Below are 121,896 nucleotides of genomic sequence, written 5' to 3' on the forward strand. Positions count from 1 at the left end.
GGCCGCAGTCATATAGCTAGGATATTACTGAGTGAGGCGCTACGCTAAAAACAAACCAAACATGCTATACATGTTACGGTATTACTGAGTGAGGCGTCACGCTACAAAGAAACCAAACATGCTATACATGCTACGGTATTAATGAGTGAGGCGTTACGCTACAAACAAACCAAACAGGCTATACATGTTACGGTATTACTGAGTGAGGAGTTACGCTACAAACAAACCAAACATGCTAGTACATGCTAGGGTATTACTGAGTGAGGCGTCACGCTACAAACAAACCAAACATGCTATACATGTTACGGTATTACTGAGTGAGGCGTTACGCTACAAACAAACCAAACATGCTATACATGCTAGGGTATTACTGAGTGAGGCGCTACGCTACAAACAAACCAAACATGCTAGTACATCCTAGGGTATTACTGAGTGAGGCGTTACGCTACAAACAAACCAAACATGCTAATACATCCTAGGGTATTACTGAGTGAGGCGTTACGCTACAAACAAACCAAACATGCTAGTACATGCTACGATATTACTGAGTGAGGTGTTACGCTACAAGCAAAACAAACATGCTATACATGCTACGATATTACTGAGTGAGGCGTCACGCTACAAACAAACCAAACATGCTATACATGTTACGGTATTACTGAGTTAGGCGTTACGCTACAAACAAACCAAAAATGCTAGTACATGCTAGGGTATTACTGAGTGAGGCGTCACGCTACAAACAAACCAAACATGCTATACATGTTACGGTATTACTGAGTGAGGCGTCACGCTACAAAACAAACCAAACATGCTATACATGCTAGGGTATTACTGAGTGAGGCGTTACGCTACAAACAAACCAAACATGCTAGTACATACCAGGGTATTACTGAGTGAGACGTTACGCTACAAACAAACCAAACATGCTATACATGCTACGATATTACTGAGTGAGGCGTCACGCTACAAACAAAACAAACATGCTAATACATGCCAGGGTATTACTGAGTGAGGCGTCACGCTACAAACAAACCAAACATGCTAGTACATGCTAGGATATTACTGAGTGAGACGTTACGCTACAAACAAACCAAACATGCTATACATGCTAGGATATTACTGAATGAGGCGTCACGCTACAAACAAAACAAACATGCTAATACATGCCAGGGTATTACTGAGTGAGGCGTCACGCTACAAACAAACCAAACATGCTAGTACATGCTAGGATATTACTGAGTGAGGCGTCACGCTACAAAGAAAACAAACATTCTAATACATGCCAGGCTATTACTGAGTGAGGCGTCACGCTGCAAACAAACCAAACATGCTAGTACATGCTACGATATTACTGAATGAGGCGGTACGCTACAAACAAACCAAACATGCTAGTACATGCCAGGCTATTACTGAGTGAGGCGTCACGCTACAAACAAACCAAACATGCTATACATGCTACGATATTACTGAGTGAGGCGTTACGCTACAAACAAAACAAACATGCTATACATGCTACGATATTACTGAATGAGGCGTTACGTTACAAACAAAACAAACATGCTAATACATGCCAGGGTATTACTGAGTGAGGCGTCACGCTACAAACAAACCAAACATGCTAGTACATGCTACGATATTACTGAGCGAGGCGTTACGCTACAAACAAAACAAACATGCTAATACATGCTAGGGTATTACTGAGTGAGGCGCCACGCTACAAACAAACCAAACATGCTAATACATGCTAGGGTATTACTGAGTGAGGCGTTACGCTACAAACAAACCAAACATGCTAATACATGCTATTGTATTACTGAGTGAGGCGCTACGCTACAAACAAACCAAACACGCTAGTACATGCTAGGGTATTACTGAGTTAGGCGTTACGCTACATACAAACCTAACTGGCATTGGGGATTGGTGCAGATCGAAAGTTGTCAATCATTGCTTTTCACTGTTTATTCTTGATTAGTTAGCAGGTTATCATTTCAAACATTACTGAAAGTAAATATTCCAGCTATATGACCGCACTCTGTAAACAGTCGAGCCTGGACCAGAAAATCCAGTGATCAACATCATGACCATCGATCTGCGCAATGGTAATACGATGGCATTGTGTCAACCCAGTCAGCGAGCCTGGCCACCCGATCCCGTTAGTCGCATTTTAAGACAAACATGGGTAACTGAAGATCAATAATTATTCTGACACGGGTCGTCACGGGTATATTACACAAGACTGTATCACGAGTGTTCCCTGGAACGCATTCCATTCTCTTCCAGTTCTAAAGCAGTTGAATACGTGGCAGTCATTGTAGTTTGACCAGGAAAGACATCTCCCATCCTGTATTGATTAAATCCTCATCCCAACCTCCTCATCGTAACCTCTGCACCCAACACCCACACCATCTTCTACCATGTATGAATATGACGACATTCACAACACCGGTCAAGTGTAATTTCATCGATTGAAAGCCTCGGGAAAAGCAAACGCCTTTCAATTCTCCAACACAAATATACCTTCCATTTACACGGTGAAGTATAACAATTTTACCCTTAAGAATAAATATTTATCTGTTTCCATATACTGAATTCCATCAACACAAGTCATGTCCGAATTAAAACCCCTTGCCGCTTTGATAATAGTGTTCATGAAACATAATGCAACGTTCTTCTCCAAATAGAACTTCATTGAACAGCTTTATACGCAAACATGGAGTGTTCAGTCATTCCATTTAGGATAAGCTATTTACACGCGCTAAAATGATTAAATGCCAAGAAGCAGACACGCACGATGAACACAGTTAACCATTTTCATTGTCTCGTGTGCTAACATTACACTATTTCCATGGGGATTCCATAAAAGAACGGACCTCAAGCAACCTGTTAGATAGTTGTACTTGGTTACTAATGTACTGGTGGCAAGGCTCATTTAATCAGTTGATGATGTGTCATAGAATGCTGGTTGGACGTTTATCATGATCATGATTTAGATAAGCGGCTGGTCAGATGTCCTTCATACAACGTGGTGGTGGGTTAGCCCAGTGGTTAAAGAGTTCGCATATCATGTCAGAGATCCGAGTTCGATTCCTCACATGGTGAAGGTGAAACAAATTTCTGGTGTCCCCAGCAGTGACATTGCTTGAATATTGCTGAAAACAAAACTCACTCACTCATCCCTTCATACGGCGTTAGGCAGCCACACCGGCAGTACTTCTAGAATCTAGGTTGGTTGACGCCGCACTTAAAAATATTACACCTATATGGCGGTCTGAAAATTATGGTCTGGACCAGACAATCCCTTGATCAACAGCATGAGCATCGGCCTACGCAATTGGGATGTGATGTTTAGAAGACAGCTGGTGTAGCGAGCGAGTCTTATGTTTAATAAACACGATATACAGAAACACCTGAACAGTAAATATGCCAGAGAGCAACACAGAAAATAATAATGCATTTTATGAAGAGAAGTCCATGGCCACCCAAAGGAATACGTAAATGACATTTATAACACGAGAAAGGCTGCTTTCGTCACTGTGATAATGTATGTATGTAATCATGTATGCATGTAACATCACTGCTGCGAACACCATCTGAGGGATGAAAATCAGATACTTGACGACATACGCAAGTACACATTAAAACCAAAACCAAAATAACTGAGTATAGTTTTACGCCACTTTTAGCAATACCGTAGCAATACAGCGGCAGGGAACAGCAGAAATGTGCTTCACACATTGTAATCGAATCGGCTGTAACTGTAATCGAACACGGGTCTTTTAGTCTACCCTATCGTCTCCAAACCAAAAACAAAATATGAATGATAATTATCCTATCCTATGTGAAATTCTGAAATACTTCCTCCTAAACAAAAGCAACCTTTGAAAGAGGATTAATAATAAATCGCAAAAGCAAAAATATACTGACAACGTCAAGGAAAATGATCAAACAAAGGACTCATATCAGAAAAAGTTGGGTCATATGTGTTATGTGTTTGCAGTTTTGGGACTGCATTTGTCGATTTGTTGAAATGATAGAAAGTCAAAGTGGGCATGAATGCTCGATAATACAAATACATGTTGCTGCAGTTCCTACTATCTCCATGACCTCAGTTGTCAAGAGACGCCAAATTCTGACATGCCACTGGCACATTAACTGCTGTATCACAAACTCATTGAGCACCAAATGACTTACGTAACGTCATATTAAGCACTTGACGCGACATAACGCTGCTATACTTATAGTCGATTACTACCTTGCGCAGAGTAAGAGTACAACTTCGTGTACCATCTTGTGTCTTCAAATGCTTTTAAACCCTTGCGTTAAAGTAAGCCTCACCGTCATGAAGCAGGCGTGATGTCAGAAGGAACGTAATTACTACGTATAGACGTCCATTACTAAACCGTCTGCCTACGACAACCACAAAGCTTTGAACCTCAAGACCCCCTGCCGATCTTACCCCATCATGCATTTCGCTCAAGTCAGCATATCAAAGGCGTCTTGTTACTGTGACGCAATACTCTGAACTCTTGCTCTGTTAAAAGTCAAGGATAGCACGCATACACTCTCTGCACAGAAGCCCATGCGTCAGCAATACCATGTACAAGATGCACAGGCTGCATAATAGATAATCGATGAGTCAGATACTTATCAGAAAAGGGATCACTATTGCATTGATCATTCACTGTGAGACGACGTGGAAGAAAAAGGGCAGGATACCGTTCAAAGAATCTCTTTACTATTCTGTGCTGAGCCCTAGAAACTATGAGAAGCAGTGGAACGGGGATTATGTGTCTAGATGTAAGCGACGTTAGCACGGTCCTCTGGGCTTAAGAATATGGCGTCTGGAAGATATGTTATGTGATATTCTGACTTTCAGAAATGTTTCGTGTTTTATATCTTTATTTTGAGATAAGTGAAATTTATAGTGCAACTTGAAGCCAAAACTATACAAGACTATGGTGCTGACAAGACAGGAATAAGAACCCTAACAAAAGTAAAATGTACCGACAAGGTAAATAGTATATCTTTGTACGAAAATGTGTATTTTGATGCATGCCAATTAGATAGGTCAACGTATAAGTGACAGTATTTTGCACCCGTCATAAAAATTTGTTTGATGCAACAAGGAATACGATGGAAGCAACACCCTCTTCAACCTACATTCGCGGCCAACCGTGCAGTTTAAGAGATTTCACAGGTGTTCGTGGGTGGGCGTTTGGTGTAATCCCAGCAACGTCAGCCCTGCATAATTGTCAGAGTAGTCAGCTCCTAAATAAATTTTGCTTCGTTAATGTCCAGAAAATATTTAGCCCCACAAACAAGCAGTACATTTTCACATGTATATGTTCAATTACAAATATACATACACATAACAGCAAACAAGCCGAGGCATGTCTTTCCAACATCCTGTACGCTTGCCATAGTCTATAACCCTCACCATTACGCATAAAGAGGATGATCTGGTGACTAACGGGGTCGAGTGGTCAGTCTCAATCACTTGGCCACACCATGTTATCGTATGCCGATGTGTAGGTCTATGCCAATCACTGGCAGACGCAAGTGTGGCGTAAAACATCCAACGAAATCATGGAAGACGCTATGTAAGACTTACATAGTTGTTTTTATTGCAGAGATTGATTTAACAAATGCACATATAGTTTGTTTTTCAGGAGGAACGCCAATTGGGTCGAGCTCTCCTCGAGCAAATCGACCCGATGGCGTATACATTTAACAACTACTGAGGTCTTTGTGTGACGAAGGATTCTTGTTCAAGACGTTTTGTGACATATGGAAGACAAATTCACAGATCGGATCGAATTGCTCTTCGATGCAGTTGACAATTCTCTACATCCCCATGTTTTACGGGACTTGCCTTCTCCTGTGTTTGTGCCATTAAACAATCGTATCATAAAATTAACAAGGTTTACAAATCAGTTCAAACAGATGTAATGTAACAAAAACGCTATAACTACAGAAGACAGATACTGGGAAGGGTGATATTTCGTTAGGTTTAATTTTTTCAGAATAAGCTCTATTTGTAACAAAAAGTCAGTTTCTAAAACCCAAGGCAGCATATTTGTTTGTGTTTCAAGGGGCAACCATGATCTAAACTTCAGTTGGTTTAAATGCAAAATTAGTTATTCGAATATATTGATTAATTCATATCTCATCAGCAAAGAAGACAAAACATCTGTAACTCCGACTGTTAAGTTGTGGCTGTGAGAAATCTGCACCTGGAAAAGAAAAGAATACCTCGGCAGTCACAAAATATCTATCAGATATTTTCTTTGGTATTCAGGAAATGCAATAAATATGTAGTAAAATTATTTGTGGACACTTAGAATCCATAACACAGATCGCACTGCAAAAAAATGCAACTGCGAACATAAAAGTACATAGATTGAATCAGATCCAGTGTTCAACAGCTTGAGCGTTGTTCTACGTAAATGGGATGCAGTGGCACGTTTGTCAACCAAGTGAGCGAGTTTGATCATCTGATTCCGTTGGTCGCCCCTTACGACAATTGAAGTTACTGAAAATCAATTCTAGCCCGGATTTTCACAGGTGAAATGTAAACAAAGAAGCAGTTGATACACAGCGCATAGCCTTGAAAGTCTCCACTTGTCCTCTGCCTGCAGCCTTCATCAGAGCATTGACACAGTGGGCAAAGAACTGAATGAGGAGAAGGAAAAAACACTGGGGTTTTGTTACATTCGGGGGGTCGGCGGCCAAACTGTAGCCAATTGGGCGATGAGAAACACAGAATTGGAAAACGCTGTCCTGATAAAAATACATTGGTGCATCTAGCTACAATACTTATCTGAGATTACTGAACCTTAAACGTATTTCACTAAAGGACACTTTGTCTCCTCTCCTGTCTCCAGCCACATGTTGCATAACGCCTGTGTACACTTGAATGTCAACTCTGTCTCCGTGATGTCTTCTTAATAACTTTAACAATAAAGTCCTTATCAATTTCATCCATGTCAATATTTGCTCCAACGTCATCATCCGTCGGGCTGCTTGTTCATTTCAACAGCTGCTGGCTGTACAAACGACATATAATTAGCCCTAAGGTTAACATTCTTGATGTAAACGTAACACTTCACCATATACACGTCTCATTCGTAAATCATAGGACCACATCGATGTCATAAATACTCACTGCCACGCAAGGACTCGTGTATCACAAGTTCACCGAGGACCTCAGATGAAAAAGGTGGGGTGATCGATGTGGAATTTACTGATAGTCACACAACTAGCGCTACTATCTTGCCCGTGTGAGCGCTGAAAAGTCCGAAATCAATACACACTACTTATCGCTGTTAATTAACCCTAATCGACCTGATATCGACAAGCCGATTATATTATCTGCGCTGTCAATCAACGTGTTTAAGTGTTTGTATTACTCATGAAGTACCGCGTATACAAGGATATGGCTAAAATCTATTTTGCCTTCGATGTGCTGGCTTGATATGGACAAGCTTCATTTTGTAGGTACTTGTGAAATATTCAATTTTATTTTAGTCACAGTTTACTTCATATTTCGACGCGATTTCACATAATATTTTATACAGGGGCGACACTTCAGACTTTTATAGATTTAGCAAACCTTTTACTTACAGAATGCACGTTATAGCAATTCTATGTCTTCTTTTGGGGCATAGTGATTCGCACTTCAATGAGATGAACGACTGTAGATGTATGTCAATAGTTCCAAAAAGACAAGACGAAAAACTGAACTACATCCGGCATGAACATATAAACGTTTTCTTTCATTGCTTGTAAGAAATATACGATACAACTGGTCATGAAAGGCAAGATATCAGTTACATGGAACGATTGCATGTAGTTATAGTCAAAAGGGGCGAGAGGATCCTGTGTAATATCTTTTTGATGTTTGCACTGTGTGCAATTTAGTGATTCTCGGCGTTGATTGGTCAGCTAAGTAGAGAAGAAATATGATTGGTTGACGGAACTACTTTTCATGTTTGAAGTTCATTGACACCCTTCACCGTTTCATTGATAATTAGAACGCGCGGTACTCACACATTCAAGGTAAGAAAAATGAAAACTTGCGCAATAAATAGTATTTTTTTAATAAATAATGTGACAAAAACACAACAAAAAACCAAAGCAACAACGACAAACAAAACAAAACAAAAAATCCAAAACAAAACAAAAGACAATCGTTTGCATTGTTTGTAAACATCCATTAGGCTAAACCCTAGATAAACGTTTCAGATAGAACTTGACATGAAGCATGCTTGCTTTCACGATCTTCTTGCAAGACTTCAACTTATAATTGTATCAAGGTTGTTCTGTACACCTTGCTGGACTTCGTGGTCTTGGTCTTCTTGTAAAATACAGTACAATAGAATGTACAGTAACCGACGTTGATATAACAGAGATGCTGATAACGACCTGACGAATATAGCCAACTGGTTGTGGCCTCGCTACTTGGTTTATATTTTAACTGAAATGCATAACGAACCTAAATTAGAGGTTCATTCACTTTGTACGGCCGTGCTTTGTTGCATTTAAATCTTAAAAGTTATACAATCTCACATGAAAATCAAATGTATCTAAAATGATACATCGTGGTGTATATTCCTATATATCCGTGTGCTATCCGTGTGCTATTTGGTTATCATGGAAGAGACACCAGAAATGGAATTCAGAAATCGAACCCGGATCTTTGGCAAGACGAGCGAACACTTTAACCACTGGCCTACCTCACAGCCCCTTGCATTTAAGTAAAAATGAATATTTATTATAACGTCTTTTTCATTGAACAACTTCTCATACCAAGCTGGTCGTGAAGCAGTGATCTATTTTTGGTATAATGACTTGAAGTTTTTATTGAGCATCTGGCCAATCCAGCTGTGACACCATTGGTCGTATTTGGATTGTTAATTATCTGTATGGGGGCCGTTGAATGGAATGTTTGTGTTTGGAACTGACTTTATAAGCACTGCTGTAGCATCAGAATCCGATCAACAGTTGCCTTTGACGGGAAGCAAAAGAAAATGCAATATTCTTAAAGTCACAGATAGTTCCAGGTGAGGACTTAAAATTTCAGATCAGGACAGATGGCCGTGCTACTCGTCATCGATTGACTGTAAATAGACCAGCCAACTGGAGAATTTGTGAAAATTGCTCTCATGAGATGTTTCAATTCATTTGAGGGCTGACAAACTACCGTAGCTTGGACTTCAATAGAGCTTGAAACTCTGTTTTACCGAGGAAGAGTAATCTCAAACATATGTTACGAGTGTGTATTTTCTGTATATTGTGTTATTAAGTCAGTAATAATTATTATTATGTCATAATGTTTAGTGTTTTGAATATGTAATATGATGGGTCACATTTCGTATAATAGATGATCCGCATTTTTAGAATTTTGGCATTAGGCTTGTCCGGGAATTATCTGCTCTTGACTTCCTGTTTGCTACTTCCGGGAGCATTCCACAGTGTTGGCGATGGCAGTAAGTGCTCGTACTTTCGAGAAACGAATGAAAATGCATATAAATGCTAGATGCCGTGTTGTGTGTGACACAGATTGACACATTCATATTCACCAGTCTAAGTAAACTTAGTCTCAGTGTATTTCGTTACACTCCACCACTGAGTCTAACAAAACCTAGTAGAAGCTCGCGTCAGGTAACCTTTGAGCGACCAATGACCGTCCAATCAAACGCCAGACGGTTAAATAGATTTAACCAATCAGACAACGCTTACTATTTAGGGACCGGAGGGATTTTCAAAATATTCAGGTCACTGACACAGATCTCTCCACAAACAATAATCCGCATATAACACAGTTACTTGACCTGCAGTATATACGATGTGGGGTTTCTGTTGACATGGTTACCATTAGCTAATATTTCCGCAAGATAACATCCTTGAATATTGCCAAAACACTATTTTCAGCGACTGTTTGTCATGGTTGTACGTGCGCCGTGGGCATCACCCTGAAGCGAGCGTACGCTAAGTAGCATTCGGAATCGTTCGGGTACGAACCTTTAAAAGATAAGATAAAAAGTTCAAAAAGGTATGTGCGAATGTGCACTTTCGCGATTTGGTAAGCTGTGTTCTGACTGGCCAATCTCAAAGGTTACCTGACGCGACCTCCTACAAGGTTTTGTTAGACTCAGTAGTGGGGTGTAAAAGTACTGACTATAAGTTTTCTTAGACTGTCATGTTCATTCGCTAGAGTTTATCATTCTGCCTCCGCCAACGCTCCATCTGCATAGCCGCTGCCAAACCGCTCAATGTGTTCGTCTGCACGACGGTTTCTCTCTCACACTAAGTCTTTGGTGAGTTTGCTATACTATATATTTTGTGACCCATTGCCTTAGATTTTGCCGCATTTGTATTGTATTTGAAATTGACCTGTGACTTTGTATACCTTGCTCTCGTTGCATAATAATACAATATTTGAATATTTCAGACTTGTTTTTGCTCTGTTTTGCTGGTTCACAGGTGATTTCTTACGTTGTTTGTCACGGTAACTTCTTAACCGTAACACATATTATTATTAGTATTATTATACTACATTTGAATGTTTTCTCAGAAATATTGTTTAGTCTGATGTATAGTTTATACATATAACGATTACACATTTTCATCTACAACCTCTGAAATAGTTACTGAACATCAGTGTGATATACAGATATGTGTATATGTGAGTGAGCGTGAGTGAGTGAGTTAATATTTAACGTCACATCGGTAATATTGCAGCCATATTGTGACGAGAACATACGTGACAAAAAAAGAATATATGTGCATATTATGGAGAACCTGTCGACGAAGGACAGTAAAACCACTAGACTATCACAGTTAGTATTAAAACTATCACTATTTGGACAGTACAATATAAAAACAGGCCACAGATCGCCAACAACAGAGGGTACTTCACCAAACTAGGGGCCATGGGGATTTACAGTACCTCTGCTACCTGCATGGTCCCTAGCTTGATTTACACCATCCCCTCAGCTGCTGGCGACTGTATGCAAGATTAGCCACAAATTACAATGACACATATTCTACAGCTAAACAAGTGGAAGATTAAATCTGATTCCAAATGTTTTGGGACTCACGTACCCTCTCAGGTGGACAATAATTTTACGGTACTTCAACATCCTTCGAGAATACAGCCACTAACAATGTTATCTGCTAATTCAACTTCCAATCATAAAATATTTATCTAAGTCCTGAAACAGATCTAATTCTTTTAAAAACGCAAAGACTAAATGATAACTAACATTACTAAAAAATATCCATCGTAGTTAGTGATTTTAAATAGTTATCCCTTGTGATGGAATATTCAACACAGTAATTCTTTCATCACAAGGGATACAAAATTGAGGATCCTCACCTTTTAAGTACTCATGTGTATACCGCGTATGGCCAATACGACATCGTCGCATAATGACCTCCTCAAATCTGGACTGACAACCCAAGTAAGTGTAACCAATATACGGTTTTATTTCATGTAATTTATTAAAACCTACTTGAGTGTCCCACTTCTTCTGCATCAGATCATGGATATAAGATCTAATTGTAGATTTATAATCTGAATATGGAATAAGAAGAGGAGTCACAGATTTGTTGAGTGCTGCCTTGGCGGCAAGATCAGCCATTGTATTCCCAGAAATGCCTACGTGGCTGGGTAACCAACAAAAGACGATGTCGTATTGGCCAGTAGCAAGATCATTATACATTTCAGTAATTTCAATTAAAAGTGGATGTTTACAAGACAAATTTTAATAGCCTGAAGGCAAGAAAGAGAGTCGGCGTATGGCGTTTGCTTCTGCAGTAAAAATGGAGCTGTTATCTGGAATTCTAGATATTGTTCTCGTCCAGTGACAGTGGCACAAGCTACTGCACCACCGTCCTCGGAACCATCTGTAAATAAGGGTTTGTAATTGCTATATTTACTTCTTAATTGATATATTCTTGTTTGTATTGTAATTCATTAGTTTCTGATTTTTTAAATGTAGTTAATGTTAGGTCGACTTGTGGTCTGCCAACTGCCAAGGAGGAGAAGAAAGAAGATGGGAGCGAGCTATGTTTGTTTCAGCTCAATGCCGGCCGAAGAAAGAAAGGGTTTAATTCTGCGCCCTAGAGGTGGACAAAGACAAAACTTCTTGTCGTACAAATCCTCATAAAGTGGATTGAACACACAGTTATATGCAGGGTTAGATTCATTAGAATATAATTTAGTAATGTATTGTAAGGGTAATTTTATACGACGTTGTGTAAGAGATGGTTCATCGGCCTTAACGTAAAGACTGTCAATGGGTGAAGTTCGGAAAGACCCAAGACAAAGTCCGAAACCTTGGTGGTGGACAGAATCAAGAAGTTTAAGGTTGCTTTTGTAGGCTCCACCATTTTTCGATGGAGCCATAATCAAGTTTCGAACGGACCAACGATAAAGTTGTAGGAGGGTAGGTTGGTCCCCTCCCTACTTACAATTAGAAACTCCTTTCAACAAGTCAAGTGCCTTCAGGCATTTAGTTTTGAGGGATTTGATATGGAGGAGAAACGTTAAATGTGAGTCAAAAATCAATCCCAAGTCTCTTTTACAACTTTAATAGCAGTGCCATTTAGAAACAGTTCAGGGTGTTTATGTGGTGTATATCGTCTACAGAAATGTATACAATTAGTTTCCGATTTAGAAAATTTGAAACCATTCTCAAAACAGCATTTATTAATTTTGTTTAACCACAACTGCTGTTGCCTCTAAATAGTATGCATATATTTACAACGACAAGAAATATTAAAATCATCCACAAAAAGTGATCCGTCAACCGAATCATTTAAAACTTTGGATAAACTGTTGATTTTGATGCTAAATAAAGTAACAAACAAAATACTCCCTTGTGGAACACCCTGATCCTGATTATAATGATCAGACAGGGTAGAACCCACTTGAATTTGAAATTGCCTGTCATTTAAATTAAGGTAATCGACCTCGCAATCCAAACCCATATAAATCTTTTAAAATGCCGTATTTCCATGTAGTGTCATATGCTTTTTCTAAATCAAAAAAAGATAGACACTGCATGTTGTTTATTAATTATAGCGTTTTTGACAAATTATTGTAAACGCACTAAGTGATCAATGGTACTTCTGTTTTACGAAACCCACACTGAATATCTGTTATGAGGTTATTGGTTTCTAAGTACCAAACTAGTCTGTAGTTTATCATGCGTTCCATGGTTTTGCAAACACAGCTTGTGAGAGAAATTGGGCGATAATTTGAAGGATGGTTATGGTCACATCCAGGTTTAGGAATTGGGAGTACTATAGCATCTCGCCATGATGACGTGAATTGACTTTAGATACATAGTTTTGCCGGACCATAGGATGTTACGGACCATAGGATGACGACGGAAATAATGTTCAGCTTTTTTCCGTGCCTTGCGAGCCGGTTTGCATTCAACATTAAACCATGGTTTTCGTATGTGTGGAATTACTGAGGACTTTGGGATACATTGATCAGCTATGTCATTCACTTTATCAGAAAAAGACATTTAATAGCATCAGGAACATTAATGAAAAGTTCAGGTTTAAGTTTGTCAATGCAGAGAGTTTCATATAAACTCCAGTTGGCCTTTTTAAAATTCCATCTAGATGATGGAGGGACATCGGATTGGTTCAGGGCTTTTAAGATTGTTGGGAAATGGTCACTTCCACAAAGGTCGTCGTGGACTGACCATTCAAACTCACTCGATAGACCATAATCAGTAACTGACAAATCAAAAGCTGAATAGGTTCCTGTGCCAGGGTGTAAATATGTATTTGAACATTCATCATATACGTAACATGTAAAGTAAGTCGTACTGCAACGACTTGAAGATTGGTTTTAAGGATAACAGGGCTTTGGAGTACATTATGCCTCACAAGGATGGATGATCCTCCCGTGGCCCTATCACCCGAAGGAGGAAACGAATGGTATGCATTGAACTGACGCAAACTGAAATTATCTGTCTGCTTTATATATGTTTCTTGTAGACAGAATGCTGATGGACTGATGTTCTGGACCAATAGCAGTAAGTCGTTAAGGCGGTCTTCAGTCCTCGGCAATTTCACTGTATAATATTGTTTTGAGAAGCTATCTTTTGGGAGGTATGATTGGGGATCTAACCCGTACCTTTTTAGAGGGCGATACGTTTTTGCGCCCGTGGCTGGATGTTTACAGCCACATCCATTCTTTCAAGAGATCCAAACCTATTAAATGTTTGGATCGAATTATCTGACCCCTTTGAAATCCTATCACGTTAATGTCCTTTCAAAGATTCAGTTCTTGATTTGTTTTATTTCACATTTCTTTGAGATATTTGTGGTTTTTGTGCTTGAGACTTCTTTTGAGTGAGAGATGATGATTGACCTTGAGAAAGAGTCTGTATGTCAGAGCGTGAATCAGATGTTTGAGTTGATTGTTCATTTGAATATATTTGAGGTGCTTCATTCAGAGTTCAACCATGTCAAGTCTGTCTGGCAGTCAACAGAAAATGTTGTGACTTTGGTAGTTATTTCAGGGGTTGTCTGGAGGACAGACGCATAAGTTTCTGTGCCTTCCTCATACTGAACAAGTTTCTTTGCTTCAGAAAAAAACTGATGTTTCTGGAAAATTTAATTCTATTTATTTTCATGTGGTGTTTCCAGACAAGACAGTCTTTAGAGTATGATGGGTGACTCCCTGAACAATTGGTACATTTTTTAGCATCATTGTCACAGTCTTCTGTTGTATGAGTTTGTTCACCGCCGTGAGCACATCTGACAGGTCTTGTGCACGTATTGACGCCATGACCAAATCTTTGACATTTGATACACCTTAATGGGTTTGGAATAAAGGTGACAACTTTGATATTGCTGTAACCTGCTTTGATTGATGTCGGCGCAGTCGGCGTTGAAAATGGAAAAAGGCACGTGTTAGTTGGTTGTGTTTGTGAGTTCTTTCGTGTTGAGAACCGTTTAACAAACATAAAGCCTTGATCTCTCATCTCAAATACTATGTCAGCTTCTATATCTAACTTGTACACTTCTCCAAAACTGTTGGACAATACTGTTGGACAACTCGCTACAGATATGCAAGATATATCTTATGCCATAGATTTAAGTTTGATTCTTGACATAGAATATAGAATCGTAATAATGAGAGTCTATATGTCACATATTACGTCATTCTGAAAAGTATTAAGAAAACATTTGACACAGTTGTAAGAAATCCTTCAACGTTAGCGATATTATTGGTTCCAAGGATACTAACAATAGGTTTCAGGATTCAAAAAAAAAATGTAAAAAAATAAAAAGATTAAGACTCATGAAACGTATCCCGACAGGGAACACCAGAAAGTGGTTTCACATATATTTTACCCTTGTGGGAAATCGAAACTTTTGACATGACTATCCAACGCTTTAGCCACCCAACTGCTTTGGTCCGCCATGAAACAAACACGTCTGACCTGACCATTCCTCAGAAACGAAGCAGTGCTAAATAATCATTGGGATATTTAAAGTGTCTGTCCAGCACTAGCACTTCTAGGTCAAATCAGAGGATTGTATTCATGTTATTCCTGGCCAATGTTTAATTTCAGTGGAAATCCCGTAACCTTGATGATTGCGTTATGTACATGAAAGATAGGGTTAATGATCTTTAGTTGTCCTGCTATTCAGAAATGAAAGGACATAACCATGTGTGACATAAGGGGGCAACGACTCCAACGACCCAACAACTTCGCCGACTCCGGATGCCCGCGAGAAGGTTGTGGTCAAGAAATGAACAAAGAACTATGGGAAGGAACATGAAATCGACATCACTCATAACAGATCAATAGCATGGACTATGGTAATGAAGCTAGTCCTCGGTCGGAGGGATTGCCTTTAATAAGTTTACGGAGGGGGATCTTATCATAGTCCCATTCATCCCCGTAAATGAATTACGGCTGAGTCAGCGTTATTTACTGTTCAAATCAGGAAACTGACACGATTGTCGATGTCTGCAGCGAAGACATGTTGATATCAAGATAATATGTTTATATCTCAGAGTATCGTGAATACATTCATTTCTTTACGGTCGACTCAACAATGGAATTAGCAGGTTATTTATATCACTTTATGGACTCGGAATGGATAAATATGGCTTTTCGGGCAGGGCATACGTTACGCGATATGTGAAATTGACAGATTCCCATTTCATACAACCTCTAACTCCTAGCGCATGTGATAGACGTCGGTATGGACAAAAGCAAATACAGCTATTGTTTTATGGATGGGTGTCTCGTACTAAATAACACGAAATCTACATAACACAAAAACCTCTGTAACGTAAGACCTCATCACAACATGTTCTCCATCTCTATAACGTCCTTAGTACTCATTACGTGTATTGATGTTTTTCCTAGCTGATATTGAACTTCCTTTGCTTTATAACAAGAAACTGACTCAGGAAGGTGTGTGAATCGTACAAGCCCGGTAGAGCAGTAAGTATATGACTGCACATGGTCTGTATAAAATTATAGATAACACGTATGACATCCAGTAGTGTCGTAAATTAGGTGAACTATTCCAAATTCAGGTATTTGAAACCGTTTTGTCTGATCTAGTCTGTTGCTCTGCTTTTTGTAAGTAATATTCCAGCCATGTGGCGGTGGTCTGTAACTAACCAAGCTTGGCTCAATATAGTTTGGCAGACAATATAGTGATCAACATCATGAGCATCGATTACGCATTTGGGATACGATTACATTTGTCCAAGCGAGGCTGATAACCCGATTCTTTTAGTAGGCCGTGTCGACAAGCATGCGTTTCTGAACCATTTTAACTCGAATCATCTATTCGGTGCCTAAGTACAAAGTTCTTTTGAATGTGTAATTCGTTGGAAAATTCCCAAACAGTTAAACCAACACAAAGGCATCACTTTTCATCGCTAATGACCTCTAATAATGATGACATATTTACGAATATAGTCTATTATATAGGACATGCAACTGTATTAAGGAAACACGTTAACACGTATACGCATCATGTCTATGTAAATATTATTGTACAATTTTTGGTCACGGGGCGGTGGCCATTGATTGAGTTCAGTATTTTGCTTACAGATCAATACGCAATTACATCGATACACATACCGGTATGACGGGCATCACCCGTCCAGATAAACCGCTGGAATACATTCCCACTTAGCCAAGGCTTCTAGTTGGTTTTCAGAGCCAGTGAGTCCTATGTTTGTTGAACAAGCTGACTAAACAGAAGAGTGGGTGGTTATTTTGCGTGCCCAGCCTGATTGTATCATATCGTACAGAGAGGGTGTGGAGCGTTGCCCGTTATTAGAAATACGTTCTCGCACTGATGACATGATTGATGCTGATTTAGATGAGTAAAGCTTTACTTATTCACTGAGAGAGGTGAACGTGAATAAAAGATGACTAGATGGTCACTCCGCTCAAGAGTCCACGTGGCAACCCTTTCATATGTGAGGGAGTGACCTTTGAACAATGTGCATATTATTGCGTGTTACCTTTATGTATGAGCGCCCGAGTGATGAGATCGTACGACATTAACTTCTTTGAAGATCCCTTGGAGCATGGATGTTGACTAATCTAAAGGAGGCGAATCTGTAATCACCCCCCGCTTCCCTGCGCAGCAAAGGGATGCAACGCTGCTTGTCTAATATTGATTCTTGTAAAGCCAATATCCTGATATATTCCGCTGATCCTTGTTAGAGTAGTACATGTGGACAATGTACAGGTTAACGCATTATGCAACAACTGAATTTGTATTTGTTTAAAAGAGGCATCCTGTGAAATAAGGACGAAGTTCAATGCAACTGCACACTGAGATTAATAACTTCCTTGTGTTTGACGTGCCCGAACACAAAATCAACTTTTGGATGGCATGTGCGGAAGCGCATGGAGCTGCTAACTCGACTAAAAAGAATCTACAAGTCAACAGTTGATCTTAACGCTTTAATCAACTGAGTCTTGCAGTGACAAACGCAATCACCACATAAATCTCTGCAAGACCCACAGCAGTGATCCGTTTCATTTCTGAAGCATAATCCTCTGCTTAATGCCAGCAATTCATCACATGTTCTGCGCTTGTTACGACCAGACGGTATACCTTCATATATGTGTTCGATATTGGAAAAATAAATTGAGACTAAACCAAACTATGATCCCCTTGATGAAAACAAAACACGTATACACAACTTTCTTTAACCTACCGCACAACGTCTGGACGAAAACAAGGACCATCCCACAGGACTCAGTATTGTGCCGGGTAATTCTTCTCTTTAATCGATTGTACAGTTCTCTTAATTTCTCGTCCCAAAAGAAATGTCATTGATTATTTGTTCAAAGACAGCAATACTTCTTTATTAAAGTTATTTCAATCATCCTGCCGATCAGGTCCGTCCTCTCGATGAACATCGAAAAGCATCAGTCAGAATTAAGGTGTAATAACTGTCTTGAACACGTAGGAAACAGCAGACCAAGTTTTCTGAAATGTGCTTTCTTTGTTTTTACCAAAGGAATGGATAAAATTTCTGTCTGAATTAATTAACCTTGATTGCCTTTAATTTTGATTCAGTTCTTGCAGATGGAAGTGGCAGAGTTTGTTCTACGAATCCCTGCGAAAATCAATACTTATTTCCCCTTCAAAACATGTAAACCATCCCAACCTTATTTCGCTTTCTGTATTGAATGGATCTTCTCTGGATGTCACTTTCAATCTGCGTCTCGAAAGCCGTCAAGCGTGAGTGCCTACTAACGTGTATTTTACTTCAGACAAACGTCTTTTAGGTAAAACGAGTGGAACATGTAATGGAACTTTATGCAATCTACATACGGAAGCCGAGCAATAATTCAGAATATAGACGTTAAAGTGGTCGAGGATACCATTGTATCGGGATAGGATAATTCTCTGAACAATTTGTTATTCCTCCGGGCTGGGTAATTGATTGTCAAATTTTATGCCTAAGTTGATCAACCTTAAATTACTGTCATATACATGTTTTTCAGAGAACAAAGCACAGCATAAATTGAGGTACGCTGATTTTGCTGCTCTGGGCCACGTCTCACACAGCTGTAGTAACCACATGTCTGTCGTAACCTCCTATATTGTAACATTGCTTTACGACAACGAAACACCCGTCGCCTGACAAAACTCAGATGACAAATGAGAAACTGCACCGGTCATGACCTCCCCTTTCTCTATGAAGTCACAAGCAAGAACCCCAATGATCTGCAAGCACCAGTCTCGTGTTCACTAGTCGTAAATTAAAACTATCGAATGAGAACTGGGTCCTGGTATAACTCTTCTTGGTGTTTCCAGATGACAAGATCGACACTATACACAATACCATGTGTCAAACAAACGCTTGAGGTTCGGACATATGCAATGCGAACCAGAAAGTGGCATTGTAGCAGTTCTCTCGTCATTTCTTCAAACATGTTTGACGTCGTGTGTCAAACCACTTATTTTCAACGTCGACGTGTTTTGATTTTTTTCCATGCTGAAGTATATCATTATGTGCACTTAAGTTTTCATCAATGTTTAGTCCACATGCAATAAAATATGTATTTATGGTTTCTGCTTAGTCCAAATATAGTCTCTTTGAAATTAATATCCATAGTTGCAGAACCAGAAGGCATGTTATCATTTACACATGACCTGGCGCCAGAATTCGACTCATAACCAAGAGCCAGTTGAACATGAAACATGCTGCCTGAGGCTTGTTACAAAGTCTTCTTGCAAACAATTCTACGCCATTGCTGATCTTCATCAGGTATGGCCATCATTAGCTTTAGAATGACTGGACATGATTACCTCTCCACGGGCCTCAGTTTTCTTACGTCGCTATTTGATTATTGCTATGTTTGCAGACTAGCCCTGGCAATCCAGACAAAAGTTCCAACACACTAATCTAGTTTCTGCCCTTCTTCCCGCACTTTGTAGCATTCACACGAACAAAAGGTATAACCTGAACAAATATTAGCTGGCCAGATCCCCCGAACTGTGTCTTTTCTTCTCCCATTATTACATTTACAAGGAATTCGATACCTTGGCAAACGCTTGCTTGTACGGCAGCTGCAATGCATTTAGGAAACATATTAGTTCAAATTTCCTGAATGAAATCTCGTGAAGAACTCAGATTCATGGAGAGTATGGAAGCGTGACGAATCATATGGCTCTAAATCTGATGGTGTTTGCTGAGAGTAAATACAAGGCCAGTAGATGAAGTCGGTGTCTCTAGAGCTCTTCATTCACTTGAGCAGAGACGATATATTATTATGTTTATCTATGGGAATACTAACAGACTTGAAATTGTTGACAAAACCATAAGAGTCTTGTATCTGGTGAATGTGTCCATAGTGGAAATTATAATAATTGAAAAAAAAACAACTTTTTGTGGTAGACATGCGGAGGGCCTTTTCAAAAATCTTTCTTCACCTGTTTCGTCTGAGGCAATTTGCTTGGGTGAAAGACACGTTTCCAAATAAACCACTGGGTTTAACTGCGGGTCCTACATGATGTGGGCTTAACACTCAGCCTACAAAAATGTCCATGTCCATCAGATGATGTTCATAGCTGTGTTTGTTTCAGTTGTAGGTGTTCAGTGTTTCAGTTGTAGGTGGTAGGTGTTCAGTGTTTAAGTGACTTTGTTCGACCTTGTTTTCTTATTCGTTTTGTATTTATTATTCTTAATATTTTTTTTTACATATTCAATTTTCAAGCGTATTTGGTTTGTTCAAGCGCAGTGTTTTGTTAAATGTACAAATAAGACGTGGACACAATGCATTATAATCAGGGCACATTTGTAATTCAAATTATCGATGACTTTCGAGATAAAACCAACCAACTAAGATCTTTCCTTGTGATACTGCTGTTTTCGTTGGGTCCAAATACTCTTTAAGGCTCCAAAATTTGCTCTTTGTCCTGTTGTTTCTGATGGGTCTGCGCAGGTCTGGTCATGGAATCAGGAACTGTTAAAATAAGTCGCGTTTTGCTACTGGACGGCGGGGATTATATTGCTTGAAAAAGAACTGATATATCGTAAATTTGCGGTAAGAGGCAGCGGAATTAGAAATATTGACATAGGAAAGACAGAAAAGGAACAGAGGTGTTTGCAAACAAAACAGGAAAGAAAGAGGAACTGGGACACATGATCTGGAATTGTCAATGGAGAGAAAAGCCTGAAGATCAAACGACTTCTGTTCTTGTATTTCAGAAAAAAGGTATTTACGTTCGTTAGGGTTTCTACTGACGTCATATTTCCATTGCTTCCTAGAATTTAATACAGAGTCATTGGGACTGTTGATGTAAATTTGCCCCATCGATTACTTTTCAGGCTGTACTCCAGAGGCAAAACATTTGCAAGGTCTAAGAGAGAGGAGAGAAGGAATGTGTAACATTTTTATGTCTGAATAACATTGCCATGACAATTCTTTCGCCTTATTATCAGTCCCCTTCTTGCAGTAGTTGTTGGTTCCCATTTAGAAGATAATTCTACTGTGCTTACATTTTGGAAGTGATTATAGTTGGTTGAACGCTGACATGTCATTTAAAACCGAACGCGGTTATCTAACATAATTATAAATCAAAAAGCCTTATACATTTCATCACTATCTATACAAAATGTGCAGCAAATAGTTAGTAAATATTTACCTACCTGGTAAATGGTATATTTGTTTCCGGTTAGAATCAAAAGAATGGGAAATACGCAAGGTAACGGTTAGGCGAAACACCAAATTTATGACACTCATACTCCATCATGTCCTGTTGCATCGTTCAAAACATACATGTCTATAATGACTCTATCACCTGGCTGCCACTGCTGGTGATCTGAGGTTTTACACCCTTGGAAGACAAAAACTTCACTCCAGTCCCAGATAATGAAAACAATGTCCCAAGAAAGCATAAGTCAGTCGTATGTAAACAAAGCAGTACAGTCAGTCTTTCGTAGCATGCCAGGTGGAGGCACCTATGATCCACATTCGTCTGTCATAACAATCTTAATTAATAGGATCATTCTTCGATTCGGCAGGGTTCAGATTCGACATTCATTCACGAATCTTCCACTATCACTTCTCCATATCCGATCCAAACACATCAAAGAAATTACCGAGGTCAAACAGTAATTGTTTACGTTTGTGAGGGTTAATGAGTGCAAATATTCCTAAGCGCATGGAACCACTTCTAAAGTTTTAGTAACAGCCAATTAAAAACGAACAAGCTTAAAAGTCATGGTAGAATACAATTTAATCATTTCAAATAGACGTTCCAGGATTATAAGATGCTAAAATCTTATGAGCAATCAGTGGTTTCCAGTAACGATTTTCACCCCTGACTGAAACAGATTAGATTTAAATTTGTATTTCGTGCTCCGAATTTTATGTCAATTTCTTTTTTTTTTCTGCAGTAACGTTGCTCAGGATATTATAACACAAAACCATTATCTCTCCAGCAGTCTTCATTTTGTTAACAAGATGTTTCAGTTTACAAGCCATCTTTACATTACAATTTCATGAACACCATCGAACATGACCTTTATTAATGAATTTAACAAAAACATTTGTCATCTGCAGCTAATCAAGAGCATTTTATAACTTCATCCCTTCTTTTAACATCCAATATCATACCATCGATGCTTCGTTAGAGCCTTTCATATGTTTCACAGATTCCACTTTCTGAACTAACCAAGGGTTATTATATGTCATGCTTGAATCTGTGATCCATTCAGGTACCCCTTGTATTCTTGAAGCCGCAAATAATCACGTCTCTCCCTCTCACTAGACCCCAGACTCCACTTCTTCTGTCTAACCACCATGATTAAGGTACCGTCTAACCACATGACGTCCGAACACTCATACGAACCCAACAGTCAGAAATAGCATGTGAAGTCTAAAGACTTTAATGTCGTTCTGATTGGTGCAAATCAATCCATGATCGATTTCCTTTGATCAATGTAGCACCTGCACATAAACATGATTACGGATCCATTTTACCATATCGGATGACACCTGTCATTTTACATTAATAGATTGCTCGTCACGCAGGTATTCTCTTAGAACGTTCTTCATTGAACAAAGCAGGAACACATTTGTTGACGTTACTGCATAATGACGCTTCGTTTAGTTCATATTGTCAAGAAAATCCATGGAGTGATTTCAGTTATTTTTGGCTAGATGCCATATTTCCACAAGTTACACGCTCGGGAAAATCATTGTCGCCAAAATGGTGTCATTTTGTAAGCAAATGAGACATCAACCGTTTACTTTTCAAGATGTCTTTACCAAATTGTAGGAACAGTTAACGTAGCATCAGATCACTGAATGAAGGCAAATGCCTTCACTTTTTCACATATTTGTGTAGATTAATTTAATTTACAAATTCATCATCATGTTTTGTTTCAATCATTGCAGTTATGCCTTCCGTAGCCCCCTTTTCTAGTTTATGGTTGTGGAAGGACTCACAGGATTAAAGTACCGTTTCGAACATTCAATATATGCCGTCTAACGATCAGGCTAAATATGAGGCGTGGGTAGAAGCGAATATACTTTTGCACAAGCGTCAGAACGACGTTCATTTTCCTGTAAATTACCACGATTTACGTACTTCACAATAACTCTATCTTCTACATGTATAATTCTTTTCACTATAAAACGAACATCATTAAAGCGTGTTCCCCAAACAAGAAAGAAAGCAAAAGAACGTACACAGGTTGTATTTCTCCCAATAAGATAAAGATACCACAAGCTTTTGACAAAATGGAAAATGTATATTGAAGCACACTGCAATGCACGTGTTTTGCCAGCAAAATGAAGTCTACGATGCTGGAAGGTCAAAGCCATTCAAAGCCGCGGCCGGGGACCTAGCACGAAGTCATCTTGTCACTGGGAATCGGCTAATGCAATGACCCAATGATGTAGTTGCTGATGACGTCACCGTCATCTTCCGGTTCCGTAGATGAATAACAACGCAGATAGTAACCCTCTTGGGGTCTTGTGACTCTGAAACGTCCAATTTGTGGTCGATCACATGTCTGGCCACTCATATCTTAACGGTTAAACAGGCGAATGGTGGATTATATGGTGAAATCTAGTGTCCGTGCAATATCATGAATGTGGCCGTTGGAAACACCCATTTCTGACATTCCTGTGGCCTATTCTCGTTACGCCGACGTGAATCTTGGCATTTCCTCGTGAGATTTTTGTCAAGTGATTGTTCAGACTACAGAACAAACCGGTTTGATACCCTCAGTGTGAAAAAATACTCGTGCAATAGGACAATAATTACAATTTTGCAAAATTCGTTCAAAACACTTACAAATGTTCTGCATTTTGCAAATAAATCATGATAATTACGGTCTGTACAATCAGTGTTCTTCAATAATTTTCCAAGTTAGAATGCAAATATGGAACTGCAGCAACAGTTACACATGTGTAGTGTCGTTTGCTCGTCATGTTATATTCATAGTGGCACTTTGAGGACATCGTTCATTTCACATTTCGGGAAAGGAAGAAAACGGGGTCAGTAGCTGACTACAAATCATTGTCTTCACCTTTCATTAATTGGCGTAGAGACGTGAAGCCCCAGACCAACGTTTTCATTAAAATTTATAACGGCACTGACAGTGCGACATGCGAAGCGCAGAACCGATTTAACATGACAATCTGCTTGGCCAAAAACTGACATCGAGATTTAAGAGCATTTGGGAAATTATGCCAATCGCAGACCAAAATTTACGATGGAAGTCTCACACCACAGTGTTAGCACTGAAGAAGTTGTGCTGGAAAAGCTACAAATCACAAACACGGGGTCTTCAATAAGCTGTAAATTTGTCTTGCTTTTCGTATGCCTTCATGAAAAATAGTGGATCGGTGTCTGCTCCTTATCTTATTCCTACTTTAGACGCTGTACACTTAAAAACATCTAACCAGCAACAAATAATATGTTTTTTGGATTGGAAAGGCTCTGTGTCAATATGGAAAGGATATTCCATTGTTTATTGTGATCGATCATCTTTACATCAGCGTGCATTATATATGTGCACTTCCACTAAGTCCTTATCAAACAGATTTTTTTTTCAGGAGACATTTGCCCTTGAATTATGGATTCAGTTATGCCTAATGTAACTTATGACATATCGTATTTTAGTTGGATGATGGAAGACGGGTATTATGAGTGTTAATCACAAGACAACCACTTGTTTTCTGATCTGTTAATCCACAAACATATTTCATTTTTGGTTACTGGATTTACTGAATTTTCCAACAACGTATTCGTGCATTGGGAGTCAGTTAACCATCACTTGGCAAGTGCGTCAGCAAGAATCTCTTACTATATATAGGCATGGTGAGGAGAATGCAATAACTACATGTTACAGTAGCTGTTAAACTGATAAAGGGCCTATTTAGTATATCAAGAGCTATATGAGTTATATAACTAAATCACTTTCTATACAAACGTATTGTAGTTTGGTATGTGCCGTTTCACTGAGATTTCACGTTCTCAGTTCGGTACACACTCTATTTCACTTGCGGGTTGAGTAATATTTGATACAACCTGAGATTATCACGAGGAGATTGTGGATTTACGGTTATGGGAGTCAGGTTGAGACAAATAGAACGTAAACTTGGTTACCAGTAGGCAGGCCTCCTTTTTATGGAAGACTTGGTGATTGTGTTGAGTGTATTGCTGACGTTAAGTGTCTCTTTTCGATTTCCGGATGAAAATCAAACGCAAAAGTAATAGAATGTGTATTTTACTAGGAACACGTGCACCCTAAAGCAACAACTGTAACTGTACATGTACGGTGTTCGTCCTGACCATCGGATTTCCTGTAACATTGTTTCGTCACTTTCTATAACATATCAGCTTAGGTTAGGATCAAGTAAAAATGTCCTTGTGAGTGAATGCAAGGAGTATATATGTACCCGATTTGCACTAGAATGTTACTCAGATGGCATGTTCCTTAATCGCCTTGCGGGGCATCGACTGGGTTTAAATGTAATCGCTTCGAAAGAAGCAGTACAAATCTATGTATCTGGCCAGGTGTCTTGGAAATCCTGTTCTCGGTTAGATCATGTTGATGCCATTATTTCTAGTGGTACTATTTAACACAACCTGATGTGAGACATATTTATTCTTTGAACCAAGTGGTGAGGAACAGGACAGTTACACGTTTTACGAACATGTGATTAATACATTCAACTGTCATTACCACACAGTAATTTGACACAATGTCCTCGCCTAATGATAAAACACACGGATTGTTTCAGACGTTAATGTTAGGTGAATCGCATTTACTGCTGTTTCTGAAAGGTGTGTCACGGTGTGGGGCAACGGGCAAAGGGACATAAATGAACTAATTGTACTTTGGCCAACTTAGAAAATGCGAGTTTGGTCTTGCAAAACCTGCGATAATAATTTAAACTATAACGGGAAAATAATCTGAAGAAATAATGGTGTTTAGATATCATGCGCGTATCGATTGAAGAGAAACGACAAAATGTTTGGTCAGTTCAATGTCGTTTCTGTGTCGCAGCCTCAGAGTTATGCTGCACCGTGTATGCAGATATCATCTGAGAATTAAAGTACTTCAGTGTCACAAAATTACGTGTAAGTGAGTGAGTGAGTGAGTGAGTTTAGTATTACTTCGCACTCAGTAATATTCCAGCTATATGGCGGTAGTGAGCAAATAATCGAGTCTGAACCAGACAATCCAGTGATCAACAACATGAGCATCGATCTGCGCAAATGGGAACCAATGACATGTGTCAACCACGTCAGCGAGCCTGAACACCCGATCCCGTTAGTTGACACTTATACAAGAATAGTCGGCTTTCATGCTTTTATGGACAGCATGGGTTGCTGAAGGCCTATTCCACCCCGGATCGTCACGGGTTTACGATTTCTTAACCTTACTCTGATGTCGACAGTTGTGTGACCCTAGTTGTCAAGGGCCAAGGGAAATCATAATATTCATTTACATGTGATTTAGGCACTTAAAGGACGACTTCGTCAATTCATACCATGTGACAAAAATGAGCCCGTTCAGAGACTTTCTTAATTTTTACATACTTGCCACATGGTTTAGATTTGTATGGGATCCTTTGTGTGTTGTTGTTTTAGGGTCTCTGATAGACTGGGCATTCAGTTAAGTGGTGAAATATTCGCTCATCAAGCCGAAGACCTAGGTTCGAGTCCTACTACTGTGCAATTGTGAGTATGGATTCACGCTGCTTTCAGCAATATTTCAGCAACATCACTGTGGGTTACACCAGCAATTTACTGCAACTGCAAGAGGGTCTTACAATGTGGACCTCGGATATCATAATGTCAATCAAAATCGCCATACGAAACTCGAGATGAAACTTGATAATGGACCCTCTCCCATGAGACATCCTGACTCATAACCAATGTTGACCCTCCACTGTCTTTTTTTATGAAGTCTCAAACAACAAATCTCTCGATTCTTTACGAGTATCTGCAAGCATCAGTCTTGGGTGACAGTTGAACAACAGAATGGAAGTCTGTGGAGGTGTCCCCAGGATGTCCAGCGAGATTGTGTAGTTCTACTCAGAAGGTCTGACAGAAAGCTTCGTCATCCTTTGGATTAATACGTTCATGAGTTTTAAAGTGGGTAAGTGACTTTGGATTTACGCCACGTTTAGGAATATTCCAACAATATAACAACGGAGGAAACCAGAAATGGACGTCACATATTGTGATCATGTGGAGATTCGAACCCGGGTCTTCAGGGTGACGAGCGAACGCCTTAACCACCAGAATACGCCACCGTCCCACAAGGAGTTAAGACATTCGTAGTACAGATAGGCATGGATGCCTGTACATGTACCTGCAGGACTGTTCTTCAACCTCCTTTGCCCTAAGTTCGTCATTCATCTATACCCATTTGGGGTTAAGCAATATTTACTCACTCACTCCTCCTTCCATGTCTCTTGGAGGACACCATTCATCACTGGTCATTATGGGGTTGAAAGGCCTAGCCGATGACAGCAAGGCATAACAACTGGTGACAATTTCCCTACTTGTGATTTAGTTTGTAGTGTTGGTCGTTACTTGTTAACGCCGGTATTAACAGCATGTGGAGCTCTGATCAAGTGCAAAGGATGAGGATTGCCCTCAAAGCAAAAACAGACCAGCCATGCATAACTGGTTAGGGTGATAATACGGTTGTAAATTAATGGCAAAATGTAGTAAATACTGAGACCATGGCATGTTTCACATACATGAAGGTAATAGTATGACAAATCTTGTGAACAGTTCTGAGGAAAGAAATAGAGCCACATCACACAAACTGGATCTCCCCAAGAGAGGAGAATGGAGAAAATATTATCAGGGTGCCACATTCATTCCTCAGAATTTCATATAATGTCCAGGGACGATATTTATAAGACATTACCCTATTAGAGGAGAGCGCTATAAAAAATCAATTAAAATAATCACAGTTGATAGTAAACAAAACATAGAAAATAGCTGCAATAGACAAAAAATAATAAATATAGGCTATCACGCGAGTGTGCTCACTAAATACAATGTTTATTCTCAATGCAGGATATTAACGATCCCAAAACACACGAGTGTGATAACCTAATTTTCATACAATGTCATTCTTAATTTAAAATCTAAAAAAATGTGATTTCATTTGCAGCAGATCATGATACTAAACTTCCTGAGATGTGCCCGGATATCTATGACGTCACAAATATGTGCGTAATACGTGCTTTCTCAAGCTCGGTGACGCAGTTTTCTACTGATCACTCATTTGATTGCGTTACGTCATGTCGTTCCCAGTCAGCTTTTATGTTAAAGAGCGTATTGTTGTCAAACAATACTAACCTAGTTTGACAGGTTAATATTGAACTTTTGAACAGCATAAATAATGTTCGCGAGGCATTTTGCAAGCGCACTTGTCAACTGACAAAGTGTCAAACTGTGCATTCGAGATTTTCGTGGCTGCTGTCCGAGACAAAGATTGCAATACGCCTGCGTTTCGGTGCTGGTGAAGTCTTAGTTGGGACAGTGTTTACAGGAATGTTGCCACCCATCACTGATTCCCCAAATAAAGTGTTAACACCACCAGAGACTCACAGTACCGTAACCACGGCCGTCAATCTGGACACGATCGCCGATAGATGGGCGGGACGCCATGTTTGTTTACAGTGTGAAAGTAGTCCGTAAAATTTGCATATGGCCTCTCTGATTTGCATCGGTATCCGTACATGACCTCAACGGATACCGAAATTATCCGTTGGCCTTATCCTGCCCAGACACCACCCGTTTATGATAAAAATATATCAATATTTTCTTCGAAAGCCGGGTCTTTGAATTATGCTACAGTGATTTGTAATGTAGGTTTTTCTTGTCTTTAGTACCGTAACTGACATACTGGTATTGGCATAAATCAACGTCATGGCTGGCTTATCGCTTCTGGATTTTCAAAGTGACAATGTCCAGATAATACATAATAAGGAACAGCCCTGTACAGACAAGATCATTCATGTATAGACATACGATCGACACGTTACGCAATACCATCTGTCAAATGATTTTGAAAATGCCATTGTAACAATTCACATTTCATTGTGGGATCCATGTTTGACCTCGAGTGTCAAACCACTTATTTTAAAAGTCAGTATTTCTTCAACGTGCTTAAGTACATCATTTTTTTGCATTTATCATTGCTTAATCTCGAGGCCGTTCAATATATATTTTATTGTTTCTGCTCAGTCCAAATACAGATTCTTTGAAAATTATAAGCATGATTATAGAACCTGAAGGGGTTTTTTATCAATTACACACCAGACACCATGAAACAAGATGCCTGAAGCTTGTTACAAAGTCTATTTGCAAACATTTCTTCTCAAGTCCTGATCTTCATCAGGTGCGGCCACTATTAGCTTTACAATGGTTATACATGATTACCTCCCGGCGGGGCTGAGCTTTCTTAAGTCGCTATTTGATTATCATTGTGTTTTTTCTAGACTGGCCTTGATAACTCTTTCCGAGAGCCCATGCTAAAGTATGTCATTTTGTGCTCGTACGTTTTCATGAACGCTTAGTCCAGAGGCCATAACATATGTATTTATGATTTCTACTCAATCCACAAACAGATTCATTTTTTGAAAATAATATCGATGATTACAGAGCCAGAAGGCATTTTATCATTTACACGTGACCTGGCGTCAGAATTCGACCCAAAAAGTAGATCCTGCGGAACATGGAACATGTTGCCCGGAGCTTGTTACAAAGTCTACTTGCAAACAATTCTACGCCATTGCTGATCTTCATCAGGTAGGGCCATCATTAGCTTTAGAATGATTGGACATGATTACCTCTCGACGGGCCTCAGCTTTCTTAAGTCGCTATTTGATTATTGCTATGTTTGCAGTCTGGTCTTGGCCGCCCAGACAAAAGCTCCAACACACTAATCTAGTTTCTGCCCTTCTTCCCGCACTTTGTAGCATTCACACGAACAAAAAGTATATCCTGAACAAATATTAGCTGGCCAGATCTCCCGAACTGTGTCTTTTCTTCTCCCATTATTACATTTACAAGGAATTCGATACCTTGGCAAACGCTTGCTTGTGCGGCAGCTGCAATGCAGTTAGGAGACATATTAGTTCAAATTTCCTGATTGAAATCTCGTGAAGAACTCAGATTCATGGAGAGTATGGAAGCGTGACGAATCATATGGCTCTAAATCTGACAGTGTTTGATGAAAGTAAATAGAGGGACTATAGATGAAGTCGGTGCCTCAAGAGCACTTTATTATTTACTTAAAGGTCACATGCAACGTAATACACAACTTTGCAGATTCTGATACCTTTCAAACGGTTCACTAATTTTCCCCCAGCGCTTGGGACAAAAGTGGTTTCAACAGCTGTGCTGCGCTGCGCCCGTACGCATGCACAGTGGATATTTTCGCGGAGCTTGAAACAGTATACATACCCGCAGTATGAGGTCGTGAGCAGCAGTCTAATCTTGGCTGTGTACACAAACAAGATAATAGTCAAGTCGTTACCTAGAAAGGTGATAAGCAGAAAACTCAGTGCCTGGTTTATTGATACCGATATGTCTGCCTGCCTGTCTTCTTATGACAATATGCAATGCACAACTTCAGTCATTGACCACATGCAATTTGAAATTAACACCAATCCGGCTTATACGCCATAAGCACAGAGCCAGGTAAGTGTATCGGCAAATGAGCCACCCAATGACAAACTTTCAGTACACTTGAGTGCACACCCAACGACTCTGACTGGGTACGGTATCCTGGTTCCTTCCAAGTACAATATATTGCACTTTTGATTTTCCATTGAACGCTTATAATTTTATTTATTTGCCTTCATAATCAGAAATGGATATTATTGGTCATGAATAAGTGATAATTACTATCAAAGCATGAGCAAATCTGTGATACACCATGGTGTATAAAATGCTATTGACACTGTATTTTCCTTACATGTGTCGTCTGAGGCAATTTGCTTGAGTGAAAGACACGTTTTCAAATATACCACTGTATTTAATTGTGAGCCCAGGCTTGATGATCGCTAAACATTTAACAAGCAAAAGATGTTCACAAGATGGAGATGCATAAAAGACGTGTTCTTTTTCCGTTACAGATTTTCAGGCTTTCTGTGACGTATTGTGTTCGGCCTGTTTAAAATATCAGGATAAGACTGACGGTAACGGATTTCAAGATAAAACCAACGATGACAGGGTTTCTTGAGACTTTGACACGTTAGTTTCCTTTGATAATGGACAAAAGCTAACACTGGCACTGTTTTGTCCCAGGAAAGACTTTTACATCACTTCTTACAAGACACCAACTAATTACGCCAAAACATCTCCTACATATCTAAACCAAGTCTTTCCCTTCCCTGTCAAACTACTGTTTTCGTTGGTCTAAATACTCGTTGAGACCTCTTATTTCGCTCTTTGTCTTGTTGTTTCTGCTGGGTCAGCGCCAGTCTGCTCGTTGAATCAGGAGCCGTTAAACCTAAAATAAGTCGCCTCTTTGGTACTGGGTGGCAAGGGGTTATTGTGCTTCAAAAAGAACTGATATATCGGAAAATTGCCGCAAGAGGGAGTGGAAATAGAAGAATTCACATGGAAGAGAGCGACACCGGATAAAGTTGTTTGTAGACGAAATAGGATAGAAAGAGGAGTTACTTCATGTGATCTGGACGTGTTAATGGAGAGAAGCCTTAAGATCAATTGAGGTCGGTACTTGTATTTTAAAAAAAATGGTATTTACGTTCGTTAGGGTTTCTACTGAGTTCCTTGGCTTTCTGGTCAACCTCCAATACAATACAGTGGCACTGGGAGTGTTGTAGTAAATTTGCCCTATCGGTTACTCTCTCAAGAGAGAGATGGAAAATATGTAACAATTTATTGTCAGGTTTATGATTCGTTCAGTTTATGATACATTTATTTATAATCTGAAATCACTCAGTGTTTTGAGTTCACTTCAACATAATATGGATGATGTCAGAATAACATTGCCATGAAAACTCTTCCGTCTTAATATCAGTACCTTCTTGCAGTAGTTGTTGGGTTCCATTACTATTTAATCATTATTAAATAGCAGACATTCCAACATTATAAGCTGCTAAAATCTTATGAGCAATCAATGGTTCAAAATAAAGATTTTCACTCTTGACTGAAACAGATTATGTATAAACATAGATTTCGTGCTCCGAATTCGGTTTCAAATATAATTTCTACAGTAATGTTGCTCAGAATTTTAAAACACAAAACCGGTATCTGTCCAGCAGTTTTCACTTTGCTAGTCAGAGAAAATGTTTCAGTTCACAAGTCATCTTTGCATTACATGATCTTTTACACCATCGAACACGACCATGTTCTACATAACAAAACATTTGTCATGTGCAGCTAATCAAGAGCATGCAATTCCTTCATCCCTCCTTTCAACATCCAATATCATACCATCGATGCTTCGTTAGAGCCTTTCATATGTTTCACAGATTCCTCTTTTTAAGTAACCAAGTGTAATTAAATGTCATGTTTGTCAGTCACGTCTCCCCCTCTCACTAGACCCCAGACTCCACTTCTAATCTAACCACCATGACGTCCAAACACTCATACGAACCCAACAGTCAGAATTAGCATGTGGAGTCTGAAGACTTTAGTGTCGATCTGATTGATGCAAATCGATCCATGATCGATTTCCTTTGATCAATGCAGCACCAATACATAAATATGACTAGTCGTTTTATATCACTAAATCGCTCGTTACGGAGTCATTCTCTTAAAACGTTCTTCATTTTTAAAAAAGGTAGACATTCGTTGACTTACTGCATCGTTTAGTTCATATTTTCTTATTTTCAAGAAAATCTATGGAGTGATTTCATTTATTCTTGGGTAGGTCCGAAAGTTCACACAAGTTACGCCCTCGGAAAATCATTGTCGCCCATAGGATGTCATTTTGTAAGCAAATGAGACATCAACCGGTTAATTTTCAAACTGTGGGGACACCCATCCAACATCAGATCACCGAATGGAGACAAATGCCGTCACTTTTACACATGCTTGTATAGATCAATTACAAATTCATCGTCATGTATTGTTTCAGTGATTACAGTTATGTCTTACGTAACCTCCTCTGGTGGTTGTGGAAGGACTTAAGGTACCGTTTCGATCTTACAAATATGCTGTCTAAATATGAAGCTAAATATGAGGCGTGGGTAATTGCGGATCAAACGTTGTACAGCGTCTTGTACATTATTAGGTTTAACGTACTTCACAATAATTCTATCTTCTACATGTATGATTCTTTTCACTATCAAATGTACATCATTTAACTTGTCCTATGTAAACTTGTCCCAGCAAAATGGCACTTAAGCAGTAAGCAGCCATGTCGATATGACCACTGTATGAGGTGCCTACGATGGTGGAAGGTCAAGGCCATACAAAGCCGCGGCCGGGGACCCATATGCCAGCGGCATGAAGTCGTCTTGTGACTGGGAATCGGCTCATGCAATGACCCATTGATATGATTGCTGATGACGTCACCGTCAACTTCCGGCTGCGTAGATGAATAACCCACAGACAGCGATCCTCTTGGGGTCTTGTGACTCTGGAACGTCCAATGTTTGGTCGATCACAAGCCGAATTATGGATTGTCTTGTGCCACCCAATGTCCTTGAAATGTGGCTGTTGGAAGCACCCATTTGTGACATTCCTCTGGTCCATTCTCGTTGCGCTGACGTCCGTCTTGGCATTTTCTCGTGAGAGTATTGCCAAGTGATTGTTCAGACTTCACGACAAAACGGTTTGATACCCTCTGTGCTAAAACTGCTCGTGCATAGGACAATAATCACAATTGTGCGCAAAATTTGTGCGAAACACTTACAAATGTTTTCGTTGCATTTTGGCAAGTGTCCTTCAATACTTCTACATATTATAAAATGCAAATTGCGGATTGCAGCAACAATTACACCTGTGTACTTTCTTTTGCTCGTCAGTTTATATTCATGGTAGCACATTGAGGACATCGTTCATTTCACATTTCGGAAAAGGACGAAAAGGGGCCAACAGCTGACTCCAAATCATTCTTACGACGTTTTAGTACTTGGCGTAGAGATGTGTAGCCCCAGACAAACGTCATGGTTAACCTTATAACGGCACTGACAGTGCAACATGCGAAGAGTAGAAACGATTTAACATGACAGGCTGTTTGGCCAAAAACTGACATCGAGATTTAAGAGACTTTGGGAATTAATGCCAAGCGCAGATCATAATTTACGATTAAAATTTCACAACATAGTGTTAGCGCTGAAGACGTTGTGCTGGAAAACCTACAAATCACGCACAGGGTCTTAAATGCGCTGTAAATTTGTCTTGCTTTCCGTATGTCTTCATGAAAAATAGTGAATCAATGTCGTTCCATATCTTATTCCTACTTTAGATGCTGTACACTTTAAAAAACCCGTCTAACCAGCAACATATAAAATGTTTTTATATTGGAAAGGCTCAGTGACAAGATGGACAGCATGTTCCTTTGTTTATGGTTATAGATCATCTTAACATCAACATGCAATTTATGCGCTTTCACCCATCAATCAGAGGAGACATTTGCCCTTGAATTATCACAGCAAAAATAGCTTCGTTTCCGGACACAGGAAACCTAACTGAAACAAAATGAAAACTTAAGTGTCAGTTAGGTTTCCGGATTATTTCGACTCCTAAGTGTTTTAGGCAATTACAATTGCATGCAATACAGCGATCACTACAACACTGCTTTTACCCGGATGTGGTGATATAAACCAACACCTGTTTATTTGTCATCATTCACCCGATGGTCAAATTAATTAATTTAGTACCGTCATAATAAACACAACACAGATTACCCGACAATGATTCCCATTTGGTATTTCTTATGTCTGCACTAAATATTCAACGATATTTAGCAAGGTCTGATGTATTGTGTAATATATGTTTGGGGGTGCATCAAAAGGAATTATCAGCTGAGTTAAAATAGCAAACACAGATGAAAGGATTAACCGATAACACGTTAATTGATTTATTACTTTTAACATGCACAACGAATATGTCAAATACACCCACAATCTGTGTAAACACATCGACCTTCCTTCAAGGATTAACCGAAAATACGTTGATTGTGGACATTACGTAAAATTTTGTCAGGTGTCCAATAAGAATATACACCACTGCGAAAACAACAGGACACGTGACATGGAACAGTTCTTCTGTCAGCGGCAGGTGAACAGCATATCGTCGGATTCCTTCGTGTGAATATTGATGGATAATTCCTCGAACAAGGTAATAGCCTAATGTTTATTCTATAACGTTAGTTTGTTTTGATATCTATATTTCGTTTCTAGTTTTGTTCAAAAATGGTATTGCATTTCAATTTTCAACAAGTCACAGTTGGGGCAAATGTGTGTGAAATATTATCCACTTTTATTTGATGTACTCTAGAACATATCTAGAAATTTTAAAAATTCACTGAAAAAGAGATTTGTTGTGGCTTGTATTATGTTGCTGTGACAAATATAATTCTGCTCCAAAACGTTCACGAACATATTGACGAATGTTCTTTTTGGTACAGTTATGTGGAATGTGCCTAACCACTCCCAGTTTCTTATATCAGTATGTACCACGTTGGGAAATATAACAAATGGAAACTGAAACCCAATGGAGTCTTACGCAATAATTCATAAATTCTTTCAGTTAGGTTTCCTTTGTCCTAAAATTCACATTATTTTGTTGGACAATATCGTCTATTGGAATTCTGGTGTACAGAAACACTGAGGTCACTAGGTTGAACATAGCCAGTTGAATGTAGGATAATGTAGGTTTCTGGACGTATGAATATGGAGCCACATTTATTTTTCTACAATCGTTTCATTCAGGATCTCACTGATGGAAACGAGTTGGTTGATGCAATGGAAACTAACAATGATACTTTCCTGTCGGTTTCTCATCTCTGGAAACTAACCGTGTTCGTTTCCGGCATTTTCCAGACGCTGAAACTAATCTTGATAGTTTCAGCAACAAGAGACTGCCGTGAACTTTGACGTATTCTAACATGACCCAGTTTCACGTAGGTTTCCAGAAACCTGGAAACCTTGTTATGTTTGCTGTGTATGGCTTCAGTTATGTGTAATGTAAGCAATGCCTCATCATCTTTCAACTGGATGATGAAAGGTGACGATTAGGAATGTTTATCACAAAACAACCACTAACCTAGTTTTCAGATCTGTTAATCCACAAACATGTTTCATTTGTCTTTACTGAATTTTCCAGAAACTTATTCGTGCAGCTTGGACTAGTTAACCATCACTTGACAAGTGCGTCAGCAAGAATCCTCTTGCTATATATATGGATCACGACCAACTGGCTCTTTAACTAAGAAAGGAAATATTTAGTATATCAAGAGGGATATGAGTTATTAAGCTAAATCACTTTCTACACAAGCATACTGTAGTTTGGCATGTGCCGTTTCACTGAGATTACACGTTCTGCCTTCAGTTCAGACTTCACGTTCTCAGTTCGGTACACACTCTATTTCACTTGTGGGTTGAGTCATATTTGATACAACATACAACGTAAACTTGGTTACCAGTAGGCAGGCCTCCATTTTATGGAAGCCTCGGTGATTGTGTTGATTGTATTGCTGACGTTAAGTGTCTCTTTTCGATTTCCGGATGACAGTCAAACGCAAAAGTAATAGAATGTGTATTTTACTACAAACATATGCACCCTAAAGCAACAACTGTAACTGTACATGTACGGTGTTCGTCCTGACCATCGGATTTCCTGTAACATTGTTTCGTCAGTTTCTATAACATATCAGCGTAGGTTAGAAATCAAGTAGAAACGTCCTTGTGAGTGAATGCAGGGGGTATATCTGTACTGGAATGTAACTCAAATGGCATGTACCTTAATCGCCTTATCGGAGATTGACTAGGTTTTAACGTAATCGCTTCGAAAGAGGCACTACAAATCTATGTATCTGGCCAGGTGTCTTGGAAATCCTCTTCTCGGTCAGATCATGTTGATGTCATTAACACAACTTGATGTGAGACATATTTATTCTTTGAACCCAGTGATGAGGAACAGGACCTTTTACGAACATATGATATTACATTCAAATGTCATTACGACACAGTAACTTAACACAATGTCCTCGCCTAATGACAAAACACACGGGTTGTTTCAGACATTAATGTTGGGTGAATCGTATTTACTGCTGATTTTAAAAGGTGTGTCACGGCATGGGTCAAAAACTCTACGTGACACAAATGAAGTGATTGTACTTTGGCCAAATTATTGAATACGTGTTGCGTTTAGCAAGTCCGACGATAATAATTTGACTGAATCCTGGACACGACCCAGTTATAAAGTAGTCTGTAAGTGATACAGCTGTTCACAGCAAACCGTGGTGCCAACAGTGGCCCAGACATTAGACATCACACAGAAGAGTACCGATAACAGAGAAAAGAATTTTCCCGTTTCAAATCAAGGTCATAGTGATTTACTATATAACATATTTCATGTATAACTATAAAATAATCTTGTTATGAATAATATTATTTAAATATCACACGCTTGTCGCTTGAAGAGAAACTACATAATTGTTAGTCAGTTCAATGTCGTTTCTGTGTGGAAGCTTCGGAATCATGCTGCACCGTGTATGTTGATATCACCTAACATCTAAAGTACTTCAGCATTGCAAAATTACGTTAAGTGAGTGAGTGAGATTAGTTTTACACCGCAATAAGCAATATCCCAGGTATATGTCGGCTGTCTGTAAATAATCGAGTCTGGACCAGACAATCCAGTGATCAACAGCATGAGAATCGATCTGCGCAATTGTGATGAGACGTGGCAACCACGTCAGGAAGCCTTACCACCCGATCGCGTTAGTCTGTATTTCACTTGTTGTTGACAAGGTGTCTTGAGACTTTGGCTATTTGGTTTCCTTGGCCATTGGAAACAAGCTAGCAATGGCACCTTTTTTCTCCCTGGAGAGACTCCTACATCACTTCGTACATGACACCAACTAATTACGTCAAAATGTCTCCCCGCATATATAAACCAAGTCTTTCCCTTCAGTGTCAAACTACTGTTTTCGTTGGGTCCAAATACTCTTTTAGGCTTCTTATTTCGCCCTTTGTCCTGTTGTTACTGCTGGGTCAGCGCCGGTCTGGTCGTGGAATCAGAAGTCGTTAAACCTAAAATAAGTCGCCTCTTTGGTACCGGGTAGCGAGGGATTACTTTACTTGTAAAAGAACTTATATATCGGGAAATTGTGCTAAGAGAGAGCGGAAATAAAAATATTGACATGGAAAAGAGCGAAACCGGATAGAGCTTTTTGCAGACGAAATAGGATAGAAAGAGAAACTAGGTCACCTGATCTGGACATGTCAGTGGAGAGAAAAGCCTTAAGATCAAATGACTTCGTTTCTGGTATTTCACAAAAAGAGTATTTACGATCGTTTGGGTTTCTACTGACGTCAGACTTCTTTGACTTCCTGGCCAACCTGCAAAACAACGTAGTGTCTTTGGGAGCGTTGTTTTAAATTTATCCTATCGATTAATTTTCAGGCTCTGTCCCAGAGGCAAAATGGTTGCAAGATCTGAAAGAAATGTGAAAAAGGCGTAACAATATAACAACATGTTTATAATCCGTTCAGTTTATCATACATTTTTGTATAATTTGAAACACACAGGACTTTGATACGCTTTAACTTCAACATAATATTGATGATGTGTGAACATCCTTCCGTCTTATTATCTGTACCTTCTTGCCTTGTTTTCCATTTCTGTTACAATTTAATCACTGTTAAACAGCAGATATTCCAGCATTATAACATTTCAAAATCCTAAGAGTAATCAGTGGTTCCAAGTAACAAGTAACAAGTAAGTAAAATCACCTCCGACTCAAAGAAATCATATCAAGGTCTAAATCCGTGCTCCAAGTTTGGTTTCAGGTTAAAAAAAGTTTTCTGTCCGACAGTCTTCACTTTGCTATCATTTGTAATCTAACAGGATGTATCAGTTCGCAAACCACATTTGCATCACCATATTATAAACACCATCGAACATGACCACTATGAATCATTTTCTACATAATTATCACTAGTAACCATGTGTCATGAACAGTTAATCAATAGCATATAAAAGTTTCATCCCTTTTTTCAATATCATACTGTCGACGCTTCGTTAGAGCTTTTCATATGTTTCACAGATTCCACTTTTTGAACTAAGCAAAAATGAATGTGCTTGAATCTGTGATCCATTCAGGTCCCCACTTGGAAACTTGAAACCGCGAATAATCACGTCTTTCCCTCTCCCTAGAACCCAGACCCCCATCTTCCATATCACCACCATGGCGCCCATCCACTCACTCGATCCCAGCGGTCAGAAATAGCATGTGGATCCAGGAGCGTATAATGTCGATCTGACTGGTGCAAACCATGATTGATTTCCTTTGATCAGTGCATCAGCAATACATAAATATGATTAAGATTCCACGACATGTCAAATGATCCTTCGTCACGCTGTCATTCTGCTGAAACGGTCTTCATTAACAAAATGGTAAGTCATTCGTTGGCTTTACTGGATATCACCGTTTCGTTTACTTAATATTTTCAAGAAAAATCTTTAGAGTGTTTCCGTTTATTCTTAACTTGGTGCCATGTTTCGCACGTGTTACGCCCTGTGTCGTTCAAAGAGTGTAATTTTGTCAGCAAATTAGACATCAAACGTTTAGTTTTCAAGATGTCACTATCGCATTTGGGGAACATTTACCGTTATCATACATTTATGTTATCATACCCACGCCACATCAGATCACTGAATGAAGACAAATCACTACTCTTTTTCGAATGTTTATGTAGATTAATTACATATTTATCGTGATGTTTTGTTTCAATGAATGCAGTTATGTTTATGATTGTAGAAACATTCACAGGCTACAGGCAGCATTTTGATGTACCCCCATTAAGTCATAACTCATTATCGATCAGGTTTTTCTACCGATTCCGAAGATATTTGCCAATAAATTAAGGATTCCGTTATTCCTAATGTACAGGGAGATGAAAGCCGATGGCTACGAATGTTTATCGAAAGACAACCATTTGTTTTCAGATCGGCTAAACCACAAACATATTTCATTTGTGTTTAATGGATATAGTTTAGCACCAGATATCCAGATATTCTGATTCCTGCAAGTCTGTTCCTGGTTCTTGTACGGAATATATACTGAAAACCATTTCAATGAGATTGCTTTTGAAATTGGTTTTATTCAAGAAATCTAAAGGTTGCAATATTTGTTCTCTTTGATACATTCAGCAAACATCCATTGTATTCCCTCTTATTACACACCAAACAACTTTCCCTCTCATCACAAATTCAGAGATGATGACACCTAAAACTCATGAAAACTGTCTCGTCAAATTTGGAAATGTTCTCTCTATGTCCACCATAAAAATGTTTTGAAAGCTAAGCTGTGTCCTGATGGATTTCAAGCAGATGAATACGTGAAGATCCGGGTCAGAATTGGTCCCCAGCAGCCCATGCTAACGGAATCCTTTGTCAAACTCGCTGACTTGGTCATCGTATGCATCAGTGCTCTTGTTGTTGATCACTGGATTGTCTGGACTATATTCGGTTATTTACAGACCATCGCAAAATAGCTGGAGTGCGGTGTTAAACAACATCGTATGTACCCCTACGTTCAAATTCACAAGTGGGTAAACAAGTCACACTTATGTAACTAAAACTGCAAACCTAAACATGTATTATAACAACATACTCATTCATAATCTGTTCAACAGTGTCAACAATGCCCTAAGCATATCGATAAAGTGTTCATAGTTCTATTGACAAAGCGTTCATATGTCTAATGACTGATCGCTATCATGCTCATTTTCAGGTACAGGGGAACCAACTCTAGTTAACAAGAAATCCCAGCAAACAAAAGTCATCTAAAACCAACTGACACGGATCCGAAACCGTGGGTGATAACAATGTGTCTCGAAGTAGTTTAACGTCACCTTCACTTTTACTGCACATGTGTAAGGGCAGGTAGATCGAGCGCGTGCGTACGTACGTGCGAACGTGAGTGGATACCATTGTGTGTGTGCGTACGGCTGTGTGTAGAGTGTGCGATGTCAACCAGAGGCCGATTAAAAGTAAAGCGTACAACTTTATTGCATATATTGGCGTTTTGGTATAGATTCGTACACACGTATCATGCTAACGAGACTATAATGAAGTGATGAAAAGTATATAATCATGATATGTGATAACAAACAGCAGATGAACATTAGCAATATGTATTTGAATGAAATATGGCACTTACTAGGGATAGAGAGGGTAGGGGGCAGACTTGAATGATACAGCAGAATAACACGAATGATTAAGGCCATCAAACAGGATGGATTAAGTAGTAAAAGCATGTTAATGGGATGCAGTTGGTAGAGCCTATAGCTTGCTGAAACATCGCCCTCTGCAGTGAAAAAAAGGTATTTTAGCATAAGGCAGACCTCCCACAAGACTACATAGGAGTCTACATAGGAGGTAATTAGTATTACATAGTAGAATATCTGCCATTCCCAGATTAACATGGATACCCCCTCCGACGCAACATACCGGCTCCCAGTCGACGTGGTCTTATCCCCTTCATAGCGCCAGGTAGGGTCAGCTAACGGACCACCATCCAATAGTTTCATTTTGTGACTAAGCCAGTGGATAAATTAATAGTATTCATTGTACATGTATCATGTACATGTATACAACAGTGTTGTGTTAAATGTGTTGGTACCGAGAAGACATTTCTTGAGCTCGCCCGTTATCTACGGTAGCAAATCTTGGAAAATGATCACATACATATTTCATAGAGGTCTCATTTAAGTTACAAGGCTGACTCGCTTTGGAGGTGTCAAAATGACATAAGAAATATTAAGTTTAAGGTAAATGCCTTTAGTTTAATCTTAGGTAAATATACTATGGTAAACTTCAAACAAGATATTTAGGGTCTACACCGTGGCAACAGATTAATGGTCAGTACAGAAGGCACGATCAGGCCATGCCGATAGTGACACAGGCTTTTTTAATGTAACTGACGGTTTTACATTGCGCAAACATACTGTGCCATTGTGTTTTATCTTACTCAAACAGTTTACGAAATATGTGATTCAACATTTATCAACAATGTTATGTTTCCTGCACACATTTCACGACCCTTTGGAAACGGGCGTAAAATCTACTTCGACATGGAAGCCTTTAAATCATTGCGATTTATGAACGCCTCAGGCCACGGATACATGAATTTGTGAGCTTAATTTTACACTCGGCAACATTCCGTCTATATGGCGGCGGTTTCTAAACAATCAAGTCTGGACCAGACAACCCAGTGATCAAAAACATAAGCATCGGTCTGCACAAATGAAAACTGATGGCATGTGTCAACAAGCCTGACCACCCGATCCTGTTAGTCGCCTCTTAGATTGGGGTAGAGATGCCCTCATTTTACATGAATAACCCATCTTGCACAAATTGGGGATTTTATGAGAAACACAGACGACGACAGGAGAATGGATTGACGTCACTGAAGATTTGGGAAATACCGCCTTGTAGTTATTCCGGATAGGGCTCAGGCTAGGGTAGGGGTGGTCAGGCTGACTTAGCCCTGAGTCATCTTAACCCATTAAAGGCCGTCGCAAAGAGCCTCAATAATGACAACCTTGTCATAAACAATCAAACAAGTGAATGAACATTCAGTATGCCAGTGAAATGAAGTGACAAAACCCTTCATCTTACATTCATGCAAAATACTTTTATTTCATTGGTCATGATCAGTGACGCTGTAACAAGGTCCGTGTCACCCCTCCCAGAATGGTGACAGTTGGAAAATAGCTTACCCGTTGCCACGGTAACAGATAGACTATCCGCCGAGAAACGATTGTAAGGTGTCATAATATGACGCAATCAGTGCCCCTAGTTCGAACATCGGTCGATTAGCTATGTTTAAGTTCATTGTGTATACACTTATTTCACTGCTCTATTTAACCTATTATGCAATTAATCGTTTGCACACTCAACGTAAACATAATTAACCATTTTCGTATTAGTTTTACGCTTGTCCCAATGATTTTAAAATTCCTGTCGAGATGCAGAAGCCATTTTGTTTACACGTAGCCGGAAGCGACCTTTCAGATAAAGCGATATTTTGCACATTTAACATGGCCGTAAGATAAATACGTTGTATGTAACACGTTCTCACTCTGGTAATACTGTCGGATATACGCCTACCAGAGTATATCCTCGAGAGAAGCATACAACTTATATTCTAAATTCATAAGAAATTTCTGACAAAAGCAGGGACGACAGGAGTGCACAAGGTTGTACAAGAGTGACTATATCAAGAGCAGATACTTGTTTCAGAAGTATTACGGCCGTGTGATGTCTCTTGTAAAGATATCGGCAATTATGTGACGAGCTAGACCTTTTACTGCAAATATATAAAGAAATACCATTCTATAGAATGCAAATGAAAAGGTAAACATCAGAGAGTGTATATGTGCGTAGTTGTAAAACGCTTTTAGAAATGAATTTGCGGTTTTACAGCAAGGGAAAATAGTAAGACTTTGGAATAATATGGGAATTAAACACAGGCGAACGTATAGTTCGCCTGTATGGTTTGGGTATAGTCTGTTTGCAGTGACAACCTACCAGTGAATTTCACTTTAAACAAAAAAGTGTATGAAATAAGGTGAAATTAAGATTGCGAATCCTCGTGGATTTACCTTTCCAATTCAGCATTTAAATATCAGAATTTATTCAACTTTGGATGAACGTTGTTTAACAAACGATCATATAACGGGGTATGTACATCAAATGAAACACAGAAAATACGTGGGGTTGTTCTAAGTTAACGAGAGAGAGAGAGGGGGGGGGGGGGGTTGGGGGGGAGAGAATTTATTCATTTGTAATCTCGCCCAACACATTTACGGATTATATAAACAAGGTTACCTTGGTGAAAAGTAGTGACCGCCATACAAAGGTTATGAAAGAAATTTGAAAAACGATATGAAAAAGTATCGTTTTTGTTTCAAACATTAAAATACTTTTCCCCCGGATAACCATTCAGAACAATCCATGCTGCAACAGTGAGTGGATGAACGGGTTATTAGTTACTTTCACGTCAGCATAATTTCAACCACAGCGTGAAGTGAACAATCTATTCTGCATCAAAATGAAAATCAATGAAAAAAACCAACTAAATAACGCTTATCACGTAACGCACGTGTATTTGTTTCATTCTTCCAACTATTGCGCTTACACCAAGCCAAGTTACTTGTCATGTAGGGCCATCAGATGTTTATGTGTGTGTCGCAATGCGCAGTGACTCACTTAAACACACAGGAATTAATGTATGACTTCTGGGTAATACTATCTATATCTACCACGTGTTGTGGAAACGCTATCAAAATGCAAATCTACCTCTGTTGCGCTTTTCAACTGAAGTATTTAACGACAGCACGGTCTACGGATTTCGCAGTCAATGTCTAATGGTTTTTTTAAGTGTCTGTGGACACATGGGGGTTTATTAGGTAATTGTGTTGAAAACTCACATATTCCAGATTTTGTCTGTAAGTGTATGTGGCAATACAGTTTTGTGTTTTACATATTGTCATGCTGTCGTTGCGTGTAACGTTTCTGTCAAAGAGGGAAAGAGTGGTTTGTGTTCAGTTGTATGTCAGGTAAATCGAGCATTTCTAATGTTGTCAGCAAATGTCACTGATTTTGTATGTTTGGTGGAAGTATTTCACACCTCCCCGTTCTGAATTTAAAGTTAAATTATAAACATGAATTAAATTACATCATCAGTTTTAAATTTAACAACCTAAACAAAGCTTTACATGACATTGTGAAAGGTATGTTCATTGCGCCACTATCAAATTATAAGTATTTGAATCGATGTGTGTTTGTTGTATATTCGTGTAAAGGTTACACGTAGAAGTATTAGTGACTTGGGATGTTTGTGTGTAACTACGACGTTTGTCTGGCCTATGGTGACATACACTTATCAAAGATACCGCCTAGGTTTCCAAGCACAGGAGTTACCCCAGTAAAATTCTTCTGTCGCCGTTTTGTGAGGGGTGCAGGGGATGCAAAAAAGCTTAGCTTGTGTGTGGTTTAAATCTATAAAAAGTAAACTTTCTTACTGCTTCTCACATACGTGTTCGGACTATATTTACTTGTTGTGCGTTGACCAAGTGTTCTTATCGCTGTAGTTTGGCAAATATGGCCACATGGACACTTTGTATATGGCCAGCCACAAGTAAACCTGGGTAATTATAAGAATTAATGGGATGTGGATACGGGTATGGATGCATGGATGCATGAGTATGAGAATGTATGTATGTGAGTATGGATGCACGCGTATGTGTATGGATGCATGCATGTCTGTCAGTATGGATGAATGTGTACGGGTATGGATGCAGGTGCATGGGTATGGGTGCGCATATGTGGGTATGGATGCATATGTGTGGGTATGGATACATGTGTATGGTCATGGATGCATGTATGTGGGTATGGATGCACGCGTATGTGTATGTGTATGGATGCATGCATGTCTGTCAGTATGGATGAATGTGTGTGGGTATGGATACATGTGTATGATCATGGATGCATGTATGTGCGTATGGATGCTTGTGTGTGGGTATGGATGCTTGTGTGTGGGCATGGATGCGTGTGTGTGGCTATGGATGCTTGTGTGTGGCTATGGATACTTGTGTGTGGGTATGGATGCTTTTGTGTGGGTATGGATGCTTGTGTGTGGGTATGGATGCTTGTGTGTGGGTATGGATGCGTGTGTGTGGCTATGGATGCTTGTGTGTGGGTATGGATGCTTGTGTGTGTGGCTATGGATGCTTGTGTGTGGGTATGGATGCGTGTGTGTGGGTATGGATGCTTGTGTGTGGGTATGGATGCAAGTGTGTGGGTATGGATGCTTGTGTGTGGGTATGGATGTTTGTGTGTGGGTATGGATGTTTGTGTGTGGGTATGGATGCTTGTGTGTGGGTATGGATGCATGTATGTTTGTATGGATGCTTGTGTGTGGTTCTGAATGCATATCTATGGGTATGGTTAGGTATGGATGCATACACATGGATGCATGGTATTCATATTGATGCATGTGTATGCGTATGGATGCATACATGTGGATATGGATAAATGTCTATGGGTATGGGTGCATATTTTGTTTACAGATGCATGTATGTGGGTATAGATACATGAATTTGGGTGTGGATACATGTATGTGGGTGTGGATATGTGTGTATGGATGCATTTATATGGATGCAAGTGTATTGGTATGGATGCATGTCTGTGGGCATGGATGCATATGTATATGTATGAATGCATACGTATGAGTATGTATGCATGTATGTTGGTATGAATGCTAGTGTATATCTATTTTTTCATGTGTATCTGTATGGATGTATGTGTTTGCGTTTGGGTATGGATGTATTTATATTTATGGGTGTGTGGGTATGGATGTATTTATATTTATGGGTGTGTGGGTATGGATGTATTTATATTTATGGGTGTGTGGGTATGGATGTATTTATATTTATGGGTGTGTGGGTATGGATGTATTTATATTTATGGGTGTGTGGGTATGGATGTATTTATATTTATGGGTGTGTGGGTATGGATGTATTTATATTTATGGGTGTGTGGGTATGGATGTATTTATATTTATGGGTGTGTGGGTATGGATGTATTTATATTTATGGGTGTGTGGGTATGGATGTATTTATATTTATGGGTGTGTGGGTATGGATGTATTTATATTTATGGGTGTGTGGGTATGGATGTATTTATATTTATGGGTGTGTGGGTATGGATGTATTTATATTTATGGGTGTGTGGGTATGGATGTATTTATATTTATGGGTGTGTGGGTATGGATGTATTTATATTTATGGGTGTGTGGGTATGGATGTATTTATATTTATGGGTGTGTGGGTATGGATGAATTTATATTTATGGGTGTGTGGGTATGGATGTATTTATATTTATGGGTGTGTGGGTATGGATGTATTTATATTTATGGGTGCGTGGGTATGGATGTATTTATATTTATGGGTGTGTGGGTATGGATGTATTTATATTTATGGGTGTGTGGGTATGGATGTATTTATATTTATGGGTGTGTGGGTATGGATGTATTTATATTTATGGGTGTGTGGGTATGGATGTATTTATATTTATGGGTGTGTGGGTATGGATGTATTTATATTTATGGGTGTGTGGGTATGGATGTATTTATATTTATGGGTGTGTGGGTATGGATGTATTTATATTTATGGGTGTGTGGGTATGGATGTATTTATATTTATGGGTGTGTGGGTATGGATGTATTTATATTTATGGGTGTGTGGGTATGGATGTATTTATATTTATGGGTGTGTGGGTATGGATGAATTTATATTTATGGGTGTGTGGGTATGGATGTATTTATATTTATGGGTGTGTGGGTATGGATGTATTTATATTTATGGGTGTGTGGGTATGGATGTATTTATATTTATGGGTGTGTGGGTATGGATGTATTTATATTTATGGGTGTGTGGGTATGGATGTATTTATATTTATGGGTGTGTGGGTATGGACTGGTATGGATGCATATACATGGATGTATGTGTATGGACATGGAAGCATGCGTATGGGTATTAATGCATGCGGAGTAGTTGGAGTGGGTATACATCTATTCTTGTCATAAGTTTTAATCTGCACTTCATACAAATATTTTGCTGTCAGACACATCTCGTGTTACTCGTTGCATTGGTGACCCTTCTAATACACATCACTTTCCTGACATTCGACAGATTTCGGCACAAATTCGCCACCGTTCACCGCCATCGGTGTCAATGTCCAACTTGCAAGTACATGCCCAAATTAACCCACACAACGTGTTGAGTAAGTGAGTACGATTCGGGTCATTTGTAAGGTACACAAAACCTTGATGTTTAAGCGTAGGAAAGCAATCCACAAAGCACCCTTTGTGCTGATACGAATCAACGTTCAACTAAATACATGGTCATCTCGCTGTCCTCTGCTGTGAATAGTTAAACGGGCTTAGTTGAAGTCACCTTTGGTTCGTGTGTATGTTCATAGAGTAAGTGGTAAAATCATATTTTAGATGTATAAACACTTGTCATTCCTTGATACACCTACCCACATAAATCGAATATACATGGCGGTCTGTACATAATCGAGTCTGGACCAGACATTCCAGTGACCAATAAATAGCATGAGCGTCTACCTACGAAATTGGGATACGATAGATGTGTTAACCAAGTCAGCGAGCCTGACCTCCTGATCCCGTTAGTCGCCTCTTACGACAAGCATTGTTTACTGAAGACCCCGGAATTCGAACCCGGATCTTCTCGGGTCCAGACGTGTCAAAGTGGTCATTGGTATACCTTTCTGTGTAAACATTAACCACCTTGCATTGTTTTCAAAGAAACGCCGGACTGCAGGTGTCTCTTGTAAAGAACAACAAATGGCCTCGGGCATGAAAGATACTCAAACAGTTGGTTTAATGTAGGTCAGGATAATAGGCGATGTCACACCTTGACACGTACACCTCTTTGTTTACGTACATTCTTTGTTTTTGTTGATCTAAAAGTTTTTAGTTGCAACGTGAATATCATATCTGGTTATTTGAACACGTCCGTCTTTATTACGAGCCCTTGATGTGTCTTTACTGTTCTATGACATCTATTCTCATTGCTTAATCCCGAGCGAGTTTAACTTCTTAATCTGTGAGCGGTGGGGTGGCCTAGTGGTTAAAGCGTTCGCTCGCCACGATGAACACCCGGGTTCAATTCCCCGCATGGGTACAATGTGTGAAGCCAATTTTCTGGTGTCTCCTGACGTCATATTGCTGGAATATTGCTAAAAGCGGCGTAAAACTAAACTAACTCACTCTTAATCTGCGCTGATTATCTCAGCAATTGTAGACTCACTCTGAGGATATATTTGTTCAGTTCTGGGTTTGGCAAACGGAATGGGCCTTTAACCTTCTAGTTATCCAGAACTAAAGACAATATGTGTGCACAATGAATGTACATGCAATAGACTGAATTTTGTTACACGCAGGCGAGGACAACAACAGAATTTATGGCAAAAGAAGTGGACTTTCACTGGCCATCCGTACTCACCTGCTCTAGACCTGCCAAACATCCAAATGAATTAGTGAGTATTGTGGTTTTATGTCACATTTATGCCACTTCGGGGGACACTAGAAATGAGTTTCACAGATTGTACATATATCTTTGAGGAATCGAACCCGGACCCACGACGTGACGATCGGACACTTTAACCACAAGGCTACTCAACACAAATCCAAATGAACGAAGAACAGTTCCGTTGGTCCATGAAGGATAAGAATCTGAATTCATTAGGTTTTCAGACATATATCAAGCAGTCCCAACATCTCGACTACACAAAACAAAATTTTGTATGCATACTGTGCCACTTAGAAAGAGACCAAACGTAGCATGATACATTTGGGACTACGCTTTGTTGAGAAATTTGTTACACAAAAGTGACCAAAATACACAGGAAAAGATTTACAGTGACGCTGATGAGATTTTCGATGGTGGTTGCTTAATCATTTGTGAGCGAGTATGTTTTTATGAGTTTAGGAATAGTCTCAGATTGTTCACATTCGCACCAGGATCTAAAGCTTTGCCCACTAGGCCATCCCACCACAAAGGGACATGTCTCTTATGATGTAAGTCTTAGAGAAACGTCCCCATGAGTGTTATTAGCTTACTGGAAAACAGGAACATTCAGTCTCCTGAAACCTTATAATTTTACGGGATGGAAAACCATTAATTAGCTCCCCCCCCTCCCACAGCTCGGAAACCTTAAGAAAATTAACTTTTTGTAAGATTTTTCTCCTTTCCCCTGGAATGTGTTTGGTGACACAATGTAAGAGGCGACCTCTGACCTCCGTGCACAATGCAGTGTGCACTCATTCAACGGTTGATAAACAGGAAATGCTGACCCCGTTCAGCACAAATTCGCAGTTACCACTCCTCGTACATATACAACTTCACAACAAAACAGACACAATTCCCTTCACAATTTGTCTGTTGCACAGTTATGCCGATTAGACTAACACTTACGTATCGATAATGTTCATAGTTACAAATAAGCCATGTACACTGAAAAGGAGTCCCGGTGAGATGGGAAATTCAGACCGGAGGAGTGAGTTGGGGTTTACAGTGTTTTTAGCAATATTCCAGCAATATCACGACGGGGAACAATCGGAAATGGACTTCGCGCATTGTACCCATGTGGGAATCGAACCTGTGTCTTCGGCGTGACGAATGAACCCTCTTACCACCCAGTTTTTCTGCCGCTCATCAGACATGGGGAAACGTAGTTTAATTTGCTTCGTTTAGGGCTTTAGCACTACAGGGAGCGCTTATAGGTTCAGGGGCTGAAACAGACCCATTTACTTGTAAGGTGGGCTACTATGGTTTGCTTGACACATATTTCATACTGTTTGTAACGAAGCCTCGCATTGGCAGGAATAAAGTAGTTGAGGTTGATGTAACTATACCCTGTCTTATGCCCTAAACTGTCACACATCTCTAAGCTAATAATTAATATCTTAAATCATTATGATAAAAAGTATAAATCACAGATGTGCCTCCTTGAAGGATAGAATTAGAATTACTTACATCAGTGGGCCTAGAATTCAGTGCAGGCTTGGAGCAAGGCTATTTATACCCGGTACATATTGAGGCAGATGTCCCCGAGAAGCTACCGTAGATCTGAGACCACGACATGCGTCACTGCTTCTCCTGCGCAGCAAGAGAAAAGGCGGATGTATCGCCCCGGTATTATCTAGGCGACAGAAACATTTTGCGACGCAAACAAGGGATGAAACGAAAGTTCTAACTTTCGTTGTGATGGCGACTACCACGGGGGAACAGCACCATGTTGTATGGCTGTTGATGTTGATGTTTACAACTGCCGGTAGGTGTACCTGTTTACTGTCAGTACGTTCTAAACCTCTGAGAGTTACCGTGACCGAGGGCGAGCAGGCTGGAAAGAGTTTGAAATTTATTTATAGTGGTATGTCGCCCTAGATAGCTTCCATCTCTAGTTGGATGCGAGTACGCGGTGTATATTCTAGCATTAACACTCCTTGTCGCATTAAGGACCTGTGACTTGTATGTGCAGGACACTGTGTGTTCGTGTGTGTGTGTGTGTTTGTGTGTGTGTGAGAGAGAGAGAGGGAGAGGGACCGGAGAGAGCGAGGGATAGAGGAGTGAGGCGAAGGTGTCTTCTGTCTGTTTCTCTCTTTCTCTCCCTGTCTATCTCTCTCTCTCATTGTCTCTCTCACACTCTTGCCCTTTTCTCTTTTTTCTCTCTCTCACACGTGCGATGAAGGTGTCTACACACACTCTCTCTCTTTCTCTTTCCCTGTCTGTCTCCCATTCTCTCTCACACTCTCTTCTGACTACTCTCTCACACACACTTGCATTAGAGATTATATACCTCCACATAAAATTTGTTCCACCTGTTCGTCCTATGTTGCGTTGATTGCGTTCACAAAGCGGGCCCGCCCATAATTGCTTAAGACTTTTTCTGCATCATATCTATGTTTAATGACATCGGTAAACCTCTAAAAGCCACAGCCTCGTTTTCTTTTGCTTCATGATACCAAGCGGTGACGTCCTGTGATGTGACCGAACTGAAATACTGATCACGTGGCTCACCTGTCCAGGATAAAATGATAAAGTCAACAAATCTGTTAAAAGCAAGAATGTTCTAGGTTCTAGGATATACATCAGTGTCGATGTCACATTATAAAAGTGAGTGAGTGAGTTTAGTTTTACGCCGCACTCAGCAATATTCCAGCGATATGGCAGCGGTCTGTAAATAATCGAGTGTGGACCAGACAATCCAGTGATCAACAACATGAGCATCGATCTGCGCAATTGGGAACCGATGAAATGTGTCAACCAAGTCAGCGAGTCTGACCACCCAATCCCGTTAGTCGCCTCTTACGACAAGCTGAGCCACCTTTTAGGGCAAGCATGGGCTGCTGAAGGCCTATTCTACCCCGGGACCTTCACGGGTCCACATTATGAAACGAAATTCACCAATGTTTTAAATTAGGGACGTGATGTATTCAATCAGGAAGACGACAACTGTTTAGTTAGAGAATAAACAGCTGCTTGTTTTTCAGTCATTGATGTAGTAACCCTTTGTAAACGTGTATCAGAATGGTGGAGGGGGATCAGGTGGCTAGCTTACTTGACCGATATTGTACTGAAAAGCCCAAGGGGAAACATCCTTGAATTCAACTGCCGAATACGAATATCTGTCTTTCCTGTGTACATGTACTTCAACTATTACTCGAAAAATCAAACCATTATTCTATAAACCAAGGCATTATTCTATACATCAAGTCATTATTTGTACAATTTAAATATATCCATGTGGATATATAGGGTGTGTGAAATTGCATAATCGATATTCGACCGCAGATCAGCATCGTGAATGATCAGATTCCAAAGTTTACAGATTTTTGCGGTTAAATCGTTTGCTCGTCGCGGAGAAGCCCGGCTCGATTCCCTTTATGTGTACAAGACGTTAAGTTCATTTCTGGTGTCCCCATATCTGGTGATATTACTGAAATAGTTCTAAAAGCGGCGTAACGCACTCACTCCTGTCACGGTATATGTTTGCAGTATATGTTTGCAGTATATGTTTGCAGTATATGTTTGCAGTACTGTGATATCTTAACATCATCAATTTCATACTGTAACTATCCCAATATCCATATTTAATATCCTACCTGTAAAAGTTAATAATGATATCTCTAAAAGAATATTTGTATCCCCTGCTGAATCTGAAATGATTGATGAATCATATAAATTGTTTTGTGACGCACTGATCATATATGCATGCATGAGAACAAAACTAGTGCTGGGTTTTGTTTTCCAGACTGTAGTGTATGCACATGCATGTATACCACAGGCCACTCGCGAAAGGGTGAATGAATGATTTTGTTTTTACGCCTGTTTATTTTCATTTCAAGGGGTATTTGTGCGTTTGTTAATGTCTTAATCTTAAGAATTCATATTTCGGTTGATCGAGTTGAATTTGCCAAACGAATATATTCCACGAACCTATACTGACGAGCAGAATCTATGGACTTGGGCACACAGTGGATGGAATTCAAAAGACACCTGACGTATATATTCGTACACCTAAATGCATTATTGAGTCACTGCATTTTCCGACCCAGTGATCACTAGTTTGTCCGGCATGTTTACCGGTCAGTGCTGGTTGGCATAAGTAATATTGTGTATTATATTTATGATATTTAAGTTTAATGGCGGGTTCTACCTAGAGAACATGATATGCATACTGCCCACTTCGCCACATCTTTCATGTTTTCGCCAATTCATACAATTTGCTCGACTAATTTGCCCTTTAAGGTCAATGAAATTGTTATTTTAATTGAAAAAAACCCGAATCTGTCTGGGAATAGTCTTTCTCTTGTCTAGGCATTTAATATTCAAGCACGTTCGATTAAGGCTTATATGTAAACGAATGTCAACGTAATGCGGAAAAGGACTGACTGGAATATATATAATTTATTATTTTCTTGAGTGTCTTGAGATCGAATATCTAACTGGAGAATGTTCTGGATAAACAGGGGCACGGAATCCACGCACAGCGAATTGAAGCGTCTAGTACAATATGCTCTCTCCCCTAATGATGAAGTGGTAGTGAGTGAGTGAGTGAGTGAGTGAGTGAGTGGGTTAATCTTCCAACTATTGTAGCGGCGCTTTGTAAATACTCGAGTCTAGACCTAACAACCCAGTGATCAACATCATGAGCATTGATCTATGCAGTTGGGATAGGATGACGTGTCAGCCAAGTAAGAGACCTATCGATAGTCGCTTATTATGGGTTAATGAAGATCAGTTCTAGCCCGGATCTTCACTGATCTGATCAGACGGCAAAGCCTCTAGACATAATTAAGAAGAATACAGTATAACTACTTGTACTTGTGATCTTTGACAGTGCATGGGCAGTGTGATGAAGCCCTGGGCCTTGAAAGTGGCATCGTAGAGGATACCCAAATAACAGCATCATCTTCACAATATTATTACTATCCGCCTTCTTCAGCAAGACTTCATGGTCGATGTACGGATGAGTATTTTGTTAATCTTCATGTATCATATCATAACATAATGCATAAAATATTCTCAAGACTAGGACAATTTTTATGTCCAGACTTTAATTTAATGGAATTGGTTTATGTATAGCAAACGTATGGATTTGACAATATCATAATATTTTCTGATCGCCTATATCGTTAAGTAAATTATATTTTCATTTGAAACCTTAATTAATAAATATATGCCATCATTATTATTCTAGCAGATTTTTGTTTCCATAAATAGCGTCATTTTGTGTCATTTCGTTATCAAAACCCTTTCTAATAATTGACATTCCATGTAATTCAGCATGTACTTTAGCCAAAACCACAACAAGTTTATATTTCTTGTTTTGACTTGTCAGATGGATGGTTGCCTTCGTCTACAAAAGATTACTTGAGAATTGACTTCCTGGACTACAAGGAGATAACTGGCCTGTCTGTGCAGGGAAGCAGCCACCGAAGAATAAGTTCGTTGTCGCTTTTCTACAGCTTGGATGGACTTGTATGGGAAACATACACGGAGAGCCAGGGCAACAAAGATATTGACGTGACTGCAGAGTCCTGGTCCGATGTTGCCAAAATAAAACTGGTTCCGTCAATTAAAGTACGTAGGTCACCTTTACATATACCTGAATATACCAAAATACTGGTAGGAATTCGACGAAGGGTATGAATAATTTGGCTTGCATAAATATAAAAGCTTTTCCTATTTGTTCATTTTTTTCACGGGACCCATTTATTTGAATTCGTATCTGCCTAAAGCAATGTTTGAAGGTACATTGCACATGTATAAAACAGTATAAAATGTTTGATGCATTCTAGAAGTCGGTATGTCATTAGTGAAGCATACGACTTCATTACATGGCTGGTTGGCTTAACATTCTTGCACAGTTATCAAGCTACAAGAATAACCTGTTATCCCACGCGTAATCCATTAGGTCGTATGCTTCATTAGACATAATAACATTTTCACTTGATTGTGAAACTGATGACGATATTTATCATCTGTGCTCGTTTGTATTACGAGGGTTAATGCTAAACTGCAGCATACACTCGTGTAGTGATAAATGTATATCATTGTATTCATGCCTAGGCGAGATATGTTGCCGTCAGCCCCACATCCTCCAACTCTGCTATACGCCTTGAGGTTCATGGCTGTAACACCTCTGTTGATCAAGAACAACCTACAGTGATAAACAGCGATATAAGGGTACGTTTTCACTTTAGACTGTACAAGATACAGTTGAATATGCAAGTCCCTTTCACGATAAAAGTGTGTGAAATACCAAGTGATCACTGGGCGCATCTAGAAATTATGATTTAATCAACGATTACACCTGCCACCGGTACCGTAGCCTTTGTTTAGCATCCATAAATCCAACATGGGTGAAGGAGTTTAGTTTTATTCCGATTTTAGCAATATTCCAGAAATGTCACGACGAGGGACACCCGCAATGGTCCTCACACATTGTGCCTATGTGGGGAATCGAACCCGTGTCTTCAGCGTGACGAGTGAACGGCATTAACTACTAGGCTACCCCACCGCCTACCATCCATCATGGGACTGATTTGCTAACTACATGACTGTTTTCAGGGCAATACCGTATGGACAACGAGTGGGAGTCCTTACGTTGTCAATTCCCTGATCACGGTTCGTCCAGCCACACATCTACAGATACAGCCTGGAGTTGTGGTTATTTTCAATGCCACTGACGCTGGTATCCTTATTCGAGGTACTGAACCTTCCATTACCTTGCCATCGCAGAACAAAAAAAATGTGACACCCCACTTGACACGTCATTGCCACTAAAGTACTTGCAACATGACAGAAACTGAAAACTACAGAGAAATAATAACTGTTATTGGTCCACTCTGGTCGATGTTGAAATGTTGCTATCTTCATGATAATTGAATAGTATATTTTGCGAAATACTGTTTCACAAAACATATCTGTACTTGTATATACACTTACTACATTAATACACGCACAAGACAGGCACTCATGACGTAATCCCAAAATCTTTTAATATCACCTTTAAGTAACATTAAACATTCATACGGTTACTTCACTAACATGGGCTTAGTAAAAGTAGCTTTACATTCTTAGTTTGCTATGTCCACATCTGAATCACACGTGACTATTCTATTACCTTTGAGGAGTGTATTTCGATATTTCTTTCATTGAACAACATGCATTTTTTCATTAAGGCTCGTTGACTGCAGCTGGTATTCAAGGCTTGCCTGTTTCGTTCTGGTCAAGTGACGTTCCTTCTGGAGCACAAAATCGTTGGAAAGGCCTCAGAACTGAGCAAACAGGTACAGATATCTGCTGTATTTGGTGACTGAAAATAATTGTGTAACAGAACACAAGTACGCTTTTTTTTCGATATAACTGAATATCACAAGGTACTGTTTTCAAATAGTACAGGCTTTACATGTAGAAAGCGTAAACACTGTTTCCTTCTATACAATTTGTCTGTCACATGATATTATTACTTGTTCAAATAGCACATGATAATTTATAAACATTATTTACTTCTATACAATCTATATTAGACATGTTGGTATTTAAAAGGGTAGATATGCACCATTGTGCAATGAAACCTCATACGTCCTTTCAAAACGTGGCATTGTGCTTTCTTCTATTTATTCCAGGTGTTCTTTCCTGCAATTTCTGCACAATACGACATGCCAATGTTGGTGCCATGGGACCCCCTGATTCCATGTCTTTTAATAACACCAAAGTTTACTACAACTCCAATGGCATAATCTTAACAAATGGAGGCTCTGGAACCAAATCATTTCACCGTCTTCAAGTGTCACAAAATTTGAATAATGGTTTAGTTGTGTCTGATGACTGGGTATCTCGAAGTGGACTTTTCTTTGAGCAATGTATCTTCAACCAGAACGGTAAACATGCATTGTTGCTATCAAGTTCATGCGACGTTGAGTTATATCGATGCAACATTCGATACAATCGGGATTCCGGAATAGTGTCAGATGATAATGGAATTAGGATGACCGTCACTGAGAGTGATATAACGGGGAATTACAAGTTTGGCTTCCAAATGTCGCAGTCTGGTTATGCTAGCATAATATCGTCTCATGTTGACAACAACGGAGTAGGACTAAAACGAAGTAATGGTGGGGAAACCATAATCCGAAACTCAACATTTAGATTCAATTCAAAAGAAGCAATTCTCTCCGATCCACGATTAAATGGAATCCTCAATATTTCTTCGTGCACCTTTGAACGCAACAGTCACGGCCTGCGTATTAACGGCTACGTGAACCGAGTGAATAGCCTTGTGACCGTCAATGACTGCGAATTTACAAAGAATACATACGCAGGTGTAAGTGTAAAATCCGATATGTATAGGCATATCTTTAACATCTCTCTCACTTACAACACATTTCAAGGCGGTCCGTCCTATACAGAAGCCTATGCGATTTACATTTCCCTTGAGGATTTTGACTCAAGCAGATTCGCCTCTCTACTTATAAGAGGTAACAACATCACGAATTTTGCAGACTCCACCGACATCAAAGTATATCAAGGTAACAGGTATTCAAACTATGCAAAAATGCCTATCAACATCTCTGAAAATCATTTTGAAGATTCCTATACCAGGTATGCGCTGTATCTATATGCCGATGGAGCTGATGTTGCCAACAACGTCTTCAGAAACAGTTCACGTGTAGGTTCCTTGAAATTAACGGGATCAAACAGCAGAATATACCGAAATGTATTTGAAAATCCAAACTCAACATACGACTTGATTACGTACGAACTTTATAATGATCAAACGTTTCTTGATGCGAGTGGAAATTATTGGGGTACCACAGACCAACGAGGAATCCGTTCACGGATATATGACTTCTATCATAACATCAGCAGAGCTGAGATACTGATTGACCCATACTTCACGTCCAAGTCTATGGATGTGACTTCAAATGGGACCACTATGTTCGCTGATGATGAACCGTACGATATTGGCGGAGTGTTGCAGGAAGACGTCCTTATCCGCCCTGATCAGAGACTGGTGGTGAAGAGAACTATTGTGGTGCCTGAAGGAAAAACACTTACCATCCTGCCAAATGTCACTCTTACCTTCCATGGAGACCAGGGGATCGTTGTTAAAGGTAAAAAGCATGGGTTACTGAAGATCCTCCTGTGAAGGTCCGGGGTAGAATAGGCCTTCAGCAACCCATGCTTACCATAAAAGGCGACTATGCTTGTCGTAAGAGGCTACCAACGTGATCGGGTGGTCAGATTCGCTGACTGGGTTGACACATGTCATCGGTCCCCAATGGCGCAGATCGATGCTCATGTTTTTGATCACTGGATTGTCTGGTACAGACTCGATTATTTACAGATCGCCACCATATAGCTGGAATATTGCTGAGTGCGGCGTAAAACTAAACTCACTCACTACTGAAGATCAATCCTAATCCGGATCTTCAAGGACAGAACAGAACATGACATGCATGCATATATTATTTATGAAGAAGTGGATGTGGACAATAAGGAAAAGGCATTTTACTTCAGGAACCTTTTTTTTCAGGTACACTGAAAATTAATGGATCTTCAACTTTACCTGCAATTTTACAAAATGGCACCAACAACAAATGGGGAGGCTTGATTCTTACAAATAGCAGTAAGTAAATGTACATTGATACGATCAACAGTCAATCTTTCAGTGCTATGTTTTATCATACCAGACACAAGTAAATCCAACGCTAAAAACGTTTCCTAACTGTGTTGGGTTAGTTTCAGAACAGTACTGTCACTGATAATTAAACCCAACCCCATTCCTTCATTGTAGATCTGGAAGTTACCTATGGTTCTTTGAAAGCAGCAAGGACAATTGAAGACATCCGCAGTACAGAATGTTCCTCCAAGCTGGTGTTGGCTCTACTCCATAGCTCTGTTGACACAGAATCTCTTAACGTGAGATCTTCCCGCTTCAATGTAACAATATCAGAATCTCAGTTGGTTATCCCGAATAATGATATTACCCTGTCTACTTGTTCAGGAACATCAGCAAGCAATGATACAGGAAATATCATTTTAGAGAACTCTAATTTCACCTCCAAGGCAGTAAAAATTACTACCAAAGGAAATTCTGCCCCACATGCGTTCACAGCAAGCGGGTCCGTTTTCAATGCAGGCGGTGTTATATGTGACTCGGGCCACTCATTGACCACTGTAATGTTTCTGAACAATACTCTCAGTGTGCATGAAGGTCGCGTATGTAGGATAAAAGGTCAATATTTAGATGTTGAAATCGCAAATAATTCATTTTGGGCTCCATCGGGAACTGCTGATATTGATCTTAGCGGCGATGCTGAAAACAGGGTTATAATTAGAGAAAACAATTTCAATATTGGAAATATGGAATTTAAATCCCAACAATCTCTCAAAGAGAAAATAAATGCAACAATGAATACGTTCAGTTCTTGCCTGCTTACTCTGAAAACACCGGATGTTGTCATAACACACAATGTGTTTGAAACCAGTTTCGACTACTTCATGAAATTCGCCAGTGATGATTTCAGGGATACAGTTATCAACGCTAGTTACAACTATTGGGGAAAAGACACATTTTCGGCTATAAAAGCAAAGATATATGACAAATCCAACGACGCGGTCCTGCCTGAGATATCAATCATGCCATTTTTCAAAGATAGGGACATGATAGATCTTGTGGAGACAACACCTTTCCTCGACTCAAACGGATCATTAGGTGGTACCGTTAGAGGAAGCTTTACTCTGACCAGGGCACAAAGTCCCTACACTGTCCTGAGTAACATTATTGTTGGCAAAGATGACACTCTGACGATAGATACTGGCGTGGAGCTTCTGTTCAAGGAAAGCGTTGGAATGCGAGTTGAAGGTGAGTGAGTGAGTACGGTTTTAAGTAGCATTTAGCAAGCAAACAGGTTATGTCACGGTGTCGAACACCAGAAATGAGTTTCACACAATGTACCTATGTGGGGCATCTAAACCCGGTCTTCAGCGTGACAGGCGGTCGCCGTAGCCATTAAGCTACCCTACCGCCGCCCTGCGAGTTGGTATGTCAATGTAGTAAAACCATATTGCCTCCATATTCTCCGGAAAGTTCTTGGTGGGTTCGACTGGGCAGTGGTTCCCGGGGGAAGTCCCAGTCGCTGTCTGGGCTGCGTGTAGAGGGGGCGAGGGCCCTGAGCTGATGATGAGGGTTACCAGCCTGACTGTGCCAGGATCAACCAAACCCTCTCTGCTGCATATCTATCGTAATCTGTAAAACATAATAATAATAATCATAGTCCACTTATCGTGCGCATTACTCCATGCACAATGCATGCGCCCAAACAATCTGATTACTAGTACTCCGATTAACCCAAGCTGCCCGTTAGGTGCTAGAAGGTTAGTGGTTACATGACTTATTCCATCGGGCACATTTGATCATACAGTTTATGTTAGAACAGTGTTTTTCTTTCTTACAACGCTAGCGCTCTCATGTCATGAAATAATTTGTAACCATTACATGTAATATATATGTTTACGTTCATTGTTTAGGAAGCCTCTATGTTAGGGGATCGAGAGACATGCCAGTCCGATTCAATCCGGCCACTGTTGGCAAACCATGGGAGGGACTGAAAGTGACTGAACGGCCACGTAAGAATACACCAATCGTTGTAAATATACTGGACAAAATATGTTAGGGATATTTTTATGATTGATATTTTATCAGTGTGTCAATGAATAAATAGATCATTATACATAATTTCAAAATTTACATATATCGCTATATATTTCCTGGATAACAACATTTACCAGAATATGATATTGCCGTAATTGACCCGTTCTACTGTAACCCCGTATTTTCATCACATGTGCGCCACTCAACAAGACGGTTGTCTACGTTCATATGACCCATGCCTTTGCAGGAATCGTTCGGTTTGCTGGCGGTAGTGATGAACGCGAAGGCAGAGTAGAGGTTCTGGTTGGAACAGAATACAGCACCATCTGCGATGATGGCTTTGATCTTCGTGATGCAGAAGTAGTTTGCAGAATGGCAGGCTTTGCGTGTGTAGTTTACTGTTAAATTTATTCTGGTGCTCTTCATGGTTATTTCAAAAACCCGCATTGATGCTTTGTACAGTTCATCTTGTTGACATTCAAAGTGTTATCTGTATATGCAGTTAGTACTAATCTGTCCATATACATCTCTGAAAACCTACAAATTTTGTTTGTGCATGTTTTAGCCCTGAAGGTGGAGTGACGTATTACACTCAGTCAAAGTTTGGACCTGGCTCAGGGACTATCGAATATACAAAGTTGCACTGTGTGGGCAATGAATCACACGTAAACCAGTGTATCAACGAAGAATCGTATTGCTATCATGGCGAAGACATCGGGGTGAGATGCCATGGGGATTATCTCGCAGGTAACTGAAGAATTTATAAGATTTTTCTATTGCGTAATTCTGTATGTTAAATCCTCAGATATTCTTATTATTTGTTTTTATTTTTTCAGCGCCAACCCCTGATACTCAACTTGAATATCTAGAGGTTAATGACACACTTCAAGGAATAGTTCTAAATGGCAATATTACTAAAATATCAAATGTAAAGTCCTCCTTCTCAAAAGCTAGTGGCTTTACTATCTCCAAGTATGGGACATCCTTGCCCGTTATGGATGGCCTAGAGTCATCGTCCAATGATTTACATGGTATAAGGATTCACGGCATAGACAAACATTCAAGATCCACTGTGGCTGGTTGTGTGTTATCAGGAAATACAAAGTATGGGATATATTTATCAGGATATGGTCTTGTAGCTGTCAATAACTGCACGGTTGCAGATAATCGCATTGGGATTGGTTCCGAATCGTCAGTGTATTTAGACATTGCCGTAACAAACAGTGTCGTAAGAGCTAACACAAGATATGCCATTTACGTGTACCCTGGGTCAAGCAGCAGCCACGAGGTGCGACTCAGTGTCCGTAGGAGCAGTATGATAACACATGATACACGGTACAAGAAATACTCATTTTCCTTATATTTTAGCTACAGAGGAGTTATTTATATGGAGGGATATCAGATAAAATCTGGCGAAATACAACTCGAAGAAAATGTATTTGAAGGAAATGTAGGGAGTATTTTTGTGATTGACTATTTCACCCAAAATGGAAATACCGCATTGATCTTTACTAACAATACTTTTATAAATAACCGAGGCCAAATTCTCAGTATCAGCCTGCAAGGTCAAAATAAACAGACAGTAAACATAACATCAAATGCATTCATTAATAACAATGCCCTTTCAAGCACTGCACCTATGATAGCGATATCTGATATGCCAGCTCGCTCAGTGATACAAATTTTAGGAAACATGTTCAGGAACAATATTGCCTCAAGTGTTATTCATATGCCGAAAGAAGAGAGTACATTTTCAAACATTAAGATCAACAACAATTCCCTGGTTCTGAACCAAGTTACGAATGCCATTCTCATTGAAATATACCAAATTGAAATAAACAACAATTCTTTCTTCAATCCAAATGCATTATGTGAGTTGAAAGTGGCGGCATTCAAGAGCGATCTTGAGAATGATGCAAGATGGAACTATTGGGGATTCACTGAACTGTCTCAAATCAAGGACAGAATTTGTGGATTTGACGTCAATATGGAACTTGGATTTGTGTCGTACATTCCCTTTCTACTGTCCAATACAACTATGTCTGAGGCAAGTGTGAGACCGACTGATTTCTTTGAGCTGGGGGCAGTTGGAGGAGTGGTAGAGGAGGAGATAACCCTGACTGGACGGTCCGAACCATACGTCATTCAGAGGTCAATATTGATCAGGTAAGACTGGGGATCGTGTGTATTGGCTGAGTCAATGGCATCGTGGGTCTTGTTTTGGTGTTTAATTAAGATGTAATGGATCGTTTGACTGCAACATGCTTCCATTGTTGTTTTGGCCGCACGCAGCAGTATTCCAGCTTGATGGCAGAGGTCTGTGAATGAGTCCAGACTACACAATCCAGGGATAAACAGCATGAGCGTCGATCCACGCAAGTCAAGTCATCTAACCTGACTATTCAGTCTCGTTAGTCGTCTCCTAGGACAAGCAACTGTTACTGAAGATCAATTCTGACCCGATGTATTATATCTTTTTAGTTTAGTAGAAATTGTAAATCCTCCAATGATATCTTAATCAGCTTCATGGGGATGTTTTTCGGGTATCCAAATCCCCCCAGGTGCGATGGGGTGGCCTACCAGTTTTTGACCTACTGTTCAAAAAGGGTTTAATCTGCTCCCCGAACAATTTTCCTATATACCAATATCCTTCATCCCTTCTACAGGTGTAAAGGAAGACTTGTTATAATTTATTATATCCATCATCATTCTTACAGAAATAAAGGAAGACTTGCCATTCACGCTGGAGTTCAGCTTTTCTTCATGGAAAAAAGGGGTATTTATTCGTATGGTGAGTGTCCATCTCTATTCGTACTGAACTACTGATTCATAGATCACCGGAACCTTGTCTCCTGTTGTCTCCATAACTTCATCGTGAGTTCAGTCATAGGAATTATATAAAATGTCAAATATTGATCAGCCACGGTTTAAACAAAGTGTCTTACTTTTCGGAAGTGTCATGAAATAACTACTTGCTGCTGTCCAGCTATGTCATATAGCTTTAAATGGTTGTTTAGACCTGCATTTACTATATGGATGTGTCGCCAGGATCTCTGGAGACTGTCTCATCCAGCACCAAGCGAGTTGTGCTCAAGAGTCATACCGTTAAGCCCTGGCATGGAATTGTTTTCAATCACATATCAGGTAAGGACGTTACCAATCAACTTTGCTTCACAGTATCTGTATGCAAACCAGCATCATGTATGTGCCGTGTGCATTTGAATGCAGTGAAAACAAAAGCAGAAGTGAACGCCTTTGACAAAGAATTTAATTGTTCACTGGACAAAACCCAAGTATTCGTGTTTAAATGATCTTATATTTAACAACACTTGACAATATAATTTATGTCAACGTGTTCTGTGCAGGATTATGTTTTCTATTTCAGGGATCATTTTACGAAATGTCAATATAACTGGATCGTATTATGGTTTGATAACCTACACAAACAACATGACCCTGTCTGGCTGCAGCATTGCAAACACCGAGAGATCTGGGATGACGATAGGGGATGGAGTAGGAATGGTAAATCTGGGACGAACTACTATCTTTGAGAGTAAAAGATACGGTGTTGTGATCCAATCAAATTCAGTGCTGTTGCATAATGGGTTTGTACACAGCAATGGCCTGAGCGGGGTTTACCGTAACGGTAAATCAGGAAGTATTTCTCTGGAAGAAATGGAAATCTTCAACAATGAGGAATTTGGTATATATGTGAAACTGGATTCTTTCAACAAAAATCACACAATTAAGATAAGTAACTGCTTTGTTCATGATCATAAGAACATGCCTGCCGTTCGTCTGATATCATCAAGATACTATGATGGCATTTCAAACATAACAGTGAGTGATTGCATCTTTGAGAACAATGATGGATCTACGCACATTTCAGCAGTTGGGAACGCTGGAGAGGATGACAGAAGAAAGATTGTTATGAGATCAAACACATTACGAGGTCAGGCAACCGTTGCCATAGTCACCACTGGCAGGAGTGAGGTGTTGGTTACTGATAACAAGGCAGATAATATCACGTCACATTCAAAATGTTTATTTGAGATAGACTTGAAGAAGGGATCATGGGACAGTCAAACTGTAACATTATCGGTCAGCTCCAATGTCATAGCACAAGTTTTCGGACGTTGTGCATTTTCTTTATCAGCGTTTAAAGCGCCAAGCGGATCATTCTTGTATAACCAGATTACACAATCACATTTTACAGAAGGGACACTAACTTTAAATTTGGAAAATTACACGTTATCTGAGAACATTTTGGACAATCCCAGTTCTGACTTTGAGTTGAAGGTAACTAAACTTGGCAGTGGCTATATCAACGCCTCGCACAACTGGTGGGGAACAACAGACGAAAATGTGGTCAGAGACAAAATTGTGGAAAGATCTGATGACACAAGACTCCTGAATGTAATTCATCTGCCAATATCGGTAAACCAGGCATTTGACTGTTCGCAAGTGAACAACTGCAGTGGCAAAGGAGAGTGCGTCAGACCCAACGGATGCAGCTGTATCAGCGGATGGAAGGGGGATGGCTGTGATGAGTACGACTGCTCCGACCTCAGTGAATGTAATGGCGGAAGATGTATTGGACCCAATCTCTGCGAGTGCATCGATGGCTGGACGGGCGAGTCGTGTGCTGTTGCTACCTGTTACAAAACCAATAACTGCTCAGGGAGAGGATTTTGTGGAGAGCCGGATAGATGTACTTGTCTTTCACAGTACAGAGGAACATCTTGCGAGGCCTGTGCTCTAAATACATGGGGGCGTAACTGTGCACCCTGTCCCAAGTGTGTACATGGTTCATGCGACGCGCAGACAGGTATGTTGAAGTAGCATACTAGTATATGTTTTCTGTGTGTTGATTATTCAAGGCTTTGAACGTGAAGGGTGAACGTACACGATCACCTGCCTGTCTGACTGCCTACCTGACAATTAACCTATCTACCTACTTTTACCTACTCAATTACGTGTAAGCATGCGTGCATGAACCATTCATCTATCCACCCATTAATTCATCCATTGATCCATCCACAAATATATACATCCACACATACACATACGCATACAGAAATACACACGCATACACTCATGCACGCGCGCATGCACGTACATACACGCACACACATACATACGTACACCTTTTGAAGATTGCTTTACATTCACCTTTACGAATATTTCGTCTTGGAAAGATAAAATACTATCAGTTACAATCCAGGGATCGTACCTTGTCACCACGGGGCTTGTATCGCTTAGAAACAGTGTTAGAAAGACATATAAGTGTGTACGCCCTGCCCTCGTACCATGTAAAAGGATGTAACGACGAAACCGCTCCTCCTCAATCAAAAGTTAGATTTCACCACGAGTAGTATAGGGAATGGGGGTTCTGGCTCACTTTCAAGAAATGTCTCTACAAAGCCTTATTTACTAAATAAGGCTTTGGTTGGGCCATTAGCTCTTGCTACTATTACCCCTACTACAAAAAAGTTGGCGGTAATTACTGTGCCTTGGTAGGAGGTAATACTGTGCCGTACGGTACGATCAATAATTCTTCTCTTACAAATCCCCTACCCGGCCCATCCCTCAAGTAGTACAAGTTAGGTTCGTCGGATTTCATATCCACTTTATCTATGTTGTAAGTTTTGACTGACCATATAGGATCGGTGGCTCGCTTACGGCTATCGCCTCTATGTCATGTTTATATCGATGAAACAGTTTAACGTGAACCGCCTACGATCTCTTTGGTATTCATAATAAAGGCTTGCTGGGCTTTTTGTATTCCCTGTGCTATGTACTTTTTTTTCTCATCCTCGCTGATAGCAGACTTACGAGATTTGGACCGAATATCTTGTTTCATTCCGTTATATTTTGTGAGTTCAGAGAGGATTGAACGAAACTCCTCTTCTGATATCTTACTGTCAGAGAGTGCCGTGGAAATACGCTCACTCACTGTGTTCAGCTTTGCTTCGGCCAGAACCCTGATCTCGTCGTGTTTCAATGCCTTACGATTAAGTCTGCGTGATACTAACTTAAGAGCCAACCCTACCAACCCTGTCACCCCAGCCGTTATTTCAATACCTAGTACTATAGGTGCAGCCACGATGGTGGTTAACAACCCAACGCCTGCCGCCCCTAGTCCCATGCTGGTTGCCATAAGGGTAGTGTCAGCCCCGTCCACGATATTGAAAGCTCTATTGTACTTTTTACATAGTGCTTTCCGCGTGTCACGGTCTTGTTCTAGTTGACGTTTCACATCACATAACTGCCTCAAGCGGAACCCATCTACGGTTTCCAACGTCTTCGCTACTTCCTCTACGACTGGGTACAGACCCATCCTATAATATATATTTTGAAAGATATTTTAATTGGGTTTCAGTTAATAGTCCATAAGTGAATTTGAATTCTACAAGTTCTAGACCACTCTTCAGGGTAATAGGTGAGAGGTTAATAGACTTTCCTGTTGTAATAAAAACCCCACTGAGGCTTATTAAGCGGTTGTTTATATGACCCGGGGTATCCCGTTGTATAACAATACGACAATATTGGTATAGGTGTTCGTCATACCAGTGTATTGTCAACCCGGGTACAATTTGGTGTACTCTTGAGGTGTTTTCATTGCTTGAATAAAAGAAGACTTCTATGATGAGTGTGGAAGGGGAGAATATATCAAGAATATTTATATTACTCAAACGATTGCTAAATGTTAATTTATTTCCCCATACAGAATTTAACCCATTTTTTTTGTCACCAATAGTTACCATGGGTAATCTACTCTCCGGAATGAAATCTCCGACCCAGCTACCGTTGTTACTAATCTTAGAGATCACCTCATCTGCGTCCATTGTGATATAAGGTGAGGCGAGTGTTAAGTTGATCTCCCATTTGGGCTCTTTAAAATCTGATAACGACACCCGTCTGTACACGTTGTCTTTGAAGTGCAGGATATATAAGGCGTCTTCCTCACCAGGCTGATCGAATCCCTCTGTATCTCCCAGGTCGTTAAGTGTAGTGTTGGGATGATGACTGGTCATTATTATACTATTATGATATAATTTCCAACTGGTTTTCTGATAATAATTCAGGGGTTAACTTCATACCCATGAAGTGTATGTTGTCAGGTAGGAAGATATTGATTAGTGATATCTTGTTTTCCACGATCACGTTGACCCCCTGCAGACTGGTCTTGGAGTCGACACCCACCCGCACGTAAACGTTGCAAACTTGAAACTGGTGTCGTTTCACCCACCCGAGTTTGATCCCCTTCACGATCTCGACATCATTCACCGATGGTTCCCCTAGGTAGACTTTGATGAACAGTGTTGAGTTTGCCGGTAGATCCTCTAGTATCTTGACCACGCCTTCGAATTCAGACACCAACTGCAATTTCACGTTTTGCATGGCCGGTTTACTCGATAGCATGTGGGCTGCTATAGTGTTGACTGGGCTGACGACTATACTACGTCTCTGAGTTGGGACGTAAGCCACGAGCAGGGTTCCATTGTTCACGACTTTGTTTAGGTGGTTGTCTTTGTTATCAGTGAACACGTAAGGGGAGACGAGTTTAATATTGAGAAACCATTTGTTATCGGGTAACAACACCCACTTGTCATCTTCGGTGAAGACGAGCATATATGGTTTGTTTTTGACGACGGTAGTGCTCTCAACATCGTCTAAGTCGAACAGTTTACCTCCGAACGATGGGTATATTACCCAGTTGTCATCACCGGTGTTGACAAGGGTGTACTTAGTGTTGACTGTTGCTCTTGTGGTATCTATCATATCACTTAGGGTTCCACCGGAGGGGATTTCAACGCGTTTGTAAATGTTGTTTTTCAGTTGCAAGGCATACGATTTACCATCTACTCCGGGAGCGTCGAAACCGCGTGTGTCTCCGAGGTCGGAGATCCCGATATTGACGCATTTTTTCACTCCGGGCCCTTGTGCGCTGGTCATGTTACGTGAAGCGTTAAGCTGAGGTATCCTATATTTACAGGATTATGATTTATATCTAACACCGATATTGTCAGCTCAGGTATGTTGCCCTGGGTTAATCTCTTATACTGCCGTGGTGAAAATGACTCGGTTCTACCGTCGTTGAATTTCTCAGTTTTCACCGGCACTGCTCTCAATATAGTGGAAGGGTGACCTCCTTGAATGTTATACGTTGTGCTCACCTGATCGAGATGAATGTATAGCTCTCGGTACGGTACTAGGTCGGGTAACTTAGTGCCTGTGACGGTTGTTGTTGGTTTTATCTCGTCAGGAGACATACCGAGTATCCTCGCTAATGGTCGGCCTAGCCTCAATGAGGTTCTTCCGTTGTTGATTAACACCACTGTACCGTTTGAGTCGTTCATCTTGAGTTCGGCTCCCAGGGGTTTGAAGACCTCGTCGTTTAGAGAGCACACGCTGTAGTAGCCGTCAGTTATCTGGCTGCGAGTTCCACTGACGAACAGTTTATTGTTGCTGATATTAATGTTAGTCCATTGCGGTATGTAGGTGATATCGCAGAGTGCGACTTCGAGTTGACCTGACGTGTTATCGATCGCGTGCGTCAGCTGAACGGCCTCACCGCTCGTTATTCCTGGAAGTGTTATGTACATATTATAATATATGAATTATATATTATAATATGGATTTAGCACACTTGAAAATCGTGGTGAATGCAGATGGTACGGGGTTTAAAACAACCTTTATTGATATCTTTGAAAAGTATGTCGTGTCCGTTAATAACACGCAGGCGGTGGTAAACTGGAATCAAAACCCAATGCAGTTTTGGCAGAACCAACTCAACTTTGCTGTGTGGTGTGCGACGACAGGGTCGGGTGTGACACCAGACTACGGTATAGACGAACTGAGTAAGGCGGTTGTTTTGTTTCATATTTATTATCAAACGAGACGAATATTGAAGGAAATAAGTGCTCCTCTTCCCCAAGATAAAGCGTGGAGTATGACGAATAACCCCTATGATAGACGCGCTTATGAACGTATTTGTGGGGAGTTTGAGATTCCAACGAATAAAGACTTTCGCCTTCCTGGTGTGAACCATGGTCTCGGTATAGTTCTCGTGTACTTCTACAGGTCCGGAACATATTATGCCGGTTCTAAAGATGGTTCATACAACCCAAACCGTCATACATTTACAGGCCCCACAACGAATGAAAAGATCCATGTCAGCTGTATAAAGCAAACCAGTCCTGATGCAGCCACAGCCTGGACTAAAATGATCTCAAAAACATCGAAAGAATTCACTCGTGCTGGTACAATACGCTTGAACGACTCGATTCGAACGTACGTGTGGGCGCTGTTGGGTGCGCAGTCGCAAACGCGTTCCAACATCCTCGGTAAGGGAACTGCTTACGACGCTCAGACACAATTCGTTTCCAACGTTGAGGATGCTATCAATTCTCCAGTTGATCTCCCGAGGGCCATCGACCGTTACCAAAACGTGTTAGAATACGCCAGATCGAAAGTCAATTACGTGTTCGGCGTGGGGTTGTACATGGCTCCGAGTGATATGCAACTGAGAATAAAAAAAGTGGTGGGTTATAACAACAAAATAGTCATAGCCACGGCGGACCAAAAGTTGGGTATCAACCCCGATATTAACACCCCCTATATCCCACACATCCCACCACGTGAAAAGGGTATAGTGGCGCCACCCCCGGAGCCTAAAGTTCATGTGTCCCCCACACACCCTCATGTGCATGTGGGGGTACAGCAGCATATTGATAATAAAACAGCCCTAGTGGTTGGTGGGGTAGCTTTGGGACTTATTTGGTTAAAGATTTCTTAGCCGCTACGTACACCAGACCCGCCACGGCGACGATGGCTGCCCACAGGTTTTGACTGAGCCACATGGCAGTTTTAGACAGAGCGCTCAACAACCACGAGACGATGCTACCCAGTATGCCGGGAAGGGCTTCGGCGGCTTTACCAGCCAGTTTAGCTAGGCCTTCCCCGAGTTTTTTAATCCAGTCTTTAACACCCCCACCACCGCTGGGAGTTCCCCCTCCGCCATGTGTGGGGGTTCCCCCCGTCAGTGACACCACCAGGGTTGATATAATGAAACCCAATGCAGTCAGAATACTGGCGATGGTGATCCCTTGCTCCCGGAACAATATCCGAATCCTGTTGGCTAAAGTTGTATCCTCATTCAGTATTCTATCGATTGTTTCCCGAATACGACTGATCTGGGATCGAAGCTGTTCACGATTCGAGGAAGCGGATTCCAATCGTGTACGTCTCTCGTCTTCTAAATCGCGTAGTCGTTCATTGATACGGCGCTTCATATCATCGTTTTCAGTTTCGTTGAGTTTGGTTTTTTCCCTAGCGATGTGCTCGTCGATTTCGTTCAGTTTCCCCATGTTGTTCACGAGTTCTCCACGCACGCGTTTCACGGCTTCGTCTAAGCCGCGCAGTTCCCTTACCGGAAAGTCAAACCCCGGTAACGGTTTGTCCCAGTAGGTGCTCAACAGTTTTTCTATGCTGTCTGAGGCTTCTGTAGCACGCTGTGGTGTCATTTCATCTCTAGTGGTGAGGTGGGATCTGGTAGCTTGCAGATCTTCTTTAACGACCTTAGGTATTGCACCACCGTAATCATTCATGTTTAGATTTTTACGGATAAATTCAACACCATAGCGGCTGGCTAGAGTTGACAAGGCCAGTGGTTTTTTATTGCTCTTGTTAAAGAGGTCAACCCCTGGGTCAGACTTAAGGCGTAGAACACCCTTTGTATCAATAAAAAAATCCTTATGGTATCGACCCTGTGGTTCAACGTAGTTTTTATCTCTTCTTAAACTTTCGAAATAATCATTTACCGTTGTTTCCAAGAGTTCTTGGTTCAATGGTGAACTAGTAAATGAGGTCTCCTGCTCATCATCGAATGCCTGGGCACTAGCGCCCGGCATCTCATCCATAGGTATGTCTTCATCCATTAGTATTAAAAATATATTTCTTTTATATAACAATGTACGGTAGAAAATTAGATCCTTTCAGAAAATTGAGAGAGCCATTAGGAGCCAGAGCCGTGCGACAGTCGGTGACCATCACCAACAATCCCAGCAAGATAGACCAGAACCAAACTCTGCTGGTTAGATTTCCAAACCTTGGTGAGAATGACCTCATTGTACCAGGCACTGTTCGACTGGCGTTCAATATCACGTTGACCTCCGACAACGACAAACGCGAGCTAGTGCGGAACGTGGGTCGAGCTATCATCAAGAAAACGACCGTCAAGATCAGCGGTAACGAGGTGCTGAGCATCGACGACAGCGACGTGTTTCACTGCTACAAGGATCTCTGGAAAAGCGATGGAGAACGAGTCAATGATGTGTACCAGGGTATCAGCAAATCAACCCGGGCGCGCATAGGGTATGTCTTCACGCAAGACCAACAAGACAAGCTATCGGCCGGTGAAAAGGCCATCGCTCTAGCATACGGGAATCGATTCTGCGTGCCGCTCGACTTCGAGTTGCTCACGGGACACGCGCCGTTTTACCAGGCCGCGCTGGGTGATAGGCTCGAATACGAGCTCACGTTTAACGACTATAGCAAAGTAGTGCGTACGCCGAACGGTGATGAGGCCAGTTATGCCATAGACAACATCTCTCTGGAGTTTGACATGGTCACTAGCCCGGAGCTGGCCAGGCAGGTTCGAAGTCAGTACTCTGGGAAGATGGCTATCCTATACGATCGCGTACTGAGACATAGATCAGTCGTGCGAGATAAGAGCGACACTGTGTGGAATATCAACCTGAACGTGCCGGCGAGATCGATGAAAGGTATCCTGGTCGTCCCCGTGGAGGATTACGAGCCATTCCAGAGGGACAGCGAGAAGTTTTTCAACCCCGAGATTGAAAAGGTGGAAGTGACCATCGAGGGCGTGCCCAACCAGCTGTTCAGTCATGGTATGAGACCACACCAGCAGTGGGATGAGATAAAAAAGCTACCAGTGGGGGATTACATAATAAAGGACCTGGACCTAAGCTCCGTGCAGATCGGTGAATACCTGACCACCAAGTACGCCCTATGGTTGGACATGCGATCCACGGATGATGATAAACTGCACGGTAGCGGGCGCCGTATAGATAACGGCAGCGAAGGGATAACCATCCAGATTACTAAGAAGGCTCAAACCGCTGGTAAGTTGAAATTATATCTGTACGTTATTATGGACGCGCAACTTAATATAGACAATGGGAGATTCGTGCAAGCCATCTACTAGTGGGGGAGACCCCCACACACCCCAGGGGTACCCACAACTACCCACTGACCCACACTGCGCTATCATATGCGGGTAGACTGGCTGTGGGAAGACCGTTTTCGTGTTGGATATGTTGGAGGGTTACTACAAGGATGTGTTCGATAACATCGTTATCATGTGCCCTACTCTGGGCATGAATAAAACGTACGCGCGACCTTGGGTAATGACGGACCCTGACGTACACAAAATCGACCCTGGAACACGCCTGCAGGACTGGTTGAAAGCTCTTCACGAGAAATTTAAAGGGGAACCGACGCTGTTTATACTGGACGACTGCAGCGCTAATCGCGAGATAACAAAAAAGAGAGACATGCTATCGTACCTGGCCTTCTCCGGCCGGCATGCAAATCACAGCGTCTGGGTGCTAACGCAGAAGTTCAACTCGGTGTTGAAAGACCTCAGGGAGCAGACGCGATGGGTGGCCTTATTTCACTGCAAGGACAGGGATTCGTTCGAGGAGTGTTTGAGAGAGAACGATGTGATGAGTAAATTAGAACGGGAACGGGTGAAGAAACAGCTCGCTGAAACTAAACACGCTAAGCTCGTACTAAAAACCGACCAACCAGTAGCATATATAGTATGCTAAGCAAAGCTAAGCAAAGCTAAGCAAAGCTAAGCAAAGCTAAGCAAAGCTAAGCAAAGCTAAGCAAAGCTATGATATTTGAAGTATTTGTCGTGTGCAACTTAACTTTCATTTCTCTGTGTTTTGTCTGCATCGGGTATTATATAGTTAAAACTAAATCTTACTTGTTATATTATAAGATGGAGTGTGAGGAATTGCTCGAACAATTGTCGTTGGAGGGTTCCCCCACGCCGCCCGCAGGCCCCACTGATGACAAGCGAGAGAAACTGGTGGCGTTGGCTGTTGGCGGCAAAGCCAAACATTACTTTGGAGACTACACTCCGGATAAAATTCACAAAATGTCAGCCGAAGAAATCGATAAGCTGTACGCTAGATACGAGTCCCGGCTCGGAGCAGAAATGACAAAGAAAATAGGATCGGCTATGACCCAGATATACACCGGTATTGTGTCACATTTCCTTCCCATTCCACCAGAGCGCCGACTTTACCTGTGGGAGGACCTCGAGAAAGACCCTTTTATCGAACACGCCGTGAGCTCTATCAGCTGCGGGCTGTACCACAAATATGGTATGTTGTTGGCTCCAGTGACGGCGGCGATTATCACGGCAAAACATTGCCAATTTGAGAGAAAGAATAATAATAATAGTATAGATGGATGCTGCACAGGAAACCCCAGTGGGGGTACCCCCCACACCCCAAACAGTGAGTCCCGAGGTGACGGAACCAGTGAGTCCCGAGGTGACGGTGGAGACCACTTCAACAGTAACCAGACAGAAGAATCCTAAGAGAGTAGCTGCCGGTAAAAAACGGTGGTGTAACCAACATAAAGTGACCAACCCAACCCGACTGTTGTTGGCTGTAGGTGTAACTGCTGCCTTGGCTATCTCGTGGTTATATACACGTGAGGGAAACCCTCACCGTGAGGTGGTACCTGAGGTGGTAACCCCCACTGTTGGGGGTGTGGGGGGTACCCCCACCGTCGACCCGCATATCATGTTATAATTTAAAATATTTTTATATATACATAATGTCTGAGGGGAAAACGTTCGTCAACGACGCATACCACGCCACAGTGGTAGCCAGTCTAGCAGTAGGGTACGCTCGGTTGACTAAAATGGTGCTTAAACAACCAACTATCAAGCTAGATTTCAACCTGCAGGATATGGGTATGCTCATAATGAATCTTGGTATGGCGATGGCCACAAAAGACATCCTAGTAAAACAAGGAATAATACCTGATAATATAATGAAATAAATATAGGGATGGCCACGATAGCTATGATGGTCGGTGGGGCGTTAGTGAATGCCCTGGCATTTTCCGGGAGTAATTTCCTCTTCTCGAAACTACGAGATGATCACGCGGCTGAAATACAGGAAGAAAGGAAGCGACACGATCTCGCTACTGAGAAATTACAAAGAGCACAGGACGAGTACGTTAAAAAACGCCTCCAGAGGATCGATTTTATTAACGAACAGCTCAAGCGTGAAAACCATGCCATTAAAACATTCTACGATGTCGATGAAGCAATGAAAGAATACTACCTACTAACTGGTAAACAATTGGAACCGCTAAATAAACCCACACTCGCTCAGTACTACACACCATCCAAGGGACAAATGAATCGTGAACTGGGCTTCATAGTGTTGGGTATAGCAGCTACTGCGTTGGTTGCGAAGCAATTAAACTAAAATACCTATATAAGTAAACATGAGACCCGCTCCATACCGATGCGAATATATACTTATGGGGAAGACCGAGGCCTGTGGTAGGAAATGCAGGAATCAGGGGTTCTGTTGTTTCCATATGGGAAGTCCTAACTACACGTGTTCTGTGTGTGGTATCGGGGTTAAAGGGCACTACTGTTTATGTAAAGCTCACGGAGCGAACGTAGTCAGACATCAACTCATATACGAGAATAAAAAAGGCTACATAAAAGAACGTAGGCGACTGCTCAAGATAGCCACTTAAGAGTTACCTCCCCTTACTGTGAACCAATTAGAGATTATACACACCTACGTATAGCTATGTCTGCGGAAAGTGTGATCGCATCTCTAGTTAAAAACATATTCAAATATGAACTGGCTTTATGGGGAAGCTTCAGATTTAAGATAATATTGGACGTGGTATGGATTAAAGAGGGTTTTAAGTATACTCACCCCTTCGAATGGGAGCGGGATATCGCGACTCAATACCATATAGAACGTTTTTCAAGTCTAAGTGAATACTATAACCAAGGCGAGTGCTGGATTGAAACAGCCACACTATATATTTTACCAGGTACGTGGGACGATTTGACAGAATTACTAGAATTGGACCCGGCTGCCCGAGTTTGGCCTCTTCTGGATTGAAATATTTTTTAATAAGGTTACTGTGAACCAATTAGACATTAGTTCTCTTAGGTGTAAACACGATGTCTACTGTAAGCGAGCTCAAGAGGGTCGCAAAACAGAGAGGTGTTATCGGGTATTCTAGAATGCGGAAGTCAGCATTGTTGAGATTACTAGGTTTAGAAGCCCCTCCTACGGTAAAACAATTAAAAGCTCAAGCGAAACAGCTTGGGCACACGGGTTATTCAAACCTGGGGAGAGCCGGGTTAACCGCATTGTTATCACATGCCCCCGTAGCAAAACCTCCCACTGTAAAACAACTGAAAGCCGAGGCACACGATTTGGGTTTAGGCGGGTATTCCCGTATGAGAAAACCACAGCTTGTAGAATTATTACGACAGAATAGAGCTATTGACCTACAGTTCGTGCGCACTGAGCGCGCTGTAGGTAACTATTTGAGAGGTTGGCGCATGCACGTTGATAGAAACATAGACATTACAGATATCAAGCCTCTGATAGCTGATAAGGTCAACCAGGAACTAAATAACCTAGGAAGTATCAAGTTTCAGATCACAGTGAAAATGTCGCTCGATAAGCAGGTTGGGAGTACCACTGAGTATGTTCAGCCTTACTTCCGAGGTCAACAAGAGGTCGTCACACATGCAGAGACCATTGACGCATCAATCGATACAAGTTTTCAGCAGATACGAGAATACCTAGAACGCTACACACACTTGGGATCCGGGTGGGCTGTAGATAAAATCGATAATGTCTATCTAGACATAGCTAACTACGTGCCGTTCAGAGGCGGGTCATACCTAGCCTTGCCTCCCTACTATAGGAACAAACATGCCATAGTAAACGTTAAGAATAGAGGAAACGATTGCCTTAGGTTAGCTATCAGGTCAGCCTTATTTCCAGCTGGCAAGAATTCAGATAGGCTTTCTAGCTATCCCCAAGATGATGGGCTTAATTGGGATGGTATAGATGAACCCACCCCAATATCCCAGATCACTAAAGTAGAAAAACAGAACAATCTGGCTATAAATGTCTTTGGGCACGAAGGCAACACAACAATAGTACACAGGGTCAGCCCGGTGAAGGATCGTCAAGTTATCAATATATTCATGATACACATGGATAAAACATCTCAGCCGGTTGTTGCACGACCAATCGGCACACAGAGAAAAGACCCACTTCTGTGAACGATGCCTACACGGTTTCAGTCGAGCTGATTTATTAGAATCCCACCGGGATGATTGTCAAGGTGTGGGGCAGACGGCCATACGAGTCGACATGCCTAAGGAAGGTGAAAATATCCTAAAATTCAGTAACCACAAGAACCAAATGTCTGTACCTTATATTATATACGCCGACTTCGAAGCCTTAATTGTGGGTGGGGATTCCCCCACACCCCCTAGTGGGGGTAGCTTCACCCACAAGACACAAGAGCATAAAGCCTGTTGGTTTGGATACATTGTCGTCCGTTGTGACGGGGAAACGAAAGCTCCGGTAGTGTATAGGGGGCCTGACGCGGCTGAAAGGTTTCTAAAGTGTTTGCAGGAGGAAGAAAAAATTATTAGGAATGCATTGTATAGAATCGCTCCCATGCGTATGACCCGAGCCGACAGGCTAGCTCACGCTAGTAGCACTAACTGTCACGTGTGCGACTCACCACTTAACGGTGATTCGGTGAGAGATCACTGCCACATAACTGGTAAGTATAGAGGCGCCGCTCACAACGCGTGCAACCTCAAGCTTAAAATCAACCCTAAGACAATAAACATCCCCGTTGTCTTTCACAACTTGAGAGGGTACGACTCACACTTGATCATGCAGGCCATCGCGAAAATCGATGGTAATATAACGTGCATCCCCAACAACATGGAGAGATACATCTCCTTCAGCTTAAACGGACTTAGGTTCATTGACTCGTTTCAGTTCCTCCTGTCGTCACTCGACAGTCTGGTCAAGGCCAACAATACCTTCCCTATCACCGATCGATACACAGACGCCGAGACTAGACCCCTGCTTATGAGGAAGGGTGTGTACCCCTATGAGTACATAGATAGTTGGGCCAAGTTCACCGAGACCAGACTACCCCCTATTGACTGCTTTTATAGCAAGCTGAATGAGGCGTCCGTCTCACGAGATGATTACTCGCACGCGACTAACATATGGAATAAACTGGGTTGTAAGAACCTGGGTGATTATCACGACCTGTACTTGAGGACAGATGTACTGCTGTTAGCCGACGTGTTTGAAACGTTTCGGCGGACCTGTTTAAAGCAGTATAAACTCGACCCCGCATGGTATTACACCAGCCCAGGTCTGTCGTGGGACGCCTTGCTTAAAAAGACCGGAGTTAATTTGGAATTGCTCACAGATTACGACATGCACCTATTCATTGAGAAAGGCTTGCGAGGTGGGATTTCCATGGCATCCAAACGATACGCGAAAGCAAATAATCAATACGTGAAAGGTTACGATCCTAACAAACCAACCAATCACATTCTATACCTCGACGCAAACAACCTGTACGGCTGGGCCATGAGTCAGTATCTACCTACAGGGGGATTCGAATGGGTACCCCACGTTGATGTTATGGGGGTTGCACCAGATTCGAACAAAGGGTATATCCTCGAAGTTGACTTAGAGTATCCCAAGGAATTACACACATCGCACAACAGCTATCCCCTTGCACCCGAACGTATGAGGGTTAACACAGACTGGATGTCTGAGTACCAACATAACTTGTCAGGTGGTCGTGTGACAGACGTTGAAAAACTCGTGCCTAACTTAATGAATAAGACCAAGTACATCGTTCACTATCGCAACCTACAGCTGTACCTGTCGTTGGGTATGAGGCTGACCAAAATACACAGGGTGCTCATGTTCGACCAGAGCCCATGGATGGAGCCCTACATCAGAATGAACACAGACCTACGAAAAAAAGCCACCAGTGATTTTGAGAAAAATCTCTACAAGCTCATGAACAACTCGGTGTTTGGTAAGACTATGGAGAACTTGAGGAAACGCGTGACCGTGAAGCTGGTTAGATCTAGTGAGGAAGACAAGCTCAGGAAATTGATAGCCAATCCGGCATTCAACCGTAGTAAGATATTCACAGACAACCTGGTTGCCCTACACATGAAGAAAAGCCACATAAAATTCAACCGGCCTGTTTACGTGGGGATGAGCATCCTCGATTTATCCAAACACCTGATGTACGACTTTTACTACAACGAGCTCAAGAAACAGTACGGCGACAGGTGTGAAGTGCTGTACACTGACACGGATTCCCTGCTGATGGAGATTCGAACCGAGGACGTGTACGAGGACATGAAGAAACACCTCGATTTATACGACACCAGCGACTACCCTAAGACCCATACCCTACACAGTACGGTAAATAAAAAGGTCCTAGGTAAGATGAAGGACGAGTGTGCTGGCACGCCCATAGCCGAGTACATAGGTTTGAGACCTAAGATGTACTCCATACTGAAAGCCGACAATAGTGAGATCCGGAAGGCTAAGGGGGTTAAGAAGTATGTGGTGAAACAACACATCAAACACGCCAGATTCAAGGAAGCCCTGTTCAAGACCCGTACCTTTAGACATAAAATGAACACACTTAGAAGTGATGGACATAAGATATACGGACTGACTATAAACAAGACGTCCCTGTCGCCTATGGACACGAAACGTTGGATAGCTATTGATGGTATAAACACATACGCGTATGGACATGAAAAAATTTGAGGCTATTTACTACAGCCCGCGTGGGTACTGGAAAGGAGCTAGCGCAGTAGATAAGCTAGCTAAACTAGCGCGAGTACCCCCGGAGGAAGCCAAAGCGTGGCTTGAAAAACAAGCCCTGTGGCAGATCTATTTGCCGGCACCACGCTACGTGCCTAGAAGGAGGTTCGGTATTAACATACCTAATAGCGTTCACCAGGCAGACCTACTGTTCCTACCCCACGACAAGAGGTACAAGTATGCCTTAACCATAGTGGACGTAGCCAGTCGTTACAAGGAAGCCGAACCCTTGACCACGAAAGATTCGGCCCAGGTAGCCAGAGGATTCGAACACATATACAAACGCAGCCCGCTGACGTGGCCAACAGAGCTGCAAGTTGACCCCGGACGGGAGTTCATGGGTGCCGTGTCACAACTGCTAGCCAAACACGATACAAAGGTCAGGCGTGGCACGGCCGGAGCCCATCGCAGCCAAGCCATAGTTGAGAGATTTAATAGGACTTTGGCTGAGCGCTTGTTCGGCTATCAGTATGCTAGGGAGATGACCACCCCTGGAAAACGATCGACTGAATGGGTCACGAGGTTACCCAAGGTGGTGTCGGCAATCAACCATGAAGTCACCCGTCTCACCGGTAAGAAACCGGCAGACGCTATCAAACTAAAATCAATAGTTGCAGAGTCGGCCGCTCCATTGCGTGGGAAGGAGAAACAGATACCAGATAGGGCCCTCGTGAGGTATCTATACCAGCCGGGGGAACACGAGGGCGATAGCCGTAAGCGAGCCACCGATCCTATATGGTCAGTCAAAACTTACAACATAGATAAAGTGGATATGAAAGCCGACGAACCTAACTTGTACTACTTGAGGGATGGGCCGGATAGGGGGTTTGTAAGAGAAGAATTATTGATCGTACCGTACGGCACAGTATTACCTCCTACCAAGGCACAGTAATTACCGCCAACTTTTTTATAGTAGGGGTAATAGTAGCAAGAGCTAATGGCCCAACCAAAGCCTTATTTAGTAAATAAGGCTTTGTAGAGACATTTCTTGAAAGTGAGCCAGAACCCCCATTCCCTATACTACTCCACGTAAAATACCTTAAGGCCCCACTGAGTCCTACAGATCAAAAGCTAAATTCCAACCACGTTGAGAGCACATATGTAGGGCTAGATTCGATCGGAAGCAACATTCTACGGGTCTAGAAACTTATTGCACCATCTACATATCATTTCCTCTACAGTAAGCAGGCATTGTTTTTCATTTCCTCATCAGTAATCACATCTACTTGTCGATCATAGATGGCCTTGACTACCCATGTGGTCACCACGCATGTAAACAGAAACAACACTGAATATTGCCCCTTCTATTCAGACTATATCCACAACACCATAACATGTATCAACAGATTTCCAGCAATGTCTTTGCAAGAATTCACAATACTGATTTTCGTTTTTGAAGGAGCCTGTATTTGTGAGAGTCCCAACTGGAGCGGGAACCTTTGTGACCAATGCAATGAGACATTCTACGGACCAGATTGCCTCCCTCTACCAACTGTCCTCAGCGTGTCCCCGGATGCAGGCCCCGATGTTGGGGGGACTCCTGTTCATGTACGAGGACATAACTTCAAGTTCTCAAACACTAGCAATTACAAATGCAAGTTTGGATCAGTCATCGTTGCAGCTCGGAGGGTGAACGGGCAGCATTTCACGTGTATCTCACCTAAACTTAGCCAAAGAACAGTACATGTTGAAATAAGTTCAGACGGAGTGCACTTCACAAGTAATAAGGTAAGTGGACTTGTTGATTGAAAGTTGTGTTAAAGCACTGTGACATATGTTCCAGTTAACATTCTTTTCATACATTAAGTAGCAATATCTATTGTGTGTGAGTGAGCTTAGTTTTACGCCGAATTCAGCAATATTCCAGCAATATTCCGGTCTGTAAATGATCAAGTCTGGATGATAAAATCTGGTGATCAACAATATGATGATCGATCTGCACAAATGGGAACCGATGACATGTGTCAGCCAAGACTAACCACCTGATCCCGTTAGTCGCCTCTTACGACAAGCATAGTCGCCTTTTATGGCAAGCATGGGTCACTGAAGGCTATTCTAGCCCGGACCTTCATGACTCAAATGTCTGTTGTATCTGTGAACGAGCATTTTGGTAGATTACTGGATGATGCTCTTAGTATTTAGTCTTCATTAATATTTTAATGTCGACATTTTAATCATGCTTCATGCATTATTAGCAATTAAGTTATAATGACTCTGAGTTTACTTTATTTTCTATCCAAAAATAGGTGTCTTACACATTCGTCGTACAATGCCCAACAACGGCGTGTGGGGATACATACAGTCCACCTCATGGTCAATGTCTGTTTGGGCAGTGCATGTGTACGCTTCCCTGGATTGGTGCTTCATGTTCCGTACAAGCACTGCCACCAGTAGTGAGGGTCATAAATGATTCACAGTTGACAGAGGGACAGAGCTACGAACACAGGATGTCGCTTGTGCAGGTATGTTCCCCGATTCTCTGACATGAAATAACTCTAGACGAAATCGTCATCTGAACTTAGTCCCTTAATGACATTTGTTGTTAATTGTTAAAGCGATTGGTATCAAATATCCTTCTGTTCAAAGGTATGGACTCATTACTGTAAATATAGTCACTTACTGCATACAACTGTTCTAAACTAAATTTTGCAAATTATGCCATACTGTTTAAAGGGTACACCGGCGGTACATCAACCCATGGGTCCCGAGGGACCAGTGAACAATGTATTTATCTAATCGAACACCTCAGTGTTAATTTTGAACTGTTTGAAGAATGTGTATCGGATCGAACACTTCAGTCAAATCTGTGCGAATCAAACGTTTCGTGCCATGCATCTTGCAGTTTTCCCCGCAGTCATTGTTTTAGTAAAGACATCGTGGTGTAATTCCCCTTCATAATGTTCACAGGGACTACATTTAAACGTTTTGTCAAAGTTTATTTGTTGGAATGCGAGTCAAAACTTTTCGCAGCTAACGCTAGATTTTGTAGACGACAAAAGACCTAGAGTTATCTCCCGTCCATCGATTTGCATTATTTTTCAAAACATTGGTAATTTTCGTGCCTCATGCTTGATTCAATGTTATTCGAGATAAAGAAGTGCTACCATAAAGTACCGAATGAAGTACCACTTGTAAGTCGGGTACATTGAAAATAATAGAAGAGCGTTTAGCCAATCGTATATGAAGTAAGGTGTATATATATTTCGCGCTTTTTCGTGTTTTTTGCGCGTCTAAACATTTGAAAGGAAGTATAGATTTCGTGCATACTTTAAAATTTACAATATAACGACAATAAATCATGCAGTGTATTCAAACATGTTACCAGGGCACCCATCCAATTCGCTGGAAACTGATTTCATTCCCCGTGGGAATGACTATTGATCAGGACTCTGGAAACATCACTTGGAACTTTGCCACTGGTAGATCCACTCCCTATGTCATCAATGTTCGTGCACAAAATATTGTTGGTCAACATGATGTCCAGTGGCTGTTGTCAGTCCCTCTGTCCTACCGTGCTGTAGTGGACAGCCTGACACCCTCGGGAAAATTGGCATATCCAACACAGATCCGAATATCTGGACATCTTGATGTGTCTGGAAGTACCTGGAACCTCACGTCAGCTGTTGTTAAAGTCCAGTGAGTATTTATGTCCATAATGGTCCATAATTGTGAAGCCACAAGAAACAACGAAAACAAAAGTTTCCATCATTTTGATTAAGATTGCCTTCCCTGTTCATGTATATTGCAAGCATGTGATGCAACGATAGTAGGCCAACACCCAGCCCACTTACACGTTTAGTGGAAATACTACATGCTATAATACATAACAAGGATGGTTCCTCACGTCACAAGCTGTGACGTCGGCAATGACGTAGACTTTACAGAGGCTTCACGTGATTTCTATGTACTGACAAGGATCAGATGCATCTGATTTGTGTCTGTTCAAAGGGTACATATGCAAATTTAAATTGATGTTCAGAAGATTCCAGCTGTTACATGCGTATTATCCAGTAATTTAGTCATATATAATATCTACTTGAAATACGATCAAATGTTTGTCGTGTTATGTGAAGCATCGGTTTCAAGCACAGAAAATCAGACCTTCCTTTGAGACTGTTATCCACGCTTTCCAAGCAGTATCCTGTCACTGTGAAAAGGTTTCACTATTCAAATCTAGGATAAGAAACAAAGACAGGGTACGTGACTTGGAGGCCCATGCTGAGGACATGAGACCGTTTCTGTTTACCACCATCTATTATCCCCAACCAGACGACAGTGGCGAATTTAGTGTGGTATGTAAATACGTTAGATCATTCACTACGTAAAAAAATGTTTCTTATTTAAACATATCAAAACAATACTGGTTGTTTGATCCGCATTTTAGACGCTGCTGTGTCAATAATGAATCATGCCACTTAACGGATACCAACATCTTGTTTATTGCATTAAACGGTCTTCTATCTTGCAAGTACTTTTAGCTTAACCTCCGTGTAAGAATCTATTGTAAAACGCCGCGGTATGCCATAAATAAGACATTGTTATCCATAAAGTCACATGCTTCACATAATGGATCTGAAAATTATTTTGAAGATGTTTCAGTGTTGGGTTGCTTTTGCATTGTTTATGGTACTGTGTATGTGTCTAAATATCTTGAGATAATATCCATGTACACGAATACAATGTATTGTAATTATGTGAAATGTATGTTAAAAGAGTGCAAGTCATCCGGCTGATACTGAGTTTCTGGAGCAAAAGACCTGGCGCGTCCAGAGCATGATCTGTGAGCCTAAGTTTGTGTCGCTCACCGCCTACCTCGACACGACAACAGTCACATTTCCTGGCGTGGCGAATCTTACAAATAATGGTCTGGATTCATTGGAGAATATTTCTGCGGTGGTAGGTTGACATTTACAGATTATTGGCGTCAATGGTAATGAATGTAAAGGCCATGCCATTGATTCCAGGGATGAAGATTGTTGCATTAACAATATGTAGTGGGTGGGTGTATCCATTGGTACAAATGTGCGTGATTAGCAAATAATAGATCTTTTTAACGGAACACATGAATTCCCGAGAACAGGAACACAGCATCCCGGTGTATTTTACACACGTCATATTTACTCTTCGGTGGGGTAGCCTAGTGGTTAAGGCGTTCGCCAGTCACGCCGAAGAATCGGATGAGCAGAATCTTTGAAGGTGAAACCCATTTGTGGTGTCTCCCGCCGTGATATTGCTGGAAAACTGCAAAATACGGCGTCAAACTAAACTCACTAACTCTTTTTTTATTGTTTCGATTAATATCTGTTGATTGTCTTCTTAACAATATTCGAGCTGTTAAGAGACCGTACTCTTGAAATAAACCAATCATTATTTCAGGTTCAGAGTTATTCCTACACTGTTGATTCTGTATGGGTTCAATTCGGCGAACTTCGCACAAACGTTACAAGACTTCCTCCACTGGCAACTGTTTCTTTTGACCTCATCATTGAACAAAAGTTACCTTTACAAACAGAGTTGTATGTAGTGGTACGGAGTGCGTTGGGAACGAGAACAGCATTACGAGTGCGACTGAATCTGAAGATAAGACGACCTCTTCTCAAGTTGTCACCATCCAACATCAAGACAGCTGCAGCCAGAGGAAAACAGACAATTTTCAATGTTAATATTACAAACACTGGTGAGGCAACAGCTGGTGACATTAAAGTCCAAATTCCTAATGGATTGCCTGTGAAAGTGGCAGCCATATCTAAGCTCAATTCTTCTTCACCTGGAACGTTGGACCTGGAGCCAGGAGAAACAGCAACGGTTGTGTTCGTCTATACTGTGCCTGCAGGCAGACAACTTGGTGAAACATCTGGGAACTTGGTGATCGCCTCTCGGGATGCATCGTCTTCCCTTGCTTTTACATTCTATATAACTTCTGATGACCGTCACGACATTCAGATCCTTGTGGAGGATGAATACACATACTTTGCAGCTGACAAACCACTACTAGCTGAGGCAGAGGTGACACTGAGACAACCGCGGAGAATGTTCAGCAAGACGGCCATCACTAATGAATCAGGTATTTTGTTCGGAAAAATATCAGTTTGCATCTCACTGCACATATTAGTAAATTCTGATTCTTAATGGTTTGAAAATATGAGCAGGTCAGTTAGAGCAAAACTAATAAATCCAACAATTTAATAGCTGTGAAAGATTGAAACCTGGTCATAACACTATGTATTGCCCCTAGTTGAGCAAATATAAATATCAATAAGGAACAGAGAATGATGTTATTTTAAGTCTTCATTGCTGACCATATCACACAATTCACCTTCAGTTAAAGCAGTCGACCTAAGTTCTCCTGAAGCTTCCGTGTGAGATCATGTTTCAGGTCCCACTCTCGCTACCCCATGTGTGACGATGACTGATGCATGTACGCAAAAACAGCAATTTGCATTTGGATACATCTGAAAGTGACAGTTGCTTGAAATTTAACTCTTTATCCACAGGCATTGTCAACTTTGACAGGATCTATGCGGACCGGTATACCCTGCAGGTTGAGGCAGCCAACCACACGTCCAAGTCTGTCATCATCGTTGTGGATGGCAGCAAATCTACGTACAGGGTCTTTCTCCAGCGCACCGCAGTAACTTACACGTGGTCTGTCACGAAGACAACATTCGAGGACAAGTACACCATCACACTCGAATCAACTTTTGAAACAAGGGTACATGCATGTCAATCTTCAACCAGCAGCACTTCTTGACTGGAACCATCATTTTGCTTTATTTGATCGAAAGATTCTACAGATGTCACGTGAAGATTCGGGACAGAACTCACCTTGAGTAACCCGTGTTTGTCGAAAGAGGTGACGAACGGGATCGAGCCAGGTTCGCTGACTTGGCTGATCGTATACCCCTGGCATAGATCGATGCTCGTGGTGTTGATCATTGGATTGTCAGGCCCAGACACGATTATTTACAGACCGCCGCCATATAGCTAGAATACTGCACAGTGTGGCGTAAAACTTACTCATCCATTTTATGTGTCTTTATAGGCTTACAATGTACAAGATCAGGTGATGACTGTTTCAGGTACCTATGCCTGTTGTCATTGTTGAGCCTTACCATGTACAAGTTCAGGTGATGACTGTTTCAGGTACCTATGCCTGTTGTCACTGTTGAGCCAGCTAAAGTCAACTTTATTCCTTACGAGGAAGGGCGGGTAACAAGAATGGTGTTTACTCTGACCAACCATGGCTTCATCCGTGCAAACAATGTCAGGTTTTCATTACCGAACCATCCAACTTTACAGTTCGTGCAGGTAAATACTGAAGAATTGATCTAAATAGCTGTGACATACATGTGGTTTCAACTCTTGAGACATGGTGAGTCGACTTGAATGCTGGCAGAGAATCATGCTCATGGCTAATACTATATTTAATTCAGCGATCTTATTGTCCTCGCAGTTTAAAGGGCCTTAACTCTGCATTGCATTTTTTTCACTCACCACCCGCGACCCATAGTTTTGAGGACATGATATTCATCTATCATTTCATAATCCTCCAATAAGTAATTTTTTATGTTTTTATCACCCATTGTAGAACAATATTTCCATTATTGTAACAACAGATTATGGTAAGCAGGCTTGGGAAATAATAATTGACAACGGAAGTGTGAAGACCGACTATTTCTCTCAAGAAACGTCTCCACCGCCTGAAAGTTCCATTAAAATGTATATTTTCATTTTATGTTCTGCTCATTTAGAAAATGTGTTCGTTCACATCTTTTTCACACGTTTTGCATAACATGGAATGAATGCTGACAGACTTTTCATGTTTTCAGATGGTCGACCCAATCGGAAATTTGGATGCAAACACGAGCATAGTTGTCCCTATCGATGTGCTGCCAAAGAAGATAAATAAACGTTCCTCACCAACCGTGTGCGGTTTTATCGTGCTGTATGACTACACGTGTGGTTCAGTTGTAACAAACAGCGCCTCTGTGAGACTAACACGGCAGTATCCTGGTCAACCTCCTATACCGTGTGGTGGGGGAAGTGGCAGGCTCCGAGGAATATCAGCATCTGGAGGTAATGCTAAAATCTGTTACTTTGAATGGACGCCTGTTTTAATAGTGTCTCAGTCAATACAGGACGTGGTGGGCTGCTTTCCTTAAAGCCCCGACCAAGGGGCTGATGCCGACAACACTTCAGACATAAACCGAAACTAAATAGGTTTCTTATGCTTCTGTTTGTTTGTTTAACGCCACACTCAACAATATAAAAAGCTATACTGTGGCCGTCTGTAAATACTCTAGTCTGAACCAGACAATCCAGACATCAACAACATTAGAATCGATCTATTCAGTTGGTCTGACCAGCAATCCCTTTAGACGCATCTCACGTCAGGCATGGGCTGCTGAAGACCAATTCCCATCCATGTCTTCACGGGTTTATTTTCCTGGTACGTGTTCTACGGGTATACAATAGCTATAGTTATCATATTACTTGCTATGAGTACGGGCTTTCCCTGACGTCTTCGTGCAACACGAAAAGCCTATTTTATAATCGTATTTGTTTTGGGATTCCTTGCAGGAGGTGGTTTCACAGCCCGTGCGTATGTCGGCACCAATGTACCTTGTGACTGTTTGAAGGGACTCATCGACAACTGTTACAAACCACTACTTCGACTGCCTTTTGAGCTGATACCAGGAGTTGGATGTATACTGGATATATACGACATCTCTCAAATCGATAAGTCATCATCGGCAGTGTCTGTTGCAACAACAGCAGCAAGTTATGCCCTGGATTGTGGATTTGGGTTGTCCTGTCCAGTCTGCCCCTTTCTCTTCAAATATCTCAAGTGAGTATACGTACACCTGATATGATTCCTTGAGTAGTCTCTTAACTACGGGACCTTGCTCTGCTGCTGCTGCTGTCGTAGAACTGACGTATGACAACTCACAGAGAAATAGTTTGACTTCATGTATATTGATATATCGATAGGCATGACCTTCATTCATTACTCGAAACATCAGATAACCCGTGTTGATCCGGGTAAGAGTTGGTCTTTAGTAACCCATGATTGGGGTAAGAGGCGACTAACGGAATTGGATGGTCAGGTTCGCAGACTTGGTTGACACATGTCATCGTATCCCATTTGCGCAGATTAATGCGTATGCTGTTTATCACATTGTTTTGTCCAAATTCGCTTACAGACCACCACCATGAACGAAGAAGCGAAATCAAAACATCAGTCATTACTTTACCCATTCCAGACAGCCGTCAAGTAGCTGGAATATTGTTTGCTGTGCCGTAAAACGACATTCCCTTCATTCACTCACCAGAGTGAACTATTTTACTAATGGTTTTATTCCAGCTGTCTTGACGGACTCTCCCGAACTTGTAAAGGTAGTGGACGAAAGCGGCGGGAGGTCAACTCCGAACTTGTGCTTGCAATGGAGGAGTCCAGAAACTCTCTCAAGAACTTCGTTGATGTTTCTGTTGAGATATTTGGTAATCTCAGTGTGTAAGTTATCTCAAGAATATTGACTTCCCTGTTAGAACGAGTAGTATCAATATGCAAGTTATTAAGTGAGTGAGTTAAGATTTTATGTCACATCGCCATTGTTTCAACCATATCGATTTACAGTAATAAAATATGTTTTTTTAGATATAAACTTCCAACTAAGTATTAAATCCAATACACTTTACCTCTAGATGTCCATACAATGTTTAAAAAATACATGCTATAGATTGCCATCAACTGCAGGTAGAGTACCACACAATGAGCCATGGGGACTTGGAGTACATTTGCTCCCTACTAGAATAGTTTTGGATATTTTCATGGTAAGCGTGAAGATCAGGATGATATGTGGTCTTCAGCAGTCCATGCTGCCCGTAAGAGGTGATTAACGGGATCCGATGGTCAGTCTCGCCGAATTCCTTGCTTGGTTGACAGATGCCAGAAAATCAAATTCGGTAGCTAGATGCTCATGGTTTGAATCACTGGATTGTCTCGCCCAGACCACGATTACTTACACACCGCCACCATAGAGCTGGAATATTGCTGAGTGCTATTGTAAGCCACAAACAAAACAAAAATGAATACTTTATGAACTCACAGTGCTTTCTTATATTGGTTCCTGTGGTATAACGTTGTTTATTGCGTAAAGATAATGGTCTGTTTCAGTGTTGACATTAAAGGCGAGTGGAAACAAGCCTTCTTTAAAGGAGTGTCAGAAAACAGCCCGTCCCAATACCTCCTGGATAACAGTGAAGCAGACACCATACTTCAACTGGTGGTCGTAGAAGACCAACCTGTTATAAATACATTTCTACAACGTTGGAACAACACATTTTCAGCGTGGAAAGACGGGAATTCAGATATCTCAGAATCAAATGTCATGTCACTGCAAAATGTGAGGACCCTTGGAGACACTTTTATGGAAAACACAAAGACTGTTAAAGAGGTATGTATAAACGTTGAAATAGCTATTCGTTGCTTATAGTGAACAATCATTAAACTCTCCTTGACATTTCACAAAGCAATTTTGTTTTTTTATTGACAATACGTGGAAAAGTATATGCATAGGGTAGTCATATTGGCAAACTTACATGTCTCAATTCTTCTTCTGGGAAACCTGATAACGCGTTGGGCCGAGGAACACCGTTTGTCAATCTCACAGAAATCAGATGCTTTTCGTTCGACTGTACTCCCAAGATGTGGATGTCGATGTCATAATACTCCGGGTATATAAAACGTCCAAAATACAGTGGCGCGACGTATATTTATGGGATTGGGACCGTACACAGAAATCGTCAGTGCTCGTTAAAAACTACTCCGACTCGTTGGGACAAATTAAAAACCGTCATGTCTGATTTGATGATCTCAAAACTATGAGACCTCACTTGGGAATAACAGAATACGTTATGAATGTCTTAGCATTTGTACGTTCGAAGTAACAACAGAGATGTTAGGTTGCATTGCATTGGTGAATTTCCCAGGTGGGTACATCTTTAATGTTTTACCGACCTGGTAGAGCTAAATCATTACAGAACAAAGAGTAACTATCTACTACTTACTGTGAGTATATCTCGATTGCATGTTTGTACCTTTCCTGGTATTGTTTCAGAGGGGCTTTTCAAGTGTTTTCCAATATTTTGCTTACGTAATGGAGGAATATAAGAAAAGTGTCCAAGAGGTAAGTAATTTGTACGTGAATTAGTAAAGATCGAACCCGTTTCGTCATGGGAAATAACAGAATAAGATTAAACCACATTTACAACATGCTAGTTAAAGACATCTAAAGTTAGAGTGAGTCACAACAATACAAGAAGTTTCAATGCCCTTCGTATCCAGAAGATTCATACTCCCAGGATCATACCATAACCGACAGATTTTTCTCCTTCTCTTAGTTGTCTGGTTGTAGAGTTATAATTGGTTTTACCCGTTTTGCAGGAATCATTAGTAAGGCTCAGAGTTTACCAAGTCTGCAACGAGAACTGTAAGACAATGCCGCCATGTATTTTCTGTATAAAATGCATGATCTTTACACTGAACAACCCACGTTATACAACCATTAGAAAAGTGCAATTTAGTGTAATCATGCTAATGCATTTACTCACGTAACTATAACGTGCATATTGCGTCCGAACTTGATTCAAACACGAGTGTATCCAATAGGTATGCGTATAACACATCATACACCACAGGGACGCGGACCTTCTTGTGTGTCACTGGTTGTTACAAGAGGGGAGGGTTGTCGGGAGGTTGTCTTTTTAAGCTAACTGAAAACCCGATTGCTAAATGAAAAGTAAATGCGGCGTACATGTTTATACTTACTAGCTACGACAAACGCATGTGTTCCCAGCAGGTGTGAATATTGTTATTGTTTTCGACAAGACTTCCTACATTGTGCTGTTCGAAATCAATGAAAACGCCTCGTGTCAATTTCGGCTTCAGGCCAGATCAATTCTGTCTCTTGTTTTCAGGCTTTTTGTCCTCTGAAAACCTAAAGGCAGGCCTGAAAACAAAATAAAAATAAAATTTCCGATGAATGTAATATTCCTTCTAAATACTCAAAGTATTTTACTTTTGGCAATTTATGAAGTGAATGTGGGTAGAATAACAACCTAAAAAGTATTTTCCTGTGCGTTTACATTCTTAGTCAATAAAAACATTTACTTTTTTCCTTATTTTTGATAAATACGACAGGCAGATTCGTGAAACACGAAACAAAATTGGCCGGGCCTTATATACTGGTAAAGGTCGAAGACGGGCAACACATCGTTAGCTCTTATAACCAAGCACTGTCCTTCATTATGACTGGATAGTCCATACATTCAGCAATCCATCCAGTTCACAACTTTTGATTTCACAGGACAGGTCCAGTAGTCATTGAATCTCAGAAATTTCTATTGAGCGTTCGAGAGCAAAAACATCACATTTGTTTAAAAGAAGTTTATATTCTTATTTTTCACTCGTATGTTTCGTTTTTAAGGCAAAACCAGAAGAAGGAATCTGTGCCAAAGTAAGAATTCGGATTATGCAGGACCTTGTGTTGACCAGGGATGCTTTCCAAGCAAGACTGGAAATAGAAAATGGTGAAGAGGGATCGCTTGAAAACATTGATGTGGATATCATCATAACCAGAACAGGCGGAAATGGATCTCTGGAAAATGGCCTCTTCTCTATTGGTAATAACTTGTGAAAGATCACTCTTGAAAATATCAGTTTTTTTCTACATGGTTTAAGTAATTTTCCTGCATAATGTCTTAAAGACGAAAGGTGAAATGAATACTCGTCAACTTGTTGTCAAGAACAGGCAGAACCTTTAGGAATAACTGCAACTTCTTTACAGTGTTCTGCGTAACATTACGATTGCTTGATTTCTTTTCATGCCAACAGGTAAACCAGAGTTAGAGGGTATCAGTGATGTGTCTGGAACTGGAACTTTATCCCCTGGAGTCAAGGGTTCAGCTGACTGGTTAATTGTAGCTTACAAAGGTGCGGCAGTGGATGAGGATGTCAACTATGATGTTGGAGGAACTCTGTCATATATTGTGGGTGAAAAGGAATTCAACGTCCCTCTGTTACCAGACACAATAACTGTGAAGCCAAATCCAAGTCTAACGCTTGCCTACTTCCATGAAAAATATGTTCAAGGTGATGATCCCATGACACCCCAAGTGGAACCAGTTGTTCCGTTTCCCCTGGCAGTAATGGTAACTAATAAGGGTAATGGGATCGCTCGTCAGGTGAAGATATCTTCTGGTCAACCGGAGATTATAGAAAATGAAAAAGGGTTGCTTGTGTCTTTTAAAATCTCCAGTGCTCAGCTGGGGATGGAACCCATCCAACCATCATTAACTGTTAACTTTGGTGATATCATCAGCCGCGAGACCAAAACAGCTCGATGGTGGATGACGTCATCACTTAAGGGAAGGTTTTACAACTATTCGGCCACATTTGAAAATATAAACCCACTGGGTGATCCGCAACTGTCTGTGTTTGAATCCATATCCTACCATGACATGATCCACCAGGTTAGAATTGATACCATAGGTGAAGATGAAATGGATGACTTTCTTGTTAATGACCTTGTTGATAAGGACAATCTCCCTGACAGACTCTATGACAGCTCCAATGGATTTTATTCATATCCAGTAGGTTCTGTATCAGAAATAATATTTTTGAAAACAAAGGAAGAAATCCGGGGAAGAAAGAAGTACGTATATGTTGAGATCCAGGTTCCGCAATTAAATGAATCTTGGGTATATGCTCGGGCCATCAATAATATAACGCGAGATGTTCCATCAGAATCCCTCCTTAAAGTGACAAAACACGATGGAAAGAATATACTTATTCCTCAGAATTCATGGCTGACGTCTCATTATGAGAACAAGTTTTACTTCCATCTGTTTGACAGCAGTGTCCACCTATCTAATGTGTCTGTTTATACTGCTGTTTTTGGACAGAAAAATATGTATACACCAGTATTTCAAAATACACCACGCACTTTAGAAATATCTCCAAGGAGGCCTTCCAGTGTCATCCTGACTGTAACAGCAACGGATCTGGACATGAATGATGTCTCATATGGACTTGAAAATGGAAGTGTATTTTCTGTTGATGGACAGTCCGGTATTATAAGAAATATACTGCCTCTAGTTGACGGGGACACCTACAACATCACACTGCTGGCACTGGACAATGGTATTCCTTCACATTCAGCAAGAACAAACATAACCATAACGGTATCTGCACTGATATCTACAGAGAGCACAACATCTACAACCGTGACTAATGATGTAACATCAGAATTTGCTTCTACCATGCCACCGACCGCTGTTGCTAATGAAACAAATGGTCCTAGCTCTGCTTTACCCACACATGTCACTGGTCAAGAAACATCATCTCTATCAACACCAACAGCAGTGACTACTGACCCAAACAAGGCTTCCACCACAGGCTCATCCGTACCAGCGTGTGCGGTGACTCCTGTCGCTGTGAGCCTGTTACTTGGCGCCTCGCTTCTGGCTTCGTTTTCTTGTTGTCAAGTAAACTTCAGTTTGATGTAGTCATTCCACTGACATATTGTTATAACTGTCACAAGCAGCATGAAAACATGTACTTGTAAAGTAAAATGTATTTGTATACAACACATAACTGTTGTATAGATACTGTTATTCTCAAGATTTTGTTTGACGTCTTTTCCGTTTATTCCAATCTTCAATGCGAGAGTGGCTAGACCAGTACTCCTATTCTTAACTCACGTGGTACCTACATGGTCATCTTCTGGTGATTTTATACATACGTTAACATTGTCACAACACGCAGTTACACATACCATGTCACATCCAGTGATTTTGTACATACGTTAACATTGTCGCAACACGCAGTTACACATACCATGTCACATCCAGTGATTTTGATATTGATATTATTCATCTGAGTGGAGTGGTTCTGACTTGATATTTTTCATAAGAGAACAAAGAGTATATATTTCGTTAAACGTTCTCACACCTGTGAACATTTCCTCATACGAGTATAACATTGCACGTTTACGTGTTGTCTTTCAAGGATGTGTTCAAGTGTTTTATATTTTGGATTTCTTTCGAAATAGTGTGATCATGTCAATAATATTGCGATATTGCGAGTCTACTTCGTGACCTGTATGTTTATACATGATTTGCCTTTCTGTTTGCTTGGGATAGTGGCATTCTTATTGCAAACGTGTTAGTTTATACTGTGATGTATGAACGTAAGTATCATTGAATATACGCTGTTTCATAAATGCGCCAACGGATCTATATTCCGTTTATTTAATGAACCAGGACCATAATATTTAATACTGTAACAAACTGCATAATTGATTTATGTATTTTATTTGGCACTTCTTATCCGGCAAGTCAACTTACACAGTGGATGTATAAACTGATTGTATATACTTGCATATATTTCTATGACCCGGTGAATGTATATAATAACAATATTTTACGTCATGATTTTCTGTGTTGCTCCTGGTTATGTAAAATGTGTGTCTGTATGACTAGGCTGTTTGACAAATGTCTTTTTATTACAGTGTTAATCGTGTGTTAATGTTTAATTTGCCGGAACTGAATAAACGTTTTTTACACTTACAAGATCTAATAGTTGAATGATTTGTATTGTACCCTCAGTCCTTTAGTACGTTAACTGTTTACTGTATATAGGCGCTGATACCATAGTGATATATACCTGTAGGAAGTGCGAAGAAGCATTGAGCCATGTAGAAAGAGTGTTGACATTAACAATAGTGGATATTGAGGATCATCATCGCATATCCTTTGCTCGACAGAAAGAAATTACTCGCTCACATCTGTTGAGGAGTCGGGCGATGAGATTCTTCTAGGTTCTGTTGGTTGTTATGAGGAGATGATGGCACACAGGGCCATCAAGCACGTCTGTGTTTCGAAATGTTCACATTTCTGCAATGTAACAAACATGCACAGAATCTCCGAGGCAGGCTTCTGATCAAATCCTACATTTGTATACATGTAGACTGTAGACAAGGCAATGTTCCAAATTCATGTGACGAGCAATATCTGTTGAATAGGCCAATTTGTGCGTGTCTGTCTCGAACACCACAATGATCTGGACCAGACAAACTGGTGACTGACACTAAGGATCATTCAACCTTTCTGATATAAGATGACCGCATTAACAAGACAGTGAAATCTGACGTCTCGAACATCTCCTTGTAGAAGCAGGACAGTGGGTTAGACTCGCGTTTAAAGCGTTCGCTTGACACGCCGAAGACCCGGGTTCGCATCCCCACATGTGCACAATTTGTGAAACCCATTCTGGTGGCGCTGCTGTGATATTGCTGAAATATTTCTAAAAGTGGTGTTAACCAAACTCAGTCACTCACTTTGTAGATGCATGAGTTGCCGAAGATCAGTTCTAACCCGGATGTTCGCTTTTAAAAGGTACGGTGACGGTGTTGTAAACTGGTTGGTAATAACAGGACGCTGAGTGCAGTATTAAGGCAGCTGATATATTTTATTACGATTAATAATAGATTTAAAAGGTTTTAAACAGAGTAAAACTGCATGGGAATACTGTCTTAGTAGTTTTAAAAACAAAAGCTACTGAAAGTTTTCTATGTTCTTGTAATTGAGTTTAGTGTAGAAAAGCTTTGACATTTGTTTGTTATTTGGACATATGGCGGACAAAACAATTAATGAAGAGTAATTTGGAAGGGTCCGAAAGGGTAATTTTCATGACATTAGAGATATGGTGCTTTTTCATACTGGCTGTGAGATGTCTCGTCAACATATTTATCGCCATCTTTACATGTGATCTCATCAGTACATCTCCTACATCTGGACTACACTTGGTCGGACCCGTACCATTGGTGATTAGGATGTTACTAGTGTCTTGACGCGATGGAATGTCACATCTATGTTGCCTGGGGTTTGGGTGAATAGTTTCACGATATGACGTGAGATATACTGTTAATCGATGCAAACCCATCAAATACAATACACAGCAACTTTTGATTAACCGCCTCTATGACAGGGTAAAGAAAGAAACTCATGGAATCATAAGTGTCAGGAATATAGGAAATATCACCTGTGACTTTACGTTTGGTCAAACGCTAGTGCAGCTTGCGAGTGAGGTGTATTTGTAAATACCGCAAAATTTGGAATGAAAATATTTGATACAATAAATATTTCTGTGCACAGACATAAAGCGGACTATTGGAATTTAAGCTAAACTGTGAGACAGAAATGGACACAGCGGACATGGCCATCAGACAATTAGACGTATGGCCATTGACATAATCTTAACACTAAATTCAAGCATGTAAGTTCCAGCAACTGAGATTCGGCAATGTGAGGGTTGGACATGCCTGCTGCAGAGTGGACATAACCAACGAATCCCAACGACGGACAAAAGGTACAGAGTGTTTAATAATGCACAAATGCGTGTCACCCTTAATGGAGGACCCTACAAGTAATATATACTACAAACTGGACCATGACACCTAAAGCATCACACCTGATTAAATTAACTGTTTGGAAACCCACAGCCCAGATTAGCTTAAAGCAATAACACAGTCTCTTACAAGAACCCGTAGGTATCTTCAGACTGCATCTGTTCTAACTTCTCCTGAAAAGGTAGTAGGCGTTCTCCTTTAGTCTGAAGACATACAGTCGTGAAGGTAGTCATCTGCAAACCTGAGGATCTGCTTGCGGCACAGCAACAGGGGCATATCAACATTCCTATCTACTTGAACCTCATCTTCGTAGTTCTTCACTGGGAAGACACACGATCGAGGAAGCCCAAAGAGTTGCCCAGCTTGTTCCACAAGATCCCCGATGGCGGCGCTGTGAAACATCTTATTGACATCCTCCTGTACCTCTATACAGACCTTGTCAGCCTTGGTTAGGATGACCACTTGTGGTATACCTTTGGTAGTAAATAACAGAGTCAGTTAAGAATCAACATTGTGAATCACAAACTTTGGTTTCAAACATAGTGACAGGTTCCTCAGAAATGTAATTAAAATATCCAAGCCTTTACTATATATTGGTCGGTATGAGCTTTATCACAACATTTACGTCAACGGTAACGCAGCTTGTGTAAATATGAATCTTGACTATTTATCTTCTACAGTCAGTTGAATATCCAAACCAGCAACCACACCTCTCTGTCCCCAAAAACGTAAACCACGCCCACTGTCACAACTATTATCAACAACACGTTCAATGTTTTGGGTGGCAGTTGTGATCTCACAGCTGAATATGACAGCAATTCGTGTGTCGTGGTATTTGTTTAAACAGTATTGATCACATGATGTAACTTCGAGTCCTGTCTTCCCTATTCTACACTACTACACCTGATTCTCAATCAGTGCCTTGGTGCCAGCCCGTCACATAAAATAGATAAGTCATTCGGACTACACTGCTCTCTTAATCCTCAAAGGAGCGATGGAGTAGTCTGTCACACCATAGGCCCGGTTGGATACAGTCTGGATACACTGTGTGACGTCCACCGCGGTGATATTACTGGAATATTGCTTACAGCGGCACAAAAACTAAAACATACTCACTTACTTACTTTATGCCAATGCGCTACACAACCAGTAATTGCAGTGATGAAACTTTTTCCATATTAACACCATCTTCCTGATACCTTTGGTGTTTATTCTTTGCTGGAGAGATTTGATGCTGTGAAGAATCTTCTCAGGGAAAACGTCGACAGCGGTACCGTCAATGACAAAGGCGATGCAGTGAATCTTATCATCTGAGGAAGGGCTACTGTTGTACCCAGTACATTCCGAGTCGATGGGTGCAGTTGGGTTGAACTAGAAAACATTTTGATTCCAAATGATAAGAGTGAGCACCAAGAGTCTCCTATGTAGTGGGATACATAACCAGTCAACAATAGCGACGAATAGTCCTTATCTAAAATAATCCCCAAGCATTTCAACTAATAAGAAACAAAATCAGAACGCAGCTGCTGATAACACAGATGACGAACACCTCTTTCCATGCGAATGTGTCCATGAACCTAATGGAATAAAGATACATGAACACAGTTCAAGAGGGCAGTTTGTTTTCTCATTGCCTCCCAAAGGAATAGGCAATTCAAAGACCAGTCTTGCAGAAATAAGTTCACTTTCAAAAACACAACTCTGTGCAAAAACATCTTAGTCAACTCCATCGATGGTGACCTCGAGTGAATCCTGATCGTCCTTAAAGCTTTGGTCGGTCAGTATATATCAAATTCGGATACGGGAATTCTTGACCTGATCACGTACCAGTTTTCTTAAATTACACGGCATGTTTCCCAGTTTGAATAAAATTCGTAACAAAATTAAAGTCTAAAACCCCAAGACTGTAACGGCCATAGGTATACCCCAGTATTATACACCCGTTTGGTTACAAATGACACAGTCACAGAAGCGACACGATGAAGAACATTTCTGTAACAATAGTGCGACTATATCTCATTTTCACAGTTTAATCTCTCTGTATATATCAGTATAAAAACAACTATGTTGCTTGAATGCTTCCTGTATACCGGGAACTTATCTTTTATTGACTATTACAGTTGACAAGTTCACTTTTCACAATCTCTCATGGAACTCCCCACGTATACGAAAGACAAAAATTATCCAAGACAAAGAAACAACGATTGTGTTTTGAATGTGTTTTTCTCAATTGGAGTTTATCTCTGTATCTCTTATGCGAATGTTGATACAAGGCTAATAGCGAAACTTTCGAAAACACTTTATAATGTCAGGCAATCCATTTTTGTATCGGTTTGGAGCGTGGTGCGTGGCCTGTTTACCAGGACACTTCCGCTCCAAGTTTGTTCTGACAATTACCCAAACGTGTCCCACTAATCTTACATTTGACTTTCCAATACTAGACGGACTATACTTATAATAAAATCACCGTGTAATTAAAATAAAATATAATAAATGTGCAATTGGGTTGACATTGACATCTAAGTGGTTTTCCATATCCATAAAATATTGGTATGCAGGGGTATGCCACAAAGAACTGCGTCTAATGCATCATGAGGCCTGTGAACAATTATTCAACTCCCAGGATTTTCTAAACTGCCAAGTTCATCACCGGCATGTACGTGCGCTACAGTTCCGCTTAAGTGGTAAAGCTCGTAATTAAAGCCTGAACAGCTCTCCTAATCATCGATCTTATGTCGTGACACCTAAGGTGCAATGACAGTTCACACAGGTGTGAGACTAATTCATTCCGACACCGTTTTCACAAACATGGTGTCGTAAAATGCCACTGTCCCTATACCTAATACCTTATATGAACATCACACATGTTGGTTGTATTGCATCGTGTCTTGAAAGGCTAACCAGCTTACCCGAAACCTATCTGGAACGTGACCTTCGATGACGGCAATGAAGTCAACAACGTCAAGGCCACCCTCGCACTCCATTCCCCTGGTGTCACAAAAACGCATCTTCAGGGTTCCTCCGGTCACGTTTGAACTCACTCTGTAACGTCGGTACTTAAAAATAATAACAAAACGGCAAATGTACAGAACAAACCGTGCTGAACTGGTGCATCACCGTTTCACCGTACAGTACTAGGTGTCATCAAGTCACATAATGCGATACTAGTGATTTTAGAATGCATCCTTGGTTCCATTTTATATCAGTTTCACAAAATGTCAGCCTATTACGTTACATGGAATTTCTTCATTTCTTCATGACGTCCCTTACCGTAGTTGTTAAGCTCCTTTCAGTACTTCCGCTCCTTGCTAGACCGGTTATCTCCCCTTGGAAGACAGAGTTGATGGAGTTAAAGAAGCTGGATTTCCCAGCTCCAACCGAACCTAATAATAGCACATTAACAGCCTTGACCTTGCTGTCTTCCGGTGGTGTAAATCGTTCAATGTAAGACAGCAACATCTGAAAGCAATGCTGCAGGTATGTTGACACCAGAAGACATCCCAGAAATTGAATATGCACCTCACAAAGCAGTACTTTCGATCTAGTTTTGTCCATATCATGACTACTCACAATGTCAACCACTGAAAAAATTGCCATTAAAATTTCGAGACAGAATAGCTGAAGAGGACAGTTCAAGTCCAATGCGCTGTAGATTATTTGAATATTAAATCCTGCAGAAGATATTATATTAAATTGCCTAATTCCATTCATTCACCACCTTGAAATATTAGGTGTGACAGTTTTACTATACGTAGCATCAATACAGTGGGCTACTCTGGCATGTGGTGCCATGTGCCATTGTTGTGTGTGGGTTTCGGTTGTTGTTGTTATTTATTTTTACTGTTCCCCAGGGTGCAACAATGAGGCCCCAGTTCACATTATACAGTTTGGTAGGTAGGGTTGTAAAGTACGCAAAAATTAACTTTTTCAAATACGAAATTAACCGAATATAGAGACAAATTTCGTTGTTAAACTGGGAATATAGATCTCCACTTTCTGTCATGACTTTGGAGACTATTATGTTTTATCGCAATGAACTTTTCCACATTGCAACTTTCTCTCAAAATAACCGTGAACTTTTGAAGTTTTGGTGTGTATTGATTAATCCAACACGAATGAATATACCTTTTGGCAGGAAGAATAATGATTTAATAATCTGTGTATAATGTTCAGAACCAAACGAGATATATATTTTGTTATTTTAAGTGTATTCTCAGTGTGATCATTCATCCAGGCCTCAAGTTCATTCCAGAATGCTTACGTTACCCTACATTCCCAATATACATGACAATTATTCTCATTCAACTCATTACAAAAACAGTAAACAGTATTGTCAACAAGTTTCATTTTAAATAGTTCATTTTTAGTATAGAAAATACCGTGTAAAAACCTGTGTTGAAAATCAAGTAGTTTAACATCTATCAAACCATTTCTATAAGTAATAAAAATCTGATTCCAATCAAAAGCAACACTACCAAAAGATTTTTGCCATTTAAGACAGATTTTAGGTAAATCTAGATCGGAAATCAAGGTGTCATAAAAGATTCTAGCTGCTTTGCATGGTTTCATTAAATTCCAGTGACACTCAGTTATGAGTAAATAAAAAACTGGGCTATTCCTAGAGTGTTTAATAGTATATTTCCAGAATCAGGAAGTATATTCAAAACATGCAAATAGTCCAGGAACGTGCCTTTAATGTTATACATTTCCTTCAGCCTGTCAAATGACAAAAACCCGGTATTGCCACATAGATCCTTAATTGAAAGAATGCCGTTATTTGCCCAGTATTTATTGTAATGTGATGAATTTTTCAAATTATGGTTAAACCACAACGGTTGGGCTAGGATTTTGTGAATATTACCTCACATGACTCTTTTTACAAAACTTGTTCCAATCTTTCAAAACAAATATCGATGTGTGTCAGCACTTGCACCAGATTTTACACATCGAAAGGAATATCACAGGGATTTGCAACTTTTGTTTTCCACAGTAAGATCTCAGGTTAGCTACTTTCAAAACTTCACAAAAGGTTACAGTGTCAACCAACCTTAAACCACCATTTTATGTGCACTCTTTTCAAATTGGTCCTTTTGATTTTATCAGGTTTGTCATTCCATAATATTATGCATTTTAAAATGATGTTATCCAATGAAATAATGAAGTCTATTGGAGGATTAGGCAAAGTGCTGAAGATATAGACAGATTTTGACAAAGCCAAAGTTTTTATGACAGTTATTTTACCAATCAGTGTCAAGTGTCTTTTCCTCCATTATGACAACAGTCTATTTATCTCGTCTAATCTTTTTAATCCCAGACTGTTAAGGTTTGTGTTGAATTTAATTCCCAAGATTTCAAACACACCATTTTGTCATTCTGTCTTAATGTCTTTACATAATATGTCCATGTGTCCATGCTATTTCTCTTTGATCCAGTCCATATTGCTTTTGTCTTATTATTAATAAATATATATTTAAAGTCCTGACATGTTATAAAATATATTAATTTCATCAATAGCAGCCTTTAAGCTCATTTCCGTCTAGAAATAGTTCCGTGTCGTCAGCATATTGGTTTAACTCATTATTGTCAATAACAATACCTTTTATGTTCTCATTAATATTTATTTCTAATCATACAACCAAGTATTTCAGCGACATAAAATAAAGAGATATGGTGACAGAGGGTCCCCTTGCCTACATCCGCGTTCATTTACGAAAAATGTGCAATGTTTGTTAGGTACAGAGGCGTGATAAACCTGTGACACCAAACAGCATGTTTCATAACAATTACTCGTATCACTTGTTTAGAAATCTTACGTTAGGGCTTGGTTCCTTTCAAGAAAACATTCAGTAGAAGATAAAGACAAACTGGATCTTATTCGAGGACACCTAGCCTACCCAGTAGAGACTACCGTCATTAGAAGTGCATGTACTCAGATATTAGAATCAAACATACATATGATTCGGAGATATAACAATCAGTTTCTGAGATCGCTACAAGACCTACTTTTGATGTACCGTCTTCCATTCTCAGGCGGTTATGATTTTATTTAGCTACACTCCTTCAGGAGACTGTAAGTCGTGTGACCTGAATTTAACCACTGTTTCCAAAGAATAAGTCAACAAACTCAGTGAGGAGAGTCTCCACTCACTAATTCAATATAATAATCCCCAACATCAGTTGCTACATCACTATTTACAAACCTCGCGATTTACTTGTCCAAATTTCCTCCAGGCACCATCAATAGAAGCAGGGGGCATGCCTGTGGACTCTACAGGAAGGTATACACAACATGGTTAGTTATTGTGACGTGTGCAATAAAGATATCGCAAAAGAGTACGTATAAATATATGAGTCTATACAGATATGAGCATATGCATATACCCGGAATACTGCTGAGCGCAGCGTAAAACAAAACTCACTCACTCCCAAACACACGCAAGCGCACACACACAAACATACATGAACAACTGAATAAAGCACTTGTTGGGAAGGGTATTAGCTTTTTTTAATGCAATATTCTGAGTTTAAAAGATCGAATTGTACAATTAAATTCGGTCATTTCAAGTAGTTACCCGTGATGTGGTAGACCTCAATATCGGTGTACTGAAGGCTGCCTCCACAAAACGCATCACTGTCATCGCCCTTCATGTCGTAGTGGGTTCCTACTGTCATTGTGCCATTTCCCTGGAAATAGTTGTCAGTCTTGGTAACTGTCTTCGTAATGTGAACTGTTCTTGTAAATGGTTGTAAGTCAGAACCGAAACATGGGAGTTCTGCATAACTGCATTTCCAGGCTGCTTCACACGGTAGAGTTTTGGCTTGAACGATTTCTTCGCTGTAAGTCTGAAGATGAAGGCAGTGGCGTCATTGCTATACTGACTCGTTGTGGAGACGTTGTTTATGTTGCAAGCTGTACGGCAATATCGGCAGTACCATGACGCAGTTTCAGAAACTCCTTGCCCTTGGTTATGACCACTAGCACAAATGAAGGGCGTGTCCATCCATGGCACGGCTGTGTAGCCACCAAACACGTAGCCCGCTGTGTTATACAGTAGGGTAACAGTTGGGCCTTTGCCACTGCACATCCGATGAAAGGCTTCTGCACTACATCCATCTCTAGTAGCCTGATACAACAGAGTGTATTCTTTCCTCCCCCCCAACCATTTACTGAGGACTGATTTGTAGCGGGACTGTATCTTGGCCATCGTCAATTGCCTGTGAAATAAATACGTGTAAGGACTTCAAGACATTTGGACGAATGCACAGCTATTATTTCAGTGATAAATAAGTTATGACTAATAATAAACCAAACGATTCATATTCAGCAGAGGTCACGGCTAGCCACTAAGTGATTTTGGTTTTACGTCGCTTTTCGCGATATTCCACTTACATCGCGTCGGGGTGACACCAGAAATGGACTTCACACACAATACCCTGTGGGGAATCGAACCCGGGCATCCGATTGACGATTGAACGCCTTGACAACTTGCCTACCCATAGCCCCAACGCTGCTAAGGGTCAGCGTGTGTTTGGTTGAAAGAGAGGTTAACTGGAGTCACACGAAATTAACATGCAGCTTCAGTGGGAGACTAACAAATGGGCACTGAGGTTTTGTGATCTGAAAGCCGGTAAACTCCTTCTATTCCTCTCAGGGAATTTGTACGGTATTTTACAACCATCGCATTTCGATATGACGGGGATTACAACTAACGTTGTAACTGCGTTGATGTTCCTGTTAAGAATCAGATAAGGCCACTGATGTCCAATATCTAAACGCTAATGGGGTGGAGGGTAGCCTGGAATGATCTCCAGCAGCCTAGATTAATCCAGCGATTAACGGGAATTTCCGAATGGCTTTTAAAGGCTACTTGAGAGGGCTAGCACATCACACCAAGAACAGTGAAAATGATACGTGAGATTATACATTCAAAACGTACATCCCGCCAAGGCATATTTTTAACTGTAGGTGAATAGCATTTTTCTTTGACTTTTAAGACTGTACAGTATTACCGGTATACCGGCATATCGCAATGCGCTTTTCAAAGGATACGTATTGCAATATTTGTTTCTGAGAACCGGTATATTGGTAAAGAACACAGATGCAGTTTTCTTCAGGTAATTACCTTTATTATTTAAATTAAAATCTACACATAATTTCCTCAGAACTAATGTTTTCCTTTGTTATTCAATTACAAAACCAAAACCTGGAACACTATGAACTGCATAAAAAGCAACCCCGAATCCCCTACTATGCAAACAAATTTTGAGACAGCTATTATCAGACATTAACATGTATTTTTAAGGACTTGCAATGTAGATGTTAAGACTGACATACACAAACTGTGTCACTCACTGTGAAACACTTTATGTTTCCAATATATCGCAATACGGGTACCAGAATCGCAATATATTACAATAGGATACTGTTAATTATGTTTGTCAATACACACTCCTACTGACTGTACTGCTCTCTGCTGCTATTACATTTCATACATTCATTGTAATTGTACAACGTTAACCACTGAAGTTTAAGTCGCCTGTGTTGCAACTTGGAAGCAAACACATAACACGTGAACGCGTAGGTTTGCTGACTTTGCAATCAAACATCTAGTCTTGGATTTCATAAAAACACTTCTGAATCACTTTTAAATCTAAACTAATCAATGTGGCATATTGGCTGTCGGTCATTGTTCGACATAATATATCCTGACTTGTTATTATCCGTTCTTGGATTTGCGAAGTTTGAATATAGGCGTTACGGAATCCTATATATATGATGCACTCACGAACGTTTAGCATCATTTAATCTATTCCATTATTTATAAAGTTTACGCTTGCATACATGTTACAATATGCATGTACAATATGCATGCACAATTTGCATGTACAACATGCAAAGACAGAAATAGTCCACACAACAGATTATACCGCACATATATACGCGGACACACGAGTACCTGTAAGGGATTAGCCACACGGTGTTTTAAAAAGGATCAAGGTACTTTTACACGCCTGTAATATATGTGAATTTATAAACTGTAATATCTCTTTATTTAGGTTAGATTTGAAAACAAGCATTCAATAGAGAATAACAAAAACAGTAATTAGAAAACAATCATACTGTGTTGGAAATCTGAGGTATATAACGAAATCATAATAGCTCCAAAATTGATTAGAGGTTACCGAACGCGTTTCTGGAAAATCAGGGGTATATAGTGTAATTACATATCTCTGAATGACTTTGATTGACCAATCACAATCCAGTATTTACGGAAGTAATGGTAGAGTAAACGTTACATTGTGTGTTAGATCAAAGCAAACAGCCACATACAAGGGAGATAACTCGTGGTACCTTAGTGCCGATGATAAAATGATCGAATTCCAGGAATGACGATGTGAACGACTCGAACACGCCGGCACATCTGCCTACATGGTTTCGTATGTTTGGCTATTGACTAATCAGAATTCGACGAATTCATCATCATCGTAATGAATGCATGTAGACCTATAGAGACATGTGCAGGAAGTATACAAGCTTTTCGGTTACAAGCTCACTGGAAACAACATCAGAGACGTTTGACATTGTACAAATTGTATTTCATCATTATCGATTTGCCATCGGCAGATTCTCTAAAGGAGGAAATGGTTGTTTCGTTCTCGACATAAGTACAAGTCATGGCTGTCACCTGTGTCGTATCACATATCTCGACTTCAGACACGTAAATAATCATATATTCATAAAATAACATGTGGATCATATGTAAACAATGAGTGTCAAGATATATCGTCAGCACAGTCAAATATGTACCTTTGAATCACACAGTTGTCGTCTCGCCATCAAAAACAGAGCCCATGGTCGAATTTCGCCGAATCCTACTTTCTCTTCTTCAAATGCTTCATGGAGTTGCTTCCCTTTACCAACAGTCCCGGGAAATAATGGGACTTGAAACACCTTGCTATGAGGACGTAAAGTACGGATCAGTCGTTGTCTGTCTCAGATTCCCTGAACAATGTTGTTCTCCTTCCACCAGGAGTGGAGCTACCATTATGAAAACATGATTTTTGCTAAAGACCACCATGAAAGTTTGGCAAGAGTTCAATACCGTCTAATCATAAAGCTTTACGACCTATCGGGCTTACACGAAAAACTTATGGCTTGCAACTCGCTTGCCTTCCATCAAGCTTCGTGTAATGCAAAAGCCCAAAATTAATCTCCAACCTGAACGGGGCCCCTTTTCAATGTAAATGTAGCATTTGTTTTGGCTTCCATCAACTGAAACATAGTCTTTTTATGAAAGGGGTTGTATTGTGAGTTAGTTAGTTTAAGTCTCTTTTAGCAATATTCCAGCAATATCACAGCGGGGGACACCAGAGTATTAATTGTGAGGCTTATGTGAACGTAGAAGAATGAATGCCAGTAGCGCATCCAATCTGACCGATCCACGCATGCCCAGTTGCAGTGGGAATCAAGTTTAAATTGTTACGGTTAATATATGGCTAAAGGTATTATATTAATCCCCTTTGAACCAGCAAAATGCCACACAGACAAGTCTAAAATATTCAATAACATATTGAGCAGACAATGAGCTACTTACAATGAATCACAATACAGATTTCTACTACAATGTTATTGAGTCACAAACCTAAGGTATTTGGGTCACAAATGTGTGTGCGTGCGTGCGTGCGTAAAACCATACTCACTCTCTGTATACTAGTGTACTAAATTCATATACTGTCATTACACAGTCAAATGGCCAATGTAATGGTGCCTTTCGCCTTATACTCTGATCAAAATACAAAGACTGAATTCGAACGTGTTGGCGTTACATATATATACTCTCCAGACAACTCACCAACAGACCGTACGACTATGATTCATATGCCATGATACATCACTAACGTTGGAGAAAAGAACTTCAGTCATGACTTTCACAATTTCCTCCATAACAAAACGAAAAAAACGTAGGTATTTCGTATTTCGTAATCTGTATGTTTTTGCTGGCAATGCGCCCTTATTATCATGAAAAGGAGTGACACATGTGTTCATTATCTAAATGAATACAATACGAGAAGGCAGTCTAAGTAAACTTAGTCTCAGTATTATTCGTTACACTCCACTGCTGAGTCTAACAAATCCTAGTAGGAGGTCACGTCAGGTAACCTTTGGGCGACCTATGACCGTCCATTCAAACGCAAAAGCCAAATGGATTTAGCCAATCAGACAACGGCTCTCGTTTAGGGAGGGTTTGGCGGGACTTTTTAAAAATCCGCATAAAACACAAGTATTTGACCTGCAGTATATATGCCTAGGGCTTTGTGGTGACATGGTTACCATAAGGTAATATATTTTAAGCTGACATCATTGAATATTGGCAAAAACGGTATTTTCAGCGACTGTTTACTCACTGTTGACAGTATTGTAGCGTGCTCCATGTGGATTAACCAGTAGCGATCGATGGAAAATAGCATTCGAAATCGTTCGGGTACAACCTTTCCGAGGATAAAGTTGAAACGGTATTTGCAAATGTCAACTTTCTGCGATTTGGGAAGCTGGTCAATCTCAAAGGTTACTACTAGGTTTTGTTAGACCCAGTAGTGGAGTGTAACGGAAAGTACCGAGACTTAGTTTAAATATATTTAGACTACACGAGAAGGATGTTCAGTGTATAATAAACAAAATTGAAAAATGCAGACATAGTAAAAACTTTGTTTAGTCTCTAGTTTATGGGGGTGGTGGTGGTGGTGGTGTGTGTGTGTGTGTGTGTGTGTGTGTGTGTGGAGCGGGGGTGGGGAGGGGGGTGGTGGAGATGCTGTAGTCTTATGTGTAAAGCAGATACAAATCTTTCAGGATTTCTGCCCTGTCCCCAACGAAGCAAGGTGACACGTGTGGTCTAACCTTAGGCAAGCGTTCAAAATTACCTCTGTTCACCAGCAAGAAAATGGTAGCCGACCTGTGAACCTTCTTGCCCCTAGCAGGCAGCTGGGGTTATCCGCGGCAATACTATATGCATGTGTTTAGAGTCTACACGTGTGGTGTGTAGTCAAAGGCTGTATAAGTCACCTTTTAACATTTTGTCAGTGGTACTGCCACAGATAACTATAGAAGTGTTTTGTTTATGTGACATCATACTCACTGACATAATATGTAGCCAGATAAACAAAGTTGTAGACCTCCATCTTTTGATGAACTTCAACAAATAACCATTGACAGAATTGCCAAAACTTGAACAAGTACCCGGAAAGATTGATGTCTAGCAGATCCACTATGAAACGCCTACCACATACAAACGGATCAGTTATAAAAGACAAATATAAATCTATTGTATGAATCAACACACATATCACACAGAGGAAATTATGATCATGTGACTGTCATGTATTTTGGTTGCCAGTAGTGGTTCTTGCAATCCTATTTGAAGAGAGTCGTGGTTGTGGCGTCGTCATGGTGACCATATTTTCGGACATTGTTGACATTCATGTTGTTTTGAGTAAAATAGGATAATTTTCAAACAAAGTGAAGTTTGATCATATTTTTTTAATTAAATTAAGCTGATGTAACTATGTTATGTAAATGGTTAAAGTTACATAAGGATAAAGAATAACTTCATATAGATGAAAATCATATTCAGCATGGCTTGATTTCAACATGGGTGAAACACGAGAACCTTAAAAATATCGCGTATACATAAAACTACAGGAGGAGTTAGATGTGTACCTAGCAGATCCAAGGACGAATATGTAAAAAGAAACTGGAAGTTCTAATTTTACATGATATAACGAGCTTTCAACTAATTATTGGAAAAATGTTAATACTCCCGCAGAGATATTCATCTTCAAACAATATAATGATGAGTTTGACACTCAGCATCAAAGATAATGTGAGCCCTGTTTTCGAGAGCGGGAGTCAGAAAAGTAGCCTTGATAGTCATTAAATCAACAAATCTAGTCATCTGGACAGGGCAGCTCAGAGCAGGAACGTCATTGCTCAGTCTTCATCAAGGTCTGGGCAGTCGTTGAGGAAGTCGTCAGCAAACCTCATCATTTGGACAAAGCTGGTCAGGGCGGGGATGGTCACGTTGTCATCAAGGACCAACTCATCCTCATAATTCTTAACCGGGTACACATGAGAGCGAGGTAGGCCCAGCAACTCCCCTGCCTTCTCTACAACGTCTCTGATGGCAGGGCTGATAAACAACTGTGACATGTCTTTGTTGACCACCTCACACGCCTTGTCCACCTTGGTCAGCAACACCACCTGGGGCAGGCCTAACGAAGAAAACAATCAATGGACAGTGGTTACAAAGCCAACGGATTACTGGGAAGTGATGCCAAAAATAATACACAACATCAATATCACGGACATTTTTATGTGTCAGGGAACACAGAGAGATTTTCTCTTTGAAACCTCTACATAATGTTTCTTAGTTGTACACAGCATTTATCAGTGTACTCGTTCTCACTGCTTCAAACCGCCGCCATGTAGCTTGAATATTGCTGAGTGCGGCGTGAAACTAAACTCAGTCACTCACTGCTTCAAATCTTATAGGTTTGGAAAATGTGTACATGTACATGTAAGTTGGTATCAGTCCATCACCTTGGGTATTCACCCTGTGTTGAACGGCTTTGAACGTCTGTAGTATTTTATCTGGGAAGACATCTATGGCAGTGCTGTCGACCACGAAGGCAATACAGTGGATTCGGTCATTTAGAGTCGGGTTCTTCTTGTACCCAGGGAGGTCAGGACGAATTGGAACAGACGGGTTGAACTGAAACCATCGGACGCAAAAACGTTGAGCCGTATTGCAACCATAGAATGGTTTAAAGCATGGTCTCTGTAATGTTTGTTCTATTTGTATGTTTGTTTGAATGTTGTTTATTTCCGCATGCAGTAATGTTCCAGCATTATAAAGGCGATCTGTCAGTAGTCGAGTCTGGACCACATAATCCAATAACTGACATTAGGGACACGGTTGCATCCAATTGGCATACATTAATCAAGTCTGTGAGCCTCACACGACCAGAATGAACTGCCGAATACTATTTGAAATCTGGACCCTGGCAGGACTCTATATTCAATTTAAATTTTGAAAAATGACTACGTTTATGAATAGCAAAATTAGATTGCACATGACTTTCTTTGTGTGATCAAGCAGGCCATGTAACAAGTTCGTTGATTCCACTGATGGTATGAAACTGAATATATTCATTCTTTTCTGGGCTTAATATACATATCAGGGCAGAGGTTGGACTGGGTCAGATTTGAGCTTCTACTAGTGTAAACTGCGATTGAATGAGATCTTTTTTTAGGTAATCAAGAGTCTCTATCAGTACTGAACTACTGAGAACTAAACATGGCATAGCGCTATTCAGAAATAATTTTTCTGCAATGCATACAGGTTTGGGTTTTTTTTCAAACCACAACATCATCACACTGTTGTACTGATCACATAGCCAGCTGACGGCTAGGCGGTAAAAAACAAATCTAGGCGGAATAATTGATTGGTTTTGTCAATATCAACTGTATGTCCTTAAACGTTATAGAGCCAGCTGTTTGAGTGAGAAATATTAAAGGGAATCCCGAATCTAATGACAGGACAATGCAACCATTTTCTTGATAATTATGCTAAAATATGATAGAGATATCATTGATATTTCAAGATATCGGTAAATAAATGAAAATATCTTTAATATAATCCTTAAATCCAAAGGAGATGAGATATAGTAAATGAAATACAGATATTTTCAGTTCTGTCCGTTACTGACATCTAAAGTAGATGAACCATATTATAATTTGTACGTATAGTTGATATCTGTAACCTAAGTCACAGGAATGAATGACAAACGAATACTAAAGGGGCGAAAAATAATTTGAAGATATCTTCAAAAATCATTTCAGTGATGTTACTGACAAATGATGCATAAGAAATCAATGGAGCATTAGTGTATTATAAATCGTTTAATAAATATACGTTCAGTGGAATCGGATCTGCAGAATGCGGATCTTCACGACTGCCTCGAATGGATGTACAGATAACGTGAAAAGAATTACCGTGAACCTGTCCGGCAAATGGCCATCGATGATCGCCATCAGGTCCGACAGATCAAGATTGAGACCGTCTTCAAGTCCCCTTGTGTCACAAAGTCGAACTTTCAAGGGTTGCCGACTGTCGGTCGATTTTATCTTGTACAAACGGTACTGAAAATAATAATATTACGCTATGTCAAAATAACAATACGCATTTACCCAATACATCATAATCATGTTCCGTGATCGTATCAGTTCAATTTTCCATCTCTAAATATTCGCGATTTGAAAAGCTTCTGTGCGCAAAAATATGTGCAGCAAATATAGAATAGCAGTCGTGTTTCTTTTTAACCCTTCACATATGGCCCATCGTTAAATAGCGACCAATCAAACAGCTGCTTTCTTTTTGTATACAAATCGATAATGATGGTAGAAAGCTTCCACAAAATCAAAGTAAAATATCTATTTTATCAACAGAAAACTACTTCATTAGAGGACCACTAGATGAGTTAATAGGCATGTACTTTGTTTCACAATCAGAATCAATTGCCAGCACATCCTCGATATCTCCAGGGTATGTGTTCTGATAGGTCTCCACTGAAGCCTGGATGCATCTACGACTCGGCCCGATGATTTTATTACCTCCCTTTGTTGGCTCCCCATTCTCACAGTAGCCAATCAGCTAAGTCGCCGTTACAACAGAGCTTGCCAGTGTCAACAAATGCCTCTAAAAAATCTCAAGTTTAATCGGTTAGATAATTTTAAAAAGCGACATTGATTTGTGATTGGTACGATCAGCTCCCAACGTAGACACTTGATTGGATAAACATCCAGCCAAGGGAGGTAATAAAATCATCGGTTCGAGGCGTGGATGCATCCAGGGTATAGGGGAAAGCTATGGGAACATATACCCTGGACATATCAAGGATGTTGCCAATGATATTTTAAATGAACTTGTAGCATTGGCTAAATCGCGGCGTGGGAGTGAAACAACACGATTGGAGCACCTTTTTTTGAAAACAAAATAAGTATTAAAGACATGGCTGATACATCATCTAATATCCATCTTGGTATCTTGTTTTACAACAAAAAATCTTGTAGACTATGACGCATACTATTTCTTACAGCAGATGTGGATAAAGCTGTACTAGCTTATACTCGTAGCTATAATATAGCATTTGGGGGAGCATTTTGTATTAATAAAAATGGAATAAAAATGTCGCACCTGTTGCACGTGTTTGAAATTAATATCTGGATTGAAAAACACAAAAACACTGTGGGTATCTAAAATTACAGATACCCACTTGAAAACTGACTTAGTTTCGAATGCATGGGTATCATACCCACATGACCAAAAGCTTAACTGGAGCTCTGTCACACGTGTGTACTTTCTCCTGGATATCAAAACCATTGTTCATCCAGAAATGATACTAGTCCAGACAGAAAGTCTGACGGGATACGTCAGATGGGATAGGTGTCAACCCACAGTAGTAGTTAGACTGTGTTCTGCACTTCCGCTGCGGGCGACGGAGGTTATCCGCCCTTGGAATATGGAGTTGATAGTGTTGAAGTAGCTCGATTTGCCAGATCCAACCGCCCCCAGCAACAAGATGTTCACATGATCCAGCTTCCCAGGGGGTGAGTACGTCTCCAGTTCAGACTTCAGCACCTGTTGACACACGTTAAGGCTCAATGGGTAGCAACTGTTGCAAATAAACTGATAGTTAGACGCAACAGTTTGTAATTGGACATTAAAATATTAATAGGGTGACAATACAGACACACCTTCTTGTATTCTTCGTGAATTCTTTCCTGTATTAGCTAATGATCATTTGACCGATGTATAAATTACTATTGCTCTTTACCTTCAGACCGAATGCATCTCCAGATTAAAAGCAAGTTTCACAAATGTCTCCGGGAAGGTATCAGTTCACAGGAAAGAACACTCTTCGTAACAAGTTGAAAATTCAAACCTTTTGCTTCATCTCAGGTAGCTTCCGCCACGGTGTCTTGTCTAGGCATCCGGTCTGTTCTGAAATTATTCTTCCAAATTTCCTCATTTTGCTTATTGTATGATATTGTACACAGAACATAACATATAGTGACTGACCCTCCCTCTCTCTCTCTCTCTCTCTCTCTCACACTGGTGTATGTATACAGTGTTAGCAAACAGAAAGTAAAGACACAACTATTCAGTGGGAGGTTAAATATATTGTCACCTGTAACTTGATATACTTCCACTTCAGTAAACTGTAAATTGTTTCCTGTGAAGTTGGTAGCATTATTCCCCTGCATGTTGTAAGTGTGGTTCGGATTCGTGGATCCATTGCCTAAGAAATAATTGCTTCGTTTATTAATTGTTGAACTAAAAGGGTGTAGATCATGTCCTCCTCCAAACGTAGGTCCATAGTTACCATTATGGTGAACAGCATACCGTACATTTGCCGTGATTATATTATATTTTTGCGGCTGAAAACTGTTCGCAGCCTGAAGCCTGAACAGGAAGGCCTGGTCGTCTGATTTCCAGGTTCCATCACTTGACCAGCTGACCATTGTGTAGCCACCGAACACATACCCAGTCGTGTTGTAGAAGACGGAAACAGTTGGTCCCTTGTTGTCACACTTCTGATGGAAGATCTGGGCGCTACATCCGTCTCTGGTTGCCTGGTACAGCAGATTGAAGTTCGTTCTCCCTCCTATCCAGGTACATAGCTGATCCTTGTAAGCCTGGGTTAGTTTACTCATGACCACAGTATCTCCTCAATAACCCTATAGATTAAACAGATTCATAATCAGTAGAAGTTCATGCTTGTACATTTCACATGTATTCAGTTTTGTGTGCGGTATATAAAATATTACACCGTGATATTTTCTACTTGATCGGAAGACTGCATTGTAGTCCTCTCAGTTATTGCAAATTTATGTTTCAAATGCGTGAGATTATTCGGAAAAGATGTTCCCCATAAATATCTGTATATCTTTGTGATTACATCAAGCTGAATTTAAGAGGTAGCGTATTGTGTATATGTCCCGTCTGCAGCCCTTTTAACTACAGTAAATGTTCGGTCCTCAGTTACATTTAATGTGAGTGAGTTACGTTTTACGCCGGGTTTAGCAATTTTTCAGCCATGTCCATGACGGGGCACTCCACAAATACATGGGCACCATGCATAACGTTGCCGGGAATCGAACCCAAGTCTTCAACGTGACGAACGAACGCTTTGCCCACCATACTACCCAACCGTCATACAACTAAAGAGCAATATAATTACCACAAGTCTGCAGTGGACTATCAACACATCAACACATCATCTCAAATCCACGCACGCACACTCGGGTGACACTCAACGGTCTCATCCATTGTACATAACGCTCGAGGCGTCAGCTCAGGTGGGAAAACATAAGCTTGCAATGTAAGATTGGCAAGTGAATTGGACAACTAGCACATATTATCAATATTATCAACTCGACTTCCGCTTATATACATGGGTTAGACATCAGCTGATGTCTTGATAGTGTCAGTTCACATGACGGGGTGATGTCGTTCCCGACGTCAGAATTATCCACTGAACATGACATGACATGTTATCGCAGCTGAAATAATGAGAGTCAAGATGTATATCGTCTAAAAAACCAAACGTGTACCTTTGAATCACACAACGGCTGGACTCAACAATTTCTGCGAACAGCGATCGATAGTTTCGCCGAATCCAGCTTTCGGTTTGTGAGCTAGGCCATGGAGTTACGTCCCTTTATGTAAACAATCCATGACAACATTTTACAACACTTCAACCAGTTATTAACGCTGGTGGTATGCTTAAGTTGTTGATATCACGGATCTATTTGACTTTGTTTCCACATGTTAGAGCGGACAGGATCCCATTATTACTATTATTAAGTAGGATAATGCTTGAAAACAGCATATGGACCTGAACAATACAGGCCTATCATTAATACATAGTGGCAGCCCCTGGTTCAACGACAATGTCTCAGGTAAAACACAGTGAGTGAGTGAGTGTGGTTTTACGCCGTTTTAGCAGATTTCCAGCAAATTCACGACGGGGGACACAAGAAATGGGTTGCGCACATTGTACCCATATGGATAATCGAAGCGACGAGCGAACTCTTTAACGACTAAGCTACCAAGTAAAACACGGTAAAATCGTACGGTAAAGTTACTATTAATATCAATATTATTAATATTTTTGTAGAAGTATTAGTTTTTATAGTGTCATAAAACTTTTAGTGTATATCGTTTATAGTGTAGATAGTATTCACTGTCACCTTTAGTTATGTGTATCAGTATTAAAATTAGTTTAAAATTACTCGTTAGCATCAGTATTCATAATAGAATCGACCGGTGAAGGTCCGTTGTAGAATAGGCCTTCAGCAACCCATGCTTGCCACAAAAGGCGACTGTACTTGTCGTAAGAGGCGACTAACGGGATCGGGTGGTCAGGCTTGCTGACTTGGTTGACACATGCCATCGGTTCCCATTTGCGCAGTTCGATGCTCATGTTGTTGATCACTGGATTCCCTGGTCCAGACTTTACAGACCGCCGCCCTATAGCTGTAATATTGCTGAGTGTGGCTTAAAACTAAACTCACTCACTCACTCACTCCTGGTAGAATCTAGTTGCTAGTATTGAGGTGTAACGGGACGGCAACTGTCGTATATTAGTAGATAGTACATTGTGTTAATTCTTCAATTTCATCTGATCATGGCATGCATACCACCCTCCTCATACGGAATTATTAGTCTCACAGTACTTAGCCGCTCCCATGAGGAAAATAGTGAGTGACTTAGTGAGTGAGTTTAGCTTTACGACTCTTTTAGGCATATTCAAGCGATGTCATGGACGACCAGAAATGGGCTTCATACATTGTACCCATATGGGAAAGCAAGCCGTGGCCATCGACGTGACAACGTGACGTAACAAGGACAAGACAATCGGAAAACATGAGTGATAAGACTGACTGCATGTCATCACTGCGTGGATAGCTTGTTATCTAACAGGTTGTGTTATCAGGGCAGGTTTGGTGTCAGTGTCAAAATATGTCTTCGTGTATGAAATATGCAATAATAGTAATAAAGAATTCTTATTGAAAAACATTCAATGGAAGTCCTGTAAGTATGAAGAAAATCTAATGAACTGTTCTTGAGATATCTCGTTGACAATCTTAACATACAGTTTAACATACTGAAATCTTTTAAGTGTCACTGTGACCCTGCGCATTTCCCTAAATGAAGCTTGGTGAACGGTTCACGGAAATATATCTCGCTGACAAGGGTAAAACGTCCCCTTGTGACCTTGAAATGATGGTCAAGGTCACCTGTTTGTAAACTAGGTCATGGACTTATGTCCCTTTACGCAAACAATCCACAGAATAAGATACATTTTACAACACTTCAACCAGTTATTATCACTGAGGCATGCCTACGTTTTTTGATATCACAGTACTAGTGTCGCCTTTGTTACAACGGGTTAGAGCGGACAGGAGCTACTCATTAGTATTCTTAAGCAGGGTAATAATAGACATAACCAGTCAAAAAACTACTTTCATCAATAATGAACAGTGCCAGCCGCAGGTTCCATGACGATGTGACACTAACCCACAGTAAACGCAAACAATAAACTTACTATTAATATCAAGATTAACATTTAGCTATTAGTATTCGTGTTTATGTTGGTATAAACATGTTAGTATACATGTATATAGTGTAGTTACTATACGATGTCACATTTAGCTGTTAGTATCAAGATAGTAATGTTAATAGTTAGTACATGTAGTTCTGTTACTACAAGTGACTAGTTATTGGTATTTGTAGATAACCGAGTTGGTCAAGAATGAGTTCGTACCTCCATGCCTAGTTTCCTATAATATTTCTCAAACTGAACATTCGTATAGCCTTGCTGTCATACACCAAGTGGAATCTTAACTGAATAAAAACATATGAATGACCAAAAGGATCAGATTAAAATATTCCCAAAGGTGTGAAATATATGCCCAGTGTTAAAAATGACAGTTGGGTAGCTATACAGATATAATAGTATTGGTTTGAAACTCATAGCGATTTATAATTACATTCCCTAAAACTGTTGGAAGCTTACGTATAATCACCACGGCAAACCCACAAGATCGTCAGACCATATACCATATACCAGTGAGAGCTGTTTTGTGTATTTGAATCTCTCATCGTCTGTCGCATGATTCTTATAAAAAACTTCACATCAGACAATTCTGTTAGCTACGTCCTTCGCAATGTAGCTGGTCTTCCATACGCGTGTTTCATTTGATTCTAATCATGTCAAACGTACTGAAATCAACAATTTATGCACATATTTTTTATCAAAGACTACTAATTGAATGTTATAGTAAACGGGAAATGTGTCAAAGTAAAAGATAACTATTAACCAGACTTGATTTCGTCACCATACGGCTTGAATATTGCGGAAGTGACGTAAAACACAACTAATTCAGCAACTATAAAATCTCATATTTCCTAAACAGTCTTGTCTGGAAAAAAACGTCTATCACTTCTCAAGCAGGCTGTGGTGATACATTTAACAAACTGAGAAGCAAAACAAAGCTATAAAAAGTCATAGAACATGTGCGGTGAACATGGCCATCAATATGGTTCAAGTTCTAATCTTCCTCCTCGTCCAGGAAGTTGTAGAGATAGTCATAAGCGAACCCCAGCATCTGACGAAGGCTGACTAGAGCAGGAACATCCACGTCATCCACCAGCTCCATTTCCTTCAGAACGTGGGCACGGGGCAGACCAATGAGTTGGCACACTTGCTCCACCAGTTCGATGACAGCAGAACTGTAGAACAGGGTCCTCTTCAACATATGGACAGGACTTATCCAACTTGGTCAAGATGACGACTTGTGGTATACCTGTATAGAATAAATTTAGAAATAAAACACATTTCTCACTCTTTGATGGGTGACAATGAAATCAATATATTAACGAAATTAACACAGGATTTGACTGAGCAAAGAAAAAAGCCATTCTGAACAAAATCGGTAAAATAAAAAGCAACCGCAATCCTCATGGTGAAACACCGAGGGAAACACTGGTATCAAACAGTTTCCATGAAAGCATGCGAGTGGTTTAGAACACTAGACATAACATGTTAAGCTACTTGTTAAATTTATGTCAAGTACTGAAACTTAAATAGACTGTAGAATACAACTCAAATTTAAGTGTAAATCCTTCAAGCGAGCATTGGCGAAGAACCGTATCCTAATAGGTTTCAATACTTCTTGGCAAAGGCGGTAGTAGGTTTCTCAAGACAGCTTCAGGACAAATTCGAATTTCATTGACTGAAGTTATTACATTTGATTATGGAACATCCTCTCGATAATGCTTGTGTTTGTGTACCTGTTTGGGTAGCTTTCTGTTGTAAGGCTTTCATATTCTGCAGAATTATATCCGGAAAAACATCGACGGAACAGCCACCAATACCGAATGCCACACAGTGTATCCAGTCTTAAGGTACTGGGGTCTTCTTGTATCCAGATGTGTCAGGAGAAAATGACACAGCTGGGTTAACCTGGCACATACAAATAACTTTGAAACAACCACATTCTGCTAGCATACCGCTTAACACTATAATATGCAATACCCTGCACTGAGTGAGCATGGTTTTACGCCGCATTTAGCAATATTCCAGCAATACCACGACAGGGTGACTCCAGAAGTGGCCTTCACACAATGAAACCGTTGGGGAATCGAACCAAGGTCTGAGCGTTGCGAGTGGACTCAACCACTAGGCTACCCCAATATTACCCCATCACAGACTGTATATAGTAGAATAGGGGCGGTACAGCATAGTCATAACCACCTGGATACCATGTTGTGTGAACAACCTAGCACAGGAAAACTGTAGCGTAAGTGGGGTTGCGTAGCGTAGAGAATATGACCAGGTTGGCAACACACTTCCCTCGCTTCGGTTATTAAACCTAAAACTGCCTCCATTACACAACATATCTCTCCAATAAGGACGGTATCTTTCGTTTATTGGCGACCTAGCTTTGCATATTGGCGACTTTAGCGCGTATATTGGCGCCCCACTTTCACATACTGGCGCCCTATTACTGACCCTGTCCTAACGCAGAAATCAGAACAATAATACCCCTGTTATTGAAATACAGAAACAAAAACGCAATGTTTTCATCCATTAATTACACGTAAAATGTCACTCTAGCACCGTCACGTTCCACAACAAAGTGTACAGATTTAGCAGCAGTATAACGGGGATAACAACCCACTGATCTGCAGTTGAAGTTGAAGTTGTTGGTGAAAAAAAACCGATATGAATTTCATTTTTTTTCAAATTTAAGATTTTTAAGCAATGACCATATTATTTCCTCACCTCAACGACATGTACTTTTGTGCCAGTGATTACTCATAAAAGCGACATCGGTGGTTAGGTTTACATCGACCACTTTGGCGCAAGAATTTCTGACCTGGATGACACATGTCATCGGTTCCCAATTGCGCAGATCGATGCTCATGCTGTCGTTCACTAGATTGTCAGGTCGAGATTCGATTATTTAAAGACTGCCGCCATATAGCTGGAATATTGTTGAATGCGGCGTAAAACTGTAAAACTAACTTCATTCACCCCTTTGAGTCCTTACCTCTGTGACTCACCCTTTGAGTCCTTACCTCTGTGCCAGACTCAGCGTCCTATTCAGATCATCAGATATACTTAATATTTTACTGCCTGACAGGGATTCATTCCATCCTTTTCATATTGCCAGGAATCACAAATCCGCACTGCTCATTGCTTTTTTTCTGTACTGTTATTTTTTGCGAGAATTTCCAAGCTTTGATATTCAGAAACTGAGAGGCTTGCCAAACCGTTTGGTACACTTTCTTATT

The 121,896-nt window shown here is 40.5% G+C and overlaps 2 protein-coding genes and 1 pseudogene across 2 annotated transcripts; 1 reads left to right on the top strand and 2 right to left on the bottom strand.

The window, feature by feature from the left end:
* Positions 1 to 51,492: 51,492 nt before the first annotated feature.
* Positions 51,493 to 96,139, top strand: LOC137295430 (uncharacterized). Its single transcript, XM_067826796.1, has 31 exons — positions 51,493 to 51,609; positions 54,679 to 54,801; positions 55,180 to 55,421; positions 55,911 to 56,027; positions 56,412 to 56,550; positions 57,026 to 57,133; positions 57,473 to 58,960; positions 59,383 to 59,475; positions 59,644 to 60,714; positions 61,380 to 61,478; positions 61,751 to 61,889; positions 62,069 to 62,250; positions 62,340 to 63,669; positions 64,221 to 64,294; positions 64,552 to 64,647; positions 64,889 to 66,331; positions 81,904 to 82,232; positions 82,751 to 82,966; positions 83,830 to 84,140; positions 84,682 to 84,796; positions 85,218 to 85,400; positions 85,881 to 86,568; positions 86,999 to 87,216; positions 87,648 to 87,812; positions 88,334 to 88,580; positions 89,085 to 89,352; positions 89,869 to 90,018; positions 90,682 to 90,961; positions 91,625 to 91,693; positions 92,993 to 93,188; positions 93,400 to 96,139. The coding sequence occupies exons 1-31, from the start codon at positions 51,543 to 51,545 to the stop codon at positions 95,070 to 95,072; spliced, it is 11,919 nt and encodes a 3,972-aa protein (XP_067682897.1). The 5' UTR covers positions 51,493 to 51,542; the 3' UTR covers positions 95,073 to 96,139.
* An 870-nt stretch (positions 96,140 to 97,009) lies between these two features.
* Positions 97,010 to 107,871, bottom strand: LOC137294920 (interferon-induced protein 44-like; annotated as a pseudogene).
* Positions 107,872 to 110,490: 2,619 nt separating this feature from the next.
* On the bottom strand, positions 110,491 to 116,746 carry LOC137293994 (interferon-induced protein 44-like). The gene is made up of 7 exons (XM_067824903.1): positions 116,646 to 116,746; positions 115,220 to 115,769; positions 114,974 to 115,032; positions 114,487 to 114,669; positions 113,025 to 113,171; positions 111,570 to 111,741; positions 110,491 to 111,241 (listed from the first exon to the last, which is right to left on the bottom strand). Exons 2-7 carry the CDS (start codon positions 115,743 to 115,745, stop codon positions 110,961 to 110,963), a joined length of 1,368 nt encoding a protein of 455 aa, XP_067681004.1. The 5' UTR covers positions 115,746 to 115,769; positions 116,646 to 116,746; the 3' UTR covers positions 110,491 to 110,960.
* Positions 116,747 to 121,896: the final 5,150 nt, after the last annotated feature.

This window comes from Haliotis asinina, chromosome 8, assembly GCF_037392515.1.
Source record: "Haliotis asinina isolate JCU_RB_2024 chromosome 8, JCU_Hal_asi_v2, whole genome shotgun sequence".
NCBI lineage: Eukaryota > Metazoa > Mollusca > Gastropoda > Lepetellida > Haliotidae > Haliotis > Haliotis asinina.

Coding starts and splice junctions, on each gene's coding strand:
- LOC137295430 (XM_067826796.1), top strand. CDS start 51,543: ATGGCGACTACCACGGGGGAACAGCACCATGTTGTATGGCTGTTGATG. Junction 86,569..86,998: donor GGCCATCACTAATGAATCAG/GTATTTTGTTCG, acceptor CTTTATCCACAG/GCATTGTCAACTTTGACAGG. Junction 89,353..89,868: donor TTTCTCTTCAAATATCTCAA/GTGAGTATACGT, acceptor GTTTTATTCCAG/CTGTCTTGACGGACTCTCCC.
- LOC137293994 (XM_067824903.1), bottom strand. CDS start 115,745: ATGAGTAAACTAACCCAGGCTTACAAGGATCAGCTATGTACCTGGATA. Junction 115,033..115,219: donor GGAAGTATATCAAGTTACAG/GTGACAATATAT, acceptor GAATAATTTCAG/AACAGACCGGATGCCTAGAC. Junction 113,172..114,486: donor AACACAGTCTAACTACTACT/GTGGGTTGACAC, acceptor TATTATTTTCAG/TACCGTTTGTACAAGATAAA.